This window comes from Leuresthes tenuis, unplaced genomic scaffold (genome assembly GCF_036924035.1).
Source record: "Leuresthes tenuis unplaced genomic scaffold, fLeuTen1.0.hap1 SCAF_9, whole genome shotgun sequence".
In the NCBI taxonomy this organism is placed as follows: domain Eukaryota; kingdom Metazoa; phylum Chordata; class Actinopteri; order Atheriniformes; family Atherinopsidae; genus Leuresthes; species Leuresthes tenuis.
The window spans coordinates 11,965,309-12,086,984 of record NW_027325363.1 but is presented as its reverse complement, the minus strand read 5'-3'; the positions used below and the strand labels follow the sequence as shown (position 1 = coordinate 12,086,984).

At 38.4% G+C, this 121,676-nt stretch overlaps 3 protein-coding genes across 11 annotated transcripts; 2 read left to right on the top strand and 1 right to left on the bottom strand.

Annotated features, from left to right (window-relative positions):
- The first annotated feature begins 16,285 nt into the window (after nucleotides 1-16,285).
- aadac (arylacetamide deacetylase) lies at nucleotides 16,286-24,639 on the top strand. The gene is made up of 5 exons (XM_072392337.1): nucleotides 16,286-16,864; nucleotides 18,054-18,282; nucleotides 18,832-18,901; nucleotides 19,896-20,067; nucleotides 23,017-24,639. The coding sequence occupies exons 1-5, from the start codon at nucleotides 16,724-16,726 to the stop codon at nucleotides 23,641-23,643; spliced, it is 1,239 nt and encodes a 412-aa protein (XP_072248438.1). The 5' UTR covers nucleotides 16,286-16,723; the 3' UTR covers nucleotides 23,644-24,639.
- Nucleotides 24,640-29,144: 4,505 nt separating this feature from the next.
- Nucleotides 29,145-31,006, bottom strand: LOC140313727 (succinate receptor 1-like). Its single transcript, XM_072391717.1, has 3 exons — nucleotides 30,893-31,006; nucleotides 30,404-30,487; nucleotides 29,145-30,172 (listed from the first exon to the last, which is right to left on the bottom strand). The coding sequence occupies exons 2-3, from the start codon at nucleotides 30,452-30,454 to the stop codon at nucleotides 29,225-29,227; spliced, it is 999 nt and encodes a 332-aa protein (XP_072247818.1). The 5' UTR covers nucleotides 30,455-30,487; nucleotides 30,893-31,006; the 3' UTR covers nucleotides 29,145-29,224.
- Nucleotides 31,007-53,712: 22,706 nt separating this feature from the next.
- Nucleotides 53,713-121,024, top strand: LOC140314217 (muscleblind-like protein 1). 9 transcript variants are annotated; one of them, XM_072392330.1, is made up of 11 exons: nucleotides 53,715-54,009; nucleotides 77,329-78,339; nucleotides 103,000-103,170; nucleotides 107,788-108,009; nucleotides 110,842-111,081; nucleotides 112,589-112,642; nucleotides 113,438-113,588; nucleotides 114,617-114,652; nucleotides 115,488-115,579; nucleotides 115,835-115,908; nucleotides 117,301-121,024. In XM_072392330.1, the coding sequence occupies exons 2-10, from the start codon at nucleotides 78,166-78,168 to the stop codon at nucleotides 115,889-115,891; spliced, it is 1,197 nt and encodes a 398-aa protein (XP_072248431.1). In that variant the 5' UTR covers nucleotides 53,715-54,009; nucleotides 77,329-78,165; the 3' UTR covers nucleotides 115,892-115,908; nucleotides 117,301-121,024. The 9 variants fall into 9 exon arrangements, with proteins under 9 accessions (XP_072248437.1, XP_072248431.1, XP_072248430.1 ...); XM_072392329.1 differs by having other exon boundaries at nucleotides 77,325-78,339; XM_072392331.1 differs by lacking the exon at nucleotides 53,715-54,009 and adding an exon at nucleotides 60,060-60,194 and having other exon boundaries at nucleotides 77,325-78,339; nucleotides 113,471-113,588.
- Nucleotides 121,025-121,676: the final 652 nt, after the last annotated feature.

Below are 121,676 nucleotides of genomic sequence, written 5' to 3'. Positions count from 1 at the left end.
GGAATGCACATATTGAACTGTTAGAAGTGGCTTTGGTCCATTCATGTCAGTCTGTGTACACCTCACATATGTTCAGGTTGTAAATGAAGCTCCAGCCTAACTGTTTAACCCCTTATTTATTACATAATAAGGAAGTGCAACGATTAAACACCTGGAGCCACTGAGGTAATAGTGTTCTAGTTATGTCTATCCTCTTTCCCCTCCATTCTTTACACCTTTCGTGATGCAGCCCTGCTTCAGAGTTGCCAGGAACTTGTGACTCAGTTTATGACAATTTGCCAGATATTTTTATTGCAGGGGGAATGAAAAATAAAACATTTAGTTTAGCTTATATCTTTTCCATTTACAGTTTTTATTTTATTTTATTTTATCTGATTGAAGAACTTTGTGCCATCAGATTGTCAAACCAACCTAATTGAATAATTTTGATGTCTCTGCTGGAGATATGGGAAAAGGGTCCTTGTATGTTTATGTCCGTGCTTTGTTTATGAGGCCAGTGGTTGATGTGCTGTATGCACAAGCATGTTTGTGCATGTGAATGTGTCTGATTTCATTGTTTTGTGTAAACATGCCAGAAATACACACTGTCGTTTAAATGACTTGTAAACGCATGTGTTTACTGCTTTGTTTATCCCTCTGATTGCAGCGATCAGGTTACCAAAGCAACCAAACACTAAAAGGCCAGTCCTGCACTCCAGATTCTATAACTCTTTCACATGAAAGAATTGGACCAAATCTCTGATTGGGAAAGCCACAAAAAATATGCAAGTTAGCAGTTCTTAATATCTATATTCAAACAATTAAAACATTTTATACACACTATTACTTTCTACTTTTTTAAAATGAAGATTTACTTTGCATACAGTTTTTGTACTTCATAAAGATTATGTTGTACCACACAGTAGTATATATGTATTAAGCCTCAGAAGTTGATGTGAGGACAAAGATAGTACCATAGTATTTGAGAAATAGAACAGTACACATGACAGAAGTTGTCAAAAGCATGTGATCCGGCTGGTTTCACAAGACTCAGTGGTGCACATTATGAGTTTTTTTTTTGTTTTGTAAGGGCTGAGGGATTTTCATGTGCAAAAGCACAAAGGCCTCTGCTGTGCACTGAACAACTTCCAGTCATGTGTAGCCGTCTTAACTCTCAGTGACCTCAAACGTTACATCCATAGTCATTATAGACTTAACATGAGTACATGACTACAACATACAGCATATTGCGAGTATAGCACCAGAGAACATGGGCTGGCTGGCTCAGCACTGTGCCAACCAAAATGTCCCCTCCTGTCTTTAATATTCCACTATATTTCCAAGCCTAATGGTCCTTTGAGCGCCAATGAACCCAGTAAATACAATGCTTTCAAGTAGAGCAGTTAGAGGATGTCAAAGTCCTGCAGTCAGTCCTTAATGTATCACAGTTCTCTTTCAACTGCACATACACCACGCTGAAAACATGTGTGAGTTGATTTAGTGAAAGAGAATGTCATTAATGAACAACAGCTTTCAGTTGCTTGAAAAAGACCCTGACAAAAATGTTTGTGGTTTCATTACCATGTAAAAATGAAGACGTTCTGTAAATAAAGAAAGTGCTAAAAGGAAACAGACTGTACTTTAGGTTAACGAGAAATATGTTGTTGGGTTTGCGTCCTTGCAAACATTACAAGGCGTATAACCATCCAGGGGGCAAAACTGAGATTCTGTAGATTTCTTTAATAAATGTACATTTGCATCATGTATTAATTCTTGTTGACTAAAAAAGAAACAACTGATTCATAAAATTCTATATCAGATTTCAGAGTTCTAGTATCGACTTAGATAAAATGTAAACTGACAATATTTTTGGATGATGTTACCTGATCTTAATGTCATTCTGTATTCATGCTCTCCTTATTTGAGCCTATCAGTGACATAACGGTAATGTTAGTATGACTGTCACATTCAAAGTCTCGGTAGCTCTGAATGTGTCAGTTTATTAATACAGTCTTCAGAAAAACATCATAACAAATTATCTGTCTTCCCCATGCTTTTACTTAAAATGAATGATTATTAGATATGTTTAAGTAAACAACTGCATGGCTTGATTAATGCGGTGTGTTTCCTCAGTGTTTCCAAGGTAAATCACTGTGATTTCAAATCATTAGATGCATGTATTCATGTTCTCTCTGTTACCATGAGAGAGACAATGCTTTTTCATGGGATCACAGTTTTGCTTTTTGACATACAAAGTAGGTGCTGCAGAGACTTTTGTTGCCCTTGGAACCATCAGGACCCCAATCAGTCAATTTCATTTTCTGAATCTGCCAAAGGGATGTAATTACTTTAGAATACTGAACTATTTAAATCCATCTTTTTTGGCACTTGTTGCATTTAAAGTCATCTCTGCTTAGAAGCTTGGCTCTGTCAGATTAGCACTGCTTTCTGTCCCCTTGTTGTAAAAGCATCTCTCTATATATGTTTATACAGACTCATCTATGGAATTTTGACCAGCATAAATTGTTGACTATGATAACCAAAGTTATTTAGCTAATCTGTGATGTCTGAATCATTACACTAAAAACTGTGTGGATTCTAAATGTTTTTGCTGTGCATTTGCAACACCTAATAAACACAGAAACTGTGCAACTGTCAAGGCTGACCGTGCTGATTACTGCCTTCAATATCAACCTTCATAAAGAAATTAAAAAACAACTCCAGGCTATTTGTCCATATATTTATTTACTCTGCATTTTCAACCCACTCATTTTCTCAATATAACAAAAAGATGCAGAAAGTGAAAGTGGCATATTTTGCATATATGTGTTGACCTTTATTGGAACATTGTCACCATATGCATTAATCCCATAGATAAATACACAAAGAAAGCATGTTAATGAAAGGATTTACTATGGATTTTGCCAGCATGGCAATGCTTTTGGTTATGCACTTTACCCACTGAGATATGTCAGTGTAGATTCTGAGTCATTCTTGTCATGGTAATCCCAAGAGTGTGAATAAGGGCAACTGGCAACTTTTTTTTCTTGAAAGGACTTTCAGTTGCCCTTATTCAAGCTCTTAGGATTACCCACTGAGAGGATCCAGTCCTTTCCTACAGGAATATTTATATTTAGTACAATATCTTTTTTACCTGGCAGATGAAACATTGTTGTATTATTTTACAGGAAGGTGATTTTTTAATTATGTTTTCAGCAGCTGTTATCTTGGATGACCTAATAGTATTCCTTAAATATTTTAAAATGTTTGCAAGAAAGACAAAATGAACAGGCAACATAAATAGATAGGGATAAACTAATCCATGTAATATTGCTATAATATTGCTGTGATCGACCAGTCCAGGGTGTTATTTTGCCATTAATCTGACATGCTTGATTATTAAAGCTCATAACTAAAGAATTTGTCTTTCTGTGAAGGATCTGTAAATGAAATCAACCTTCAATAGTCAATGATCCTATGAGGTCTCAGATTATGCCAGAAGGACACCAGAATCAAGCATGTGGCTCAGTGAGCTCATACAGTCCCATGAGATTCTCCATTTTCTTTGTGTCGTCAATACTGGCCAAGTTTGCTGTAACAAATCTGTGTGCTTCATACATCCAGAAACAGCAAAATTTACAAGGCTCAGAAGTAAAGTAGGAAGAGATGAGTCAGACTGCAATCCCCAATGACCTTATAACATATTATAGTTGTATCTGTTCAAACATTCAGCTAATGGGTTGACAAAGGTCACAGTGCTGCATTGTTAACCTCAGGAAATGATAGAGAGTACAGCAATGAACAGCAAAGGTGAACTTCCCTGTTCCCAGATCCGTATGAAAAAGACAGAACTTCTGGAACCATAATAAACAGCAACAATGAAACTGGTGTTATTACACAATGCATTTTTGAAAGTTTTATGCAATAATTTAAAGCGAAAAGAAAAGTAAAACAGTCCACAATTTCTCTGCAGCAAACACTTCTCTCATCAGACCAGTGTCTGTGGTACATTTATATGATTCCCACGGTGAGAGGTGTATAGGCCAGAAAAAATCTTATGATATCCTTAATTGCAATGCAGAAAATTTGTACGTGCATTCAAGAGATTTATTCCAGTAGAAATCCTGTGCTAAATATTCTCCATTTTGTGATCATGATCCTGAAGAGTAGAGGAGAGGTATTTGGAAAGGATGGAGAGTGTATCAGAAGATATAATATTTATTTTTCACACATCTTGAAAAGAGGAGTAACTTTTCCCACAGGAGTGGTTCTGTAAAACACCTTGTCAGTAATGGCAACCACTACGGTTTTATTGTTTATGCACACCACTGTGATTATATTTCACATCATTTTGTCCATATCGGTAAAATATTTTATGGAGAAAAATAAAACTGTCTCAACTCTTCAGTGTCAAGATCCTCTTTATTTTATCTTCTGAGCTCAGTCAGATACTGTTAAATGTGCTAAAAAAAGGGAATATTTTAAGCTATCATGTGGCAAAACTGTTAAAGCCCTTACAGGGTATGTTACAGTCATTATTGATGACTAATCTGTGTGACCTTGTCTTTCTTGCTTAATAGCTCTCCTGCTTCCTGTATCACACTTACACCCACTCAATGCATTTATGCTACTATTCAAACTGTTGCTATATCACAAAATCCCAAAAATCTGACCTCTTTTATTGCTTATTGTAGCGTCTTTTTGTGAGTTTGTGTATGTGTGTTATGCATTCATCTGGTGTGACAGTAACACGTTGGCTGTGATTCAGGGAGCAACAACAACAGTTAGGGTTGATTTACACATAGTTGATCTTTCACCTCTAGGGGTTAGCAAAACAAAACCCTTCAGCCTCATGGACCTTGAGGGACTCTACAGACCAGGAAGTCTGCATGAGTTGGGATTCTGGAGTAGGACATATATAATTGCAGATTTACTGCTGTTCTCATAGCATAAATACAGGCTCGTTAAATGCTAAAATGATATATAACAATATTGCCTCTGAAATTGCAGGATTATAAAGGAAATTGCATTCTCACTGATAGATTTTGCACTCTTGATGAATATAATACAACTATACGCACCCATCTCTTGAAACTCAGCAGCCATTCTTTATATATTTATGGTTTTATAGTAAAAAATATCTAGATGTTGTTAAATTGATAAAATTCTGATATAAATATTCTGAGTCTGATAATGTGGCTAATCGGTGCAGATGTGATTTTGTGTTTTCCACTCAAGTCCAGAAGCTTATTGAATTATTAATTGCTAAAAGTAATGATGGAGTAAATTTACATTATTCATTTATAAGCATGTCAATTAGTTTGGATTTTACACAGATATTTTATGAGAAGATGTCATTCATCATGTCTGACCACTGGATGGCCTTGCTCATCCAGCATGCATCTATGTGGGACTCGAGTGAATGTAGAAGAGTTTCAGCATTGAATATGTTGAGGCGTCTTACTCAATTTGCAGCCTCGTGGCTTTATATATGCTATATGTAGTATAATATGTATGTTAAATATATTTTAAGTATGCAACAAGGTATGTTAACAAATCCTGTGGGGCACGGCTGAAGTGCCAACAGCCCTCTTTCCTCTGATCTCAGATGTAATTTATCCGTTATTTAAGACATTTCTTCATCTTCTTTACACTATACTGCTCTACTGAACCCTGTGCAGATTTTTGGAAATGTGTCATCTGGCTAAAACATTTGTTATCATTCTTATAATAGTTCTCAGACTAGAGTGCAGAGTGCAGAGTTTGACCTAACAGCTGGAATATAATATAAAGCAGACTTATTATTGTAATAAACCAGTTGATTTAGGCCAGAGCTCCACCTGCTGGAGACTAAAGTTCAGCAACCGCAGATGGACTAATTCAATTCACATGAATTAGAAACCACAAATTTGACTTTGACTGCTTTATCTTTAAAGTTAGCAAGACACTGTAAGTCAAAATTTATTTTAGTTTAATTTGATTTTTCTAAAAAGTTATGTTTTAGCATTGCTTCTGTGATGACTTTCCTCTCAAACTTTTTTCTGAGTTCAGTTGTCTTTGCTAAAAGCTTTTAAAGTATTTTCACAGAACAAAAAGTGTGTCAGAACAGTGAACACTTGGTGTAGTTGAAGCTGAAACTGTGCTTTCTGCATTAGTTGATTTTAAAATGTGATTTGATCTCTATCTAAGTCATAAGTACAGACAAACATTGTGTGCTTAGACTAATAAGTCAAGCAATTGATGGATAATTCTTTCTTTATTGAACACACTCAATAAACATTCCATGTGCCCTTAGATTTAATAACTGATGAAACCTCCTTTGGCAATAATAACTTCAACAAAGTGCTTCCTGTAGTGCTGGTTCACAATATCCATGAATAATTTGTGGACTGTTCTTCATAACAGAACTGAGCTGCAGCTCAGACTTTCTTGAGGTCATTCCACAGTCTGTTGTCATTTCTAAGAGGAATTGTAATGATCTTTTACTTATCATCACAGAAATGTTCAAGTCAAGCAGTTCTCTCATTACCAAATACCTGCAATCCAATATACTCTCCATATTTTCATCTTATTCCTGTTTTCCAACTGTTCAATCCCTAAAAAGCAAAGTCGATAAACACAGTAAACCAACTGCTGTGGAACTTGGAAAACTTCAGCCGTGCTATTTTAAAGACATATATGTGATTGAACATTATGGTAGTAAAAATCAACCTATGTGGACATTTTGGATGGAGAATTTGTTTTAAATCAATCCTCCAACTGTACTTATCCACTTGTTGACTTTATCATTATGAGCATGTTGGTATGCTGACTTTACAAGGACGTAAGCCTTACTTAAGTTCTTAAGTATGGCATCACAGAGTGGCGAGTGCGGTTATGAGAGTAGATGTAAACATCACATCAACACAAGTTTTAACCATACTCAAATAAAGCAGTATCGATAGTTCAAAAGAGGCAATGTTTGAGCTACCATTATTTCTATGGTGTATAAGAGTTGTCTAATGTGATAAGCAAACACCCTTCAGTATCTTTGTGTCTGGTGATAACAGAAGAAATTCACGTGGAAATGGGGTGAGAGGCCAACATTCCTTATGACAGAAGTGTTGCATAGGCAACTACTGATAAAGAGCTTACCCTCTGGTGTTTCACACGCCAAGTCCCATGGTCATGAGACACACAGTGGAATAATAAACCTCAAGATTCTAAGAACTGTTGCTTTGGTTACAAGTCACATAGATAAAGTAAGATGTGATGAACACGGAAGTTAAACATTTCGATGGAATTGCTTCATATGTTCAAAATTCCCTTTTTTACTTCATTAAAAGTACAAAATTTTTCACTTTCTGTCTCGCTTTACACCAAAGTTTTGTGATAGTTAATGTAAGTCATTCAATGTTGTCAAAGAAATTATAATTAAATTAAATAATTAAAGGCATGACTTATGATTTTAATTGATTTTGATAACTCTTGTTAACCCTTGTGTGATGTTCATATTGTTGTTACTCAGCCAGTGTTTGTGGGTCTGATGGACCCGTTGCATTTTGTGGCTTTTAAAAAAATAAAGTTGGAGAAGACTCTGAATGAACACATTTTGTTGTTTGATTACCATGCTATTTAGTGGGTTTGCAGCATCGTCCATTATGTCAAACAGATTTTACAACATACTTCCTTTCACGATCAACACCAGGGGCTTCAGAGCAGTGTCCAGCAGATCCACCTTTCTTTATTGGTTTGTTCAGTTTCTGCTGGCCCAGCAGATGGCTGCAAAGCAGATTGCACTTTCCAACACAGACTTAATGCAAAGCAACTTAATGCAAATATTGCAGGACTTAAGCTTCTTCAAGAACTGGAGTCTACTCTGTCCCTTCATGTAGACAGCCTTAGTGTTGTCCAAACACTCCAACACCTCTACCTCCTCTCCCAGGATAGGAATAGTTTTCAACTTATTCCTGGTCTTCCTAAAATCCCCAACTATCACCTTTGTCTTCTTGACATTCAATTTCACACCATGCCACAAAGCAGTTGACCAGTTCCTCAAACTGAGCCTCTTGTCAGTCACTGATACACTCCAGTATTTCTGGAGATGACTGACTCTCATTTGAACTGTGAGCCTGACATGTACAGAGGGAAGAGAAACTGAGAGTAGAGTCTCCTGTGATCCTCCTTTGCAGCTGACTGCCTTCACAGACATACAACCCTTCAGTCTCACAAACTGGTCTGTTTCTGAGGTAGTCAATAATTCAAATGCTTGTGCAGACATACACCTCTATCTTCTGCAGCATTTGACATGACAGTGCAGGCTGAATTGTATTAAAAGCACTTGATAAATAAGAGAACACAATCTTATCTGTGCTTTGTCCAGATGACCCATTGAAGCAGGTAGAGGATGGCATTTTCAACACCAATCCCAGGATGATAAGTGTAGTAGGTCTTGAAAGGTGTTCACTTGCTTACTTAGGTGTGACAATAACAGGACTTTCCAGGTGTGGGATGTTAGGGAAGCTAGTTAGAGGATAGCTAGAGGATATCTAGATGAAACCGGATCTGGAACAAGACAGGATGTCTTCTCCTACACCGGAACTTTCTTCTGACTCAGGCTAAGATTGAAGAGGTGGTAAGGATGAAGCCTGTGATGTTTTCCATCCACAAGCACACATCCGTCACGCTGTTCCCCTGAAGTTTGTTTCCCAACTCTTTTCTCTACAACCCCTTGCTCTCTCTTATCTTTTTTTTTGTTTGTTTGTTTCCATACACTCTTCAAAAACTCCTTGTCTCCCTCCCCGAAGACTTTCTTCTTCATGCTCGGCAGATTTTTTAGGTCACTGGTGATCCAGGGCTTGTTACTGGGGAAGCGTCTCACTGTCCTAATGGGGTTGATAGTCACCACACAGAAGTTGATATTGTCTGTCGCACACTTAGTCAATGCATTGATGTCATCTCCATGTCATCTCCTCCTGTCTGTAGCCTCAAAGTATCCTCAAAAGTTTTCTCATCTATCTGAGATCTTCTTTTCCAACTCATTTTGATCACAGGTTGGCACTGAGCAATGGAAGTGCCGTTGTGTAGTGTAGTGGTCTTCATGCTGCAACTTACTGTCACCTCGGTGCAGCACAGTCTGAAACACTTTCTTTATCATTTGTATGAATCTCTTGTGCCAGATGGCAGGGCTGTGTGTGTGTGTGAGTGTGTGTGCTTCACTTTTTTCTTTGGCAAATATTCCCTCAAAGTAAGAATTAAATTCTAATACTCAGATTTGCTCACATCTTCCACCCAATGCAGTGATGCTTTAAGAAATGAGAATGGAACATTAAGGTATTCTGCCACAACATATACTGATTAAAGCTTTAAATAAATTATATTCTCTTTTTACATTATTAAAGTGTGTTACGTTCAAGTTCTTGCCAACAGGTTCTTAGACAGCCAGGTAAAACTCTCTGTATTTCACAGTATAGTATAGAGTTTCAAATCTGGTGTTTGTGAAGTCAATTATGTGCACCAGCATCAATATTTTACTAGAGCTGAATTGAGCAGTATCCAAAGTCACATAAATGTTGAGGAACAATATGTTAAGCATCCAAAACGTTCCAGATGCTGCAGATGAAAAATAAACAATTCTACATATAATACAACACAATATACTTGCTGTACTCAATCAAGAATGAATGAAGTTAATGATAGTGTAGTGGTAAGATTACTGCCTTTCATGTGGGTGATGTGGGGTCAAATCCCCTGCATGTGAAGGTACTACTTCCAGTAGGGGTCCTCAGGTAAGACCTCCTTATCCAATGGTGCTACTGCTTATACCTAAATATGCTACAAACAGGGGGTAGCATCTTTTGGACAGACATAAATTACAATTGTCATGTTCTTTGTAAAAATAGAATGTTGCATCTTTATGGCATTTTAATGTTTTTTTTTTAGTAGTTTTTGGATCGCAACGAATGCCTTCTTATTTTACTTAAAATTACTTATTAAGTAAATGTTTCTTCGTATGCTGCTTCCAAGGGCTACTGTAGCTACTTCTTACACTCGGAAAAAAACAGAGAAAATGTAACAAAAACAAATGAGCTGCACCATTTTGTTCTGAAACAGCAGTAGCAGTTTGGCTTCTCACAACCTTTGACAAAATGTGCTGTCCATGTACTCTGATTGACTCACAGTCTAATCACTTACAGAAGTCCAACTAAAGATTGTATTACTAGTATTCCATTGTGTTGCCAGGTATTGTCCTCTGTTAGTTACATTGTAAAAACACACCTTTTATCAGCTAATCTTTGTACCTGCTCAAAGAACAGATAGCGCACATATAAGCCCTGCTGACCCACTATGGAAAATGAAATAACAGAGTTATGTTGGTATCAACATTGGGTAAATTTTTCGGCACATTGTAGTGGACCAGTCAGGGAAATGTGATTGCATGCAAAAAATACTTTAGTGTTGACTCATTAATGCGAATAATCATTTGTTCTGGGGCTGGTGTGGTAGTTAGCACTGTCACCTCACAGCAAATTGGTTCTTGTTTCGAATCCCAGCTGGGGCCTTTCTGTGTGGAGTTTGCATTTTCACCCTGTGTCTCCCCTGGGTACTCCAGCTTCTTTCCATCAACATGCATGTTGGGTTAAGGCTAAATTGACAGTGAGTATGATTGTGCATGGTTGCTTCTCCTGTTTGTCTCTGTTTTAACCCTGTGATGAACTGGTGACCTGTCTAGGGTGTACCCTGCATTTTGCCTGATGGCAAATGGGATAGAACAGCCCTCCTGAGACACTGAATTGTATTAAGCCAGTATAGAGGATGAAAGTATGGATCGTTTGTTGTAGGCTTGTGCTCTCATCAATCTCTTATTTGTTTTCTCGGCACTTATTGCAGATGTTTTGAATAATGTATGAAATAAAGAGTCCTTTTAGCTCAGACTTCACTTTCTTTTAAAATCTGAGAGGTGTCCCTACCGTCTACTTGCCAAGTAACTTGGAAAACTGTGTTTAAAAGCATGCCAAATAATTTATACTTGGCATTGTTTTTGAAAGCATCATCACTTTGCTTTTAGTGTATAAATATAGAAAAAGGAACTCAATGGGAAAGAACTAGCTCATGAGGAATAAGCTCAGATGAATTGCAAAATATTTCTGTTGAATAACTGACAGAAGGATGAACCAAAAACACAAGACATCCTGCGAGGCTCATAATTACTGATGGACAGGTTGTGGCTCTGTTTTCGCCAACAGCTTGACATCAAAGCAAGCTGATTCACCCTATTCAGCCTCACAAGATTGCTTGGAAATAAAAATACAATCCATGCCAATGTAATAGAAGTGTTGTTATCTCTTAAGCTGAACAGATGACACAGGAAAGAAACATTTATGTATTTCATACCTTGTTAGACTCTGTAACAGATATTCAAGAATTTTTCCCACACGTGATATTATGTGATATTTGCATTTCATTATTCTGTTTGCATCTATCCTATCGGTTTATTTTGATTTGCACAGTTTAATATTGGTTTGCACCAATCATAGCAGTTTACAGTTTCATAGTCATAATTACTTTGTTCTGTGAACACATATCTATTTTTATATTATGTATATATCTTTTCATCATATTTCTATTTTTGTTGTCTATAGTATAACTTGGTTTATGTGTTCTTACTGTTTGCTGCTGCAATAATTTCATTGTAATTAATTTTAATTGAAATTTTTTTGTGCAGGATTAATAAAGGACTTTGATTTGATTTGATTCTTCCTTTACCTTTCTTGTGGAAACAGATGTAGGTTCGTTTTTCTTTTCCAATTTTCATATATTTGTGTGTTTGTGTGTGTGTGTGTGTGTGTGTGTGTGTCTATGTTGCCTCCTAAGCTCATGACAAACTTTTTACTTATGCAGCTTCCTGGGCAGGTGTAATCATGTCCACTTTCCACGTCCTGCTAGGGTTAATTTGTTCACAAATGCTTATAAGGAGAAAATGCAGAGGTTGTAGGGGACGACAGAAGAAACTAAACCATAGACACAGATCACTCTCTGGCAAGAGATCAAAAATGTGTGGCTTTAAATTTAATTAAGGTTAAACTGATGTGCCTTTGTTGAGCATCGTGTCATGTGTGAAAGTAGAGAGCAGAATGGGGAGTCAAAGTCGAAATGCTGCTGAAATGCTTCTGAGCTTTCGAAGGACATAGTAACAGAGGTGAAATGATCCGTCCTCGTGTGAGCTTACATTTGTCAAGCCAGCAATGCTGGCATCGAGGAACAGTGATGGGTCAAAGAAGACATCTTTTTTTGAGTCCATGTGTGGAAGAGGCTACAAGCCGTCATTCAAGATGCGTACAGTGATGCATTTTACTGCAAGGTGTAAACACACCCTTAAAGCTGCCTTTGCATTTGGATGATGCTAGATTCATTATAATGCCATGTCTGAATACCTCTTGGATGTGGCCCTATATGTTTGCAAACAACAGGACAAGACTATATATAAACCAAATGTTACAATCCGTCGGGTTCAAAAGAGAATTAAGAGCAAGTTCTGTACTTTTAAAGCACATTATTTTCTCATTATTGTGTGATATATGATCTCAGTTGCTCAGTAACTTTGCTGTATTTTTAGTTTCATAATATGTCAAATAAGATATTCTGCAATGACAGCTGAGATGGGCTTCAGCCACTTTAACGACGGTCACTTTGTTGTAACGTAGGCAGAATGCAGTTTAGCATTATCTGGATGAATTATGCAAGAAAATGTTTTTCTTTTCCCTAAAAAAGACGTTATCTTGATGGCAACATATGTTTTTCTCGCATTAATGATGTTGTTGCAGATGCACAAATTACCCAGGCCATGTGCACCAATGTATCTGAGTATCATCACAGATGATAAGACTGATGGTCCCATCTCCTTTTTCACCCACAGAAGGCATTGTCCATGATTTCCAGGAAGATTTCAGATTTCAGATTTCATATTATTTTTACTTTACAGGACATTTTTCCACTTGGCCTCAATCTATTCTAAACGCACAGTGGGCCCGGTATTCGTTTTTCATATTACAGAGTGTACATGTGTGTGTACCTTCATTCATTTGTATGGTACAGTTTTAGCTTGCAGGTGCTGTGATGAACTGTCAGTGGTTTTCAAAAGTGTTCCTGAGCCTATGCAATAATTTCCTCATCTGAATTCTATTTATATTTAATTTGATGTCCAGAGATCACCGCGGTTCAGTGTTGGTTTGCAGCATTCTTTCTTGTGCACATATATTTCTCTGGTTTGTCTTGACCTTTAAATATTACAGTATGAATCATAGGGGATGAAATACCAATATGAATTTCAAAGAGTCATTTGTTTTTATATACATGTATCATCAAATTCTTGAAATATTTGCCCACACAGTCTTTAACAGAGTAGTGGACTCCTCCTCATCTGAATTTCTGAAAGGCTCTCTCAGATACTCTTTTTCATTATTTGTTGGGTTCCAGAAAGTGCTCCACACCTCCTTGAATACACACACAACTTTAACAGCTCTAATCCAGATAATTTATTTCAGTGTAGTCGTGGCTTTAAATTCAGATTTCTCACTCAAGCAATTTTAATCCATACATTGTTTAAAGATTTACTAAGCATCACATTTTGTTCATGATTTACATGCTTGATCATTGCAACTTTTTACTAACTAATATGATGTGGTAATGTGGGAACAAGCCGTTCCTCACTCACTCCTATACAGTTTTCAGGCTGGCAGAAGAGGAGAGTGTGAGGAAGGGCATTTCAAATCTGTGCCAGATACTACTTGTTGGTCAGGCATTTACTGTTTGTTTAAATTCCCGAAATAACCAGAGCAGGCAGGGATGCAGGTGCACTGGTGGATCTAACAGCATCTGACCTCATTTTGACTGACTAATTTCATAATGGTTTTTTGGCACTTCTTTCTTTTCCTTTCAGTGCTATCTTTGCTTTTCAAACAATTATATCTGCAAACTGCTGGTTTAGATGCATTCCATTTAAATGCTGTAAACATTGTCCAGCCTGGGCTTATGGGTTTTCTTCATGATTTATTCATTTAGCAGGAAGTAATTTGATGTAATAATAAGAGATTTTGATCAATATTTAATTATTCATTCCCCTGCAGCAAGCGTATAACAACTGACTGTAATGCTAATTAGTGGATATTGTTTAATGACTTTAAAGGGTGGAAGAGAGAGTGTATTCTTTACCACATTGAGCTTTTAGGAAAGAACCCGGTTAAAAGATTATAAATTCTTATAAAGTCACTATGTAAATAGACTTTATATCACACCCGTTTTCTTTACCCATTTTTTTATGCTAAAGACACTTTTAAAGATCTTGAGAATCTGTGAGGAGTGAATTTAGCATTAAATCTAGACTGAAATTTTTTGTTTATTAATACATATTTCTGTATATAAGTTTTTTCATCTGAAGATTATGTAATTTTATTAATTCAGTTAAGTCTGTAGAATAGATAGCAATGTACACAAACCTGTTTCATCATCATTATATATATAAAAAAGTTCCTTCCACTCATCTCAGACTAAATTAGGAATCAACTGCCTTTAGATGACTCCTGACATGCAGCCAACTTTGCCCCAGCAGGGGCTCTGCAAATTAAAAAAGTTACAAAGTTTGCCACTCACAGTCATCATTGGCAAGGGAAGTCTATAAAGAGTTCCCTAATTATAAGAATTTGATGTGCCTTTGTAGATGTATTAATCTCAAACATGTGGACTGCAGAAAGGAATACAAAGCAGCCTGTTTGCATGTATATTTGGGCTTACATGGGATTATACTGAGAAGCATAAGGACTAACGCATGATCACATATTCACACACTTCAGTGCTCAAATGACTTGTTTCAGTCTTCAGACATTTTGAAATCTGCTTGAGTTATCCCCACACACAGCAGGGTGTTGGGCAGCCACGTGGCATGCACTGCACATCGTGTCTCTGCATAGATTAAGACAACATTCCCACCCACTCATTCTCTTGACTGCCGTTCTCGCCACTAACAAGATGCAATGAGTGAAGAGAGCTCCATGAAAGATTTACTAGTGAGCTTAGGTGGTTTCCCTCAGAAGCTGAGTGAAGGCTGGTGGTTGGAGGCGAAACAGAGGGAGGGAATTCCAGGGAGGATCCCTGAGTGTCTGAAGTGTGATTTTGTATTCATAGAAGAGATTAAGTATTCCACTGCTCAGCAGTGAGCAGTCTCACAAGGCTTTCACCCTCAGTCAGGCCCTGGATCTAGCAGACTACATCTCAATAGAGTTTGATGGCTGATGGATGGAGGCACTTGCCCTCTCTGAAATACAAACCAATTACAACTTCCAGCTTGACAGAGAAAAAAGTTTTTAAAGGTCATTACACAGAGGTTAACACAGACTCACGTGGAGGCACGTGGTCTGAGGATTCTGAAATGAAGCACGTAGAGAAATCTGACTACTGTACAGTGTGAGTGGATACAATTTAGACTGACTCCCTCTGAATCCAGCGAATGTGGTGTAGAGTGAATGGACTCTCACCTTCAAGGGTTTAGGTCACATCTCTGTATTGTTTTGTCTATCTAAAAACATCAAAGAACAACTTTTGACATCCTAAATTCCTAAAGTGTAGCTATTACTTTTTCTATAATCCATCTAATGATATGAAATGTCCCAGATAGACAGATAAAATAGTCTCTACCAAAGTAAATCTCTCACAATGCAGTGGTGAAATGCTGTGAAATGCTTTCCTATCCATAAACTTTGGGTGTGGTTTGTCAGTTATTACTTCCCTAAGCTTCCCATGTGACACCTAAAAACGGCTGAAACACTACTCACATCTGTGTGGGCCTGTTTGTTTAGACCATAATGTAATTAACTACCCAAAAACAAGATAATATCATGTACATGGATCAGTCAAAATAAACTTACAAACTTACAAGAGAATCCTGGAGCGTTTTAAAATGTGAGTGCACCAGAGTCATGTTGCTCCTGACTGTCAGCACTGCCAGGAAACCTGACATCTTATCTGGCTCTGTCACCAAATATAGATTGCTAAAGCTGCCTTGCAGCCATAGCTATTTATCTGCACAACAGATTCCTTTGCTATGACCATTAAGTTTCGAGTCTTAGGAATGGTAAGAGCTACTCTCATTAAAAAGCAACATAGGTAACTTATAGCAGGGAGTCACAGATGTTTAACAGATATGTGTCAGTATTTTAGATAAACTGCGGTGTCCGCTGTTGTGACTTTCCAATCACGCATTAGATTCCAAATGTTTGCGACTTTAAAGTATATTTTACAAAGGAACATTTTAAAAAAATCGGTCTGTAAAGCTAAATGCATAAATCAAAGTTAAATCTTTGCATCGGCTTCATTATTGTACAAAGTTTTGTCGCGCGTCCTGTGTAATCTATACACCATTAGAGGGCACCTGAGGAATGTGCGTGGCCGGCCAAGGTGGGACGGTTCTGCCTCGTGAGCACACAGCGTGCGCGCTCTCTCAATACCACTGACACATTAATTAATTCTGCTGCTTCACGAGACAGACATGCATTATAGAACGCGCATAAGCAGCGAGGAAAAGCCCCGAAAATGCACGGCGATAACCATCAAATGACACCAACCTCGTGCTGTAACATTTAACTTGTCTGGTTCTAAAACTGATCCTGAGCGTAAGCTCTGTTGCGCACCGGCGTGACTTTTCAGCAAGCGCAACTAAGAATCCATCTGCGTTTGTACCCTGCAGTCAGTGACTGGGGACGCCCGCTGGAAAATGAGGTGGGGAAGCATAATAGTATTCGTCGCTCTCTGCTCTTTTACTGCTTATTATATTTACGAACCAATTCCCGAGGAAATAGAGGAAAGATGGAAACTCATGCTGACCAACTCTTTCTTCAGAACTCTCAGTCACTTGGTAAGAAAACCCTTTTTTTTTCTCTATCTTGATTGTAGGTCTGCTGGTGTTCACAGTTCCTTTGAAAAAAAAAAAGCTTCAGCATGGAGACGTTTGTATTAAGAGCTTCTGCACACACATACGTACATATATATACATACATATACATATATATGTATGTATATACAGTGTCTATTGTAAATGGTTTGGTTTAGTCGTTAGATGTCATACTACGAATTGTTAAAATGAGTTGTCTTTATTCTTTCAGAGAGGGCAAGAATGTAGGTTAAACATTGTTTTTTGCTGATGTAGATATACATGCTGGTTACACCAGATTATGTCAGATGCTAATCCATGTATTGTATAGTCCTGCTCACCTGTTCTAATAATAGATCCTATTAAGGAAACTCACCTCAGTTTGTAAGCATTAGATGCCTGTGGTTTACTATCTGTTGTAGTACAGCTAATAGAAGGGTATAGAATAGGTTTGGATACATGGTTGTAACATCACATATTCATACATAACGGCTAGAGTTATTAGAGTTAGTGTAGTCTGAAATACCTAAATATGTTGCATAATTTTGAATATATGTTCTAAAAGATTTCAGAGTGAACAGAAAGAAATTCTTCTATGTAATGTTGTCTAAAGTCAGACCTTTAGTATTTTTACAAGCTGAATTCAGAATGCTCTTACTGTAACCTTATGTATGAAGTATTTTTGAAATGATACCCCAGCAGATGATCACATCAGTTTTGTTCTTTGACATTTCAAGACTACATCCGTCTTCTTCATTCACACTGATATGAATGACTGATTATATATACTGTATGTAGAAAGGACTATCTGTTGAGTTCTGCTGGGGTCACAGTAATTGCGTATCAGATGATCAGCTCAGTCATGCTTTTACAACTTGTCTTTTAGCTGTGACTTCTCAGAATAAATGACCTTAGGAGACTGTTGGCATTTACCGTGGCAACATTTATGTGATTATTAATTTTCCCTCTCTTCCACTTATAATAGTTTCGCATTTGTGGCCTCTCTTTTTTTAGAATATCATGTTATAAAGGGGATTGTTTACAGATAGACTGGATAGCAGTGCCTCTCTTTACAATAAATGAAATAATAAGTCCTTATGTTTTTTGTTTCGCAATGACAAATTCTGTAACTCTTCTTTGCTGTGCCTCAAGTCATATCTGTTTCCCTTTTCAGGCAAACCTTAGTGAATTACTGGGGCTGAAGGACTACATGGGGGTGATGTATGTCATTACTCTGGTTGAAAGGATTGTACCTGTGTCTGATGAGCATGTCAAGGTGACAGAGGAAAAATTTGATGGAGTGGAGGTAGTGCTCTACCAGCCAAAGCACCAGGGTGGTGACGATGATCTCAGGAGAGCTGTCATATACCTGCATGGTGGAGGATGGTGTCTGGGGAGTTCCCGTAAGTTCATGGTTTAGTAGATACTTGTCATCTTGTTATTGCACTGAATTGAAGCTTTGTGAAATTTTAAGTATGAAAAGAAAGATGACTGGATGTGTAACTCATTGTTGTCATACATTATGGTCATCCTTTGATCAATATGACTATTGACGGCACAAGTCCATACTGAAGCCCAATGAGAGCTATTATTATGGATTCATTAATAACGAACAAACTATCAAACACAAGTCACAAATCTCTCAGTTTCCTAAAGAAAATAACATGCCTTATGCTGGAACGGTGGGAACCTCAGAGGGTGGTTTCCTTTGCTAATCCAAAATGTTAAGTCATGACACGCAGTTTGACATGTTTCATGCTGTTCTTGCAATCTGCTGAATGGCTGTAACAACTACAGAGGAAGCACTGCAGGGCAGGATCATCTCTCATTGTGTTGTTTTTCATTCACATAAGCTGATCAAGTCCTGTCAGAACAGGAATGGATGAATCCATCATTGTTGTTGTTTTACAATCACTCGTCTCATTTTTGCTTTTCTTCTCTTTTCTGTACAGGGATGAGTCCATATGATCTCCTGGCCAGAAAAATTGTCACTGAGCTTGATGCAGTTGTTCTGTCGGTAGAGTAAGTATTTCATATTTTAACTGCAGTTATATGCAGATGCAACAGCATCATATTGCACAAACTGTAAAAATAAGTTGCTCAGAAAACAAGTGGTTTAAAGTATTGCAGGTCCAGGTTATGGGTTCATAACTCCCATTACTTGGCTATAATTATCCTTCTTTATTTGTTCATCTCTGCCTCTCATCTCTCTGTTATTGTTCACAGTAATGATACAGTAGAGTGAAGCTAACATGTTTTCATTTGGGACTTGATAGGTCAGAGGTCCGACTCAAACTCTATCAGGCCTCCAACTTTCTTTTCCCACTGTAATTCACTTCTCTAAGTTATTCACTGTAATAGTTATGTGGAAGATAACTACTTGATTAACTTTATTTTGGATTGACTATTATGAGTTTGCATCAGCATATTGGTTTGGGGTGTGTGTAGTATTTCCTTATCTGCCTAATCTGAATTCCTGTCAGGAGTTCAGGCATGTGTAACAATAGTAGAGAAAGCATTTGTCAAAATGACATGACAAGTGAATATTCAGTGAATATAACAAAACAATTTTGCACAGCTGCCATTATGCATCATGTTATTTTCCAGATGTCTTTTCAGAGGATATTTCATTATGCTATTTTAAAGAAAATAGAGAAAAAATAACTGATTATTTTGTGACTTCTTTATTGATTTTTTCCAAATACTGTCAGCTTAGTTTATAGGGGCTATAAAATAATTGTATCATGCCAACACTGACTACTGGCCTTTGAAATGAGAAAGACCATTCCTGTTTGGTCTTGTCAATTTAAATATGTAAGAATATAACTTTGCTAACAAATAGAAGAATAGTCACAGCCTTTGCATTGTGTATTAAACTTTAGTTGGTCATCAGTTTTACCCTTGAATCATCATGATGTTTTTTTTGGGGGGGACTTAAAATTTTATCAGCTCTTGACTTTCGTTGTTCATATTTGTGTATGGCTCAGCTTTAATCTGCTCCATTCTATCTCTTCAGGTACCGACTTGCCCCTGCTCACCACTTCCCTGTCCCGTATGAGGATGTCTACCGTGTGGTCAAACACTTTCTCCAGAAGGGGGTGCTGGCCCAGTATTCTGTGGACCCAGAGCGTGTTGCTGTGTCAGGGGATAGTGCTGGAGGAAATCTTGCAGCTGCAGTCTCCCAGCAGGTACTGAATCTTGACCTTATAGACTCATCTCTTTTTCTGGTTCCCATGAGAACTTTTTGAACACAGTACACAATAAGCCAGTATTAGAAACATAACTCATTGGAACCACAAGAGCAATTGTTCTTTACCTTTTGGGGTCAGTATGAGAAACTTCCAGGATTTGATGGTAATAGAGACTTTATTTTAATATCCAAAATATATAATGTAATTTGATATAATATGTTTTCACTTTAGGATAAATAAAGTATTAAAAAAAGTGTTACATTCACAAATGGTTATCCCATTCAAATGATTTATGAGTCCTTTAAAGATAGTGGTTGGGAAATTTCCTGAAATGCTTGATATAACTACTACACACTGAGGAGCAAAGCAAGATAGAGCTGACTATTGTTTACTACTGAGAGGATTTGTTAGACTTAGCACTATTTGCTATTCTAGCTTGCGCACAATGAAATATCCTGGCCAAATTTTGTATTCCCCTGATAACGATGAGACAGAGAGCAAGAGCATGGAGGAGAGCGTTTAAACCATCCCAACCTTATTTTACCATGGGTAACTTCCTCTCCTTGTCCAGCAAGACAGATGAGCCGAAGACCCTTACAAGGAGCCATATTGTTTAATGGGAGAGCAATGAGTTTCACTGGGATTCGACACTGTCCCTGATTCTGATGCCAGCATTACCAACTTCCTGATATTATGGGCTGACAGGGATCCTGAGGCAAGTGGAAAATGGAAAGAAATTGGACTTTCTGTGCTTATTAAAAACAGATGGTGTTGCTTGGGGCATGTTATTATTAAGAAATAGATATGCGACAAGGACATAGAACCCTAGGAGTTACTATTAGACCTGAAAACGTTTTAAAACTGAAAGCTAATGACACTCTGTAAGGGGTGCAGATAAGAAGCAAAGGCATGACTAAGAGAGCTGAAAGAGAAGATTCATGAGGGGAAACAAGCTGCAGGTATAGATGAAATTAGTCCCATTCTGCTCAAGACTTGCACCAAAAAGCTGTGCGGAGTTTTTTTACAGAGGTATTCAACCTGATCCAACGTGTACAGATCATCTCTCCTCAGTGCTCTGTCTCTAGAAAAAGAGACAACCCACTGATCCAAATGACAACAGGAATATAGTCCTTATCTTACAAATATTCCACATCAGACTCACCCAGCAATCCTTTAAAGCTTACATAAAAAAGTCCGTTCTTGGTGAGGATGACACTTTCATTCTCATGCTCCAAAGGGTGCAGGTGCATTTAACCACCACTTCTACAGAAGTGAGGCTCATGGTGAGGTTTCTTGGTGAGGGGATAAGAAAGATGCAGGTTGAGTTCGAACTACTCTACGAGGTAATAAACTGCATAGCCTGCACACCACAAGGTGTCATGTACAGGCTCAAGAGTTCTGTTTCTGGAGCAGCATAGGGACACCACAGAGAACTGTATTGTCCTCATTCCTGTTTACTCATTATGCAAAAGACTTTAAGTATGACTCAGACAATTGCTCCTTCCAAAAATTCACAAATGACTCAGTCTGTTATTGGAGAATTGAGCGGAGAAGTTTGGCTAGAGACTTTGTAGACTGGTGCACCCCCAACAACCCAAAACTCTACATGGCAGATTCCAAGGAGATGGTGGATGATTTTAGGTGGAAATAATTTTAGAAAACAGCTCCAGCTGCCATTTTCTGCACTGAGATGGAACTTCTATTCTGACACGATTACCTTCGAGTGCTAGACAGTAACCAGGATTGGAGTGGCAACATGAAGACACTACCTTAAAGGAAGCTACATAGACTCAGGTTTTTGGACATCTAGGCCTCTGCTGCGTTTTTGAGGCAATTTTGGTTAATTCTCCACTTTGATGTGCTGATTGTACATTCACAGCAGACAACTACTGAATTTTGACACAAATTTGTCAAAATTGAAATCTTCATTCCATGAGCATCAACAAAAGTAAGCAGGAAGCAGAGTTTACAGTGCTCTCAAAGTTAAACTCAATACATAATCCAAAACGGCAGCTTTCAGCAACAGGCTGATCCCTGCAGCTGCAAAGGGTCTTTCCTGCTAGCTGCCTACACACTTTTCAAAGGATACAAATAATTATTCAGTTATTCTCAGTTGAATTTATTACATATAGTGACAAATCAAAGCAAAAGTCATTCCCATTGAGCTATACTTGGTATATTGTGGGACAAACTCTTTTAACAGGAAGAAACACCTGGCAGAACTAGGTGCAGTGAGGGAGGTTGGCCATCTCTCCCGACTGGTACGGGTGAGGAGGAATCAAAGAGAGAATATAATAATGTGGAGAAACAACAAACAATATAACAACAAACACGGTGCAAGAAACCTCATATCTGAAACACTTAGCCTACCAGAAAAGTCAACTTCAACATTTGACCATAACTGTCACTGTTTGCATTTTGCAACTATTTACAACTTGTTGAGACTCTTTTGCCACATCTAACACTAGAGTTAAAATGACTATTTAGCACTGCAACGCGTATAAGATCATACCTTAAGATAGCTCAGTACCGTTAGCATCACCTTTGATGCTAACAGTGTTCTGTGGTAGGTTGCATTTATTTCCAGCACGTCACCAAGATGGTGACCATCAGGAGTGAAGTGAGAGAAGTTTACAGAATATCAACTTTTTGATCAAGGCACATTTCTCAATGTGAACCCATTTACACTCTCTAAGTAGCAAGTGTAAGTACACCAGTAAACAATTTGAGACAAAATGATCAGTTTAATTGCTATTATTAGCTAGACTGACAAATAGGGAGCAATCGAATTTATGCAGTGCTTCTTGTAAACAATCCTTACTGGCAGATTTGATCAGATGATACAGGTTTATTTCTATAAAATGTTCCTGTGGATAATGATAAACTCAATTCTTTTTAAAATGCTACTTTGTCTTTAATGTAATGTGTCTTTGTCTTTCTTCCCAGTTGCAAAAAGGACCTGGACAGCAGGTTAAGTTAAAGGCTCAAGCACTGATCTACCCCGTACTGCAAGCGCTGGACCTCAACACACCTTCCTACCAACAGAACCAGGACATGCCCATTCTGCCCCGCACACTCATGGTACGATTCTGGAGTGAGTACTTCACTAGTGACAAGACCCTCTTCAGAGCTATGATGGCCAACACCCACAACAGCCCCGAATCCTCCAACCTACTAAAGTTTGTCAACTGGAGTGCTTTTCTACCAGAGACATATCATAGAAAATACAACTACAGTGCCCCAGCAGTGTCACAGTCAGTTGGAGGGCAGGTATCTGGGATGGATGAACCGTCTCGATCTTTTGCTGACCCAAGAGCATCACCGTTACTGGTTCCAGATAGGGACTTGCACTCTCTACCCAAGGCCTACATTCTGACATGTGAGTATGATGTTCTCAGAGATGATGGGATCATGTATGCCACCCGGCTTCGTGCTGCTGGTGTTGAGGTGACACATGAACACTATGATACAGGATTTCATGGAGCAGTGATGTTCAACATGTGGCCAACTGACTTCCTGATTGCCCGTCGCATGGCAGACAACTACATCAAATGGCTTAAGGAAAATTTGTAAAACTCTTGACTATTAGTAGTTATTTCAGTGTTTCCACACAATGCACTAGTCTTTGGTTGTGTGCAAGTCTTTGCCATGTGGTGTTTAACTTTTTGGTGGTGTATTTTTCTTTTGTCATGCTATTTCTATAGTTAACATGTTTTTCCTATCAGATGAATTTATTACAAGATATTACATTATATCATTATGTCATTGTAAAACTTTAACTGTAGACAATCATAAAATGTTGTATGGACTGCTTTTTTTTTCTTGTTTGATAGCTTGCCCTGCATGGTGCTCAATGTTATTACTTCTCACCACTGGACCTGCCATTTGATCTAATATCCATTGTATCAATATTGGTACTAGTAGTTGGTAATGCATACCAATAGATGTGTGACTATCCCTTTAGGGATTTACATATTTCATTCTAAATCTTTGCAAAGCGGGAAAGGATTTACTTAACAGGTCTTTTGGCCAAGGTCAACATTTATCCCTGAGCGCAGCTCTATCTGAAACCTAAGATTGTTTTGAATTCTTTGAAATCTGAAACCTAAGATTGTTTTGAATTCTTTGAAACCATAACTCACTTATGGTTCCGAGCCCGTGTCAAAAATTGGCAAGCGGTATTGTGTTAAAAACAGCAACACAACTTTTCTCATGGAAAGACAGAGTTAGTCTTTTAAACCAAACAAAGTTATACACCCCAATTATGGCTACAACATAAATGGAATTTTTATTTCTTTGGAACATCTCACCACTTCATGATATCAACATGGAATCTGTTCGCTTTTTAATTTCTGCTAGCAGTGTACCATGACACTCGTTAGCTACCTAGTTCCAAACCAGTGAAATCCACATTCCACACAGAATACTGGTAACAAACTGATGCTTTTCATCTTGCATATTGGAGTCATTAAGTATAGCTTAGTGTGCTGTGGCAATATAGCAGAGAGGAATAGTTTTTCGAAACAAATATCATAATAACTTATATATACATATACATATATATATATACATATATATGTATATATGTATATACATATACATATATATATATACATATATATATATGTATATATGTATATACATATATATACATATATACATATTTGAGCCTTAAAGTTCACAGAACATCTCTAGTCTTAGAGTTTCTAAAAAACAATTTAATAGCATGTGTGACTGTGTGTAACTTTGTGTGTTAACCCTTGTATTTGTTTAAGAATGATTTCAATATGTGTTAATATATGTAAAAAGCAATATATATATATATATATATATATATATATATATATATATATATATATATATATATATATACGTATATATGTAAAAACAGCTTTGCAGGGGATGACCCAAAAATCATTTCATGTGGGAACAAGAATTGTGGTCATTGGATTTGAAATTTGACCTTTTTCATGTTGTCATTTATAAGCTAATATTAGGTCCAGTGTAGACCTGCTTTTGAGACATTGGGTGTACAGTATGCAGTGACACAAATGCTGATACTGTTAGAGGAAGTTGTGAGTACAAGACCAAGTGCCAGTTTGATGATGAAATTTGTAGCGTGGAGCAAAGTTTAGACAGGAGAGTATAGCGCTGGTAATTTACTGTTCGATTATCTGTGATTTGCGTATGTATAAGTCATTTGTTTGTTTCAGTTAGGCTTTTGTCCATAACCTCTTCTATGACAAAGACTTAGCAAAAATGATGTGTTTTTCTATCCTAAACCCAAATATTCTTGTGAGCTGGCGATTGTAATGGGTAATGTGTGCAAAGCTCTTGTTTATATCTTATCTCTCTGTCTACAAGTGAAATCATCCTGTGACTTTGCACACTAAAGAGCTATCCTAAAAATAACATAATCTTCGGTTAACACTATTGATTGAAACCTAATAGGTTGCAGTTAAATTATGAAACAGCTAAACAACTATCAGCTCTTACAGTTTTACAGTTATTTGAATGCATGAACTTTTATCTGATAATGTCTTTTATATATTGTATATATATATATATATATATAGATACACAGTATCTATATATATATCATAGTAGTACATTTATCATGCAGCTTTTAACACAAGCTTAACAGAGAACCATAGCTCTATTGCTTAAACACTTCTACATTCTCAGCTGTAAATATGACTTTCTATTTGTGTCTTTGTTTCTCTCATGGAAAGTGTATTTGCATTATTTTTAATTTCAATGTTATCAGACAATAAAATTACTTAGTCTGACTCAGAAGTGGTACATATTGGTACATGATAGTGCTGTACACACATACAAACAGATAACATGTTGTAAACCATATCCTGCACAGGTTGATGCAAACATACAAAACTCATTTGACGACTGTGGTGGATAAGCTGAGGGAGTGTACAATTTGATCTACCAACATACTGCAGACTGTGTTCACAAATCTGTCTCCGAATCTTCCATTGAACACACCTACACACTTTCCATCCAAGAGGTTGGAAAAACATGTTGTTTTTCTTTTTTTCTTTTTTAATAGCAGAAAAGAGGACACATCAGTGTGAAAAATCCATTTATACAAAATGATGATTCAAATAGCGCAACCTTGCAAATCAGGAGACATTAAACAAAACACTTCACGCCTCCAGGGATCAGAGTGTAAATTCTTAATGCTACACTGTGTTTGTCATGTTGTTTTTTCATCCCAGCCCTTTATTCTTGCAGGTATAGTGCATTTAGATGCAGTTTTTCATTCCTTAGTGTAAGGAAAATACATTTAATGAATAGTGGTTTGTTCCCAAATTCCTTTTCTGCATTGTAGAGCTAATCACAATAATGTGAGATGGATTATGGCAAACATTTCCAACAGAAACTTAAAAATGTATAGTGGCTTATACACAAATACTCTGTTAATGCACAAAGCATTGCATAAGTGAAAGTAAGAATGGGAATACACACTTTGTTTGAACAACAGGTTTAGTGCAACATTGTTTATCAGGCTTGACAGGACATGATGGCATTTTAAATAGCAAATATTGAAAGATTAATAGTCAAAAGCTGTGTAATGAGCATGTGATCTTCAAGACCCTTACAGCCTCTGTAGCCTTGGATTTCTGAACTTTAATATTCCCAAAGTATTATTATACTCGATCATCAAATTAAATGTAATATAAAGCTGTGGATTTTTTTCATTTATCCTCATATACTTTCTGACAGCTTTTTCTTTGTTGCTCTCTCTCAACACAATTCTTGTGCTTTTTATGATGAAACTTCAAGTGCACACATGGAGCAGGGCCCGGTATCTAATCTTTGCTTCTTTTCTTTGCTCATTCCACGGGAGATTCTTATCTAAATGAAAAGATGGACCAACCATGGTGTGACTTGGCATGACTGAAAAAAAAAACCCGAAATCCTATTTGTTTTTATTAAAGCCATGTAATGTGTTTAATGAGAGTTCAGAGCTTTAGTAATCACCATAGGTCAGTAGGAGGCCAGTAAGCCTCTTTGGTAGACGACTCTAAAAAGTACCATATTACTTTATATTAGCCGGTTTTAGGAGATAGGAATATGAATATTCTCAATGCTGCAACAAAAAACTGGTTTAGCAAGAACGAGAGAAAAATAATGGGGTGGTTCAAATTTAATGTTCATGTTTCACATATGAAAGCTGAAAGAGGAGGGAAAAGTGGGAAGTACTATACTATTGTGACCTTAAAGTTCTTTGACATTGACTCTGTAAAGAAATGTGTATTTTACAATAGAAAAAGTTTTTTTGCTTATAAATCAGCCAAATCAAAACTTTAATTCTCTGTTCTAAATTATTCACCCATATATAGCTACAGTACACATGTTTTAGCCGAAGTCCTGACAGTACCTGGGAAACTGCACATCTTTTATTAAAACATTGTGGCGCTTCTCAAGTTGAACCAAAGAAGTCTGCTGATGACTCACCAGTAAAGGTCAAACTGAATGCCACTACAGTGCTCAACTTGCAAGCTAGGATAACCTAAATCCCAGATAAACAAAGATAACTGAGGATTTTTAGGGAAGTCACACAATCCCCTCATACTGAGTGAAGTGTGAAAGATAGCTAATTCATTTACAATCTTCTATTCCAGTATGCACTTAACAATATCCAGGGTTTTAATATTTCACAGTACAAACAACGGATGATGAAAAACTATTCATCAGAAGGATTTGAATCATTTCCACTGACACTGATTGAAAGAGTTAAAGTCAGCTTCATACAATGTATCATTATATGAATAGAGAAGATTGTCTCTATTGTCTGCTGTCTGGTATTTGTCATGTTGTCACTTCCTACAGCAATGATCAGCTCAGAGATTAAGAAGTGACAGTAATGAGATGATGAAGCAAATGTAGGAAAGTTGTAGCAACCTTCAGGGGACTTTTTTTCTTTGTGTTTTCTTTTATGATTGTTTGTGCTGCAGTCTGGCACAACATCACATTTTAACTACATAGTTATCAGGGCCAGAAGATATAACAGTGTCTACAGAAAATAAAAAAAAAAATGCTATTAGGTATATTCATATTTTTTCACAATATTTTCTATATTTTTTCAAGAACAAACCACAGCATCACTCATGTGCATATGATTGTAAATAGATGCATTATAATCATGATGCTGATGAGAAGGTAAAAATGTTGTGGGAAAGATTTCATTCGGTAGCACCATAACTTGCAAAGAAGAGAGCAGCAGTGGAGCAGAAGAGGAACTGAGAGAGCCTTATAACCACGCCTAGAATGTGGTTCTGCTGCTGCACTTAAAGAAATGTATCTCCATTTATTGTATGTTTTGACTATTTTTAGCAAATTAATTACATACAATTGTCTATGAAGACACTTTTGAACCACAACTGTTCAAAAGTGTCAATCTATGGTCAAAAGAAACACACTCAAGAAAATAAAACGAAAGCATTAGTGATGAAATATTTATGTAAGACTGTAAGATTTTTTCAATATGTATAATAAATAGACAATATGATAGTTTGAAAATATTTTAATCAAAACACAGCTGTTTGTTTGACAATTAATCGTCAGCTGAAATTTCATCGTTGTGACTACCTTAATCATGGTTATGGTGATGTCCCTATTGTTCAGACATGAAATCAAAATCCTCGCTTCATAACAGAGAAGTATACCTCTGACAGATCACACTGACTACAAAAACACCAGCTAATGATGTCGAAACAAAGTCAGATAAAAACAAATTGATCAAAAACATTTATTACCTTCAAAAGTATTATAGGAATGCTAAATTGTCATCCATATAAGTCTTTTTCATTACCTGGAAAATGATACCTAATAATTACATAGATAAAACATGCTTCATATATTTACACATACAAATGACAATGAAGTGCACATTCAGTGTAATGGAATACTTAAAATAAAATGAAACTTTACATATTTATATATATATATTCCCCAAAAACCATGATATTATACAATGCATAAAGTAATTAACAGTGAAATACATTTTACCTTTTTGTGAATATAAAAAGAAGAGAGAGTAAAGGGCTGCTTATGTAAAGATGAAATTGTTTTTACATGCGTGGATGTGTCCTATTTCTGTGTGGCTTTTTCACGCATCCTGTGCTGAATTTAATCAGACTCGTTCTGTTCTCAGCTCTGTCTTTCTTGTGATATTTCGGAGTTTTGAAATCAGGAGCAGTCTGAACTTGTCACCCATGAGGAAGTAGAAAATGGGGTTGATGACACTGTGCAAGAATGCCAGTGGTCGGGTCAAGATGTAAACCGCTTCTATGTACATCTTTGTACATTCTGGCAATTTTGTCCAGGACATCAGAGATGCTACTCTGACATTTCTCAGCACATGATAGGGAGTATAGAGAACCAGAAACATGACAGCAGCAGATGTAACAACCCTAAGAGGCCGCTTATATGAGGTCCTGTGCTGTAGAGCTCTCTCCTGTATTTGGAGCAGATGCGCAATTTGGTAGGAAAAAACACAAAGTCCAAGCAGAGGGACAATATAACCAGTCATGGTTAACCCTAAGCTGTACCCTAAGGGATTCACATCCCCTTTTAGGCTTGCAAAATCCTCACAACGGCTCCAGTTATTATTCTGTAAGTCCTGGATCATAAGTGCTATCATTGGGACAACTTCCACATTAACAGCCAGCCAGCTCAATCCCGACACGATCAGAGCTGTTCGTGGCCTTAGCAGGTAGTTACTCCTTGTAGGATGTTTTATGAGCAGGAAGCGGTCCATACTGAGCCAAACCATAAAGAGGATGGAAGAGTAAAGATTGACATGCAGAACATAGCGGTTGACAATGCAGGCATAAGGCAGAGTTTCTTTGAGGTCATTTGCATAGAGGTAAGAGAGGCGTGGCAGGGTGCAGAGAAAAATAAGGTCAGAGACTGCCAGGTTGAAAAGGTAGATATTGCAGCTCTGCCACTCCTGCAAACAAAAAATGTAACCCAGTACAACCACAAGGTTGCCAGGGAAACCAATACAGAACTCGATTCCGTAACAGGGTGACAGGTAGTACCTCTTCAGCACTTTGTCTATCTCCATGCAGTTGCTCACCTACCATGAAGAACAATGGATATGACACGAGAGAAAATAGAAAAGTAGGGAAGGAAGGAATGGGAGAAAAGTGTAGGGGCAGAAGAAACAAACAGGTGAGTAATGACTAAAACAAAGGGTTACAACCTTGAATGGAAAGCTAAACAGATAACAAATTCAGAATTCATTTTAAGGTCACAGATTACCAGTTTAAGCACAATAAAGATTATTCTATGTGAAGATAAGACTTACCATTGTGTTATTCAAGCTGTTTCTGGTGGTGAGAACAGAGAGCATGACCATGAGCCGGTGCTGCCACTATTTGTGCACTGGAAACTGTAAACAAGAGTACTGAGGGTAATGGTGCCTAGATATAACAGATGGATTTTATGGTTTCAACACACAGAAGCACTGTGTCAATTTGCATTTACAGGATATAAAGATTATAACCGATTATGACCCTAAATGTGTATTTCATGTGATTACACTTAAATTTGCAGAATTACCATGCTGATTCAAACTCTGTCATCTGTCATTTAAACTCGGTTTATATGTGCTAATGCAGTTGTCCAACTCTGCTCAGCTGTTTTCTTCATAAAATCTACACTTTCTACTCTCACAGATATTAGTATCTTTTAATAAGTACACATGGCTTGAAAACATTTACCACAGTTTTTGTTTACCAAGTAACATTAAATATATGGTCTTAATTTGTATGAACAACAACAAAAAAATACTCACAATGTCCAACAAGCTGCAGACTTTTATCCAGAATTTATGTTTAATGGAAAACCCTTTCCAGCTTAAAACAGTGTCGAAAATTCCTTGCTGAAGGGATGCAGTGTCCCCTCGCAAATGATTTGCTGTCTAACTACCTCTTTGAATTCAAAAGGTTATATATTCATTTTTTTGGTCCATATTTAGAAATACTCAGTGAACTGTTTCCCTTTTTCATTGGCTGCGGTTTTCTACGTAGCTCTTTGGACTTTCCAGTAGCACCTCAAAGTTTTATTTTCAGTCTACTTAAGTATTAGAATTAGGTATTTGACAAGTTTCAAATCAACACGCTTGCTGCTCTTTCATATCTGTGGTTAATGAGTCTGTAGTCATATGGCACCCTTGAACGTCACTGCCTCAAAAGACTTCTAACATTTGTCATTTAGAATTTCAAACTCATGTACAACCAACACTCAAGTGATGGCAAACTTGCCATGCAAAGTGACAATCAAACATACATAGTCCTCTTTTGCTCCAGCTAGAGCATGAAAGAAAAAAAAAGAGAACCATCACCATCACCCAAATATGCAACAACAAGAGGGACTTTTTTTTTACTCCTAAAATAAATGATGAGCTCGAGCTTATTCTCACCTCTGATATATTTAGCAGATTTATACTGAAGAGAGACTTGAGACCATGGCAGAGAAAAAGGACATCAAAATGAGACAACAACAGATGGACATGCCTACTCACAGTCATTAGGTCAACTGGACAAATTTTTGGAACAGCGTCAGATTTTACAATCATTTTAATGGCAAAACCCAGCTGTTTTGGGGTCAAATTTGCAAAGCCATTGCCTGATGACTGAAGACCTGGATGTTCTCTGATAGTTTTGGTGAGACACTGAAATGTCTTCAAACAAACTGAATCAATTTCTTAGTCATAGTTTAGCATCTATGAATAAGACATGGGAGCCTGCATTGTTTGATTTCATGCTATCACAGCCATAAACAGAAAACGTCAGGTCTGTCAATATCACAAGAGCATAAAACACAAAGTAGCTTCCTCATCTTGCTTCCTGTGCATTCACCATCTTGCTTGTGTTCACTTTTCCACATAGCTTAGCTGTGACGTGGTCTGGATTGGTTCTTTCAATATACAACATAACAAATACAAGTGGTGCTCTGTGGACTCAAAGCAGAAAACACCAGCTATAGCATTGATTGCTGATTTTTCTCAAAATGTTTTGTAACATAAGAAAAAAATCATTTTTATGGGGCATGTTCACAAGGTTAAAAACCTGATAAAACTAATACAGCCCTACTCCAACCTACATGTCGAGCATGTATTTGAAATATTTTGTTGTTGTTTTTTTATGTGTTCAAAATATGAATGATTTTTGGAATAACTTTTGATTTATTAGTGATTAGATAGCACAGTCTCACAAAAAACATGTTAAAGATATGTTTGTTCATGAGTTCCCACAATAAAGTCGCATTAATTATGAGGTTTTTTTTGTGAGATTTTTTTTTTTGAGTTCAGGCAACGGAATGCAAGTCTGAAGCCATATTTTTTATTAATATCTAAGTTTAGTCATGCATAACCAACCACGACTGACAGCGGAGTCAAAAAGTGAAAAGTTGTTGGAAAATATTGGCTTGGATGGCATTCAAGCATGGATCTATTGCATAACTCTCTAATTTCACCATCCGACCCCTCCTACCCATATTCTGAAAATACAATAGTTCAACAATATCACACTTTTGTTTTATGTAAAACGTAGACGTGCCTTGAAAATGTGATACGTTTCCAATTCTTGAGTATGCATGACACGTTCACAAAATGCAAACCTTATGCAAGCCTAATGCCAACTGTTAAATGCAGTAATCTTGTAACTCTTATTGTGAAACTACAATATTAGATGCTCTGAACCAACATACTGTTGCTATTTCACATTCTGGTGTGAAAGTGTGCTGGTTAGTACCATTTTCATGAAGGGTTGAAGTCAAGCTAACTTTAACTTTTTAGCTATGAAGGCCTTTTCTAACTAATTAGAGGAATCAGTCAATGTAATATAATGGTGATTAATGATGCATCATTCATGACTAATTTTATGCATGTTGTTGTGCGGAAGTAAACCTGGTGTTCTTTTGTGATTGTGAAATAAGAGGAGTGTTTTTTCAGTAGATTTCAAATTGAACACAATATTTCAACATAATTATCGAAAGCATCTGTGGAATATTCAAATGACAAGAGCATGATTGCTTGAAAGGCAATATTTACTCAAAATATGTTAAAATATTCCTCTCTGTTGTTCACTGAGTTTTAATAATGTGGGCTGTGACTGTAATTCACTCCAATAACACGATGATACATTTAAATCTATGCTGTCTACCACCTTTTCCATGGTTATACAACACACTGTTATGTTAATGATGTTGATTCTGATAAGAGTATATTTTGGCAACAACGCTTAGAATGTTTGTAGGCCTTTAGAAAGCACACAGTCTACTGCTGAGAGACACAGGAGACAAAGTCAGGGTAGATTTTTTTTTTGCTTAACTTGCTCTGGAGAAAAAGTGTGCAAGGTATAATGGCATGCTCTGAAGAAACTCAGCCCGGGTCAGGCCGTGGTTTGTTTGGTTTTGTTACTAAGGGATCAAAAGTAATCTTGCAGCATTCTTGCGCTTCAACAATTTTCAGATTTCTGCTTGTGAAGGTCAATGGTGGGGCAAGTTTATCTTAATACTGACTTTGGGTTGTTTATGTAATAGTATCCTTTAGTTTACTCCAATGGTGTATACATTAGTCAATATTTTGACCATTTCACATAGAACAAGACTGCTCTCTTGAGGTAGACTTAAGTAATACACAATTACAATGCATCAGTTTTCTTGTAGCTTGTCGGGCAATTTTATATTTTTAAGCAGTGAGATATTTGAAGCAATAATGAGGATGATTATAACAAAAATAATGATAACAATCAACATCATGATCATAATAATCATAATCACATTGAAAACCATTTTTTTCTTCTTCTTTTTAGCAGTTTTTTTCTGAATTAATCTCAACATTTTATACTGTATTAACTTGGCAACTTTTGCTTCAGCTGCTCTATTGAAAATATGCTCCTTGATGTTCAATGAAGTAACCATAAAACCTTTGTATGTACAGAGTGTACAGTAGGTCACTGTGGTTAATAATTCGTGGTTTTACAACAAGAAACTGGAAGGTGAACCATGCAGCTCACGGTGTGATTATAAATTAGATCGATCACAAGAAGGACAGTTTATGGCCCAGAAAATTCTGAAGAGGAAATACTGATCAGGAATACCTTTCATTAAAGTTTTCCTCCAGCAGAGGGCAGCCAAAACTCAGAACTCAAATACTAGACCAAAGTGCCATATTTGTCCTGTGTCGATATACATAGACATATGTATGTGTATATACATATATGTATACATATATATTTTTGTATCTATGTATGTAATGGTAACAATGTTGCCTAGAGGCAAAGAGAATGAGGAGCTGTGAGAGAGTATAAATATCTAATACGGCTTGTGATGTCAGGAGATCTCTAGTCAGGAGATCTGTGCCAATCATGTCACTGTGCCCTCATAACTTATGGTGTGCGTGTGTGTGTGAATGTGTTAGTAGATCTCTTTTTGAAATGACTGACTGGAATGGTGACACAATCTGCCTGCTTTACTTGCACTTATTCTTCCTGCTGTCGCTGAGATGAGCAATGACTGTTGTGCAACTTATACACACACACACACACACACGCAGTGAGAGAGAGAGAGAATGAAAGTCACCTAAAGGAAACCAAAAATCATTTAGCCTGATGAAATGAAATTAAGGTGTTGGTAATATTTTGAGCAGATTGTCACATTTGACAAGCTGATGAAGTGATTGTGTGGGATTGTGTGCCTCATACCCTGGCCAGTTGTGAGTGAGTGTTCCCATTAGTCCCTGCAGCTTACACTGATGTCCTACTTCTGGAAGGTGACACACTTAGAGCTTTATCACTACAACGCTGCACTAATTATCAACATGGTTCACATTTGACAGTGAGTTAAATGGATCACAGTCTGAGGTAGTGCATGGCTTTATGGGTGTTTTAATGTCTATCAAGTGACACACAATGCTTAGAAAGTCAGAACTGTAGAATACCAAGGATGTCACTGAGCTGTAAATGCAGCATAAAGACTTCTAATTTTCTGTGCTCTGTGTGTGATCTATCTCCTCTGCTTCTATGGACAGTTCAATTTAATTTAAAATCGTTCTTATCCCAAGTTTCCTATCATCCTATATCATCATTTCAACCTTTCTCACCTTCTTATTTTTTTCAATTTTTCAACCTTATCTGTTTTATCCTCTTTTAAACCTCAACAGAACAAACTGTTCTTAAAGGCTTAAGTCAAGTTGCAATTCAGTCATTCATGTAGTGTTTGTCTGAGCAACAGTTAAACCGACACTCTCAGACAAAGGTGAAATAGAGGGCTTCACCTGCTCCAGTCCCCTTGCTGAGGTCACAGCCAGAACCGGTTTAGCAAATTGGTTTTCAGATCTTCTCTTCAGCACTCAAACTGTCCTGGTTTTCATGCTTCGCATATGTGTGATCATTCTGTCCCAGTGAAACTCTATCTTTAGCTGTGGAAATATACAAGTTTTGTTGGCTAAGTTCCAGTTTCACTTCAGTGAGAAGAGCAGCTGGGTGTTTGCTGGTTTATCTGTGTCAGAGACGGGGTCAGATCAGATTCCCCTTCATCATACTCTTCACTGCTACAGAAGGAAAAGACTTTTCAAGCCTTAGCACAACAAATGTTCCTAATGTGTTTAATCTTGTATGAGTCCCAACTGTGACACATTATTACACAATGTTTCCCTTAAATAGATTATTGCTGTATATAATGCCTTCTGGGCTTGCTTACTCCTCTCTCCCAAACAATCATACTAACCTCTTTTAGTAACCCTTTTACTGTAATTCCCCCTATTGTATCATATTTCAACATATAGTTTAAAGAACAAAATTTGCATTCTGATGGATGTGCACATTAAAACCTGACAAAGACCCCTTCCATCCTCTGCTGGAGGTTCTCTCTCATGTGTGATCTTTACAGGCTTTCATTTTCTATTTGTTGTAATCATTTGTTCTTTTACACCACAGCTGCTCGGTGAGGTTTAGGAAAACATTGTTTGGCCTCAAAACACACTCTTTGATAATGTCAACCTCATGTCAAATGACACACTTCTTCCCCCAGCAACAAGCTCCTCCAACATCTGTTGGTTGATAGGATGTTGAGTCCAACGCCAGCTGACAACATTTGTCAACCCAATGAGCTTTTTCACAGTCTAAGAGACATTTCAAAACAACCGTGCCCACTAGAAAAATACTTTAATACTTTAAGTTTAAAAAAGATTATTTTATATAGAGATATGCTCTCCTCAACCCTTTTCAGATAACAAACAACTGGCCTTATTAAGGAACAGAACAATATTATGTTGTCAATATTGGCAAAGTAAAGAGGATGTTCTACCTGTGAGGTTAAGACTAAACCTCCTCTAAATGTAGATCTCTGTGCAAGTGAGCTACTGAAGTAGCTTTTTTATTCTTCATATTTATTCAACAGCTTAAATATTTCTACATACTTATCATACACATATAAGGCCTTTAATTCCGTTGAAATTTTGTCCACATTTAGACATTTTGCTTGTCAGTGTAATATGAGTTTATGGGCAAATGCTTAAAAAATTGTAATTTCATCTTCCAATGAGCATAGTATAAAAACCTTTTGTTTGAATGGTTTTTCTGATGTTCCTGACTCCAATTTTTAGTTAATTTTAGTTAACTTTAGTTAATGTCGTAACACCTTTAAACTGTTTGCAAGGAGGGTGACAAGCTCATATCAGTTTCCAGCTAGTAGTCAACTCTGGAATTCTGGTTAGTGCACAGAAGGTGGCTTCTGTTACAGACATTGAGGGAACTTCTATTTAAGTCTATTGGATGACCTTGCACTTTGAAAAATTAACATTAACAAGGTACCTTGTGAGTTGAAATGTGATGCCAAGGAATTCTGACCTGCAACCCTTTGGGTTGGGAGTAATGTTGGGTTGTTCTGATGCAAACGTAACTAAAGTCCCATGACCACCTTGCTGCTCTGTGTTAAGCCTCATGGGGGGTCTGGGGTCTACAGCTCCCCACAGTGGGAATATCCTGAATATTTTTTTTTTGTATTCTTTGCTTTGCTGTGAATCTATTTCATTTTTAGTCACGGCTGTGCCAGAGGCTTGTTTTACACACGCTGGTGGTGTATGCTGTGTCAGGCTTTCTCTGCGTTACTGATATGATTGCCTCTGCTGTCTGACATACAAATCCAAAACCACCGTCAGGTCAACTAAACGTCATTTAGTCACTGGACACATATCCACATATCAGAGCTAAGACTTCCAAGCCTCAGTGGGGGCTAATATCTAAACCTGCCATGTTTTCATTTCAGCCAGCTCTCAGGGTCAGTCAAGCACAGATAATGTTTTGCTGTGGCCAAATCCAGATGCTGTGTGTTAAGCTCATACAAATTTTAATGCCACCCTGCTGTGTTTGTGGCCAAAAGTAGATTTTCAGACAATGCTCTCTGATAAGACTTTGCATTCTTTCTCATACAGTGAACTGTCGGCGATGCAGTAAGTAGCTACCTGCTTTTATGCTTCCTAAACATTGGCCTGAGTGAACCGTTACAGGATTTTCCACAGGCTACATAACTAGTTTCCTTGATTAAACTGGCAGTTGAGTGACACAGGGGTGCTCTTCAACCAGCAACATCTGGATATGATTTGCTCGCTCATGTTCCGAGTTCAAGTGAACCGTCATCAGTCACTTGGCAGGTGGCAGTTGTATGTTTTCTGAGCAGGAGTTGATTTCCAAATACATTCACACATACTCTCACACTTACACACTACACTCCTCAGGGCCTTTGCAAAGTCTTCTGTTGCTTCATTACTGGCATCACCAGGTTTTACGAATGAGAACATTACCGCTCCACACAGAAAATAATAGCCCTCCTGTTCTGTGTCTTGACTCGATGACATCATACTGCTGTTGATGGGAAACCTGGGAGCTGTGAAACAGGTTACATTATGCAAAGCACATTGTAATAGTTTTGCAGAGTTTGTGAAGACGGTTTGGTGTCTCGTAAACCTCTGCGGTGACTGTAAAACATCATTCTGAACAGCAAGAAGCAAAGGACCCATCATATCTCCGAAGTACTGTAACTGCATATCAGCTCTCCTGTCACTCTTTGCTGTAGGTCTGATCAGCAGCTCTGTCACCTTACAGTCAAGTGTGGGCTGACGACAGGAAAATTCACTCTGCAGCACTGACATCAGCTGCTCAGATTCTGCTCAGTTTCTTCTTACTCTTCTTTTTTTTCTCCACTTCCTCTTTCTGTCAGGGCTTTTCTCCCTCCTCCCTACTTACAATTGTAATTCTCTTAACTGAGTCCCCTTTTGCCCCCTCTCCCCTGACTGTAATAGTCTCAGAGAAACACAGCTTTGTTGTTGTCAGTTACACTGTTTGGACCATTGGGCTGTCATATCAGAAGCGTCCTAATTGGTGTCAAGCAGCATCAAGGGAGTGGGGAGTCTATGAAATCTGTCTCTACATCGCAAAAAGAGTTTTCAGTGAGCACAATGAGAGAAAGTAGTGCATTGAGCGATCGATGATGCAATTTTGGTGTAGGCTATTTCTCTGTAAACTTGAAAAATAAGAAGTAACATGATAAACTAAGAGTTTGACCCAGTGGTAGAGTAAACTGAGTTGAGAAAAATAACCCTGAGATGTTAAAGACTGAATCTCTGTCTAACAGATCGTCATGTTAGAGATGGAGAATAATGCTTTATCTCTGTGAGGTCTGACTTCCTGGTTTTATATGTGTTGGCACCAAATGGCAGCACTCACTTTGCCAGTCATTGTTAAAGTGGTCAACAGTTTTCCAAAATAGCGCACCCACAGGAATTTGTCTGGCCCTATGTGATTTTTAGAAAATGAACAGAGGAAATATATAACATAAACAGAATCTCTAAAATGTTGGATGTTTGTGCTGTGGAGAAGAAGAGTTATTCTGTTTGTTTTGATTGAGTTCTGCAATGAGAATGAGAAGTCTCTAAAATGTGCATGTTCATATATAATTGTATTTGTGCACTTGGTCTCCAGCTTTACCCAAAATCTAAATCCAGAAGTTCTACCCTCTCCTGAAAATTCATCTCCTTTTTCTTTTCCTGTTTCTTTTTTTTAGTTTTTTTTTTAGGTCTGTCTCAATGCCCTCTTCTCCTTTCACTCCCTTTGGGGCAATTATGTATAACGTGATTATGATGTCTTCACTTTGTGCTCTGCTCCACACAGACAAGGAAACAATAGGTAAATGTTCAGAGAGGAGAAGCAGTCTCCCATCTCCACTTCTGTTCCCTTTCTCATCAGCTATCACAGCAGGTAAACAGGGCGAAGGTCTCACCCGGTGACATTACAACTCTCTGCTTGTCTCATGGTGGCTCCAATTTCTGTACCACAGATTAGATTAGGCTCATATTGCTGGGCTGACTCACTGTCCTTGAGTTATATTTCATGGTGAGTGGGAGTCCGCATGGATATGTGGTCAAGGAGGGATGTATCTAAATTGGATTTTTACTTACACAGAGATAAATCAAAAAAGAAACTGCAAAAGATTCTATTCTATCTGTGCCACAGCTCCTCATTTGCCTTGTAATTCATAGCACAACCTTTGTCTTTTTAAAACTATCCAACCAAGTCTACTCTTGCTTTAAATTACCCACGTTTGGTTCAGTGTTACAATGTGAATGTCAATTTTACTCTGACAGTATGTCTGTCAGCAGTTAATGCATCAAATCTGTTAATGACTAGTTCAAAAATGGATTGCGAATGGAATGCCACAAATAAGAAAAAAAAATCCTCAGGGCATTAATTCTAATAACTATGGTGATCTATTAGTCACCATAAGTTTGAGGCACAAAGTCGAGTGTAATACCTGCGTAACATCTCGGTGGACAGGGATTAAATTTTTGCAGACACAATCAAGGCTGAATTGCAATAATAAAGTAGTGATGTAAAAACATGAATTTTCCCAACACAAATTGTGATGAAATACCTGCAAAAATGATGATAGTATCACCAGCCTCATTTTTCTGGCAAACATTAGCTCTGCTGCAAGGCATACTTAAAAAAAGAAAATATGATCTGAATTTACACCAATGTAATCCCTCTCAGTTGCGTCTTAGGCCCCATAGAAGTCAATGTAAATCTGTTTCCCCAATAGACACAACCCTCTTCTGGAATTTTCCCTGTTTCTTCTTATTTGCTGTGTGTGGGACATGTCTGGGCTTCATCACTTATTGCAAAAAAGGATCTGCTGTCTCTTCTTTTCCTTTTTTCTTTATTTTGCAATTTGGAAATGACAAGCTGGTTTGAAATATTTACCAATTTGAAAGTCAAATCATCTTTTACTATATGTTCCACAGAGGCTGAGCTTTTTATCCAGGGGTCAAACTTTTGCATGTCCTTGTAAATCTTGGTATTTACTAAACAACAATAATCAACTCCAAGTACATTTTTGAATCTCTGAGTGATATTCACCCAAGAATCCGATGTGTCAGTCCAACTTGTTGCTGTACTTATCTCTACTGTTACAAAACATATTCTTGAATGCTGACATAGTCAGTCATTAACCTGGGTATTAAACAACAGCCTGAGGCTACAGCTCAAATCTTAAGCTGGTAAAAATCTATTGATTTGTTATGAATTGACTTTCATTGACACAGATCTTAGGAGACTACGATCAATATCCCCCATGACTGTGTGGAAGGCAGCAAATGACTGTATTAGTAGGACTGTGTTAATATTCCTGATTATTATATGAGTTGAACATATGGACTGTTTGCTCACAAGGATGGTGACTGAAATCGTCTTTGTAAACCCAATGAGTTGAAAGAGTTCTGCTGCTGAATGGCGACACGTAACAAAAATTGAAATAGTCGAAATAGTGCATGATTGAGATTTAGATCTAATTCTAAGGAGATCTTAAGAGATTTCATTGAAGCTAAGACTGGATTCTCATAGATAATGTGAAACTCTCCTCCACAGACAACATATTTTAGATTCAATTCCATATTTTCATTCCCATTCCCTATTTTTTCTTTTCTCATTTTTCTTGCTATCACTTATTTGGCTGAGATCCAACACCTAAGTCTTTTCATTGGCCTGCTGACTCTACAAACAGCTTTACAGCATTCCGGAGCAGGAACCATGCCTCCCCCTCCCCTCTGTGTACACACTACACCTTGCCCTTCAAAATCTCTGATATCCTTTACAGACCTCCCTTGAACATCCTCACCTACTCTGCTCTGTATTTAACCACAACCTCAGACATTGCAGCCTTATCCCCCTCACTCTGGTTATATTTCTTTATCTGTTCTGTGTAAACACTGTGTGCACATACAAGTGTGCACATGGTTAGCCCCATTCTGTGTTTATATGAGCAGGGATAGAGGCATGCTGGTGGTTTAAGCTTTGTAAACATGTCTTATACGGATGTCTGCTGCACAGTGTGGGTGATGTCATCCTGTGTGCTGTCTGAGCCAACTTCAACACTCTACACATGCAAACAGCAGCGGGGATCATCGCACTCAAGAAAACACATGACCAAAAAAAGACAATCCAGCATTGGCTCGAGCATCAGTAGTCTGGAGCAAACATCATTAAGCTAAGAACTGTGACTATCAGAGCAAAGAATTGAGTTAACCCAGACAGTCAGCTTTCATCTGCACTCATTAGGTTACAGTTCATTCTTAGGCCTGACACACAACTGCCTCTGTTTTTTTTTCTTCTTCCTTTTCTCTTCATTCATTTGTAGTTCCCTGACTTCCCTTTCTGTGTATACCTAATTTTCTCAATCTTTCCCTTGCATGCGGGCACACAGACACAAAAAATATTGACTCTACATAGTAGGATGATTACTTATAAGCTGATGCCACGGCAGACTGCGGCTTGTTTTCAAGTCAGTGACTCACTGTGAGCAATTGGTAATGGCTGAGAGATGGAGCTGGAATCAAGAGGCAGACTGCTTGGCAGGCTTGCTTACAGGGGGTGGGATAAAGGCAAACAAGTCCTCTGCTGGTTGGTGCTACTCTGCCTTAGAAGGCTGTATTTGAGGACAGCGTTTGTTTGAGTTTCTAGCCTAATGGAACATTTTCAGATGCCTGCACATGCACCCTTATGTTTTTTCTGTCTGTCTTTTTTTTCTGCAGTTGTACACAGTACACGGAGAGTAAAAGTCTGTACTGTGTGCTGACAAGCACATGTACATACAACGGTTTTGCCTCGGAAAACAACAAAGCATGTACGCTCAGTGTGCAAATGAATAATTCAGCAAACTCAGCACATCAGGATTCTGTTGTGAATTCCAGTGTGAAATGTTATGTTAAAATAGTTTCACATTGTTTTCTGATCCAGGACACATTAACATGTTCTCAGAACTTCAAACTAACTTGTTTCACTAGTAGCACTGGTGCTCCCTACAGGAAGTTTTAGCTATGGTGGCGTGAAATTTAGTGACATCACCTAGAATGACTTTAAACACAACACATATACCTTGTGCTGTGGTAAGAAATATAGAGTTTTCATAAATAACAATGTACAGATTTATCTGAAAGGAAAACTAATCAGAATGTGACATATTACTTACCTATCTACTAAAAGACTGATTAAACAGTATTTATGAAATTTTAATATTGACATGAGTATTAGTCCCCTAATCTTTACCCTCCGAAAATGTTGGCTTATATTTCTGCTTTGGTTGATTATAAAGCTAAAGGAATTATCTTAGATTTAGTGAATCTGCAACATTTCTAATGAACTGCATGCATGCTTCTGCTTGCAGACGTCAGATTCACTTTAAATTCATTCGAATGAGATCCTAACAGATTTTCTCTCACACTGTGACAGGCTACACTGAATTTGAGTTTGTTTCGGTTGTTTTTCTCAGACCAATTTATAGAGCGCTCCTTTCAGAATACTGTCCATCAGTTGAGTCAGCAAAATTTCTAGCAAATATTTGGCTAAACCAAGAGCAGCAGCCCACATATCAACAAACTCTCCACTGGATATGGTCACAGAGATTGCTTGCTTATACCCTTAAACATGACCCTAAACAGCATCCTGGGGCTGCGCTTTGATGTGACGGTTAGCACTGTTGCCTCACAGCTAGAAGAAGGTTCCTTGTTTAAATCAGGGCAGGGGCCTTTCTGTGTGCATGCATGGGTTCTCTCCAGGTATCCTGGCGTCATCCCACATATAAACATTGAATTCTGTACTTTGCAATGTCTCAGCCACACAAATTGATCATATTCTGTCAGAATATTCTTTGTCTTTTTCAGCACACGGTTCTCTTCTGACTTGTCCTCATCATAATTGAGGGATTTTATAGCAGGATTTTATAGCAGGATATAAATGGTTCCTTTTGAAAAAAATAACTGATAGTTAATTTCATTACACAAAAGGGCCACATGAGAGTTAGAATACTTGGACATGCATAAGTGATAGTCTGTGAAGAACTGTCAATCCTGCATTATCATGATGAAGAGACTCTCATGTTAGCTTTCAACTTTCGATTCTGTCTGTCTCTCTCCCACATACAAGTTGTTGCAGCTGTCCTGATGAGAATGTTGAATTGCCTTTCATTCATGGTGGACATCCTAACCAAAGCTTTAATTCTAACGTTTGCTGGTGGAGCAGGAAGTAGAGCAGATGGAAGTCAATGGTTCAGTTCCAGTTTCTAGGTCAAAATGTCCTTTAAAACGACTCTGAAGCCTGTGATGATTCATATGTCTGTGAATGTGTGTGCAATAGAGAAAGTTTGGCATGTGTTAATCAAAAGTGCTGTATGAATGTGTATGTCAGTAAGTGAATCTGGTTTGTGGAGTAAAGCACTTTGAGTGGTTGTTAAGACATGAAAAACACTACTTTAATGCAGCCCATTTACTGTAACCAGTTCATGCCTAACCTAAATTCACAGCAGACATCTGATCAGGACCAGCCATTTGTTCACATAAGGACTCCCGGTTTCATCAAAGTTGGCCCTTACGGGGTAGCAAAAAAAAAGAGTACACACACTAAAACAAATCCACACACACATGAACCAAATCTCTCTCCTGCGGTTTCATATTTTACTCGATGATGATGAAAAAAAAAAAAGTACATTCAATAGCTCTATCTTCAAAATGCGACTAAATAGTTCTAGAGTTCTCTCAACTTTGATGACAATCTTTCAATATTTTTCTGTTGTTTATCTGGCTGAATCTTCTAAAAAGCTGTGAAAAGCAGTTCATGTCTGGAGCCACTGTACGTCTGTCATGTAGGCGAAAAGAACACATTGTTTGTAAATCCCAATGCCTTAAAGCTTCCATATTTTGTTAACCGGTGTCTTGCACTCTTATGTTCTCTATCAATTTTCCTGACGAATGACAAAGGCTAGACATAAAGTTTCATCTAGAATTTCCCTGTCTTTTACTCCCGAACCATCCCACACCAAAAGCAACACTGCTGCAAATGCATCTCAGTTCCAGTGTGATAGCATGGATAAGATATATCATGCTCCTCTACTCTTAATTGAATCTTTGTTTTAGTTAACTTAAATCAATGCTGGGCTAAGTAATGCGCAGGATGGGTAGGGTAGTCCCTCAGAGTGTCTGTCTCAGGGTGGGTCTGAGCTCTGTGCACCCTGTTGGTGTAGTAAGGGGATTGGATATGCTCTGCTAATGCTATTAGTGCTGCAGCTGGGGATTACTGTCTCCTAAGGATAGGGGAAAAGGGTGTGAAAAGTGAAAAATCATTGCGTCAGGGAATTTGTGCATGACCAAGATTTGCAGGTTTGTACATGTATTTGAACAATGGATTTTCATACAAAGTATCGCACACCAACAGAAATACAAAGAAACTCTGGCTTTTATGCAAAGTGTCGTGTGAGCTGATCTTTTTCATTCTATTTGGCGGTTTCACTTCTCCAGGGCTTTGTGTTAATTAGTTTATTTAGGCAGGCCAGCACCTCTTGGGTTTATTTTTAGGTGGAGAAAAGATATATGTTGTGTTTATTACTTTTTCTTTTTTTTTTCAGAAAAGGCCAATAATTAAAAGTGACACGGGAACAAGAGGAGGTTCAACGATTATCTTCTGTATAGAACACGAAGCAATCTTATGGGGAAATGTTTTTGAGGAGTCACAGCACATTGGATATTCTCTATTCATTCAACATTGCATCATCCACTTGTTTTAACTGACTCAACCTCCCAATACTTTTGGAATATTAAAAGTACATAGGTATTAAACACAGCTTTTACTGTCTTTGTTATATACTGATTAACAAAGTGAGGACAGCATTGCTGAGGTCAAGCCTGATGTTGTCTGACACATACTGTAAAATATCCCCCGCTTTTTCATATAGCGAGTCATGCGTTCATCTTTCCACTGGGAAATTATCATATGAGCAGGAGGAGATCTATGTTTGGGGTTGCAGGCATACACACAGAGTCGACACTGCATTGAAATATTCAACCCTGACAACAGGGCGGAGTTTTAATAAATCATCATTTTGTTTTCTCACAGGATCAGAAGGCTTAGCTAAAGGTAACTGTAACTGCATATCAGTGCTGTTAGACGTAATCCGCTCAGTCCACCAGCACATCCCCTCATCTATGTGAAGAGTATGTGCTTCAGGGAAAGACATTCTGACTTTGAATTATGAAATCGTAATAAGAAATGTTCTGAATCATTAAATACCCTACACCTCATTTAGAGAATAACATAGCCTTATGAATATGTACAGCATGTGTTGAGGACCTTCATTCAACAGTGGCAATATTTCTTCATGAGGTATTTTTTTTAGTCTAATCAACTAATCAGTTTAAAATATTTTATACAGTGCTGCTCTGTGGCTGCTGCAGGTTGTTTTTAGTTTGAAAAGCTGCAAAGAAGGCAACTTTTAGGTATGCTTATTAATGTTTCTGAAGTAATACAAATTATATATATATGGTCCTGTAAGCTCTGTTTCAAAATATTATTGTAATTTTGGCATTGGATTCTTTGCTTTTAGTGCACATAGTCAGCAATTAATTTGCACTGCATAAATTGTCTGATAGCATTGCTTATGTATCTTTCATCAAATATCAATCTCTGTAGAATAAAATGCATATTACTGTTGTTCAAGCATTTCTAAGGCACTGTATATGTTGCACTTTTATCAGAGGCAAGACCCTGCCTATTAGTTTAAAAAAGTATGGGTCTATAATAGGCCAAAGCATTTCCGTTCTGTCTCATGTATTTCTAAACAAGCTTTTGTTTTTCCTCAATAATCATTCACCCTTCTGTTTCACTGCTTTAGCATCTGTTCTCATGTTCAACCCGCTTCAATATTCATTATCTCCACATATCTTTCTTCAAATGTCTCACACATTTACACATCAATCTGCAAGTTTCAATGAGTCTAGAGATTGCATTAATGAATATTTACCAACAGCAAGTTACCATGGGCATCTGCTGAGATTTGTTCACTCCTACTCTGTTGACTGTGTATGCATGCATACTTCTGTGGGCTTCAGACTGCATATGTGTGTGTGTGTGTTTTGTTTTTCACTGTTCTAACTCTCCTCTAGGCAGCCTCGGGTATTTAAATGAAAACCCCAAAGAAACCCCTATATTATTCAAGATGTCAAGACCTCTCCCACGCCTTACAGTATCTTCTGTGTTCCACATGCAGCGTTTTAGCTTTCTCATGTCATTATATGTTTTCATGTCAAGTCAAGTCAAGTCAGTATTGCTCACTTCTACATTCAATGTTATTGAAAATGTTCAGTGTACTGCTATTTAATTGAAAGATCTTTGTTTCCAAATTACACTCACAAGGTTGCCACTGCATTTCACCATTCTGTTTGAGAGGTATGAACAAGAAGTTTTCATTTTACATTACGGTACAAACAATGGGATGACATTAATCTGTGGACAGGCTGTCAGAGGCAGCCATGCTGACATAGATATCAAGCTGACAGACAGAAAATGATCACACTTGGTAATCAGTGTTGGCTAAATGGCTTTTAGCTTGAGCAATTAGGGTTATGTGTCCGCCTAAGGCATATTAATATGATTGAACAGTTTACTTACTGTCATACTTGTTGCCTTTCAGTAACAGTGTTGTTTCACGCTCCATATAGTTTTGTATTGGACAAGGCTTTGTCTTGACCATATGCTAGAGAAAATGAAGACCCACTGTAACTTTCACTTACTTACATAACTTGCAGGAGGTACTGATGATGCTCTCCAGCTCAATATGTTTCTCTGTGTGGAGTCACACTACACATAATGTGCATTGTGATAATTGTTCTAGCTTTGTCATTATCCTGAAAATCTTGCCATAGCATGTGCACGTAGGCAACAGATCTTTGCATATCAGTAATGGTCTTCTAAGAGTTTAAAGCAAGCCACCTGAGTGTGGTGGATTTCAGACAAGATTTTAAAGTTGCTGAATCCCAACTCCAGCAGCTCTGCACTCACCGACGGGTCAATATCTCTTAGGTTAAACTGATGTGTTTACCAGCAGCAAAATATCCATATAAAAAGACCTCATATTTTGGGTACTATGATTTACAACCTATCTTGGTGACTACATATTATTTCTCACTTTGAGCTTCACATTAAGGACGATCCTTGCATCTGCTGTTTATTTTAGGAAAATCTGCATGGCAGCATTTATTTTTAGAAATCTCAGTTCACCTGCAAATATGCACACATGGATCAGCCCCCTCTACATATCCACATTCAACCATAAATTGTCAGTGTGTAGCACCTCATGAATGTTGATGCATGTCCACTCATCAGAGTGGTCTTGCATGACTTAGTAACTGTAACAATTGGTGGAAGAATAATTTTTCTGACACTTAAAGAAAATCTTTGTGATCCTTGAACACATAATTCCACCTAATTCTTCATGCAATCCACCTGCAATGCCAAAAAAAAAGAAACATACTGTAGTTCAGCATGCTATTCCCAAACCTGTATCTTTTCATTTCTTTAGCTACCTGCCAGAGAAGGCATTGTACTAATGCCATCCATATTATCATCCTCCTGTGCTGATCAGACACATATAAACTCATGCACACATGTAGACATATGTTGTTTATGATCGAAAGACTGTCAAGGTCATTTACATAACCTCACCATCTGGCACAGGATTCATAAAGGGCGTAAAAGTGTATTTTTTTTATTTGAAAATATTGTTTTGCATGCAGGTGATGTCATGTTGTTTGGCCATGCAATCTCTCATACTATTATTAATGACATTCAATTTTTTATCTCTGGTTCATAAGAGGGGGTTTGAACGGATTCATTATTGGACATGTAAACAGTGTCGCCAGATACTTGTCAGTATTTCTATTTTTAATAACGTTTCTGTTTTTCATGTCTCTTTGCAACCATTTCTCACCATAAATACAAAGTAGCTGTTTCAACATCTTTCCAGATGTTCGCATGCATGTTTGCACAGTATTGCAAGGATTCTCTCATTAGGTTTTTATAGAAATTAACTTTTGCATGGAGGGTTGCATACCCCACTTTTTTTTTTTCATCTGTAAAGACTCTAAACAATCTCTCCTACCCCATTTATATTATATTTCCTCTGTCAGTGCTCAAAAGGAACCTGACATTTCACCGGTGCTGTGTGGTAGAAGTTACTAAGCCTCAAACATCAATAACATTAAAGTTCTTGCTCTGGCACACATTAAATTCCTAAGAATTTGTCTATTGAAATTATGTTTAGATTTGTTTGCGAAAATAACCTCATCGTGTCTTAAAGTGGCTTAGATGCAATTCTACTTGTTTACCTCCAGCCGTACCCTTGGATCGATGTCCAAATTAGTCCCATCCTCTGTTTCTGATCACCTCTCAGCTGTCTGATTTCAACTCATCTTCGACTCTGATCCAAACATGATAATGAGTAAGGATGACTGATTACATGATCCCTCTGCTTGATCGTATTATGAAAGAGTTTGTTATTTGTTGCAATTGTTCGATACACCTTTTTCCTGATCACCATCTCTGATGAGATTGCTTTATTAGGTTTGTTGAGTTTGAAACTTTGAAAAAAACACCACAAGGACTCTTTCACATAGGTAACTGATTATCATTGGAGTAGGTCTTTAAATTAAGGGTAAAAATAACTTTTTTTAAAAATCTTTTTTAGTTTGTAGCCTTAGTCTAGAAAATAAGATTAGTGGATTATGTTTAAATTGGTCTTTGAATGACTACTCCTTAAAATACTTTCCAGATTTTGCCAGATCGTATATTTACTTAAACTTGTTCCTCTTTATTATCATGGTGATACTAAGGAGAAAGCTGAGTCTCCATGATAGGAATTATTAAAAAGAATTCAGTACTGTGATGCTTGCCCATTCTGTTTGGTGTGACTCTCAGTGGGAACAGACTCATTATTACAGATACAGTAACACTCTGAACGTCTCTGTCGTCCCTGCTCTGTTTCTCAGATAAGTTTAGAAAACAAATGTGTAGATATTATTTTTGCTGTTAGAAGTACCTTTTAAAAAGCCTGCTAAACCTACCTCCACTGACAGGAACGAAAGCCCTTTTTAGTGGTCTGTTGTTTAGATCTTCAATTCATGACTCCTCTATTGAAAGTGAGCTTTGAAATGCAGTGCGGTATAGATGCACAGTATAAAATATTTATGATCTAGTTCTGTATTTGCATCAACAAATTGAACCTTTAGAAAAAATGTTTGCCTCAAGCAAATGAAAATAATAGGCAACATTTAAACTGCACCTTTTAGACTTTTCAGGTTGTCTGTCTAATATAATACTAATGATATCTACAACAATGAATACTGCTTGTTTTTTACTATTTCTCTCACTGTGCATGCAATTTGATTAAGTGCTTAAAAATTACCTCCCATTGCAGAATACAACTTAGATCTTTCAAAACACCTACTTTTTAAGTCCCCTGATAACCGAAAGGGATTGAAAATGTTCACAAGCCATGTTCACATTATCACAGAACAACTTTTATATGAGCGTCCTCCAAAAGGAAGGATGTAGTATATCGGTGCCTCATTTCTGGGGATAGTCTGAACTAATCTATTTGGACACATACTGTTCTGGCAGTTTGTTAAATTTTCACCTAAGCTGCACTGACCTTTGGAAGCTAAGCTACTGATAGCTGCTTTTGTGCAGAAAACAGTTGGACTACAAAATAAAGACCACTGGTTGTGCAACAGCATCATTATTAAGTCGTTGGTATTTTGACGCTGAGGTGAGTGTGGGGGGTGTCCTTGAAACACACAGTTCTCACATAACAACTAAAAGTGTTCAGTGTATGCAAATAAATCTGTCATTATAGTACAACTTGCAGGTTAGCAGCCATAGTGACTTAAATGATAGAAAATCTTTCTATATCTGTACTACAAAGAGTTTTTTCTTCTTTTAGTATCAGGGTTCTGTGCACCGTAGAAATATATAGAGATATAGTATGATAGAAAGGGCAAAAAAGAACAAAGAAATGCGGATTCAAACAGGAGTTTCTATGCTGAAGACATCCTAAACGTAAATGCAATCGCACAAAAATCTGGAAAAAAAGCATCAAAATCAGGAAAACAAGGATTAGGGGGGGATATTGTCCATTAGAGATGAATTGATTTCAGGTGTTAGGAGAACAGCTGAGAACTGAGCCAGTTTGCTCATATCTTACATTAGCCAACAATTGTGGAGGTAGTGTTATATTACTGTAAAGTTTGCTATCACCTATCAAAATACAACTAAACAATGTGGACATTTAGTGCTTTAGTATTCAATAGGACACAAAACAGAAACTCATGACCAAGAGTCAGCTGATTGGTTATTAGTCATATGACATCGATGCTACATGTTAAGGAGCCAACTGCTTTGAAGCCAAAGAAATGAAAGAGAAACTTTCAAATAAAAAGACAAGATGTACAGTGTTCAGTTCTCCTCTTTGTTGAGCAGGATCTCTCTCCCCGCTGTCAGCTGTCAGTCGATACTCAGCTCGTACACCGGCATCCTGACTTCCTGACACTGTATGAAGCATAGAAGCTGCTGCAGTTAGGAAAAAAATGAAAACACGTTTAGGTGCACTGCCAACTTTTTATTCTGGATGTCTGCATTAATGTCTCATAAAACACAGTAAACGGATTAGTTGTATTTACACACTAAACACACATTTCCACTTTATATTATGAGTGAAAAAACAATCTTCAAGTAGCAGTTACAGTTAATCCTCATAGAATCTCACCTTCCTACCCAATAATTTTACACATGGACAGATACATGCACAACTCTGGAGCAGTAATTATAGTTACACACCTCTAAATCATAGTGATGAATTTAGGTTTTCTATAACATACAGTGTCAGAAAGATGCATTATACCTATACTACAGCTGTACTATAAGAAAGAAGTCTAAACCCAGGTGAGCAAAATTCTGAGGGCAGTGATAATTACACCGGTAGTTCCGCCACCATCATTATGCATGAGCCTAATCAATGGTCATTGCGCTTAAGGGGAGCTGCAATGTCATTAAAGAATAGTTCCAATGAGCAGTGAATTCTTTGTGTGAGTGTATATGAGAGAGTGTATGTGTGCGAGTTGTTAGTGTTAATGTCTCTAATGAGTAGATGTGGCACATGGAGCCTGTGGACACCTGCTACTGATATTAGTCCCAGAGAGCAGACTAATCACACTGGCTTTCAAATCTGAACAGGTTATTCAGTGTCCCTCAAGCTGAAGGACCCTTCATTACACGGAGCATGAGTGTTCAGTGACAATGCTTGCTGATAAATGCTTCTTCCAGAGGAAAAAATGGAATGGAAATATATACCTTTGTAGTTCTAATCAGTTTTCTCTTCACATCACTGAACATCTGGAGGAGTTGCTTAAACTTAGGGACACTTTCTCTGAAGATTTTAAGCAAAGCAAGTTTGAACTGGTAACCTGCAACCCTTTCTCCTTGATGTTACATTTCTTTACTACTCAATGCGTTACTAATAAAAAGAAAGTTGTGACCATTTTTCAGAAGTGTAATCATCAAATATGTTGATGTACACCATATGCACACATATGGTGAACACACTCAGAATTTCCGCCTGACTATTTTTATTTCAAAAGTAAAATGACAGTGTTTAAATACAGCACCTTAACCAATAACTACATCATAGTCTCCACCTGAACTGTCTTTGTGCCTGATTTAAAGGCCAAGAGCACATCACATCAATCATTTACCAAAAAAGCAAAACCTATTCATTTGTGATCCTAAAACTTTACATCCTAACGCCACATGAACAAGGTCTTTCCAAAGAACTCAGATCAATCAGCGCATCTTAAAAAAGTTCATGTTGCACTCAACTCGGTTCTACCTTTGGCATGTGAACATAACTGGGAAAAACTGTGTTGTTACGATAGAATTTTGTAATGAGATGGGTGTGAACAAGTGCAAGTGTCTTGGCAAGCTTGAACTCATCACCACCTGTTGCCTCCCACTTTGTTCACACTCCCCTTCATCTCCTTTAACAATCATACTGCTTGAATCATCATCTTACATTTTTTTTAACAATCAATCCTCAATAAATCCCAGTCAATACCTGTTTCCATGGATACTGGAAAGATACATGGTAGGGATTCTTTTGTTCTTTCTTAAACTGGTCTGACTAACCAGCTTAATTCTTGCTCAGACATAATGGAACTATCAGTCACCTCAATCTAAACATTTGATACACGCCTTATGTCTTAGTTACATTGAAGATCTCTGTGGGGTCATATTGGACCTGGAGCAGAGTGGGGTACAGCAGGACAGAGAGATTGAGGGGAAAAGAGCTGGCAGATAAAACTGGCTAGATGTGTAAAGCCTCTGTGTTGAGGTTACTGGTGTAATGGCTCCCCCACAGGACTCAGCTATGAGTTGCTGATTTGCAAGGCTTGAAGGACAGCCACGGCCTTCCACCCACTCTGTCACCATGGGAGACGCTGAAGAGGTGATCTCATCTTCCTTTCTCCCTCTCTCTCATTCCCTTTCCTGTATCTCTGCTTTTCTTTGCCTCACTCTTTTCCTGCTCTTTTATTGTCTACTGGCGTTATCGTCCATGATAACCCATTGATCTCCTTTCAGGATTATTCATCAGCCCACTAAGGGTTAAAAGCTACCTCCAGGAAGACGAGCAGTTGTGAAAACTGAGGTAATGACACTGCAGGTTAGATTCAGCATTGCTGCATTCATATGAGTGCATGAGCCATTCATTTAACTGGTCAATCCCTTGTTGCTAAGACTTTTATGTGTGTTATCAAAGGGCAGCAGGCCTCAGTTCACTGGCGGTAGCGATGGAAAAGAGGAAAGAAACCATAAACAGGAACCATAGCCTGCTTCCTGTAACCATCACAGCAACACACACGCAGACACACACATGTATGTGCATGCACATAAACACACAGTATCTTTGTTTGTCACTTTTCCTTATTTCTACCTATTACCCTCTCTTTATGTCAGAATGCAGAAGCAACAGTTAGTGATCACACGTTCACACCTGTCTCTCCTCATTTCTGTGACTGCTGTTTAGTTCAAGCTCTTAGTACAAAAGTTAAATACAAGTAGAGTGAGTGTGCTATGTGAAAATTTTCTTTTGTTCAACTCTAGTTCCCTATCTAAACAGAATACAGCAAGAGAGAGCCTGAACTACAGTATATGAGCGGGGAGGGGGAGGGAGGCTGTTGCCATGGCAACCAAAGCCGCGGCAGTCGTCATCACGAGGCTTCTTCTGCATCGTGTGTGCGGACGCGGTGCGTGTGAGTTCGCCCTCCTCTCTCCAGACAGGAGGTGAGGACATCCCCCTCTAACAGAGCACCAGCAGACAGAGGAAGAGAGACAGAGAGAGCGAAACCCCATAATGCACTGCACGCTGCAGGGCTGAAGCCGTGCAGATTCATCAGTTCCTGTTCGAGGGGCTGTGTGTTTCTGAGTGCACACGCACCCATACACCCAGACCGAGTGCAAGAGAAATACACAGAGAAGCAGGCAGGTAAGACGGCTTTGCTCTGATGCTGCAGATGGCTGCTGGTTTTACAAGATGATCTGTCTCTGTGTCTGTTACTGGCCGGTGAGGAGAACAGAGAGCGACTCAAGAGAGACGCCAGGGTGTTGTTAATATTTGACCTGTTATGCTTCCAACAACTTGCTTGCCTGTTGCTACTGATTGTTTTCATTCTTTCTTTCCTGCTCAAAAGCAGGAATTCTATCGAGAGCGGAGACTCTAAGTAGTTGACATGCAAGTGAAATATCTTTCTTTTGTCTTACACTGGGCTTTTTGCCTTTTCTTCCATACTGCAGATAATGTTTAACTGGAGCCAAATTTGAAAATGCCCTGATGGTTTTGCATGTGCTTAGATGACGGGAGTGCTTGTGAACATAGTCAAACTTTTAGTAAAAGATTATCTATATAATGGAATTAAAACGTATGTGTCATTCAAAACTTTGTTGGTTACTTGTTCACATTATATAAAAGTTAAAAAAATTCATTCATCACAGCAGTTACTGATAAACATTCTTGCCTTAAAAACGATTATTGTCGAAACATGAAGTTGATTATGTCTTTAGTGATGCATTTTCATGTCATGACAACAATCATTAATGTGGCTTTTTAACTTACAAAAGCAATATCTGGATCCAGCACATGACATCACAAGCAAAAGCAAAAAAGAAAATAGAAAAACAGGCTGTTCCTATTTTTGAGGTATCTCTATGACACCAGTGTGAGCTGACAAGTAAAAGCGTGGCTTCCTTGTTACGGGTCATTTTGTGGTTTAACGGCCACTGACGCTTGTGACCATATCAGTTGCACCAGAGACGCAGACAGGCTGGAAAAGGGCGATTGCAGCAGCACAGGTTCAGGGACTCTCTAACATTATTAGTCCAGGTCACAAATGAGAAATTTCAGGCGTCCCTTCTGGGGCCGTAAAATCTGTTTTCAATACTGAGACCCAACACAGGATCAGAATAAGGTCTTACAGTGAGAAATAAAGCGGAAAGTTTATAAATTAAACCTTTATTTCAAATGGACATTAATTCAATTTTATTAGAAATCATACGAAGCATTATCTAAGAATCCGTCTCTTAAATACACTACAACTCAAGACAGTCTTAGTTATATTACTTTTATCACAGAAAGTCTCAAAGGAGCTTTGAGACAGTTTTTTTTTATCTTGCACCTTTGAAAGGGTGTTTCATGTGGATGTCGAAAGCTGTTTATTTTGAAAATTTTCAGACTGTGCAAAAAGCTTTTATGGCCTGGGAAATGAATAGTATAAAAGCCATGATGCAGAGAGAGAAAATATCTCTTGAATATTCAGTTAGTCTCTATTTAGCACAGAAAGAGCGCTATGTCTGTATACTGTACCCTTGCAGAAAACCACCTGCCAAAAATCACAATATAGATGCTTCTCTTTTTTATTATCATTTCTTTCATTAAGAGGCTCATTTCACTGTCTGTGTTATCGTCTAATAGAATTACCCACCAGACTTCTATGTGACAGTGATATTCATATCTTTGACTGTGCTCTGTAATAATTCAGTATTTTTGCTAAAAGCAGTCTGATAAAAGAGTGTACATAGATGTGGCTGCTTAATCCCCTTGGTATGTGTGTTTTTAAGGGATTCTACAAGTAAAAAAAAAAAGACAGACAAAAAATGCAAAAAGTGTTTTGGCTTGAGAACTATTTCAATGGTTAGTTGCGGAGTTAAGGACGTTTTTGAACAAATGACTTTAATTTATTCTACTGCTTGTCAGAGTCCCTCATTTTCCACTAGGATCACATATTGGTACACCAGAATATGTTGGTTCCAGCACACAGAGCTGTTCAGATTTAGGTTATAGACACAGAGGCTCTGCAAGGTCATGCGTTTGTGATTAGAAGAAGAAGCCTGCTGAGAATGTTGAAAACCTGTCAGACTCCCCTCAGGTTTTTCCCCTTTGGAATTTTCCATGTTGTAAGATCTGTAAAGTTCTCCAGCGGATCCTCTTTTGCTCTTGGTCCAGCTACGGATTTGCTTATCAGAATAAATCCGAGGTGATATATAGATCCCGATCTCCCTGTTCAACTTTAACTGGCAGAGTCTCTGTACTTTTTCTTGAGAATTTTTCCTCATTCCTGTCTTTAATGATCTGGAACACAGAGGACACATGCTCAGGAGTCTGTGACCTCTTTTTGATATGATCAGAATGAGCTACACTGACTCGTATAGAAAGCAGAACTTCAAAAGTCCTTCACTTTCTCCTCAATACAAAGACATCAGCAGAGCAGTGTGCAGGTACCTTAGTGTGCATTAAATTATCTGCAATTGCAGCAATTATCTGCAAGTCCAAAACCTTTTTACTGTGCCTTGTTTCTTCATCTGTGTCTCTTTCCCTTCAGAGTAAAAGCCTGTCACCAATTAACATTGACATAATCATTGATTTTCTGTAGTATTTTTATAAATTATTATTTTCTAAACTGTGTGAGATTTTGTGCAACATTCTGCAGCAATTATGATATTTTTTTCAGCCAACAAAAGATCCAGTTATTATATTTAATGCAAAGTAACAAATTAATACAAGATTATCACCTGAGGCTGCTGTTCACCTCAGCCCTGCAGAGGATTTTAGCATGGTCATTGTCTCTGGCTCATTGTTTTAATGTTGTGGCCTGTGCTGTTTTGGTTTGCTCTCACCCCTCTCAGTGTTATTTTGAGTAGAAGCTCCTAAAGCAGCTGCACACTACTCATACTCTGCCAAAGGCCAGACATACCGATCCAAACTCACCAGAAAAATGGCAAATGTTTTTTATTGTTTATACTACAGGGAGTTGAAATGACAAATGTTCACATAGGCAACCTCTACAGCCATGTGAATAAGTTGAAGAAAAATTTCCATTTTTAAAAAAAAGGGGTGGTGTTGTTACTGTTTGTAGCAGACGGGGGAAATTTGTCCTCTAACATGTGGTTCATGTTGAGACAAGGTCTATTCTGACACAACCCATGTGTGGGTTTTTCTTAAAAGGACATGGAACCAGCCTAACAAAAGTCATCTAAACCTAACGAAACAGCAAGAATTGTTGAATGAAATGTAACAAATAAAACAAATGACTAGCAATGGCCCCACATGAAGAAATAGGGCTATTTTAGTGTTGTAATAGGGTTGTTTAGAGGGTTACACATTTGTGTTCCTCTGAGTTGCTCTGAGCCCAAGCAGAATGTGGATTTGGGATGCAGAGGGTGAATATTGATTGGAACGAATGTTGGCATGGACCAGAGTGTAACCTGCACATAAGTGGTATCAGAAACCATCTCCTGTGTGTAGGGACCATCACTAAACACTTACATTTACTATGGTCACTCCATTTTTACATAACAGTTGTACCACATCGTTCTCCTTAAACTGCAGCTGTTCCCCTTCATACAGACCGAACAGAGGAAGCTCAGCGTTGTATCATTTGGTGTTTAGAATCAGAAAGGGAGCTTTGTTGATACTGTAAAAGCAGAGTCCTACAACACGGCATCTCTTTTTAAACACAAGCATGCCATTTGGCTGTGTTGACTTCTGTTACTGGCTCTGAGACTTATCGAGGGGCAGCAACTTTCGAAGCTCCTTGCAGCCTCTGTGCTTACAAACAGGATGCCGATGCATAACAAAGTGACACATCGGTTTTTCCTTGAATGGTCAGTGCTAAAAGTGCTGTGGGCAGTCAGCCTGTTCATTTCTTTTGGCATGAAAGCATGTGAGACAGAATTCAGTACACAACTGGGACACTTATAGAAGAGGTAATACACAGGAAGCACTGATTGTACGAAGCAATCAAATGGTTTTACAGCTTTTTCAACTGTTGTAGCAATCTCCATCTCTGAACATATACCTGTCTTCAGCTCAGAGATTCTCACAGTCTGCTTACAAAGTTATGAAAATTGGGAGGTAAAAGCCAGTTGAAATTATATAAAAGCTGAAGAGACCAGCTGATAAATAAAAAGCATTAAGCTGCTAAAGAGACAATTTTTTTAGTTGGAAAAGAGTGAATATTCAACTTTTTGCCATGTCATGACTTTTTCTCAGGATATTCTCTATTTCTGCTGGATTTGTAATTAGCTTCAATTAGGAACAGCATTACAGTCAGATGTATTTGATTATTCGTTATTATCAATATTATTATTATTATTAATTAACTTATTTGACACCCAAGTACATTTACCTTTACCAAAGTAACATTTCGGATGCAGTATTTTTATTTTTTTTTTACTTTTGAATTATTATTTCTAAATTGTAGTGCTGCCACAGTATGCCTTCTTCAGAGTCCCTGAATGGCTGACGTCTGTTCTCTAACGGAGATGAAAATAAATGTTTTCTTACAGAGCACAACATGGATATATTACAAACTTGGCTTTTGCCAGAACACTGCTGCCATGTCCTGTAGTTTTAGAGTCCATCTGGTTTGTAGATAATCACAATACAACGTGTACACACTTGGAGACACTGCATCCTGTTCTCAATTCAGCATTCAGCATAATCCTGCAACGCGACTGCAGGACCTTTTTTGGGCACAAGACAATGACTTGCCAGCTCTAAAATCAAAATTCTCCATCAGCGGCCTCTGTGGTGTATTGCTTCGGCTCTATGAACGAACTGATAAATATTTATAGAACTAGAGCTAAACATTAACACATAGAACAGCACAGAGATCCATCATAGGTTCTTTTGGGGGCAGGCTGCAGGCTGCTGTTCAATCAACACCTTTCCTTTACACTCTTGCACTCACACAAACACATGCACACACAAGCCAATAAAGTGATAAATTCCAAACGTACTGATATATTGCAGCCACAGCCGGTGATGTGGCTCTGAGTCACTAGGTAACACCCACTTGCCATACACACACATTTACACACCTCAACAGGCACAACAATCACACATGCTTACATATATACACTTGCACCTGAAGTAGTGTTTGATGGAGTTAGACGCCATGGCAACAGAGCTGTGACTCTTGCTGTCCTGTGAGTGGACTGAAGCTGTGGAGGAGGGAGGAGAACACTAGCCAGCACCGCTACTCAAGAGCAGCTATTATAATTCCTAATCTGTCTTCCTTTCTGTTCTCTGCTTTTCCTCGTTCTATCTTTTCAACCCAGCTACTGATTCTGCAGTTCTGCAGTCTGCATACCGCTTGTACAAGTGCATTGTAAAGGTTGTAAGTTGAACAAAACTCAACCAGGGAAGTCAAAGAGGCAGAAGAGTGGTCAGCAGGAATGTATTTTTAAAGCCATTGATTGTGTAAAACCTGACACGTCATCAGAGGGAGTTGCGCTGATGCTCACATCCAGAACCACGAAGCACTGTGAAGGGATCTTGTTTGTTGACATATATTCTTGTCTCGCCTTTGTTGCACCTTCACTTACAGCACCTTCCCGTTTCAATCACAAAACACAGTGCTTTTAACTCCTCTATTTTTCAGTCTCCAAGTATTCCTTTTTTGAATAATTTCCTTCTGTGCAGTTTTGTGCTGTCAGTCATTCTTTAAAGGTGGTAGCACACACAGGGAGACCAGAGAGTGGTGGGGAAGTGGGCGTGCAGGTGGACAGGTTTCGCAAACACCAGCTATAGAAGATTTACTGCCTGCAGACACAGATGGTGGAGAGACAGGGAACAGTGCAGGTGAACTGCATTTTGGTTTCTAGTAGCATTTTCACGGTCTGATTGTCAGCATTTGTTAACATGCACGCAAATGCATGCAGACTCTCAAACAGTGTGAGATTGTGAGAACGTGGCTGTTGACGGCAGAAGTTTGTCCGTTACCCTATGCTGCCTTCCCTCTTTTCCTCTCCTCCCTCTTTTGCATATGGTCCAAGTGTGAGCTGTGAAAGGTGAACTTGCAGCCTGCTGTGGATAAATTATGTGTGACATGTTTAGCTGTGCTGCCTTATATGGAGACTGGTGGAGCTGAATACAGTAAGGCTCTGCCAAGAGGGAAGGAGGGAGTGGGAAGGAGTGAAGGAGGAAAAGCAGTAGGAGGAGAAGAAGGAGGAGGAAGGAAAAGAGGCAGGGGAGGGTGAAAGAGAAGGAAAAAAGGAAGGAGGAGGGGGCAGTAACAGAGGGAGTGAAAGAGAGGAGTGCCGCGAAGCAAGCATGAGGTTTTCGCTTTCCATTCTCCTCTCAGCAGCAGTCAGATGAGTCCTTGCAGAGATACAGTAAGTCTTTGCTGTTTACTCTGTTTGTGTGTGTGTGGGTTGTGCACTACTTTGTGTTTGTTTAGACTTAAGGCTCAGTTGCCAGAGCTTACTTTTTCTGCTTTGTACTGCATCTGTGTCAGGTCTTTTATTCACCATCTGGATGTTGAATGTGATGTATTGATGTGTTTGAATGAGTTTAATTTCTGTCTGTAAGCGTGTGTCTGCATTTGTGTACATATGCGGACCGACACAACTCTTCACCGCTAATGGTTGGTAGTTTGACTTGGTACAATTCTAATGTGGAAAAGAGCTGAGCGGACAAAAGAACAGGTAACGTTGGTGCGTAATGTTCCGCAGAGTAGTTAGCGCACATTCATGCACAGTAACACACACACTGACACACATTGAGTTCTCTTTCCTTCTCTCTTTGAATCCTAAAACAAACACATTTATGACTGAATAATAAAAACATTAAAAATCAAACACTCAAAAGCACACACTATCTCATTCTTGCACATACGAACAGCCCTATACTCCTCATGTGTAATAACGAGACAACTGGTGTTTACACTTTAGCTGCCCTCAGGAAATTATTAAAAATCCAGCGACACCCAGGCCGCCTGTGGCGGAGAAACGCATAAACACACATAGAAGTGAACACACAGAAACCACTAATGGAATGGAATTAATGGAATTGGGCTGGTCTCATGGTAAATTGTGAAATAGGTAAAAAAAACATTTGTGCAGGTGCAAACAAATGTTTTTTGTTGACATAAAAAATAAAACTTTTATAGTTTTATATTTTTTTGCCCGCTTGATTTTATCAATATCCCTGCGACATTGCAAGGGTGTTTATTTTAAAGTTAGCAAGTATGTTCCTAGTCCTGGGTTTAAGTTATCCATCCAACAACACAGATCAGATAGGGCAGAGGATCTAAAAAAGGTTTCTGAATCAATCAATTAGAATGCACATCTAGTATTTTTAAATAGAAAATTTAAAATTAAACTTTCTTTCTCCGTACATGTGTTCGAGATACAGATATGAAGAATATAGTAATGGAGATAACATGACAGAAATAATATATTTGATTTATTCTAGTGAGAGGTAGATATATCTGAGACTTTCCTGGTTTGCTGGCAATCTTTTTGAAAGCATCTGGTTTGTGATGCTCTATGTACTGAGCTGATCAGGGTAGGAGAAGTTGGACCAAAGCATTGCAAGACACTAAAATGATTATATAAAAGTTCTGAAACTTCAAAAAGCTTTATTTTATAAAAATTAAAGGGCAGAAAGTAGATGTCAGACTTTTACACTAATTAATGTTTTTTTCTCCATGTAAAAAAAAGACCAAATAAAATGTCCCACTAAGAAATGCTAATAAAAAGAATGAGCCATACCACAAATATCTCTCTTAAATGTCAAATATATCCATATAAAAATGTTTCACTTTCCAAAATTTCTACATCGAAGAAGATGTGTGAGTCACTTTTGCCCAAATTGCTATAGGTTGCTGATGTTCTTCATTTAATTAAGGGAATCATCATTATATTTTTAAAACCATACATTTCTTGGCGTAGACCATTTTCTTTATATGGGAGTTTCTAACCTTTATTATAAAATGTACACTTTCACTGGTGTAAGAAAGATTTTTACAGAGAATGAGTCAGAAAAGTGAAACTGAATTTTGTAAAAGAAAACATGGTGTTGTCCTACTGGTGAAGGAACTGTGTGGGTGTTCTACCCACTAATATGTATGTTGGTGGAAGACAAATAAGTATTCTGTTTATCATTTTTCAAGATACAATACTGCAGTGTGAACTCTTGAATGTGATGCTGCTATTTACCAAACTGACGCTGTAATACAGACTGCGTTTATCTCTTTTTTCCCTGTTGTTTTGTCTACACTACCTTCTCACCCACTAATCTCAGCAACTCTCCTTTTCTTTCACAGTTCTACACTTTCACACATTCTGCCTTTGTGTCTCTCTGCAGCTTTCTGTCTCATTCCTCCTCTTTTGGCTTTATTATGGCTCACTCTGTGTTTCTCCCTCTGTGTCTGGCTCTCGGTCTGCTGAAAAAAAACTTCTCTATAAGATCAGAGCAGGCAGATCTACAAGGTCATTAGAGTATACAACAGAGGGAGCGCAGAGGCTCTGAAGCTCACATCACATGACTTTGGAGTGTGTGAAAGAAAAGGCGGCTCATATACAGAAGAGGATACAAGCTGACCTGCATTACATAGTGTTAATTTTGAAATGATATACATATCTCTAATGAATTTGTCCTCATTTCTCATACTTCTAATATCACCAGCCAACTAATCTGTCCTGTGGAAGTGATGTCATCTCCCTGCTGTCCTCGGCAGTCACAGGCAAGTCTGTTGAATGCAGATGAGCTCTGCGTTTGTCTGCGAAAATGAATGTGTGTGTGAAATCATATGAGCATGATCTTAGCCTGATTTGCATTATTCAATTATCATGGAAAAAAAAATGGGGTGGATGCAGTGATCAAGGCGACAGCAGGAGAACGTGATTGGAGATGCCGTTGAGTCCCAAGCCTCAGAAACTCGTCACAGAGCATGGAAGTGGCAGATAGACGGTCGCTCAGACAAATGGTTTGGGGAGTCCTATGAGGCCATTTGGTGAGTGGCGAAATCACAGGGAGTCAGTCAATGGTGTATGATTGCTATTTTCCCTGCAGTCTGCAAAGCTGTCACTGGACTAATGCACGCTAGTGGAAGATGTAATCTATAGTAAATACAGTTGGCTCCATGAAGGAGCCCTATGTGATTTCCCCAGATTAAGGTGTCAAACTGAATCACTGGTCATAGACAGCTGAAGAGTACAGATTATCCCGTTTGGCCAAATGCTGTTCTGATGACAAGCAACAGATTTTCCACAGCATGTTTGTGTTCGTGTGTGTGTGTTTGTGAGAGATCTCGAAAGCTGACTGGATATTTTCTTTCGGGGAGCATCTACTCTTTTGGTATTTCCTGATTTGATCAAAAATTCCAGACTCTGGAATGTGAAAAATTCCAAGGGAGAGACAAATTATAAGCATTAATATTTTTCAATTATTGAGGCTTGTGATCTCTACCATTGTGCTAATATGTTTTTCAGCCATTCAGCTTTTAATTAGAAATCATCTTGTTGTTACTGACCTGTCCCCTATCAAGTATTTTCACAGCCCAAGTCTTTTTTATAATAAATTCTCATCTTACAGTCCTCATTGTACCTCTCTCTGTCTGAAACCTCCCTCCTACTCTGCTCCCATCTCATTATTCGCAGACCACTTCCACTCTGTTTTTCACAGGCCATGCCACTTGTACCCCCCTTCTGTCTACCTGTCTGTCCATCTGTCCATCATTGTCTTCCTCCCTTTTTGTTTATGTAATTCCCTCATCCACAGCTACATGCAGGTTGACATGTGTCTGCGTATCAGAGTAAAGAGAGACAGTCAAAGTAAAAAGGAGTGACCACATGTGTGTGTGTCTTGAAATGCCACATGCCTGGGTGGTGAATCTACACTGGGGAGTTTGTTTTTCAAAGTTGGCACTTTGTCACTGGCATATGTCCCCCTACCTTCTAACCATAACATCTCTGTGCCCTGGACATCTTTCCCTCGCTGTCTTTCTCTTAGCATGTCTGTCTTTCTGTTTCCGTGGCTCTTCTCTTTTTCTAGCCATTTTCTAATCTTTCTCAATCTTCCCACCCACACTCTTACACACACATTCTCATACACACACCTCCTCCATTGCTATTCCTGAGCAGACTAGTCTGGCAGTGAGTTGGTTTATGTCCATGAACTCAGTGACACCCTTGCTGCCGCTGCATTACACCACAGTGGCATCACAACAGTCAGGTAGCCACACTGCAGTGATGGTGCATCTGCACATGTGTACCTGTCCATATGTGTAGAAAACTTCTAGTTACCTCTGTCCAAAGAACACATAAAGAAATATCTTAAAATAGATGTGATCTCACATCTCTGGTCCACTATAAATGCCTCACCCACTGTCTGTATGTGCACATTAAGCTCTTTAAACACTTGTGCTGATATCACAGCGCAGACAACAGCTTGCACACGTGCCACTTGACTGCACTCCTCGTCTCTCCTCCCCTCTGTTTGTCTTACAGCTGAAGGAGGGAGACATACTGTAGATTGAATTTGTTTATGTGTGTGTGAGGTAGAAAGAGAATGAGGAATAGCTGTTCATATGCATACACACCATACTCATGCAGTTGTGTTCTGAATAGCAATGCACTGGCTGACCTTCCATTCATCTTTAACGTTAATTTTCCTTTCTAGCTGATAGAAATCTGCTGCTTCATAGTTTGTAGTCAGTAGTGATTTATGTATTGGAAATTAAATGAAGTTTAACATTGTACATGGTACATACTATGGAAATATCATGAGTATTCATTGCTGAATAAAACAGCATGTCTGCATCAAATTTCAAGGATTTGTTTGATCTAACCCTTTCACCAAAACAAGATTATCAATCTGTGACCAAGTTGCTCCCCTCTTACTGATCAGTACATGTGCAAAGGTTTTTGATTTGATTGAGATACTGCAGCGACCAAGTGTAACATCTTTACCTTAGGTACAAATCTATTTCCATTAAAGTTTTGAATTTTTTTTTTCGAAAATGCCACAAAAAGCGAAATATGTAATTTGCTTAGATACTTGCACAAAAGAAATGAATTCCACTGATTAATATACAACTCTAGAATCTGATGCCATCAACACAGTCAAAAGAGTTAGGACAGAAATGTTTATGGAATAAACAACCAACTGCATTCTGGAAGATTCAATCAGCAGATGAATTGTCTGGTCATGATTGGGCATAAAAGGAGCATTCACCAAAGGCTTAGTCTTTCCAAGCAAGGATGGGTTGTGACTCATCCCTTTGGCCAAGAAAAAAAAATAAATAAGAAGCAATATTTTAAAGAACTATGGCCTTTTAACATCTACAGTGAATAGAGTTGTGAAAAGATTCAGAGTCTGAGGAAATCTAAGTCCAAGGACTCTGTGTGACCTTCAATCCCTCAGGCGGCGCTGCATGAGAAACCGTCTTGTCACCATGATCAATATGACCACGTGGGTTTAGGAGCGACTCAGAAAACCATTTTCCGTCAGCACACTCCACCACTGTATCCAGAAAACTAACCTGAAACTGTATTACACAAGGAACAAGCCATGTACACTATGAGCAGAAATACCAGCAATTTCTGTAGACACAAGCTCATCTCAGATAGATAGAAAACAGCGGACATGCGTTTTGTGGTCGGATGAGTCCATGTTTCTGCTGCTTTTGAAAAAACGTTGATGTCTGGTTCTACAGGCCAAAGAGGAGAAACACTGTCCAGGCTAGTATCAGTGAAGAATTGTAATAGCCAACATTTGTGGTGATTCTGTGAGATCTTTTACTGGGTCATCTGTAGATATTTCAGCAGGACAATGTGTTGCTGACATTTGACTATAGATTTGTTTATTTGCCTAAATGCAATGACATTGATCAGCGAAGAAACTAAAACTCATCTCCCTTTCATCTGTCTGTCAAAGTTTCAAATGAATTAACAAATTACTGATTTAAGGTTTTGTTACATTTCTGAAAGCTCCCCAACTTTTCTACTTCTTTAGAAATGGGGTTTGGAAAAAAGGGAGCTGAAACACAATTGATTATCTGTGTTTGGAAAGCTGCTTTTGAAATGTAAGATATTACATTTTATTCACTGCCCTGTTAAAACTGTTGTAAGTAGTAGAAGAGGTACCTTACAACGTTTGATGACTTAAACAAACTGTTAGAAACTGGGCAACAAAGTGATAAAGCTATAGCAAAGCTCAGAAGCTTCTAAGGCAGCATAAACCTGTCAGCAGGGCTCATTATTACAGTCCTTATTCAAAGCTTTTTCAGTATTCCTTGAATTAAGATTGAAATGCTTAGATATTTAAGCAAAAACACCACAAACAAATCACAAGTGCAATGTGTTGATCACAAACTTTGGCTGCAGTAAAGAAAAAATGATATCATAACCCCACTCTTTGGCATAGTCAGCTGGTCATATGTGCAGGGACTCAGTTTACTTAGAGAAGTGATACAACCTCACCAACAAGTTATTTATCAACTTGGACGTGAATTTTTTCTTCATGACTTTAAATTATGACACTTACCATTAAACAAATTTAAATACATGCAAATACAATGCCAATTTTTTATATTCAGGTCATTTGATGTTAATTTGATTCTTAAAGAAACCTTCCTGAGAACTTATTGATAATACATATGTCATACTGTATTCTTATACAGCTATTATTTAATTTAGCTTTGTTGCAGATTTATATGTTATAGCCTGGACTGATTTGTAAAAATGTCGCTCAAATGGCAATTCGTTATGTATGGGCCAGGAAGAAGATCTTACTGCCAACAATGTTGTGGGGAATTTTAGATTTAGTCTCTGTTATTGCAATAAAATACAACTTTAATTTTCATCAGAGGTCGGGGATCTTCTGTTCTCTGTCTAGACATTATTTTGTATAGACAGATGCCCTTGAGTGGTTCGCAAGCTCAGATAAAGTTTTTCCCCCCTAAGTTGGTTTGAATGAGAGCGCCTGCAAATTAATACAATGCTATAAAGACAAATAGTGAAATGTCATTCTTTCAAAAATGAATTACATTAACTACAGCTAATATCAGATACTATGTTAATAGAATTGTGACTTTGGGTTTATTAAGGCAAGTTTTGAGTCAGGGAAATAATTGTAGATATGATTTAGTGAAAGGCTTCATCCATCACTGTGGTTACTGTTTAATTTGTTGGTCACATGCTCTTCACCATCTGATAAATCTATCTAAAGAAGCATGGATTCAGGTCGAACAGACTTTTTCCGGTTATGGACCTTCCTTTACTATAATGAAGTAAAATTAAGTTGCAGCCATGAAAAGCTCAAATGCTCCAAGAAAATGCCCTAAAGAAAAAGGGATTCTATACTTCCTGTATGACCTTTAGCATAGTAAACACTGGACCATTCCTTTATGAAAGAAAGGACATAAATCTGTCTTGCAATTCCTTTCTACCGCAACATATCAAGTGATGCTCCATTATTTTAATCCAGGTGAACTAACAGATTGATGTAAATAAAGCACAGCCCGTGACAACATTCTACATTTTCTTTTTTATTTGAATTACCAAAATGATGGCGAAGGAATATTTTATCTTATACTAACGGGACATACATATATATATATAATCTACCAATACTTAATGATCATTTTGTGGAATATTTTTCGAATAGCTGTAGGTTCAGTGCTGCAGGGACACATCAAAGCTTTGTGAAAGATTCTCATTGCAGTGCAATTCTAAAGAATTTCTTCCACCACCTTTTCTTGACCCCATGACATTTTCCACAAGGTCAAGGAAAAGTACTTTGGAAAAGAATATAGGAGGTTATTTTTCTGACTGCACCCAGATGCTTGACAGTGCTACTTCTTCTTCTCATACTTTACCAAGGGCGGACTGGATGTTACAGTATCTCAAACAAAGTGGGACTAGACAAGGCTATCTGACGGCAAAAGCAAGCACGCTGGCTTTGACAAATATGTGTGCAGTATGTCTTTGACTCAACACAAAAGCTGTTTCTTGGTATTTTTGTGACAGTTTGAACTCTTATGGAGAGTTTTAACAGTTTTCAAACTAATCATTTTACATATTGAACCCTCAACTTAACTAATTTGGGTGTCAGACGCATTGTCCTTCTCTCCATAAAGGACACTCTATGAGGTTAGAGTGGGAGTCTATTCCGAAGTTTTGGCAATATTTAAAGTCTTTCATGCCATTTTCACCATATGGCTATGATATTAAGCTAGACCTGACCCCATTAACCACTTTGTCCTTGCTTTAAGCATGGTTTATCCAGTTGCCGTGGCAATGATGACCTTGCAGCATATCACTGTGGTACTGCAGCATAAGGTGTTGTGTGAACAAAGAGATGAGAGACGACGAGAAGGAGAGATAGAGTTGGCTGAGACAGTGGGCGAATAAAATGAGGACAGCTACTATTAAAAGAAGAGCCACGTTCACATAGTTGTTTATGTCACATGACACCCTCAGTGCAACTTAACAGAGGGCGAGCAGATTTCTAACAAGAAGAAAACATGGGGACAGAAAAAGCTAAAAACAGAAAAGCAATTGAGTGAAAATAAATAAAAAAATGAGAACAGGTAGGGATCAGAGAAAAATAAATGAAGGGAATTAAGAAATGTCAAGATGGTATCACAGAAGAGTGCCAACAGTGCTTTGTAATGTAGCAAAATGTGCTTTTTGCATTCCTACTTTTCTATTTCCTCAAGTTTCTTGCCTGCCAATACTTACCTTTAATTTGCTCATTCTCTCTACCTGATCCCAACCTCTGCCTCTCACCAACTTGTACTAATTACTCCTGTTCGTGTCCGGTCACTCTGCCGCTAGCAGCTACCCTTTTCCTGTGTACACTACTGGTCTCCTTTACTCCCCTCCCCCATTCCAACTTTCCCTTATGCTTCTAATAGTATAAAGGGCAGCTCAGGTCGTTTATAGATGATATACTAGTCAGCTGGTGATACGGTGTAATATGAGGCGTCCAGCATCTGCTTCTTGCTGCTGCAGTCCGCGCCCTTTAACCTCGCACGCTACTGAATTTCATTCCCTCCTTCCATCTTTTCTTCCTCTTTTTTACGTCCTCTTTTTCAGCTGCTTTTTGAAATTACACCACCAACTTCTGACCTGCCATTTAACATATTTGCATTAGAGCTCAATTCCAATAATCTTTCTCTCATAAACACTATTTTCCAAGATCCAAAGAGACAGCATAATCACATTATTTTCACTGAATTTGTAACACTTAAGGAATGTCTAAACTGTTAACTTTCTGCCTAAACAAACAAAGCCTTTTGATGGCTGGACAGCCACTCTGAGGGCACTTTAACTAATCATATTTAAACACTGACTCTTTGGAAATATTGTTTTGAAGCAAATTGTTTTTCTCTCACCCCATATTCATTTTTTGGTTTCTGTCCTTGCTGTGTGTCATAGGAAATCTAACATTGAGAAACCAACTTTCTCACTCTCTTCATTTCATCTTACTTTTCTTAGCCTTTGTAATCTTTGTCTTTCCACTTGGAATTATTCAAGGTAAGTGAGTGGCTCAGATGTCTGGCTTCTGTTCACCCCATTTTCCCTCATTCTCTCTCTGTATATTGCTCTCACGTGCAGGGCTGAGTGTGGCTTGAGTTAACTGTGGAATTCCTCATGAGCGATGCCAAATGGTGCACATCAATATCAATATGTGCTGCTATGTCAAGCTAAGAATTTGGTGCTCAAGTTGTCATAAACAGACTCCTGTATATATTCTATTTGTTGTCAGTCCAGGGTTAGCAGTATCAGTCTTTCAGTTGGTTTGCCAGTCCATCTGATGTTTGGTTGGTCAGCAACTTTAGACCAGATAGGCTAAACAACTGTTTTTTTACCCCTTGATATTTTGTTGAGACATTTACAATACCAAGACGATTAATCTTTTTGACTTAGTGACCTTTTCAATGATGCCGGTAGCATGCTGACTTGCACGCTTTGTGTTTTTAAGTGAAATGTTACAATAAGGAGAGATCACAAAGGATTATTTTAAAACATTAATTTTGTGTGATTATACATGATTATATGATTGGTCATCGAGCAGTAATAAGTAGGAAGGAATGGGATAAGATAGGACTTCCCCCTGGAATCTAAACACTGGTGTTTGATGAATAGAGAGATGGGAAAGACATTTGAGGAGACTTCTTGGGTATCAGAAATAGGTGGTGATGCAGAGGAGGCAGGTGGGTGGTAGACTGACAGAACAAAAAAACTGTTTTAAATTAGGGGAAGTGAGCAAGAAGACCATTCGACCAGGGTGGTGACGACAGAATCAAGAATGAGGTAAATTTGACTGCTCTGAAAAACAGAATAAAAAAGCCCTAACACCAGGGAAGGAGGGAATACATTGAGAAACAGATCTTCCTTACCAAACGTACTCTAAAACTTAATTAGACTCTGATTTACAATAACTTCTGTGATACTTACGTTAACTTTTCTTTAACAGCGCTGTCAACTGAAAATGTCAATTAGACTAATACTCAGATAATAGGTTAGCTGAAACCATATTTTGTCTGTAATTCTAATCACTAAATGTAAGCATATAATTTGGATGTTATTATCCCATTAAGTCTCTGTTACAATTTGTCATATTTCCCATAGATATGACCAGTAGTTGTACTTCCCTAACTCCATGAAGACTCAGTAAACCATGATCACCTATTTGCGCAGCAACAAAATCCACATTTGGAGGCAAAGAAACTGGTAACTGAATAGGTCTGATGCAAGAATTTATCCCAAGAGACTTCCGCATTGTACTGTTTTACTGTGTGGGACAGTTGTTGTCTTGTTGTTTTTTTTCTCTGTAAGATTATGTGAATGCATCTACAAGTGTGGCAGAAGTCATTTCAAGGTGCCAGGACAGGACACCTGTGTTCTAAAAACAGAAATGCAGCATTTATGGTTTTGCTACAGGTAATCAACCTTCACAAGGGGAAAACAAAGTACAAAGTAAGCTTAATAAAAAAAACAAGATGGAAAAAGTTTAATGGTTTAATAAAGAATGATTATTGTTTGGGGTGTGTATGTCATGAGTTGGGCGGAAGCAATCTTGCATAGATAATTTATACACAGATAAAAATGAACATGCATAGCTAATACCTGTTCCAAACTGCATGAATACGAATGACAGTTATTGTAATAAAGATGAATAACTAAGCATTCACTGTACCAATTCATGGTCATAACAGAAAAAATAGGGACTAAAATTGCACAAAGAAGTGACACATTTCTTAGACTTCTTGCGCCTCATCGGTGTAAAAAGATTGACTAAGCTGCTGCCATTTCTCCTTTGGTCATTCAAACAGGCCAAACAGAGGAACCCCAGCACTGCATCAATGTGTATTATCACAACAGTGTTGTTGGTTAGAGTGGGGTGGTCTGCCATGCTTGCTCTCCCTAAAGCAGAAGTTGTTATCTGTAGGCGTAACTTCTCGACCCTATTCCGCCTCTGCAGTAAGAGACATGATGAAGGAACAGCAGTCATGTTTTCAAAAGGACTGAGTGAAACCAGCTTTTATGAAGAGAGCAGCTAATTCTTATTCATTTAGATAGACACAGAACTAAATACACGTATGGCTACATATCAACAGTAACAGTGAGCGCACAACAGGGAACAATAATCAGCTGACATTTTTGTAACTGCGCACTCTGCATTCTTGCTCACTGCAGCAATTGAGTGCATAAAGAGCTCAGATACACACGACATGATCAGTACTAGTGAATATGGAGGAGTAACAAGGTGTTTACATTTACACCAGATTGGTCACCAGATTTGATTTTCCACTTTCTGTTTTCAGTTGCTGTATTATGCAACAAAACTACTTTGGAAAAGTTCCCGTTTTCAGTTTGAGATTGAAATATATACAATTTGATACCTCTGAATATTGTAAATGCACTTATTCTTTATGACGTCTGTGTTGCTCTTTGTTTATCTGTGATTACAATGGACGATAACAGCTTCCTGAGCCTATTATGAGGCGGAGAAGGGCATCTACTGACCATATCTGTGGGAGTGATAACAACAGATAACATCCATGCTGTGGGCTAACTCCATTGAAAGCACCTTCATGTCAGCTCACGAAAAACGTTTGCTATACATTCTGCATTTTACCAAAAATGTTTTTAAAGCTCCACTGTGCCTGATGGCAACCTCTTGTACCTTCTAGCAGGATGAGATTCTTCATCTGGTTAAGAGATTATCAATAATAAAAAATAAAACTATATATATATATATTTTGCTGTAAGACAAGACTGTTACCAACTTGATGAATGTTGTCTACTAGAATAAATAAGAATAAGTTATTTTGCTACTGTGTGTGTATGTGTGCCTGGGTTATAATGATTAGTAATTTAGCAGCAGTGGTGTCAGGGCTGTGTCAGTACGTCTTTTCCTCGAGCGTTGTCATAAGCATTAGATAATCCTGACTTTGGCCCAAAACAATTGGCACAATTTTAGCAGAGTTTAGCACGAGATCAGATGGCTTTATATAACTGAGGGGAGGCATGAACCCTGATAACACTCTTGGCATTATGCTGTACTTTGAATGGACTGCATGTCAACAGCTCAGGTTGAGTTGGGATGAGACAAAATGTTTAGCCAATATTTTGTCCTGTGCACCTTTGATGTAGTGTATGTGTGTATGTACACACTTTGGATTGAAGGGGAATGGGGTATTTACCCATGTGCAATATCCACAGTCATCTCCACCTCCCCGTCTACCCCAGCTTATTACCTTGGCTAGTTGATCTCATGGTGTAATAATATCTTCTGCCTCTGGCTATGGGAAATGGCCACATGCATTATTCACAAATGCTAAGATGCTTATTGATGACTCCTTTATTTATATATTTCCTCAATGCCAGAGTCATTTCTCACATTTGATATCCCTTTGTTTCATTGGTGTGTTTTGAGGTGAACCTCATGTCAGAAGCCTCATTCATTCTTCTAGGTTGAAATGGCACTAATAATACATATCAGGGTAGAGCCCCATTTACTGAATCTGACTTAGCTGTTACCATCAGAGCATCGCACAAACACAATGAAAGTACAGAGAAAGCATAAATTATTTGAGAAAACTAGCATGTCATTGCAGAAGGATTCAAGAGTAAGTTTGTCTAATCAAATTTGTCGAGTTTTCTGGCTGTTTGCTTCCTTTTCATCCATGCAGTTATTATAAATTGTGCATTTTCTCTTTGATATCAGAGCACAAACAAGTCAGTGCTACTGAATATACTGTAGACTTTTGCTCTGATCTCACATTTCCTCTACGACTTCAACACATTCCAAATAAAGGCTTTTTATATTTTTAGGTGCTTGACCCCATTTCTAAAATACATTTAGGCTTTACAAATACATCCAATATGCTGTACCTGTACACTATTTGGTTTGCTTGAAAGTTTCACAAAGACTAAGACAGACTAAGGAAGATTTTTTTTAAAAAATGAGTTCAGTGACAGTTACACTTACATACTTTTAGTGTAAAGATGAATGCGCTTTTGATCACGACTTTGTATATCAACCTCAAATGAAACAGCTGTAGAAATTGCTTTCCTGAGCCTATTCCAATATATCATCTCAGGGTGGGTACTGATACACACTTCTGATTTTGATACCGCTACCCCTTTTCCAAAACTGAACCTGAGACCAAATGCAACAAAGGCTAAATCTGTTCCCATTCTTCCAGGGCACTTCAGGTCATCATGAGTTAGAATCTTGATAACATTGAACAAAGTGAGACGATTTACACTGAGTGAAAGCATCCAGGTATGTGAAATATCTGTTCACGGAAACTAACCATGTTCCAAATAAAGGCTGGTGCCTGTGCAGTGGTATCTGGGATTAGAAATTGAAGATCACTGTTCCAGTGCCCTGATCTGAAGAATAAGGATCATTTCTATGACAGCAGGGAATTGCTCCTGACAGCAGGGTTACAAGAATCGGAAGTTTTCAGTCCAAGATGCAGCTGAACATATGGCTGTGTACATTCAGATCATGGCTAGTTTCTGACTGGGAACAAGGATTTAACCCGCCGATATGCTGATGTTTTCACTCAGTGTTATGACAATGAAAAAAACAGGGGTGTGCACTCCATCAGACGTACATGAAACAAATTAAATAAGGTGATAGAATTAAAACAGGAGACCCATTTTTAAAAAAAGATAAACTTCGATATTCTTGAAGTAATTAACTTTTTTTTGAAGGTCCTCCTGTTTTAATTGTCATCTGAAAAAATCCATTTATCATCACTGATGTGTGGGCTTTGGCTGTGTTACACAGTGAAAAAGGAAACAGGAGAGGTCAGGATGTGAGTAAGACCAGGAATTTTGGTTTACTCATTTTGCCACTCCACATGTAACACATTCCAAATGGTAGCTGTCCCTGTATTTTCCTCTTCTTACCACAACCACCCTACCATATACAGTTGGCTACCTTGGCTTACTGCTTTTATATGTGCATCCACACAGACATACTGCCCAAAACATCAACTTTTGGTTGGAAAAGTATTTCAGCCCAGTGACTGGCCCAAATATAAAAAGAGTGTGATACATAAGCAGCCAGTGTTTGGCCATTTGTTTTTACTTATTTGCTCCCTCTTCTCTTTATTCTTTTATTGCCCTCAAACCAGCATTTCTGTATTTGTGTTTGCCCCGTTAAAGGATAAGAGATAAGTTTCCTTTGATGCTCTGTAATTGTTTAAAATATGCTATGATTAGCATGTTCGAAGCTCGTTTTATGATGATTGCAATGTCAATTCTTTTTTTTTTTACTCTGACCCCCTTTTTTTCTGACCCCCTCTTTTAATCTGAGCTTTTGATTCTGATTTTTTTATAGCAATTTCTGTTTAGAACTATGTTTGAAATCTTTTTGCAAGTCTCCTTAAATTGAAGAATAATCAATATTCAATTGTATTTTTAGTTATTTTTGTCATATATTGACCTTTGAACGTCAAATAACTATTCAGTTTTTACTCCAGATCTTCTCTCACTCCTAAGCATACCTCAAAATTAAGTGCTGAAGGTTAATGGGCATCCAGCCTAAATAAAATGGAGTTCATCCCACTTTATCTAACATGAAACAAATAACAGAGGACACTGGTTTATTCAAGAGAGTTCACCTACAGTTGCACACTCCATTTGTGGCTCGATCTCAGCTCTCGTTGCAGCTGCTTTGTCTTTGCTTGCTTCTTCAAAACTGACTTCAGCATGATGATGTTTTAAGTATCTAATTAAGTTAATGTTTCAAACACTTTCACAATTATCCTTCCTTGGACTATTTTGGCCTCACGTCAATTAAAAATTGAGAGCTTCACCAAGCATAAAGAGCTTCTACCCCAAGCGCATATAAACTTGGGATATTACTGCGCCACTGTGCAGACTTGGTATGACTTGACCAATTGTGCTGCACCTCTTTGTAAATTTGACATGCATAGATCTGGAATTGGATATATCTAAGTCAAATAAGTGGTCAGAGGTCATGACCTACTTTATCAAGCTGAAAATGTCCGCTTACAGTCAGTGGCCGATCGATTGGTGCCTTCTTCAACCAGACTAATCTTTGGTTTCAGTGTATATTACTTTCTGTTCCCAGAATGCCCTTTTAGGGTACATAAAGAAAAATGCCTGGATTTAATTGGTCCAGCTGAGAGTAAGTTTTTCACTCAAGTGCAGGATATCTGGTCTCTAGGAACACGTAATCAGTTTCACTTACACAAGTGCTATAATGTTGTTTTAGCATGTTCTTCCCCATGCTAAGGTATGATCCAAGGAGGATTTTATGCAACTTTATGAAGGGTTGAAGCATTGCCGGATTATTTCTTTAATTTTGGAGTGGACTGGGAATACTTATGTTGAATCAGTGAAATACAACATTGGTATGAGCAGAGAATCTCTTTTGCTCATCCAAGTGCTTTTTTTCAGGATTGGCAAAAAAACCAGGTATGCACAACTGATCTGTTCAGGCTCTGTATTTGCATGTTCAATCTGTTTACTCATTATTTTAACAGTATCACACCTAATTAATCAAACCATATGTGAACTGTACTATTTATTCTTTCCTTCTGTGTCTTCTTTTCAAGCAGTATGGTTTTACATTAATGTCACACATTTGATATAATTTGAATGATATCCATAGACTTCAACCTGTAGACTGAGAAGTTGGGAATTGAACCAACAACCTTGCAATTGAATTGAGGGCATCTCCATTTCCTGAGCTACAGCGACCCTATTTATTCATATAACAAATACAGTAACATAATCTTGACTAATAACTCAATGTACATTTCTTTATTCAAATAGAGGTTCATTAGACCTTTTTGGATGATTTGGAATAAGAAAATGTGCCTGTATGCTGTGCTGTGTAGTATGCTGTGTAGTTACAGACATCCGTATCACAATGTAGCAATATCTAAACATAGAAAAAAATAGTTATGGTGCAATATGATGCAGTGGGAAGGACCTGATCTTAACATCTTGCACTGGGGCCTGATACTGACTCATTACACGGCTGAAAAGGGAGTTGCATATTCCTGAGCCTGCATACGTGGGAATAGAGCAACAACAGAGTTACACTAGTGTATTCATATCAGTCAAGTGATTTTAAAGTTTCTATAGATTTCAGTTTGTCTGGCTACTTCATATTTGATAACGATCATATTGTTATTGCATGATAACATATCCACAAAAACACTGAATTTATGTGGATGTCCTGGAAGTGATGTGACCACATTCAGGACGTAGGTTTGGGGGTATAATAGCTGAATCATTGTTTTGAAGGAGTCTTGGGGTTTATTGGATGAGTGTGTCTGAGTGAATTTCAGATCCTTGTCTGTCTTCCTCTTTTTCTCCCCTCCATAGTGTCCTATCCAGTCATTATACCACTATCTTTCCTGGCCACCTGCCAGCAATAATTCTGAAACCATCTACCTAGCTGTTTGGCCATTTTCAATCTCCCCAGGGAATAGGCTGACTGATAACTCACTAATCATTGCCTTCATGCTCAATCACTCTTTTTTTTGCTATTGATGTCTGAGCTATCATTACTAATGATTACAATGTTACAACATAGGCTTCTATGATCTCTGTTTTTTTAAGATCTGAATACAGGTTATTTTCACACATTTGTGGAACTGATAATTCTCTTTGAATGCATAAAAAATCTTATCTTATTTGAAAAAGGGGTCATAATAATGAATATAATTGCAGCCTTCTTCTTTTCGCCTTTTTCCCCTCTTTTTCTTTTTCTCTTTGTCTCTTTCCTTCTATGTTCAAACAATCAAGCTTTACAGTTAGCTATATTCTGTTTGATTCTCCACCCTCATAGATTATCTTGTGCAACATAGATGTACAACAGAATGATTGGGAAATAGTATGAAGTTGTGTGTATGAATCTGTTTGTACGTGTTAGTGCATCAGCCTTGTGTTTGTGAGCATGTGTGCGCGTTAAGCCCTGCTCCACTGACACTCTTTCCTGCTTCTCCACAGAGAGAAGTGCCTTCATTTGCTGACCCTTGTGGCTGTTTGGCTCCATTGAAGCCGCCTGTGCCTCTGTGCCTGTCCATGTCTGCCGGAGCTGCCAGCCACACCAGGAGCACCAGGACTGCCAGCCCCGTCCACTGAGGCTGTCTCCACACCACTGACACCTCCCTTCTCAGCTCCCTCCCTTCTGCTCTGTCTGCCAGCCAGACCTCTCTCCATCGATGCCACTCAGCCCTCCTCTGCGGAGGCCAACCACTTCCCCCTTCTCTGCAGATACAGCCTGATTCTGAGGGCAAACAGCTTTTATCGGTCCCTGTGAGCGGAAGAAAATTGTTTCATTGCTGTCCACTCCACCATTCTTTTCCTCCTCCTTTTTTTCCTCCTTCTTTTTCCACATTTCCTCCCTTCTCCAGCCCTGCACCCTTTCATCATGGGCCAGCTTGATCGATAATGTGTTTTGCCGTTTGTCTCATCTGACAGTTCAGCTGAGGAGCAAGCAAGTTGAGAGAACTGGTGCGCGTGAGTTTTTGTAAGAGAGAGATTACAAAGCAGAGCTCTTTGGCCATCCTCAGCACAGACCCTGGGTGACAGGGACTGAAATATTCCTATTTGAGCCACAAACAGACTCTTAGGATGGGCCTCAGGTGGTAGGCAAGTCCAAGGCCTCATAGGCTTTATTCAGATTAGACCCTGGGGATAAAACTACTGAACTCTGGCTTTCTCCCATGTCCTTTATCTATTCTTTCTCAACATTTGTCCTACAATTATTAGAAATACAGAGACATATACATAATTTCACTTGTTGGATATCTATTCCCCTTTATCGACTCCTCCTGCCTGCATTGAAATGGCGGTGAGTGTGACACCGATACGGGACACAAAGTGGCTGACGCTGGAGGTCTGTCGGGAATTCCAGAGAGGAACTTGTTCACGACCGGACAATGAGTGCAAGTTCGCCCACCCTGCCAAGAGCTGCCAAGTGGAAAATGGCAGAGTCATTGCTTGTTTTGACTCACTCAAGGTGAGTATGACAAACACCTGTGATGTTCATTCATCTCTCCTCTGTTGTCTCTTTCTTTCTAGCTTGCAGTGCTGACAAGCGGTGTCTGAGGTTTAATAATGCAGGACCGTATTTTGGCATAACAATATGTATAAATGGTGATTTAGACATTAGTGCAGAATTGAACAGTGGCTTCTTTTTTGAAAATAATCATTGAATAGGAAGGAAATAGCAGTGGTGAAGTTAAGTCTTGGCCAGGGAGTTAATACATAGCTGTAGAAATACTTTTAAGAGTGTGTATGCGTGTCTTTGTAAGCCGAGATGAAGCTGTAATCACAGTAACATCTGTGAATCAGACTCAGAGTTTCCTTCTCAGGCACATAACGTCAGTCCAGGACTGTTGGTTGGCACATTGTTAAAGACAGTCTGCTCGACTGTCTCTTCAAGAGGCTGAATGAGAAACATAAGTAGGACAACATACTGTGTATTTCGAATTTGTATGCGACTCTGCGAGTGTATGTCTGTGTGTGTTATTTTGAGGTCATGCTGCACAGTGGGGTGTTCTCAGAAGGCCCTGTAATTTTCTGTCTATTTTTGCCCTGGCACTGAGACAACACACTCCCACCATGCAGCTCCTCACAGAGACAGGGGAAGAAAAATCAAACAGCAGAGGATGGAAAGAGGTGGGAAAATAGAATGGACTGGGCTGGGAAGTTGTGAAGAAAATAAAAATATGAAAATAAGGAACTCGCCGTTGCAAAGCTGATAGACACTATTCCGGTCTTTAGAAATTGTAAATGTTTGGTCTTGATTAAAACCTTCATAATGATTCATGGTGAATATGAATTTAATGGCAGTTCATATTTATATGGCTGCATATATCAACTGCCTAGTCTCCAATAAAATCTATTTATGTCCTACTAAACTTTTTTTTTTTTATGATTGCCACTTGGATTCAACAAACTGGATTTATTCTTGTCAGCCCAGCGCCATTTTTGTATTACACATATGTTTCAGGACAGTGTAGTTGTAGATTATAGATCAGAGGTGTGACCCTGTACACTTAGGTGTACATCTCGACTTGGTTTTAAGCTCTTTTCTTAGGGATGTTTCAGATCAAATTTTTATTCAAGACTGAGAGTCCATAGCCATAGAAACAACTCTGTCACTGTCTTATCTTTTGAAGTGCTGGCATGCAAACTTCTGCCAATAAGAAGCAAACATCAAGTACACGTAGAGCTGATGGCGATTCAGTAAAAACCATACTTGTTGGATTGATTGAAATCACTGCAAAATAACATTTTACTGGTCATTTTGTAGCGAAAGTATGTTTGCGTACCAGTGTTCTTTCTATTTCATTAGCAGCTCGCTCAGAACTGCAAGGGTCACCTTCAAAGTGACACCATTACAACATTGGTAATTAACATTACAATATTTAAATCAGCGTTGTATTTTTGATCATGAACTGTTACCAACATAGCTTCACTGACCATATTTGGTTGCGGTGACTTGCAACATAACAAGTCATGGTGTGTTTGCCATGTTCAATATATAGATTTACAGATGACTCAGTAGAGCGTGAAGAACTCAATATTTAGTCCTAACTTACAGCATTTCAAAATAGAAAAAGAAAAAAAGAAAAGGACCTGAAACTAAACTTTTAGCACGCTACCTGGTCAGCACCCAGTAAAACACTCTTTGGCAAATCTACCAGAATAGTTTTTAAAAGGTCTTTCAGATCTCATTTGGGGGATTTCAACCAATTATTTTTGCAAAATGTTTTAGATTCTTGGGTGACATTCTTGTACTGTTTTACACTGCTCTTTGGAGATCTTTTCACTTATTTTTGATGATGTTAAGCTTGTTGGACTTTTATGGCCATGACATTAGTTTGTGCCTCTTGAAGTATTCTATTGTGGATTATAAGGACCATTATCCTGCTCTTGAAGACACTTCCTTTTAATTTTCATCTTTCTCTCAGATAGCGTGAGTTTCCCTTCCAAAATGTGTTGGTATTTACTTGACTTGATTGCTTCTGTCAGTAAAATGTTTCTTGGTTCATTGGATGCAACACATACCCAAAACTGGCTCAATCCACCCGTGGTTTACAGTTGGACAACTGTTCATTTTTTTCTTTTCACCCAAATCATTTCCTTTGCATTTTGTCACTAAAGCCTTTTAAGTTGTCTTCCCCCTTTCTAGAGGACTTGTTTCCAAATTGAATTTGACTCATTCAGATTTTGATTTTCAAACTTCTTATGTTGACTTTTGTGGTAAGGAAGCGGAAAAGATTTTTCTGAAGACAGTTTGAGTGAGCTCTTATATGTGCAAGTGTCTGCTCTACTGCACTGTAGAGCAGTGTACCAGCACTCTAGTATCTACTAAAACCTTTTGTTAGTCATATTGGGATTTTGGTTTGAGGGCCTTTTTAGCAATATCAAATGTTCCACATGTATATTGTGCCTCTCAGCTCCCCCTAGGTGCTAAAGAAAGCTTCAAAGTATGTTTCTCTTTTCACACAAACTACAGCACTTTTTAAAATGATGTATCTGCACACACTGATAAACATATCAAGGGAGGTGTAGGGTTTTGTGTCCTGCCTATGAACACTTTTACACATGGAGGTGCAGGAGATCAAATTGCTGACCTTTCAAGTGGAGGACAACCAATCTTCCCGCTGAGCAACAGCCATCCCATGACTATAAACATGTCTTTCAGAAAGGCTCTTTGACTTTTCGACTTCAACTTCTAATTTCTTAATTACATTGTCAACTGAGGTAACTGCTTCCTGAAAATCTTCTGCTATCGTCTTATTGCCGTCTCAAACCTTATGTCTAAATTGAATAAAATCAGTGTAATACAAATTTTGTTTTAAGGAGCTCAAGGCCTCTGAAAAGGTTTGCCACGTCGGGGAAACTATAAATCCTAAATCCTAATAAACCTCTAACAAGGTTATAAAACCAATAGTCATCTGTAATATATCTTGGGATGCCCAAGCTTTCCTTTTCTCAAAACAAAAAGTTTTGCATGAGACTGTATGTTATCCTAATGTGTGTTACTTAACACATTTTCACTGTCAAGATATTACCAAGCTAAGAAGAGACAGAAACACAGTTACTGATTGACTTCTGGTCACCTCTTACTTGTGCCCACACGCAACACTGGAAACGTTTTGGTGATGCTGCCTGAACTCTGCTGGGAATCTTAAATGTATTGACCCAAATAAGTTGTACTCACAAATGGTGCATCTGGTCGGCATTGATCTGAAGCCGTCCCATTAGTGTTACACAGTTGTTACAGATTCAAAATCAAGGAGTGAGTAATATTCATTCACCTGACTACGTCTTTTTCTGCCTTGGCTGATCGCAAATAGACGAATGACTCTGTCCCTCTGTTGTTCTGTGAGCTGTGGCTTTGTGCAGACGTGTGAGAAAGAGCCCCAGACTGCTAAATTCTTAAAAATAGTGATTGTCAACTCCCTTGATAAGTGAGCACTGCTCAGCTTAGGATAAAAATATTTTCTGTTTTCATTTGCAAGTCAGTGAAGCTGAACGGGACAAATTACCATTCATTACCTCAGACTCCTTCCTCGGTAAACAAGTAAAGACAGTTCAAACATGTGAACAGATATTTCTTTAATTTACATAGATATGGTAAACAGCACAGAGCTGTGAGCACCCAGACACCGAGTATGTAGTTCATCTGGTAACACAGTTTGCTAGCAACAGTGAAAGCATCAGTAAAACACATGTAATCATAACACATGGTAGCTTTTATAAGGGTACCATACATAAATATTTGTATGGCAAATACAAAAGTACTATGTTGCATGTACATGTACTGAAGTATTATAAGCACAAGTTCCAGTGTGTACACACAACACACAAATTTCATATCACTGTCTCATTGTTTCAGAGATTTTGTAAATATGTCAGACACAGCAGTATCAGTGAAATCAGCCTGGGTATTTTGACAATGATTCTCAATCCGACAGTTCTGTCTGTAATGTTGTGGGTATGGCATTTAATTTGTCTCCTATCTGATTGGCAAGCAGGGTGTTATTCATTGTAACAAGAGACCAAAGCTGGCACTCAGTCAAGCAGCCCAGGCCACTGCTTGCCTTGGTTTGTACTGTACCTGGGGATGGATTTCTTGATAAGTCAAGGATTGTGTTATTGCAATTATGGACCGTTTGGTTAAAGCTTCGATGACTTCAGGCGAGGGGTTTGGTTGGTGTAGGTAATACAGGAATGTATAAGGGTGGGTGCCGCGGCATTGCATTGGATCATGAAAACAGACAGGCAAACTGAGCCGAAGATGGTAAGTGGAGGTGTAGCGGGGAATGTGCGAGGAAGCATAGCCCCATGCACAGAGCCCTTCCCTGCTCATAGTGCCAGGGCATTCCACAGTCTACATCCCTTCCCTGCTTTTGTGACAGAATGATAGATCTGCTATCATAGAATGATAGATCTGAATTCATAACACATAGCAGGTCTTGGAGAGTGGGGCAAGGGGATAAGGAAAGGACAAGCAGGAGAATGTGGAAGGAAAAAAAGAGAGTAAAGGAAGAGATGTTGGTAAACGTGGCTTCTCAGTCCTGGACAATTTGTCACACTACCCACCCTTCATTGGTATTGAAATGCATGCCAGCAAAAGAAGGGAGGGCCTGCAGCATTAGGAATACAAAGCGGTATGGGTAGCTTTCTAAGTTTTTTTAAGTTTCTTTCTTTTTGTATTTAAATAGTCTTGCCCAAATCTATCAAAGGTTCTGTAAAAAAAAAATGTGCTTACAGGATGTGAAAACAGAAAAGGAAAAGGTTTTACCATTTTAAACAACATTTAGAAAGGTCCTCAACTATTTCCTCATTTCTAATTGCCCACTACTTTCTCTCCCATGACTTTCCATGCATTTATACCATCTCTAAAATTCTTTTCATATACAGTTTGCCAAAAACACAAGCTTTGCACTGTGTCCCATTTAAGAATAAACATAAAAGTCTGAGTAAATGACTAGTCAAGACTTTGACGGTGGAGTAGATTTGATCCTATCTCTGTATTTTCAGCTGCATAAGCATGACCCAACCCTTGCCAAAAGGGTCCCAGAAAACAGTAACTTGGCTGCTAAACAGTCTGTTTTAGAAAGAACAGACAAACAACCAAGTTTAGACAACTGTACAGTACAGAGAGAAATAAAGGAAGGAGTGTGTGAGTGTCCTTTTGGCTTCTACTGAAGGGATTAAGCATGTTGTTGCTATTAGCAGCTGGAGACAAAGCTTTTTCTCATTGCAAGTGAATAAAAAGCAAATCTGGGGATATTTAGTCTGACGAAATACGATAAACTCAACATTGAGCTGTGATGGGAACCAGGTGAGAGTGAGTCAAAAAGACACAGGGGCTTCACTGGCTGCTGATGACGTGCTAAAATGGTCAGAGAGGGGGTTGATTTCCTTCTTATTAAGATTTCCATCATATTTATGTGCCTTTTGATAATTCTTTTAAAGCACTGTCAATTGTGGATCCACCATGAAGTTGCTGTTCTCTATGAAAATGATTACAATTGTAATTGAAGACAGTCCATCACAGACACAAATGAGACCAACAACCATGCATACTCACACTCATTCCTAGGGTCAATTTAGAATAATCAATTCATGTAACACACATGCGCTGGAATGTGAGAGGAAGCAGGAGTACGCAGAATCTACCCAAACATGTGGAGAACATTTCAACTCGACAGAGAAACGCCAAGATTCAAACCGATAACCTTCTTGCTGGGAAACTGTGCTTACCACCACACGACGGTGCAGTATTTCCCCAGGAGAAACAAATATCTACAATATTATAGGAAGCCTAACACTTTGACTCCCACCTAGTTTCTCTTAGGGTTGTTGATGCCTGCAGATGTAAGATAACCCATACTGGTTTCCATTATGCTGTAATATAATATGTGCTGTTCACATCAGAAGAATGCAATCTTCCCACAATTTCACTCCCACAATGTGTATTTTTTCAGGGAAAAAAAATTCATTCTTTAATTCATTTTTTCTTTCTTTTTTTTTCTTTCGAGCATTGACATGAAATATTCATGTTTATGTTTTTTATTGCAAATAAAAGAAATTCAAAAAGAGAGCAGAGCTGGGAGTGGATATTAAATTGCTCCAAGATTTAATTTTATGACACAAACTTAAAAGTTTCTTGAATTGGTGACCTCTTCCATTCATCTTGTGATAAAATGTGACACGTATCAGAGTTTGTGCTAACACTGGATGATTATAATTTTAATAGTAATGTGACTTAAGTGGCAGATATCGCCATGTGAAAGTTTGTTCATAGTTATTAAAAGCAGCTAATCTTGCACTTCCTCCGTACTTTTACCTTTGAAAGCTAAAACATTTCTTTCAAGAGGCAGCTGATCATCAGGCAGCTGATGTTATTGTAAATCTGATATGAATTTCTTTTTGGTGGCACATCTTGTGTTAAACCAGTATATCACATTCTCACCAATCTAACAGTAATTATATTTTTAGATAAATGTTTTTCTCTTTATTTTTTGTTAGCCATATTATATGCTGATTACCCAAATCTTTCTCGTCACATAGAGCCAAACGAGCTTCCGATAAGCAACATTTTTACAGAGAAACATGTCAAATTGACTGGCTCATATTTAGATAACTGTGATGGACTGGCAACCTGTCCAGGCTGTACCCTGCCTCTCGCCCAATGACAACTGGGATAGGCTCCAGCCCCCTCGTGACCCTAAACTGGATTAAGCGGGTATAGAAAATGGATGAAAGGATATTCAGAGGTTTGGTTGTCAAAAAAAATAACAGTTTTCAAACCTCAATACTTTGTGAACAAAATCTTTAAGGGAAGACAAAATTGCTTTAAATCAAGGGGTGTTTAGCTCACACGCTCTGAACTAACATGAAATTTGATGTGTGAAAACTGGATTAAAAAAGAAAAAGATGTTGTTTCTATCCAGTCGTGTGGCAATACTTTAAAAAGAATAAGAAAGACAATCATCATCATCAGCGTCATCATCGTCTAAAGAGATTTGTATGTTTATTTAACACCATTTTTATTATGTATCTCAGTCAAGGCGAAGAATAGACTGTGTCTTTGAGAACTGATGAACATGTTATTGCGATGCCAAAGGGTGTTCCTTACCTTCATGATGCAGCTTCATATCATGCCCTCAAAACGACTTAAAACAGCCTCTTCAGGTGTTTATTGAAGTGCATTGCACAGTGGAGCTAGTGACTCATAGTTTTAAAAAAAATCCCTTAAAGGGGAACTCCGGTATTTTTAAACCTAGACCTTATTTCTGGCATGAAATATGTTTATCTACTCACCGAGAACAGTTTGGCAAACAGTTTGGCGAAAGTCGGCGTCCTTCGGAAGCTGTTTAGATAACTTGCAATCCATATAACGGAGTGAACGGGGCAAAAATGATGCAGCCTCTAAATAAGGCATTATCTGTCTTTATTTCACCAATACTTTAAGACGAATGAATGAACAACGCGTACTATTGCTCTGTTAGCACATAGCTACTGTTATATGGCTACTTGCAGCTATTGGAGAGCTAAAGGTTTTATCTACACATAGTATTCTATCATGTTGAACATTTTCTCCTGTAGTTTTCTATACCCTTTACTCACATCAAGTCGGATCAACTTCACTACATTAGGAATGTGCATTTTACATTTTAAAACAATCAACTGAGCTATAGGTAAACGCAGAGTCTGAAAACAAGCTTTCTAACACTGCAGACATATGCTGACCAACATATTTGATTTACGTCCGAGTCCTTGAGAAAGGGGAAAAAAATCAAGGTGTGAGTACAACATAGAGAGAAAGCAAAGAGGACAGATGACAGAAGAAATGGTAATGCAATATATATTGAGATGAGCGTCCCAGCAAAAAATACTGAGCGAGTTTGTAGAGCACAGAGGGATGCAGTATATTGGATAAGAACTCTTTGAAAAGGAAACATACTCAAACAGAGTTAATCTGCTCTGTATCTGTATTCTGCTGTCATGCTCCTGCTCTCATCCTCTCCTCTCATTACCTCTGTTAATCTGTTCTCACTCAGCCCATCCTCCACCCCCTCTACTCTCCTGTCCTCTTTTTCTCTCTTCTAGGTGTCCCAAACACTTTCATTTCCATTTCACTCGAGGTGATTTTTATCTTTTATAGCTTTTCATCACAGTTTGGGAAGACTATTTTTTTGCCTCAGCTTTTCTTCTTTTTTTTCCCCACTGCGGTCAACAGTCAGAAGACACAAACAATGATATTTCATTGATGGATACTGCTTAGAGGTATTCAATTTGTCATCTGTCTGAATCTGTCATTGTCCATGTGGACCCTTCTGGGGATGTCTGTGCAGACTATATGCACTTTGCCACTGTTCATGGACCGACAAAATAAAAATTGAGCATTTACTGGCTGTACTTTCACTTATAGGAGTTTTTGGTTTTGTGAAGACATCAGGTGATTTGCTGTTATCCACACCTATATTATTCATCACAAAATGAACCCAATTCCAAAGAAGTTGGAACACTATAAAATGCATGTAAATAAAAACAATAATACAGTGATTTTCTAATTTCATAAACCAAAATTTGATTCACAATTAAACATAGAAAACACAAATGTTGAAAGAGAGACATGTTACTATAGCATGAAAAATATCTTGAATTTAATGATAGCAACAGGACCACCTTTATCACTCTTTAGCATCTACCCTTCTTTTAACATCAGTCTGTAAACATCTGGGAATGGAAGAGACATTTGGGAGAGGAATGTTTTTCCTTTCTTGTCTGATGATATCTGAAAGTGTTCCTGAGCCCATGCAGTGTTTTCCGTGACAGAATCTTATCTGTTTTTTAATGCAGTGACTCGTGCTCAATGAGGGCCCAAAGATCACAATTAATTTTCAGCTGCGCCCCTGTCGCACAGAGATGTCTCCGGATTGTCTGAGTCTTTTGATGTTATTGTTTACTGTAGATGATGAAATATTCAAAGTCTTCACAGATTGACTTTGAGGAACATGATTCTGAAATTGCTTCACAATTTGTAGATGAAGATTTTTGGAGATCTCTGGACTTTCCACGACTTTAGATTTAAGAGGCTCTGCCTCTCTAAGGTGCTCTTCATACGCAATTGTGTTATATGATCAGGTAAACAATATGTCCCACCAGCTGTTTCTTTTTAGTACCATTTACTTTTCCACACTTTTGTTGCCCACATCCCAACTTTTTGGTTCCAAATTTAATGTTCCGACCATTTAATTCAAGCTGAGGTGATTTTTTTTCATCAATTAGCAATATGCCTCTACTTTTATGGATGTGTGTTTACTTTATTGCCTACAAACGGCCTAAAAAATACATTGAAACCCTATTGGTAGGAAGTGAGTCCACTCCTAAAAAATTTTTATCTCTACCTCCTTGCAGAGCCATTAATAGAATATATTTTTTGGTCTAACTAAACAGGATATGCCATATCTGATTGCTCTCTCATCCCGGCCTACACAGGACATTATGAAAAGAGGTTTTTATTAGCATGGTGCTACGAAAGAAGCAGTAAACACACAGCCAGCAGCTATTAACTTTGTCTGAAACGTCTCCTCTAAATGTCTCTCTGTCCTCAGAGGCCACCATTTCTACATCCATCTGTGAATATGCTGCATCAGCATAGACACACAAACACACACACATCCATCTTTAGACATGCTGCATCAGCATGGAGACATGACACAACAACCAAAGCCAAATAACATACAAGGGCATTTAGGAGTAGCCTCCAACCATGTGCAGTCATCCTTCTTTCACCTTTTGGCACCCTTCATTCTTAAACTTCTAATCTTAAGTTTGCTCTATTCATGTGAATCTCAGTCCAAATATGAATAATGCCCATGTATGTGTACCTCTGTGGGTGTTTTCTTACTAAGCTAAAGGGCCTTGGATGTTTAGACAGTCTGAAGGTAATATCATCTCTGCGTGCTGAGTCGTGATGTCCTATCGCTATCGCTGGTCCTGCTGCTACTGCTGTTGTGAACGGAATATCTAATCACTGATGGCCTGATCTATTCCTGTTTGTGTGCCTTCCCATCTCACTAAACTTCCTGTCTATCACTGTGTACACTGATCACCTCCCCTCCTTGTCCCCTTCCTCTTTTACCTCTCTGTTTTCTGCTTTTAAAGATGACCATCTATAATTTTGAAACACAGCAAAACACCTAAATGAGATTACAGACCAGTAAGGTGTAAGGCATATAATACGGTTAGGGAAATGGAGAAGGTTGAAGCAACATTATTCGGCATAGGACAGGGAGTCATCTGCCAACTTGCATTCCCGCCTTCATCGTTTGGCAGCACTGTAATTCTGTCTGGTCTTTCCTCCATCTCCTCTTTCCGTCTGTCTGTCAGTGACCATGTGCTCTTCATCTAATCTTGGCAGTTTGGGCACCATGTATTCAACTCTTTGATGGGTAATCATTCACTTTCAACCTTTAGCACATAAACAGACAAATCAACACAAACAAAAACACTTATTCTCTACACCAGACATCAGACACAGTGGTGTAAGCACTGATCTCAGTAACACAAAGAGTTCTGAAGAATCTTGAGCTTTCATCTCAGGTAGGTAACCATGTCATAATGGCTTCGGTGCCTTGTTAATGGTATTGTAGGCTACAACAGAAAGTAAAGGGGGCCCGTGCCATCACCAGTGAACGATAGTTTAATTCGCAACATAAAGAAAAAGGGACATTAAATTGTATAGGATTTAACTAGAGAAAGACCCAATGTGTTATAATTTATGGATAATGTGTAAATTGGTTTTGCAGTGGCCAGTCTGCCAGTAGTTGACAATTGTGTTTTTTAAATGTGTGAAATCCAACTGAATAAATTGGCATGAAATGTATACCAGTACAGGAAACATTTTCATCCAGCAAATAGGGACCAAATATGCACAAATGTACTTCAGGCATAAATATTCTAGTTCTAGACTTGATGACATAACAATTTATCCCAAGCAGTGATGTTGAAAATAGATTTGATGAACCTAACCAAAGATTAAATTTAGACTGCAAATAAAAGCTAAAGATTAGCTCAAAAATAAAGTGGAATAATGATATTTATCTTTTTTAATAATACAATCTCACACAGGACATGATTTTTGGTTCTTCTAATTGAGAGTCCTGTGAGTTATTTCAACAGCAGTGTAGCCTCAACCTTTCCTAAAACGTGAATGCTTCACCATAGACTTTGAAAAATACCTACTGAATTGCATCAGATCTTGAGCAGAAATGTGGTCAGATAGGTTGGATGACTTTGTGCCATGACTTTGTGCCATCCCAAGCTTGCCCTTGGTGACAATGGACAAAACGTCGTTGCAGATCTCGTCTTTTGACATTGGCAGAACAATAAAATGGTTTGTATAGTAGCAGGTTTATAATGAGAGATACATTAATCATGGTTGAATCAGTGACTTCGAAACCTACGTGCTCTATCATGACTGAGAAATATATCTGCAGATCTGTTAGCAGGCAAGTACAGATGGATTGACAAAACTAAAAAACATATGTAAAGATGCAAAAATATTTTACAATACATATTAGACTGCATTTGATGTGAGATTTGTAATTAGTTTTAGAGCGGTATCGACTAACACAACCTCTGCTCCCGAGGGAGTACAGTAAACAAGGAGCGTGATTACGGTCTTTGTCATCACAGTGTTTGTTGTTTTATTTTTTTACCCACGTAGTTATGAACACGCATTCATGAATGTAGTCATTGCCCCATCACTCACTTCTTTAATTAGAAAATAATCAGAGTTGGATGAGAGCTTCATTAAATCTCATCCTTGAGAGCCATCAGCCATAAACACATAAGGGGGAAATATATCACGATTATGAAAAGAACTCATAGATACCCCCTCTGACTTTGTTTTCTCTGCTTTGAGATAGAACTTTAGTCGGAGGACAGAGTCAACAGATGTGTACGGAGGCAGGCTCAAGAGGTGAAGCCAAAGAAGAAATTAGTTTGAATGGAAGGGAGCAAATGGACAGAGAGAAAGACACAATAAGTGAAAAAGTACACAAAAAAAGGAATGGAGTAAAAAGATAGATCATTAGGAGAGTGCTAATTAACAGAAACCACATTGTTTAGCAGCACTTTGTCTACATGCAATATTGATCCTGCATGACCATTACGGAGCGGATATTTTCAGCTGCTTTCAGCATGGGTTTGTCTTTTTTTTCTCTCCTCACAAAAAGCTTATTCATCAAACCTAAATCATAAAACCTGGAAAATCCACTTATTTTTAAGTCCTTGGACGTGCTAATTTTTCAGCAAAAGGAGGACTAGCTGTGAAATTCCTAATGCTCTTTGAATAAATGCTCGCATCTGTAATTGTATTATCACGTCATTTGATATGAGGCAAAGAATGTGATCCCTGTGGAGAAAGACAGGCAGGAGGGTGGTGTCAAGCCAGCAGATTAACACCACAGAAGAACAGAGACTGCTCAGCAACAGGGTGGAGTGAAAAAGATTGAAAGAGTGATGGATGGGTGCATAGACATTAAATAGTGTAATGTGGACATTGATGGACAGATGGAGAGGAAGGAACTGCTGATAGATGGTATATGGATGGAGAGAAGTAATAACGGAGGGGCAGAGTGTGGAATTGAACGGGAGCTGTGTCAGTCGTCAGTTCCAAATGTTCAAGATTGAAGAATGTCTGTAATATCCCTTTATTGTTATAGTGCATGTTGCAGGGCTTGCTGTTGGACATTGTGATTCCTCAGAAGGCTTTTACTGGATTACATCAGTATCAGGCTCAGCCATCAAAAGAGCTACAGCAGCTGTGTTGTGTTGGGTCTGCTGACAGCTTCCTGTCTGTCACTGCATCACTGCAGCTACCTGCTCCGGTCCAGACTGCACAATACGATATTATGAGTAAGAAATATAGAATATAACTAGATTGTAGTCAGTTACTTATTCATGCAATGAATCCACTACCTAAGTTCAGTTTTCCTTGATATTTTTTTGTCACTTTAATTGGGTTTTGGCTCCTGTGACAGAAAAAAAAGCTGTTTGTGACCACAGATACTAAATGCGGCAGCAGCGACTCTGACAACAGATGTTTACTTCGTTAGAGTGCTAAGAGAAAGTGATAACACTGGCCACTGTCCCCTTCGCTCCTTGCTGAAGTGGTACAAGCCGACTTTGATCAATGTGGATCGATGTGGATGAGTGTGCATCCGGAAGGTGCTGCATGGAGAAGGAGGGGGTGATGCCCCTCTGCTCTGTCGCACACAGTGTGTGGGAAGGAATTAAGACACAGACTGTCATTGGTCTCTGCATGATATATTGAGCTAACAAAATATATCCTTAACCTGTAAATGACTCAGTCTCTCTTTTAGTCCTTCCTGTCTGTCTTTTACTATGACTCTTTTGAGTGTCTTTCTAGAAACAAGATACAATGCACATCTGCTGAATGGTCCTTTGCAGGCATGAAACCAAATATTTGATAGGAAGAAATTATTTTTTTCAGGTAATTCTCACTTTCTATTTTTGAGATATTCCCAGGTAGAACATTTTCTGCACTTATCGTGGACTTTCAAGGCCTCAGTTGACAGGCTTTTACAATAACAGGCTGTTGTTTATTATTTCCCTTAGATCATTAATGTAGTATTTAAGAAGCTGTACAGTTGTTACAGAGAAGATAATTGTCTCTACCCTGTGTGTGTGTGTTTGAGAAGGTGCATCACTTCGTGTGAGCTTTTGGTGGGTATGCCTTTACTCTGCAGAGTAATGAATGCTAATCCTCTCTTATCTGCTTTAACCCCAAGGCAATGACACTAGCTGCTGATGTCTGTAGACTGACACCCTTTGCCGGAGGAGAATTGGAGTGTGTGTGTGAGTGTGGATTAAGGTGTAACATGTGCATGTAAAAAGAGTCTTTAGCATGTGAAGACTTTCTCTCAGTTTTTTTCCTTTTGCCTCTTAGAAGCTTCAGGGTGTGGTCTTGTGATTATCTGCCACGTCCCCCATGATTCATCAGATGTTGAATTCAATAGAACATTCCAGCCCTCTGACTTCCAGCCATCTTATTCTGACTCATTTCATCTGGAGGTTAAAGCTAAAAACAGTAGTCATTTGATACAGGTCTTTATATCAAATGGCTGGATTAATAATGTGTGAGACAATTTGTGTTCTTCAGCAGCTGTGTCTGTTTAGCTGTTGTCAGAAATACAGTTTTTTACTTGATGCCTGTTGCCAAAAGCATCTTTTGTTTTCACTTCGAGCCACTTTGTGTAGTTTCTAAAAGCACAAATCAAAGGCATCTGCCAGTCTTTGTCAGCTTTTGTTCATTTACAAGGACAACTTCTTCCTTTTCTTTTTTCCACACTTCCAAGCAAAGCATACAACAAAAGTTCTTTGTCCATGTCTTGATTAACACTTAATCACAATGGCTGCGAAGCATATGAAAAAAGGTGGGAAAATAGGTGCTGAACAAGATGTGAAAAAAGGGGAAGCTTAGATACTATGAAAAAAGGTATATTCCCAGCAGCCATTGAGGCCCATATATCTGCTGCATGAATTTTACTAGATGGGCAGAAAATAATTAGGCCTAAAAGCTGTTGAATTCTGTGTTTCTCTTCACCCCTCTTCCATTAAGACTGTTTTAATGGGTCTTTCTCCTTGGCTGAGTGAATGGGAGATAAAACTGAATTAAACTAAACTTTTCGGATTGTGAAAAGACAATGCTGAGGCTAGAAGTGAAGGAGAAATTAAAGCAGAAAGAAAAAGATGAACTGATATAGGATGGAGAAAGAGGGTTAATTGAAAGTGAAAGAGAGATGAAGGGCCAGATCTCAGGGGTTGTGGGGTGGCCTCTCTTTCTTCTCTCCACCTCCCTGTCTACACATATGTGACTGAAAGTGTGTGTTTGTCTGTCTGAGGGGAGATAGTGTTGTAGGCCTAATGAGAACAAAGCTAATTAGAGACTTTGCCTTGCACAACTCTACAGTCACGTTCTCACTGGACTACAGCACTTGCCACCTATACTGCTGCCTTCTAGGAGGCTTTTTCATTTTTCATTTGAACTTTCCTTGGTTTAAAGCAGACGATTCAAGCATGAGGAAAATGAAAAAGTCTAGGCTATGTGATTGCAGTCAGGTCAGTGAAAGGAGTGTAGTGAGAAAAGATGAAAAAGAGGCTCTGCTGCTGCTGACTTGGTGAGGTTGACATCATGTTTAATCCCTTAACTCCCTGTCGTCTTGATTTTTCAAATGCCAGCACTGACCACGGGAATGTTCACTTCCTGGGCAGTGAGAAATGTGTCCTGATTTGTTAAGGTCCAAGGGTATGCAATGATCACATGATACAAATGTCTCCATACTGATGCCCAATTCCAGCTTCTGACCCTGTGTTCACCCTGTGTCCCCACTGTGTGATAAGTCTGTACTGGAGGCCGACTCAATAATGGTTTTGTGATACTGTTATTCCACAAATATCTTTGTCCCGGTTATGTGATTCAGAAGGTGCACTGTCTATCTTCATTTTGTGTTTGGAGACTTAATTCCTGCAACTGCAGCCAATTGTAACAAAAGGACCATTTCCCATCACTCAGACTTTAGAGTATTCACACACTTTACAAGATGAGTGCCCATGATGTTAGTCGTAGTCAATAGTACCACCATTAACCAACCAAAAAGTTAGATTGGTCAGTCAACTGTGATTCATATTTGGAGTTGTTTGAATAAACAAGTCCAGTTATAGATGTAAACTGGGTGTTACACCAATATAGATAGGATAATAGCTTCTTAGTGCAAATATTGTATTTCACACTGATTTTTGCACAGTATATTATCTCCATCCTCAAGTTTCAACATCAGAATTAAAAGCAGGAAGTTCCTATGTTTGCTTTAGCTCACTTACTCATAATTACCCCATAAACAGTATATTGCTGATGCACACACTCTTAAGAACTGAGACTTATTTCACGAAAACAGACAAGTTAATTACGTGTGTGGGTAATAACCTGGATGTCTTTACTGAGTGTCTGGAAGTCTGGAGCAAAATAGCAAGCCCAGAAAAAAAAATCTGAATCAGCTTCATTTGCCAAGTAACACAAATCAGGAATTTGGCTCTGACTGTTGATGTTTTCCTAGTCTTACACACCTTATATAGACCATTTATTTTTCATTAGAAATGCACAATATACAATCAACATACAGATTTTAGAAAGGCACACTGTTAAAGACAATACTCAACACCCTTTGAGTGCTATAGATATTATCCAAAGAAACGGACTTAAGACGTGTTGCCAAACTGTCAAATACAAAGTTTAATAAGATGCCGAAAAATCTAAAACTAGAAGAAATTAAGGAAATATGGAATTATATGAAATATGGAACAGTAAATCTTGAGTACCTGTAGGATATCACATGATCACAGTTGAGCTTAGTTGTGTTGTTGGATTGATATGTTAGTAAATCTACTGATTCTATGTAAACTGCTTTATCTTTGGCTCTGGGGTTTAAACAATGAGTAGTGATGAGCTGAGTGCAGTGATGTGCAAATCATTTAAATATTATATTTGATGGAAATCAGTTTAAAAGCAACATATCAAATGTTGCAACTGAGAATTTTTACTGTAAAAAAGAAAAAAAAACAACATCTCTCAACTAAAAGATTTACTAGCACTCTAGAAAGTCTTTTAGAGGAAGATATGGGGGGTTTACTTCTTTTAAGCACTGCATGGAAAAAGTTTCTAGTTAATGTCTTTCAGGAATAGCATAAAGTTGCAAATGATATGGGTATTTTATTGTGTACGGTATGGTACAGATGTTATCAGGAGAAATCTCTGTATGTATGAAGAGAGCCTGACGGCTTTCACTTCTGGACCCTCAGGCAGCTCCACATTAAAAACAGAGACAATCACTCCATTGACCAGACCATTGTCAGTAAATCAGTAAATAGGATTTATTGCATCAAAAAATGCAAGTTAAAGCTATGAAAAAATAAATAAATACATAAACAACACTCAGAAACACTTTTTGCCTCTTTTGGGCCAACACTTATTTTAGCACAGTTCAAAAGCCAGTTCATCCTTTTCAGGGTCGTATTGGCAGCGCACACCCGAGACATCACAGCATCATATTTTTATTTACAGTCCAACTGCATACCGATTTCTTTGGAAAAGAGGTTCTGTGTTTTTAACTTCTGAAAATATCAATGTTTGTTTGCTGCAGTGCTCACATTATTATCAAATATGCTTTCACAAATTAAAGTGCCTTCAAAAGACTGCTTTTTACAAATCCTTTTAAAATTGGCAGTGATGAAAAATCTGCAAATTTACTAGAACACGTGGACTCACAATGATGCATTTTTATAGTTTTAAACACATCCTAATGACAAAAAATATCTGATCTCTAGTGATAAACAGCAGACATTGCAGTAATGGCTAATACTGGATCACAACTGGAGCAGCTCAGCTCAACAGGAGCAGAGTGACGTCATTGGCCATTATGGCTAATGATTTTGCCCCATCATTAGCTTCCAGTTCTAACGATTTTGTGCTCGCACCCACCCAAAACATGCTAACACTCCCAGCGATTGGGGGCTATAATTGGTGTTTTGGCTAATTGAGCTCCGCAGCTGAAAGCTTTCCCCAGACTGTGTGCCATTTATGACGTGTAGGAGCTTTCTGCTCCTTTCTGGAGCAGTATTTGTCAGTTAGTTCATCAGCTTTTTCCTTCCTGTTATAGTTTCTACTCACTGCGGCTTGTCACCTCTGTTTCTCATTGTCTGCGAGTCCTCTGTCCACAGATCTATCTTTGTCCATGTCTCAGAGGCCTATCTCTCTGCCCACTTAAATGAGATTTTTAAGGTCATTAACTGGTCCAGGCTATTGTGCTATTGCACCAGGGGTGTTCCAGATTTGATAAATGATTGGATATGGAGATAATGAGTCTTATATAAACTTTTGGTATTAGTACACAATGAGATAGAGAGAGAGAAAACAGATAAAAAACATTTCTGTCATGAGCTTTACTTCCTAACATGCTGCGTGATTGGCCAGTGGGTCACAGTTGGAGTGTGTTGCTTAATAAAAAAGCAATATCAGTGTCTTTGTGTGAGTGTTATTGGCCCATCTTGGCAGCACTCTCAGTCCTCAGACAGGCTGGTCTTTGTGGTGTGTCTGATGTCATAATTTGCCTGACGAATGCTTGGCAACAAGAACCTTTGGTCAGGAAAATCACATGCCCATGTTTGTGTGTGTCGGCACCCAAGCATGCTTGCGTATTCTCATCACAGTTCTCAACCAGATGGTGCTTTCTTGATTGATGCTTGTCTCTGGGAGCAGGAAGGCGAGATAGCGCTGTTGAGAGAGGATTAATAATGTTTGGTTGTCCAGACTTGAGCTGTACAGTTGTCACACTGGTCACGGTGTTCACAGTGCAGCAGCAGCCTGCTTAGACACACGCACACATACACATGCACACACATCCAGAGAATACAGAACAGATCTGAGGTGCTGGATTACGTGTGGTTAAGTCAGAATTTGTCATTTTGGACAGGAAGATAAAAAGACCCTTTAGCATCAGTGGGTAATTATAGGAGTGAAGATGTAGAAGGCTCTGGTGAAGGCAATGTCCCATTACACCCTTTGGAGGATGTAATGTCAAAGACATTGCTGAAATCACCTTTACATAGTTTTGATTCATGCTAATATGAAAAGCTAACTTTGCATCTGTGTCTCTGTCTGTGGCTCACCTTCTTTGTATTTCTGAACATCTCTTACTATCTTTCTCTTCTGTTCTTGTCTTTGCCTGTGTTAGTCTATGAGAAGAATTCTGCCCCAGGTTTTATTCACTGGATTTTTACAGGCTTCACAGAGATGTCAAAGTACCACAGGCACCCTGACAGTGTGAGGTTTTGATCATAGCATCCTACAACATGCACACAGGCGCACACATAAGAAAATAATCATTGATTGACATCATAAACATGTCAACCAGACTGCCCTGACGGTAATGCTTATTTTTAAGGTCAAAATAAAAACAAAATATCTAGGTATCATCTATGTGCTTCCGAGTATGATGAGACAAGAGTATAATAATCAGTGATCTGTTTATTGTGAAATATAATTCAATTAATTAGAAAAATCCTACCTACTATGATATTTTTTTTTACTATTTGGAGGCCACAATTAAAGTCAACACAATAGTGACATATTACCACCTTCCAAAGCTGAAAACATACAGTACCGAGCAGATAAGAAGCAACAATGTCATGTGTCTTTGGTTCTGATGTATGATCTCTTAAGTTATGATGTGTTTTAGCTGAAAACAGCTACCTGTTATGAAACAGCTCAATGAGAGCAGTGAGGCTCTTTTTGAAGGATCAGACAAGTTTGCTTGGAGGAAATGTTTGTGGTCACAACAAGCTGGTGCATACATGAATGGGAGCACAGAGTTTCATCATACATCCTGATGACATCTGATGATGGCCTTTATGTCATAGAGTCCCTACCAGACTATTCCCCATACTTGAGAAGACATCAAGGGCCATGTTTGCATTGATTTAAAAAAAAAAAAATTTTAATTCATCACAGATCTCTTTTCAGGAGATTTCATGTATAATTTAAAGACTTTTAAAGCTTTTCTTGTTATTTCACCTTGTTGTGCCTCTGTTGTAAGAATCAGTGGAGAAAATTCCGTAAGACTTCTGGCTTTAGCTCAGTAACAGTTTCGCTCTTGGTGTCAAGTTCCACTTAGTTAATTTACATGACACAAGAAAAAGACAAAGAATTATGTTAGTCCAACCAAAGTTGGGCTTTTAAAATCCATGTAAACATGTTAGTACGACTGACAGTGTCTCCAATCAACCTTCTCAAAGCCAGACTAACACACAGGAGTCAAATTAACCGTGCATGATTAAACTCAATTAGACTCAAACTGGCCTGTTCCTGTCCAGTAGAGAAAAGAAAAACATTGATAACAACAATGGATTACCATGAGAGAGAGCATGCATTTAGCTAAGTAATGCATAAGTGTTGTTAACACAGCAGAATTCCCCATAAAGTTGCTCTTATTTGTATATTTATTTTGTCAGACACCTAAACACATCAGAAACTGTTAGTAGAAATCATCCCATCAAGACTACGTGTCAATTTGTGGTCAAGCTATAAGCATAGCTCATTTTGGGCCCAACCCACCTCTGAAATTAATCTAGCACCTGTAGGACTCAGAAATAAGTTGCTAAATTACTCAAATGAGGAAAGTCTGCACACTGTTGGTTGGAATGGGCATTTGTCAACACAAGCAGCCTGAAATGATTCAAGTTGATTAAAACCATGTTACTGTCGGAAACTTGACCAGGTGCGTGTGAGACCCTAACAGAGTGGAAATACCACAATGGCAGGTGGAGTAACTCAAGATAGGGATGGATATTTGCATCCATGAGTATTTGCAATCACACATAGAGGGACCTGGGGATATATTTTACATCATCGTCTTCTTTAGGTATAACCTAAGATATTTCATCATCATCATCATCATGAAAAAAAAAGAAAATTATAGTGAATGAATGTCTGAAATATTGAAATTTGCAGCTCAATTATTCAAAAATCTTTAAAAGGAAGAAATAATCCTTTATTGAATATGTTTGGAAATGGACCTGAATAAGGAGATACAGAAAGGTGACAAGTAGATAAGACCAGATGATGAGAAGATGGAGCAATCGGGACAGAGCGTGAGGGACTGATGCAAGTTGTCTGTTTGCACATTTGTGTCTCAGCAAAGGACAGGGAGACAGGTGAAGGCAGAACAGAGTCAGCCTGAGTAAAGTCTGGGAGTTACACACCTCAGCCAGAGGGAGCACGGCTTTGGATCAGACGGGCTCAGCATTAACCTGCACTGACAGTGTATAGACAGTGGAGAAAACAGCTGGGAAAAGAGGCAGGAAGCCTGAAGATTGTCATCACAAGCTGTGATTAGCAGAGACCTCAGACTCATGCATGATTGTCTTATCCAGAGAACAACACAGCAACAGATAGTAGGAATACTGGTTAAACTATACCGTACAGTGGAGAAAATTCCTTAAGACTCTTGGCTTTAGCTCATAGAATACTGGTCACTTTACCCAATGCCACTTTACAATGACATTAATCCTAATCACTTGCTTGTATATACTGTTATCTTTATTGAGGCTGCTATTTGCATACTGCACATATTGTACTCAGTTACTTATGTTATTTTATGTTAGCTTTACTTCATCTTATTTGTCTATTTTTATTTTATTTTAATTTATTTAGTACTTTCCCCCTTGTTCCATAACTGTTGCATAGCAATTTCCCTGATGAGATTCCGTTTCTTCAAAGTCCACATTACATGGTCAGAGTGCCTTCTGCCTCCTCTGTCCAATGTAAAACCTCTTCAGTAAAAGTTATGCAAATTATTTCAGCAGTCATTTTAAAGATTCTACTACCAGGTTTTCAAAAAAGTGTAGATGCTGCGTAAAATATCAATAAAAAAAATGCAATGATTCACAAATGACGATATATGAAAAAATGCTTTGATTTTAGCAAAATAGTAAAAAAGAAGTTATGAACATTTAAAAGTTAGAGTCAAAGTTAAAATCAAAACCGCAGATGGAACCTCAAATACCTCAACTAATTAGGTTAATTTGCAACATACCAGTAACATGAGTGGCAATAAAAAAAATTTCTAACAAAACTTTCAGACAAAAAGAAGAGCTCATCAGTATATGAAGGACAGTGTGGAAAATATGTTTTAACAGTTTAAAAACAATTTTAGGGATATCAATTTCACCACCCACAGTACATTATATAACTAAAAGATAAATGATTTGGAGAAATATAGCTATACAAGGGACATGGTGGAAAACCAATGTTAAGAAGGTGGGATTTTTTTGACCCCAGTGCAATAGGGATTAAAAACGGACATGATTCTACAGTGGAAATCACTGCATTGGCTCAGAAACTGATCTGAAAACCACTGACAGTGAATAGTATTACTTTCTACATCTACAAATACAAGTTAAGGCTCAAACCTGCAAAGAAAAGACAAAAAAACAACATAAATAGGATAAGAGAGACAAAACAAAGAAAAACACTGACACCCTCTCTGGGACACATTTGGAATGAGCCAAAAAGGAAAGCTGCCCATCCCATGTCTAAACGTCAAAGTATCCTTGGTCAAGATACTCATGCATTTGCTCACCAATGCTCACTTTTAATTCACTCTATATATAAAAATAAAAAAATCTGCTAAAGGAATATATGTGTGCACATGCCATTTTATAATCTTCATATATATGAACCAGGAAGTGACAAATGTGTCTTCATGAATTGGTGCAAATTTCACTGAATCTAACTCAGATGGGAAAAATCACTTATATATGTTGGTCCTGATATCATGTCAGAGGGCCTGTGTTTTACTCATCCCGCTCGTTCCTCCTTTTGAGAACTCTGTTGCTTCATAAACAAAAAGACTTGGGACGTGTAACCTCACTAAAGACATTTGGTGCCTTGTGAAATGAAAATCTAATAAAACCATCCCTTTTAATCTATTGAGCTACTCCAATCAAGAACGGGAATACATTTCTGATAGGAGTGAAAAGTTTTTTTTAAAAGATAAGGGAATCCAATAGAATAGTAAATATGCCCATGTCTTATTTTGCACCGTGTTCCCAATGTAGTTTTTTAAACTGTTAATGTTTAGAGTCTATTCAACTCTGACTACTTCAAACCAATGCAAAGAATCAATTGTATGGATGTAGTGGTAGGATTTTATGTAATTGTGAGCTATGGATAGTAACAGCTGATCACACACACAAACGCATGGCTGGAGATGACATGCTTGAGTTTAGTCAGCCAGAGGGAAAGTACTCTGAAAATCAAAAGACATTAACCAATTAGCACTGATCAATAATCACAGCCAGACAGGGATGAGCCAGACTTGGAGCATTGTTAATGTGTGCCTCTAGGCCAGGAGGCAGGCTGGGAATACTGTTCTCCTCAGCTCTCAGCCAATGAAAATGTTGGAGGAACTCTTGATATTTTGCTGCTTCCAATGCAAACTCTCTTCACTGCTGTAGCCAGGCAGAACAGGCTGTGTGATGAAATGCAAGGTTTAAAGAGGAAGAGATCGAGCAAGACTAGACCTGAGGGGAAAGAAGAGGAGAGGTGTTGGGAATAAGGGATGAGTTGGAGAGCCTATGCGTTAGGTTGTGAAAGCAGCTGTCGTAGTGGGTTGCAGTGAGCAGCAGGTAATCTCACTGAGATAAGCAGTAGCATGACAGCCAGCCTTTAATTCCTCATGGGAGGTGGTACTATGGCAGGGCTGGTCCCCAAATCCTCCTGCAAGGAGATTTATATAAAGCAGCGATGGGAAGGAAGAGACAGGGGATGCATTTTGATGAGGTAGATAAGGGAAAAAGACAGGAAGGAAGTAGCACGCCTGCTCTACACACTCTACAGACAAGCATGAACATACACAGATCACAGCAGCACCTCTGCACTTGCACTGCTCTGTAGTCATGATGAGGAGAACAAATATCAGCAAGGAGCTCGGGATGTGTGTGTGATTTAAGTAAAAATGACAAGAATGAGGGAGTAAAAAGGGAGGAGATATCTGAGCTATTAACCCTTCTCGGGGGAGTGTTCTGTAGAGGAGGCCAAAACAACTAGAACCCAAACACACACTGCTCTGTCTATGGATACAAACTCAATTATAGATTGGCAGGATATGTGTATGTTTACTGCTGTCACAGATGTCTCCAATCATGTATCGATCCTACATCAGGACTCCGGCATTTCCTTTTTGTGAAATGATGTCAGATATTGACACACAACTCATTTGGTTCATTCAGGAGGAAATCAATGGTGATTCAAATTTGTAAAACATCCACCATCAAGTTGATAGGTCTCAAAGGTGCTGGAGACCATAGGGTTTTGGTAAATGAGAATACCCAAATACTCTCTTTCGAGTTAAACCAACAAAGCAGGAGCACTTTCACTGTCTGTCCTTTTCTTTTTTCATTTTTTATTTGTGGATGAAATGAATGAATGAATGAAGGCTTTATTTCGAACACGTGAGAATAATACAAAAATAGAAAAAAAAGAACAACAATAACAGAAAAAGAACAAAAGAAAACAACTGAAACAATATTAACACGTTGGAAAAGGATTAACACATTAATAAACAATGAAAAATGCCCCTTAGACACTGCAAGATTGTCTTTGTCTTATAATTTTCTGTGTATAAGGCAGTCTATTTGCTGAGGCAGATAGACAGTTAATCCCCTTTATCTTGGCTTCTGGAGCTAATTTGTCCCTTGGTGGGACTTTTCGAAAATAGGCAAAGTAACAAGCCTTTGGCTTTGACCAGGAAAGGGGAAAAAAAGCAGAACTGATTTTTTTCTTTAGAACAAATGGGTTGGCAAGCACAGATGTCAGGGACGTAAGGTCAGCCCCTGCTAAATGTGAGGGCATAAACTTGAGTCAAGGCTCATTACTTCTTTACATTAGGCTGCGATTAATGTGAACACTGTTCTAATCTGCACACTTTCCATGTCTTTATCCTCCTCACACTCCCCTTTTACTTGTTTTCACCAACTTTGTTCTCCTCTCCCACCCCATCAGGGTCGCTGTTCCAGAGAGAACTGTAAGTACCTACATCCTCCTCCACACCTAAAGACACAGCTGGAGATCAATGGAAGGAACAACCTCATCCAGCAGAAAAACATGGCAATGTTGGCCCAGCAGATGCAGCTTGCCAATGCCATGATCCCCGGCACACAGTTACAACCAGTGGTGAGTAGACACATATGTGCAAAGTCAAAAGGACAGTTAGTACAATACAACACACCTCCCAAACAAGTTTACATATGCGCGAATATTTACATGTTTTTGTTTTTTCATATGTTGACACTTCAGTTGAATTTATCTGCTTGTTTTTTTTAAAACAAGTTTGAATTTGTTACTACATCAGCAGTTACTATGAACATGTGATCAAACTGATGAAAAAACCCGCAGATCTTATGAAAAGTATTCGTGGTCATATTAGGACCATGAAAAAAAAAAAAACATTCACAACATTCATGTTCAAAAAATTCAGAAGACCTTTTCCTGCCTCTCTTCACAAGCAACTTTAATTTGTGCAGATATGACTCTGCTTACCATGGCCATGTGTAGCTTATGTTGTCACTTTCGGACGACACTATGTATCTCAGATTATTTGCTCAAAACAAGTTATTGGAACGATTTTTCTAATGAGCGATGTTTCAAAAGCTTACTCCAGATTCCCTTGACAGTTGTACTGAAATACGAATGTCACTAAATCATTATAATGTGGCATGGGTGCAGCTTCATGGTTAAAATGTTTACTTTTGCTTCTTGAGATGTGAACCGTGCCTGTTGAAAACAATACTGAAACTTCTACGCAGCCATCCATTTTCTATCCCCGCTTAATCCACCTCAGGCGTGCTGTGAGGCTACAGTTCCAACCACCACACCATTGTGCAGCCCTAGTATTGGAACTTGCAAAAGTAATGAATTTATTCTTGACCATAAAACGCTTTGGGTGTGCACACTGCAGAAACTAAAAACCTAAAAAGTTCATTTCTGTACCAGTAGAAGCGAGTAAGTTGACCTTGAATTAAATAAATGGATTCATGAATTAATTTATTTAGTCATGGTCATTTAAGTTCGTCATGTCAGGGAATTAGATGAGCATGTGCTGAAGGACAGAGCCTAGGTCTAAGACAACCCAGGGAATTACCGTGATCAATAAAGAATCATATTATCATCATGCACTTGTCAACATGCCCACAAATCCATGCACACTCTGGCACATGCACACAGACTTGTATTTCTATCTCTGTGGTGATTCACCATTGACATATGCATTCCACAGACCCTTTCCCTAGCTCAACCAGAACAACTGAATGTTTACAACTCTAACCTTTACTCTTAACCTAATTCTAGTCATAAAATTATAAAAAGTTTTGACTGTCAAAGTTTTGTCCCTTTAAACATGATGTGCCCACAAATTGGGCTCCCAGTTTCGGACCCCAAAAACATTGAAAAACAAGAATACACACACACAAACACACAGAGAGAAAACGATATCAGAAATTGCTGTTACTGAGCTGTATCCCTCGAGGATCTTCAAGGTGATGGCCAGAGCACGAGTCAGCCACTTCAAATGAATCCTTCCTGAAGAGTTTATGAAACCTGCCAGTCAGGCTTTGAGTAATTCCGCTCCTCTGTGTAATGAAGAGCAGGGGAATGATTTTGTTTCACACTGTTCTTAAGAGTTTACGATGCGGCACACTTGGGAAAACACACATGCATGTGCACACTTATTCAATGCCTATCACCCTTATCTGAGAAACATGGGCAGAGTCGAGAGATCCAATGAGAGGAACAGAGAAAATCGTAGTAGGATTTAAAGAAGCAATAGATCTCCCAAGCAGTGCAAAGCCTCCCTTTACAGTTTATGTCTTGGGGAGAAAGTAGAGAGAAGCGAGGGGGAGGAAGTCAGGCTGACAGAGAAGGACACAGCTGAAGAAGAAAGAGAGCACTGAATGCGGCAGGAGGAGATAAATGGACAGACTAAAGGCAGCCAGGTAAAGTGAAGGCGATGGGATGATACCAGACCTTTAGACCTGCCTCACAAAGAAAAAGTTAAAAAAAGAGCAAAAGTGTGTGTTAAAGGAACAAAGGATGAAACCAGGTATAAGCCTCTCCTTGAATTAGACCTTCTTCCTCCATGCCTCCCTTGTGTCTGTGGTGTAGTTTCCTGCTTTCATCAGTATTTCCACAACTTTTTATCTGCTGCACTGCATCATCTGTCCCCAGAATGTGGGTAAAAAAAAAAAAGAGTTTCATTTCCATGAATGGAACTGTACATAGGGCGAGGTAATAAGGGTCCATTATGTCTCGCTGAGAGTGATGGTGCTCATGATGGTGTTCAGCACACAGGCTACATTACACAATTACCCGCAGTATTTACTTACTGATTCATTTACTCATACTCTCTTCTTCTTACAAAAAAAAAAAAACACTGATGGAAATTACGTGTTGTTGTTCGGTGTAGACACTGCGTGAATATTCGAGAAATAAAGCCATAAAATCCACAGTCAAAAGACACGCTCGTGGTGATGTGTAATTACAAGCCTCTCCGTGTTCGGAAAGTATGAAAAACATCAACTTTCTAAATGTCTGTCTGCTGATTTTTATGTTATTTGTTTTATCATCTATCAGTAACAATAGTATATATTTGATGATAATTCATAATGCAGCAATATAATTTCCATCCATGGATTAATAAAGTAATATTGAATTGAACTGAATCTGAATTAAGGGGTGTTTAATGTGGCTTTATATCTAATGAGTAAACTTAAGGCAGTAAAGCAATAAAGCCATGCAATGAAATTCGTGTAAATTTTTGACTTTTTGATTTATTCTTGCATGTCCTGGTAGATTTTTTTGTTCCTTATAATATTGCTCTATGTCTTCTTTCATGACTTTTTAACATTTCCAGTCCTGAAATCATTCAATCTATCATTACAATCAGTAATTTCAGTTTACACTACATGAACAGCTGGAAATGTTGTGTAAATAGTAAATTTATCATGCACATATTTTGAGTTATAAAATCTGCAAGCAAACTATGTCCCTGATATGCAAAGAGCAACACAGACTAAAGTATGAAACCAAAAAAAAAACGCAAGCACACAAACTTGTCAGAATTGTTTTATTTGGTGTGGTCGTTATGTTTCTCAGTGTTTCTGCTTGTTGTCTTTTCTGTTTTCTTGTGTTTTCTTAAATCTCAGGTGTATTTACATTCCGTTTAATTTTTGTCATCACTGCTATCATTGTCATGTTTTACAGCTCAGGGACACCATAGCATAAACTTGTTACTATAAAATTGTTTAGCAAAATCAAATATTGTACCACACAACAGCACATTAGATGGGATACGTAAGGATAGCTGGGACAGGAAATTTGACATAGTTGAGAATGACTGCTTTGACGATATAATACATGAGATTCCTATATTAAAAAAGAGAAAATGCAGTTCTATTTTTTTTTCTTTCTATATTAATATTAAGTAACAAAGATTGTTGTGATTGCAGGGTCTTTCATTAACCCTCAAAGGTCTCTGCTGCCACCCATAGTTAAAATAGCCACTGCTCTAAAATAGCCCCATGCCTTTAAGGGTTGAATATATATATTTGACGTTAGCTTACTAATGCCATATTTAGAGAAATGGCTTGATTTTATTTACAGTAGAAAATTCATACACATGTAAAAGAACTGTGTTGGGCTGCATTGATTCAAACTGAATCATTCTGTTTAAAAATGCATAATCCCTGTCATATAAGGGAGAGACAGACACCACTCGAGCAAAACATTATTCATTTTACACAACTCACACACTCAGTTTAACTGTTTTAAATTACACCACAGAAGGAATCTGCAACATCCAAAAAAGGAGATAAGCAAGGTCACTAATTCTTCGCAGGATGACATCACTGCATTGTTAAAACCTCGTGACTGTGAGCATTTTTTAAGACATCGTGTCTCTCCCATCTCAACCTTGAGCTGCGAGTTTCTCAAAATGATACCTGAGCACATCTATTTTTCTGGAGATAGGGCATAATTCTTCAGACATTCCTGGGCAAAGAAATGGAGGAATTAGGAAGTCCACAACGTCATTTCTTATTTATTGAGCCATCCCAGAGCAGTGAGGAGGTTTTGGGAGGAATGTAGCTGTCCAGCTCTGGCTGCTGCCATTGCTCTATTACTCACTGCGTCCTCTTGGCAGGAGCTCAAGAGACAATCCTCAGACTGGGGCTGAGGTCAGGAACGTGCAGGGAAAACTTGCAGTGTGCTATGTCAGCTAGCTTACTTGTTAGCCTCCCTCTTTGAGGTATTGTGGAAGGGTAAGGAGGATGTTTTCTCTATGGAAATCCAGCACAATGCGTACAGACAGCACCGCACAGCCCCCCTCCCACCTCACATGAACACACAACTTAGCGTCCTCATAATTACTGCTGCTATCTGTTGTAAGAATCACTTGAGTCTGTCTCATCAAAGGGGATAGATGATGCGATATACTAACTGTAAGCCTCCTCTAAATGTAATGCAAATGATAGTTTTTCAGCCAGACAAGAACATGTATTTATATTTCATAAATGTAAGCTTGTAAGCTAATTATTATGTTTTTCCTCAGCCAAAATTCCGGCTGTGCTTTACTAAAGACAACTGCATTTCATTTTTATTCATTTACCAATCATTTGTATATCCAAATATTGCGTTACTTGAGAGATGTGATAAACTAAAGTTTCTATATAAACTGACTTTGTGAGACACTGGATTAGCTGAATTTTTACTAACTGTTACTCTGCCTGTACCCTGCAGCCCATGTTTTCAGTCACACCCAGCCTTGCAACCAATGCCAATGCTGCTGCAGCAGCGGCCGCTGCATTTAACCCCTACCTTGGCCCCGTGTCGCCCGGGCTGATGCCCGCTGACATCTTGCCCAGTGCTCCTGTACTGGTCACCAGCAACCCCGGTGTCCCTGTACCTGCTGCTGCTGCCGCTGCTGCTGCACAGAAGCTCATGAGGACAGACAGACTGGAGGTGAGACACATATTCACACACAGAGATGCAAGGATGAAATGTGACCACATAAAAGGAAAATTAATATACAGTACACAAACCCAAATGATCACACAGATGACAGGATTTGCATATTTGTTTTATCCGTTATAGATTAGAAAACAGATTAACAAAGCTCCAGTAAATGCTGCACCCAGCAAGGATCTTTTTCACAGCTACACAGACAGACTGGGCTTTGAAATGTGAGCTGAACTTCTTTGAATATTAAAAGCATGGGTTTGAGAGTCTTGCCTCAACAGTTTATGTTTGTAGACTTTAATTATGCATCTGATACACAGTTGCTGTTACAGTAACTACATTCTATTACCATAATGTAGTCATTATCGAGACTTAAGCGAATAAAGAAGGACAGTAATCTCCCTGCAAACATCCTTGTCACTTCCCACAACAGCCAGGAGACACGTTTTACAGAGCAACTTAAGCTTGTGCCAGACAAGCTTAAGTTGCTCTGTACAGATTTGTCCCTTAAATTATTTTTTTTTATATGAAAGCAATTTGTCATTTAAAACCTTATGAGGCCCCCCTCTCCTTGTGTGCTCTGATAAACATTAATTGGACAGTAAGTCAATCTCATCCATTATGTAGCTCCACCCGGGAAACACTTGCAGCGAAATAATGGGAAAATCGTTGGAGGCAGGTAGGAGGCGTGCGAGAACGTTAGCAAGGTTACATTTAAGTTGTAATGTTTGGTAGCTGCGTAATTAATGGGGGTGAGACTGAGTAAGTCACTACAAGCAGTGAAGGAGTGGACAACATGCAGCGTGAGGGAACGGGTCAATGACGGGAAGGAGAGATGGAGTAGGAAATTGGAAATCAATTATTAGACCTGTTGTGGTCATCAGTCGAAGGTTGGAGCAAGTGGAGACAAAGATAACAGAAACAAAGGAAATAGCAGTGATTGAATTTCATGAAAGAAGTGGTGGTTGAGGATATTTGGAGGCAAATAGTTGTTTTTAACAGTGCAACATGTGTGTTTTAATTCAACTGAGAATTGAAAAAGTCTGGCAAAAAACAAGATAGTATTTGGCTCAAAAGTTTAGTAGATCAGTAAAGGATATAGTAATCTCACTTTAAGTCTTTGTCTTGTTGTCTTGATTCGGGAGCATTCATATATTAGCTTTTTTTAAAACTTTATAATTTTTTTTTTTTTTTACATGTTTTAGTTTCTAGTGTGTGCCATTCAAAGTAAACATAGCTGGAATTCTGTGGACAGACACACATACCAGTCGTAGATAAAGTTGCAGACTGGTTCCTGAGTTCCTTGAGAAATTCCTATTTTAGAAGACAATCCTGCGGGCTTGTTAAAGAAAATCTTTTCCTGCAGTCTCTGACTTTCTCTCTTATGCTGCTACAGGACATTGCAACATCTAAGCATGCATCAAATCACATGTTGCTTACCTGCAGTGGTGTATTAAATGTCCCAGGGGGGCAGTTACCATGGGTACGAAATATGATCAGCAGACCTTTTTTCATTATTGTTGTTTGTCCAGTGAAGCTGTTCTATTGGTTTAGCTTCTGCTAATGTATAACTATTAAGAGAATCAAACTGGTCCACACCTGCTGCCCTCAACATCTAATTGCTGCTATTTAATCTTCTCTTGCTCATCTAATTTTTTTCAGTGGCAGCCACAGTCACCTTTGTCTCTTCAATCCCCATCTGTCAATCCTTTTCTCTTTATTCATCAACCATGCTTACATCTTCTTCCTCCCTCCCCCACCCACTTCACCTACATCTGCCTGACAACAAGGCAGTCTGTCTTTGAAAAAAAAAAAAAAAAGGCCATGAGCAAGATTAGTAATGGTAGCAGCAGTGGGGAATTAATATCGGTGGATGCGCTGGTTAGCGAACATTTTTATGAGAATGTGTTACAGTGTGAGAGATGAGCGTAAAAACAGTTGACAGACTGAGATCCACAATGTTGATCAGAGATGGTGGATGATTGTCTATCTTGACAGGAGGCAGAACAGGGTTAGATTGTAGATGACGGTGCTGGTGGCCTTTTGTCTGGCAGCCACTCCCCCACAAATCAGATCATTTATGCATGAAGGCAGTGAGGTAAACAGACCTGTTGGCTAGATCGCTTATTCTGTTACGATAGCAGATAGATCAATAGAACACACCGCAAAATGACATTTCATTTAATGGAGGATAGCTTCTGAGTGTAATGCAGTTGGTTCTCAAGGAGAGATCTGAACTTATCTGTCAGCTTATTCAGGGTCAAAAAAATTTTTTTTTGAAAAAAAAAAAAAAATGCTGCCTCATTATTTATGTGAGCCTGGCTTGTGTGTATGTTTGTCTGTGTTATTTATCTTGTGTGGGCTGATGATTACGTCAACTACAGCCTCCCTTGAGGGTAACGAGCTTCATATTTCCCATGAGCCTCATTGAGCCCCTACATTCATAGTGAGGCAATCACGTCCCCTCTCAGTTTGCTACAGCTAATGCAGGTGCTGCCCCCTTCTGTCCACCTCAGGAAGAACAACAACAACACAGCTGATTTGACTGATGGAGCCATGTTGTGTGATTGATGAGCCTGTAAACGCTGGTCAAAATCTGTTCTGCTTATCAATCTTCAGTAATGGCCGAATCCGTCATTAAGATTGGTTAGCTCTGTCTAGTGCAGTGATTGTCAAGTTCTGAGCTGACTGAACTGATTGAGTACTTCATCAAATGTGAAGTAAAGTGAACAGTAACTTCATGATGTGTGTGTTAGCCTGACGTTTGTGTGTATTCATGGAAGAAGGTGTTGTATGTTGGGCTTGTGATCAAAAATCCTTATGTTTGTGATGCAGGTATGCCGGGAATACCAGCGAGGTAACTGCACACGTGGGGAGAACGACTGCCGCTTTGCCCACCCAGCAGATAGCACTATGATTGACACCAACGACAACACAGTCACCGTGTGTATGGACTACATAAAGGGCCGCTGCTCGCGGGAGAAGTGCAAGTACTTTCACCCTCCGGCCCATCTGCAGGCAAAAATCAAAGCCGCCCAACACCAAGTCAACCAGGCTGCGGCTGCAGCAGCCATGGTAGGTATCTGTCTTCAGGTTACACCACCCAAGAACCACTCAAGCCACGGGACATCTCAAACAAATAGAATGTGACCCAGAGTCCAGATTGTTTATCTAACAAACCTCACTTGATTTGTCATGACAATCATGACAATATTTGATTGTAACAATGAGGTGAGTTTGGAGCACAAGCACTACAACAACAAAAAACCTATGTAGGCAGAGCAAATTTTACACTCTACATTCAGATCTTTATTGTCACTGCTCTCTTCAGCTCTGACTAATTTTGCATCCCAAAGATACAGAGTCAGCGTGTGCTTTATTGCAGCAGGCTGTAGTGATCATGCTAGTATGTGACTGAGGCCTCTGCTCCCCTTCCTGCCGCCCTTGTTTTGCTGCTTTGTTAGTTGTATATTTGTTAGGCTGTGCTAAATTTTTGCTGAGAGGACAACTGTGTAGAGAGCACTGTTTGGTTTAATTGTGTTTCTGCAATGCAGTGATCATTCTCTCGAGGGACACAATGAGGTTTTGCTCAGCCGAGTGCTGTAGATGACATTGTGTAGCAGGTAATCCAGAAAGGAGGATTAGCTCGATTTCAGTTAACCTTTGACATTCTGATTACTCCAAAAAAACAAATAAGACCTAATGTGATTAGGCCTGCTTTCAAAGTTAAACAGTATTATAAGTCTGTACCCATTTGTTTTTATCCTGTTATCTGTTTAAAATATGAACTGTGGTGACCAGATCAATTCCTTTAATTAGATTGTACATTCTTTAAAATGAACAGTAGTGGTCAACATGCTAACTTAACAATGGGGCTACAGATATTGACCAAATTATCCTCATTAGACTTTTTTGTACCTATGTTTAAGTTTCAGGAAAAAACACATAAATAAGGGTTGAATAGTTTTTTTTTTCTGGTGAATTGAATTCAACTCGTCAGCTTCTTGCCAGTTTTTTTTGTTCATTCAATCTGCAGTCAAAAAGTGACTGGTGCCCAGAGTAGGAAGTCTTAGCTCAGACATCCACAAAACAGAATTATTGACTGTAGAGCACAGAAGCTTTGGCTTTGTCTATGATAGTTTACATCACTGTGTCACCACAAATTGTGTCAAATCAGATTATCTGGATTACCAACTTGGATTTTTTAAATATTATGCTAAAGGTCATCGACTGAACATGAGATATTTGGTTATTGGCTAATCCTCCTCTCTGGACCAGAACATTTACTTGAACTGAAGTTATCTTTAATAAAACTTAATTTTCCTCTAAAAGTAAATGGCATCAAAAGCTTGAATTTCTTTCAGTAACCCTATGTGCATGCCATAGTCTTGTAATTGGTGTATATTGCATTCCAATGATTTGTTTTTTATTTGTTTGTTTGTTGTTTTGTTTGTTTGTTTTTTTTTCACCAACCCACACTGCACTGCTGCCCCCATGATGCACCTCCGCTTGCTGGTTTATGTTATTGCGCTTGAACCCCATTGGCCCATTGCCATCATGTGCTCGCTGCCTGCTAATTAAGACTCAGTCGGCTGTCAAATCGCTGAAGCGACCCCTCGACGCAACTTTTGACCTGGTACTATGACCTTTCACCTTTTAGCTTGGCATGTAGCTGTGGTGTGATTGATACAATTGTAATTAATTAACTAAACTGAGGAAACGCCAAGAGGTGATGAACTGATTGCAGTCCTCAATTTTATTTCTTAAAGAAGTAACAGTCCAAAAAAAGAGAGAAGGACTAAAATGAGAAGACTTTTTTACCGTCAGTTCATCACCTTTGGTGAATCTTCAAAGCTATTCATGGGCAATTGTTAAATATCTGATAACATAGTGTACGGTAGTCTTTGCATGATTTTGTCACTTCCCATACTGCATGAGTAAGTGTTGAAGAGTTGTCATGACAGTCTTAACATTCTACTATTATCATGGAGCTGGCAGTGCAGCTTTTTCTAACTACCAAATCTATTGATGGACCATTAATGAGTAGCTACAATATTTTGAATTATTACTGTCACTAAGTTCTCTTTAAAGAAAGGTCTATTCATACTTCAAGCTTCAAAATGAGTATTGCTTACTGTAACTATCAATTAAAATCATACAATGAGGTTCATGACAATGTGCTGAGGACTGTTTTTGTTGTCCCTAGCTAGACTGATGTCACAGTTTGTTATATAGCGCCACACTCCTCTCTTGCTCTGACAGCAGTAGTGTAGTCTACTGCCTGCTTGCTGTAATTTGTAGAAGCTTTATTGAGGAGCAACTTTATTTCTAATGTAATTCTTTCTTCTCTCTGTCCTGAATGTCACTGCCACCATCCTTTGATTTCCCTCACTCCCATCCTGTTTTTTTTTTGGTGTTGTCCCCTCATCAGGGGCTCCCTCCCGTCTTGCCTCCGTTACCAAAGAGACCTGCACTTGAAAAAGCCAACGGTGCCACCACAATGTTCAATGCTGGTGTATTCCAGTACCAACAGGCCCTGGCCAACATGCAGTTTCAGCAGCAGGCTGCCTTCATACCGTCAGGTAAGGCCCTGGTCTTCTTTAATCCATGTTTGTGATTGTTATGCCACTGCTGACTGCCAGATCACATGTTTCACCCTCACAGATTATGTTTTGGCATCAGTAGAGAATGGCTGAATGGGTGTTTTGATTTTTGGGGACATGATAACAAAAATTTGCATGGAATTATCTGCATATGTAGTGAACATACAGCATGGATGTTGAATTGGTGGCTAGGATAAATGAAGTCAGGCCTTTATGAAAGATAACGCTTTAAAGATTTTTTTAATTTTTTGATTAATTTTTGCATATGGAAGTAATATGCTTTTGCAGCCCCACCAATATCCACCCACAGCCAAACACTGTAACACAGTGAACCAGATGAACAACAGATGTAAAAAAAAAGATTTAGTAAATCAAGTAGGAACTCTGAAACTGTCATTTTAAAGGTGAAGGGGGCATGTTGTGCTCATAGATGGAGAAAACTATATACTGTATAGTATGCACACGTACACTAATGCACAACTTATTTGAACTGCTCAGTGCTACTGCGCTGCATAGTCATCTTACACTCTAGCCCATATTCTCATCTTACGGCCTATAAATAGCCTGCCCCAGTGTGATATTGAGATACTCAGATCCTCATATGTCTCCCACTAGGACTGCCAGGTCACTACAACACACTTAAGGGATTCAAAAAAAGAGGTCATTCAAATGTTCCATAGTACAAACAGCTGCTGATGGGAAAATGGGGCAACTGCAACAATTTCTTGTCATCTGAATTTATGGGAGTGATTGAAAAGTAAACTTTTTTTTCCACTTTACATGCATATGCTTTCATTGCTTCGTAGTAACTATTAATTGAGCAGTTACTGATCGTTGATATCAATAATCATCTTAAGCCACTATATTGAACCCAGCAGGTTAACATTTTCAGATCACTGTTTGTTCATATCAAATCCAGTGTGAATATTGTCTGACTCTGTAACACTTGTCTTGATTTCTTCTCTCCCCTATTCACTCCACTCCCTGTTGCAATGCATGATGGGCAGGCTCGATATTGTGCATGACACCTGCAACAAGTGTTGGTAGGTGCCAGCTTTCCTTACTGATTATCTTTGAGCCCATTGTAGTCTCTCACATCTCATTCAACTCTCCGCATAAAGTGACCACGTTTTTCCAATGTAAGAAATTAGGCTTTGACTTCTTCTTAAAGCTGCACATGTAATCTCTTTGTGGCTGATGAAACAAGAACTGTACGTCTTAATTTAGAATTTCATTTTGTCATTTAAATCTGAAGCTCTGATCGTGTTTTAATGTTATCTGCAATAAATCGTTGTGATATGGAATGTTCCTCCTATTTGCTCTGCCACAGGTCTGTCTGTCACCTAATGCTTGTTGCAGTACAAATTCCCCTCCCTCATTATGCCTCCATCCCAAGCTCTCTATCCCTTTGAGCACCTCGTTTTATTGTCTGGTTAGGAATGCCAGATAAACATGAGGGATAGTTACTGGTAGAAGAGAAAATGGTAGAGGTAATCATTGTTGTGGCTAATTTTAGTGATTTTCATCAACATTTAAATATTTTCAGTAAAAAGAAACTCTTACTCTTATGAATGCCTCATCTGCACTAAAATGAAAATCACGCTGCCATCCGACAGCTCTTCAAGTTACCAGCAAGCTACCCAGGAGTCCCGGTAAATAGTATAATTACCCTGGCTAAAGCTTTTGTCAAATTGATACATCACTGCAGCTGTAACAGCATAAACAACTAGAATAACATGCCAAACTTATAGCTATTAAAACTACAACGTTCTCTCATGTTTATCAGCTTTCTATACACAGACATGAAAGGGAAGTGTAAAGCATGAAAAAGCTTTAAATCTGCTCTGGTTCAACTGCCTGTGTGATCTTTTCCTCAAGTACCCATGATGCACGGTGCTTCTCCAGCCACTGTGTCTGCAGCCACCACATCTGCCACAAGTGTTCCCTTTGCAACAGCAACAGCCAATCAGGTTTGCTCCTCTCCTGCCTCCTCTCACTCTATCTTACTTCTCTTATCAACTCAGACTTTTCAGTGACTGATCTTTTGATTCTGATGTGCCTCTTAATGAAAAATGCATGTATGGTGCGCAAGGCTAAGTTCTTCTATGATCTTTGCTAGTTATTCTGACCAAGTGCCATTTGTCCTTGTTTCAACTTATTCATCTGCTCATCTCTCTCTCTGTCTTCATTACCCCCCTCTATTTCTCTTTTCCCTTCTCAATCAGATTCCAATAATATCTGCAGACCATCTGACTAGTCACAAGTATGTGACCCAGATGTAGGAGTCTCAGTCAGAACAGTATGTACTGCACCTTGTTCCAGCATTTCACACTTTTCAACAACACAAATCCAAGAAAACAAACAAAAAAAAAAGAGTTTTGTGACAGAGTTTCAACAACTGCATTTTTTACAGCTGATGGAGTTGTTTGTTTAAACAGTTACTTAATGTAGAACTTCAGGGAATGTTTGTTGTAATTAAAATGAGAGGGTTAATACCACTCTACACTCTTATTTTAGCTTAGCATAAAGCCTAGAAACAAGGAAAAACATCACACACCTACACTGCAATCACTTATATGTTCTATAACTTACAAGTTAGGAAACAACATTCAGAATTTAGTTAAGTAAAAAAACATGTCAATACAACAGGTGCTAAATCAGTTTCTAGTCCGTAATTGACAGAATACCTACACCTAACCTATACAGAGGACCAAGTGAGTCCAGCTTAGATGTGTTATGCAGTTGGAGGTGTGAAGAAGAGATTAATCTTTGAGAGACTCTTGGAGGTAGAGAGGGATGTCTCTGCTCTGATATCATTTGGTAGATGGTTTCGCCAAAGTGGAACCACAAATGAGAATAGTCTAGGGGTGGCAGTACATTACAGTATTCCTGAGAGGAACGGGTTGGTCAAGAAGGAGCATAAGCCTGTATGAGTGAGCTCAGATCTCAAAGTGCAGGCCCTGTAGTCACTTCAAGGGCATGCAGCAATTACTTTGATTTGATTTGAGCGACCATGGGTAGCCAGAGGAGTTCAGGAATGGAGTTGAAGATGGTAAACACTTATATAAAGCCTTTTAATCCTTACTAGGTTCTACAAAGCACTTAAGGTTTTATTTCTAATTCACCTATTCACAGACACACTCATCCAACACTCCTTATATATTTGCTCTCTATGGCCTGGGTCTGATACACTTGACAAAGATTATTTTAACACATGAAGGGGCTGGATATCAAACTGGCAATCTTCTTTGTGGAAGATGGCCACTCCTCCACCTCAGCCATGACTGCCCTTGTATAGAGATGCAAAAACTCTCCTGTGTTACAGAATGTTGATGTATTACACTGTAATTATACACTGTAACACTGAATTAGTATTGTAAAAAAAACATAATATTTTCTGTGTGTTGCTCTGATCCTCAGGGCCACAGTATCCCAAACTAGTACATTCATATCACCGTCAATAAAGGACGTAATCTGCCATAGATTTTTTATTAATTGTAGCCATACTTCCCTTTCACTGTAACTTTGTCAAGAAAATATGTTTTATAAAGGAAAGTATTGGAAAAGTATCAACAGTGAATATTAATTTGGGATTTGCTCAGTCGGTCATTGTGTGGCCTGTCTGCTGATTACATTGTAATTGGATGTCCATCACAATTAATGTGCTGTATTCTTGTAAACCTCTGTCCAGATGGAACTGGAGCATGCTGGTGTCGAGTCCAGGATTAGCAGTCACCCCTCATGCCCGTAACATCAAGAGCGGAAAGGAAAACCAAATCTGAACTGGTTCGGAACAAATCTGCATGTTAACATAGGAGATGCAGTCTGTTAGAAATGTTTTCATGTGAAGCTCACTATCACACAAAAGCAGAAAAGAGCGTCATTACATAAAAGACTGCCTTTGGTTCTGCAGAGGCAACTAACCTTTATTCACCAGACATATGTTGAATGTTGATATGAGGTAAATGTGTGAAGCAGTCGTCAGGAAAACCGACTGAATCGGTACGTCCTTCGACCAAGAATCACATGCTGTTTGTTTATTCATTGGTTGTTGGTATTTTACCATAAATGTCTTCATTTGTTTACACAAAGGTGTACCTTGTATTTCAGCTGAGGTAAAATAAACAAATAATCTGACTGAATCACATATGCATGCACAGGATTTGTTTCTGATTTCATTTTGTTAAACCAATGATAAGGGAATTTACATGAGTGCACTCAGAAGCAAAATAGCAACTGAATGTCTGTTAGGTGTCTTTCAAACCTTTGTAGCCTACCTTTCTATCTCTTAAGCACATGTCTTTAACCTTGCAGGCATCCCTGTAAAGTGCCATACATCTCAGAAAATACATAAATGGTATTCAAGCAGTGTTAAACTCAACAATGCCCTTTAATCCGTCTATCTTCTCTCTTGGACAGCATGTAGTGTCCAATCTGATGACTTCTCATACCTGTGATTCCCATTACCACCACCGATGATTAGATTACTTTCCCCAAATCTTCTATTGACGAACTGAATAACGTTTTGAAACTTTTTTTTTTCCTTCTTTGACTTTGTTGTTGATGTCAGTAGTTTAGACATGAAATGACTGGATCCGTATTAACTGAGAGCTGTCTGTCCATGCAAAAAGTTGTGAAATGTGCGTGGGTTTTTGAACTGTGTGAGAGACCAAAGACTCTCTCTGTGATGAAGACGTCATGAAGAATAGCTCGGAAGCCACAGGGCGATGAGTTGGTGTTGAAACTGCTGTGTGACACAAGTGAAAAATCTGCAAAGCATCCCGTGACGGAGATGTGATTTGTATGACATGGATTGTTTTGTTTTTTTTCCGATTGTATGGTTATGCATATTTTAAGGCACGTTGTCAAAGTAGATTCAGTGTAGTGTGTATATAGTTCGACATATTTAAAAGTATTTGTTTAAAACCTGAGAACTGTTTTTCAGATAGTCAGCCAAAGTCTATTTGTGTCACTGTTATTAGGGGTTTGGATAGACTAGTGGGGCTAAATTTTGAAAATATGCGTAGCCCAAAGAAGGCTCCGATGTTTAGAGTAGATCTCTAGAACTCTTTGTGTTTGTGTTCTGGGTGTTCTTCAGGCATATTTAATTGTTGGATAGTACAGGGAAAGTGGCAAGAATATTAAACGATTGTATTACTCATCCAAAGCCTTAGAATGTACCATCGGGTCAGCACAATGCAACATGCCATTTTGAACCATCCAGTTGCCTAATCCACGCCGTATTAACACACAGAGCACTATGTAATTGTCACTTTTTTGTCAGTGTTTTCTTATCTTAATCGTCGTTCTTTTCTTCTTTCTTAGACAAGGAGTGTTTTATTTTGTTTGGAAAAAAAACGTTGATATTGGTTTGGATTTTTAGTTTTGCTTACTGTATTATATTTATCTTTATGATAATGAACATAAGGTACAGTGTGTTTGTGTGTTCCTCATGCACAGTTTCCTGAAATTCCATGTAATGTTAATTTTAGAATGATTATGATTGTAAACTCAATATTTTCTACGTTATGCATATTGTTGAACTGTATGCATATTGTTCATTTCTCTAGTCTTTTTTTGTGTTCTTTGAACAAAGATGTTTTATATGAGTATCTAACAGTGATGAAATAATAGAACAGAGAGGCTCAGTTGTCACTGTGGCAACCATCGCCAATACCTGAGTAATATTTTAATGATTGTAAGGTTTGTAACTAGTCATAAGAAAAAAAAAGCTATTATAAAAACCTAGTTCTTAGATGTTTAGAGTAAAGATGTTATTTTCTACTGTATCCATTTCAAATAGTAACTATTGTTTTAATATTTCTACTCTCCCTGGAAATTGGGCCATGTTGGAAAACAAGCTGCATATTTAATCACTTTTATGGGCGTTGCTGGTGGGGTCAAGGTGAACGCGGTGAGTAGGGAACTGAGTCTTTGCACTCATTTCTTATGTTGCCAACTGCAAACAACAAGGGTGGGGTGGGGAATACTGAGGCGATAGAGGTGATAAAGGTTGACTTTTTTGCACTTCTGTACATAGTCAAAAAAGAGAGAATCATGTATATTGAGATCTTATTTTGAATAAAAAAAGAAAATAATAATGTCTATAATGACGAGGAATTTTGCTAGGATAACAACAAAAATCTTATGAAAGGCTGAACAAAATTGCTTGCATTAAAAGGGCACCGAGTTCTTACTCTCTTACCCCTTTCAGAAAAGGCCAAGTGTTGCTCTTCTTTTTTGTCAGCAGCTTGTAGTTTGCCAGGTAACCTTCCGGAGGAGGCGTCCACTGCCCTCCAGCGTAAGAGCCTGACCGGGTTTGTGTGGTCCCCTAACCTGCCTGTACTCACAGGTCTTGTGTCATGGCCACACCCTTCCAGGCCCAACCAATCACAACACGTCCTGTCTCCTTACCTTACTCAGAGAGGAATGCATGTTAAAGGAAATACATATACTGTTTAAAAAAAAAAAGATCACAACACAGTAATATTGAATAAGAAAACATTTACACAGAAAGATGTATTTACATTATACAATATTCTATCAATGTAATGGATTCAAATATGTATATTAAAAAAAAAACAAAAATAGAATAGTGGTTTATTTAAAAAAAAAAAGATTCCAGAGACTATACTCACTAAAGTGTCACCACTCGGAGAGTTAAAATACATGCAACACAAACACCATAGCTATAAGTACGTTCTTTATGTTTATGTGTGCTGTGCTTCTAGTTGATGAAACTGACCAAACAGGAATGTTGTACAACACCAGGCAGAATTTAATTGCGAATACGGACTGAGGAACTATTCTGTGGTTTGCTCATTAACTCGTTGGTTTAAATTTTTTGCCCTGATCATTTCAGTCATCTCTCATCTCCTACAAGCACGCGCTCTTACATTTATGATATAATGTAAACAGAACTTTTTTTTTTCCTTTTATTATTTGTTTTCTCTGCTTGTAGTGCTGAGATGATGTATTCTGTCGTCTGCTGCAGTTTGTTTTTGCTTGTTTTACTGTTCCCAGGCCCCCTGAAAGGATGTCTCGTGTTTGCATGCCGGCCACCTCGACTGGAAAGCAACTGTAGAGAATGATTAACATTGATTGCAACAGTCTAAAGCCATAAAATATAATAATATGAATGAAATAAGAGAAGAAATGACAAACAGGTGGGACAAAGTACCTTTGAGGCTAAGAGAAATGTGTTTGCCTTGGTCTTATTAACTACATCATCATGTAATAATTGAAGTCATGAAGGGTAGTTAATATAACTTTTGGATTGCTGTGCCAACTTTGATGGTTGTGTGTAGTTAAGAAAAAAAGTCTTTCAATATTTTTTTCATGGGGCCTGCATTGCTATATTTGATTCTTGCTGTTATGAATAAAAAAAATGTAATAAAAATTTACAAATGAACTGAGGAGGAATTTGCTTCAAATGAGTTATTTGTTTTCTATCAAAGCGCTTTAAGGTGATCTCATTTCAAATAAGTAGTAGTTTGACTTTTTGTAGGAGATAAAGGGTGTGATTTGGAATATCTTTACTGTTAAAGCATAAGGAATTATAAAACATATCAACAGAATGTGAAAATGTGAACAGTTTCAACATCTCACAATTAAATGTTCAATCAATCCACATCTTAGAGGATACAGTAATAGCATGTCACTGCTGAGACCAGTCAGTCCATTTCAAGAGACTGAAGCATTGACCAGACGTAGTATTGAATCGTCTTTGTCTTATTCATTCATATTGTGTTTCTCTCTTGATATAGTAGGCATGTCACTTTTTTTCCAAAAGTCTAGTTTAAAAGAATTTGAAATAAACATGTAATTCTACAAATGTATTTGAATAGTCTGATGCATCCCTCTATATACTCTATGGTCAGCAGTTGTGACAGCCCTGGACTGTTTTGAAACCAACCATTGAGCCATCAGTACACGATTTGGACAAAATTAGCATGTATAGTGTATGTAGTGTTTAAAAGCAAAGTAAACTTTCTAGTTTGTCAAAACAACTTGAAGCTCTACTGATTTGGGGGAAAAACAACACAGCATTGCATATAAATAACACAT

Bases quoted from the DNA above. Each gene is read 5' to 3' on its own strand.
- aadac (XM_072392337.1), top strand. From the start codon at position 16,724: ATGAGGTGGGGAAGCATAATAGTATTCGTCGCTCTCTGCTCTTTTACT. The intron at 18,283-18,831 runs GTAAGTTCATGG...TTTTCTGTACAG, and splicing joins ATGGTGTCTGGGGAGTTCCC to GGATGAGTCCATATGATCTC. The intron at 18,902-19,895 runs GTAAGTATTTCA...CTATCTCTTCAG, and splicing joins GCAGTTGTTCTGTCGGTAGA to GTACCGACTTGCCCCTGCTC.
- LOC140313727 (XM_072391717.1), bottom strand. From the start codon at position 30,454: ATGGTCATGCTCTCTGTTCTCACCACCAGAAACAGCTTGAATAACACA. The intron at 30,173-30,403 runs GTAAGTCTTATC...TCTTCATGGTAG, and splicing joins ACAGCTTGAATAACACAATG to GTGAGCAACTGCATGGAGAT.
- LOC140314217 (XM_072392330.1), top strand. From the start codon at position 78,166: ATGGCGGTGAGTGTGACACCGATACGGGACACAAAGTGGCTGACGCTG. The intron at 108,010-110,841 runs GTGAGACACATA...TTTGTGATGCAG, and splicing joins TGAGGACAGACAGACTGGAG to GTATGCCGGGAATACCAGCG. The intron at 115,580-115,834 runs GTTTGCTCCTCT...CTTCTCAATCAG, and splicing joins CAACAGCAACAGCCAATCAG to ATTCCAATAATATCTGCAGA.